Here is a 116,112-nt window from a genome sequence, read left to right on the forward strand (position 1 = left end):
TGCTTTGTTTGCAACTTCTCAACAACTTGCAGGATTGTTATGAAACTTAATAGGGTGCAAAATTACCATATTGAGATGTGCATATTGTTTGGAATTCATACTTGAACAAAAAATGTAGAAATGCTGAACGTTGGAACTTTCGCATTTTTCGGCAAAATTTGGTCTGATGTGTTGTCCATAACTCCTCCTTAACGACTTGCAGGATTGTTATAAAATTCACTGGAATTTTAGATTACCATATAGAGATATAGAGATATACATATTGTCAGAAATTAGTCATGTACTGATATATAATAATTATAAATAATACTGAAGCTGTTTGTAGATGGGTGTTTTAGAAATGGCAGCAAATTGTGTGTCGAAAGTGCGTAATCTATCCACTAGAAAAATTGTGTCCAGAATATGAATCGTATGTGCAAATTGCTCCCCAAATGTACATGGATCAATATGTTGCGGGGATATTAGTCACATTAGTGGGCAATGTCTACCGGTAGTTCTAATTAGTAGTCCATCATTATCATGATTCTGTAAGTTTGAGTGAGTTATTTGTTTTTGAATCACTTGTTTTAAGTGGAAATTTCACTGACTTCTTGGATTATTAATATTTGCATAAATAAAGGCAGATCCAAGGACCCCCTTTTATGTCCAATAAGACTGGAAGTCAATGAAGTGTATCCCCAACCCTTTAAGCCAGTTAATGGGACCCTCGTATTCGCAGTTTCTGACTCCGCTACGGTTAAGTACAATGATACTTTCTGCACATATTTATGAGATAAAATTAATAATAATACAGTTATTTCATTTCTCTATTACTTTTTAGCTCACTTGGACAAACGTTGTCATTGTCGTTGTCTGTCACTGTGATTTTTTTCTTTTAAAAGTCTTCCTTTAGTAACATACGACTTGATAAACTGAAATACATTTATCTGCTTTATAAACTGGTGCAAACAGACCATGGGACAAACAAATATTTTAATGCAAATTTTGGAAATTTATTTCCATTTTGTTTTTCTGTCCAGTACATGGTAGTGAATCTATAGTATCGTTTTGATTGAGTAATATCGATATTTCTGAATACCAGTTGGTTTTAATTTCAGTTAAGAGTATTAGGAAAAATCTAATCATGGTAAAATGACCCCCTAAGTATGTGTGTGTCCTTGCTTCAACTTTCCAGATTTCATTAATATACGATTTACATCTATAGCAGTTTCAAGATGAATGTGAAAAAAAAACGGTATCGTCTAAATTTTGTAACCCGTACCAACATTTCCCCGTACCCAAATACTATTTTGACAATATCTTCATTATTACTTGCTATTTCCTGCTGGAAGTCGGTACACATTTGCAAAATGACATGATGGTAAGGCTAGGAATAACGATTTGTAAAATGTTATCGAAAAAAAAATATTTTATTCGAATTTCTGTATTCAAAAGGTCTAAAATGTGTAACCTGAAATTCCCGTACCCAAAAATCAAAGTCCCGTATTTTTGTTATCTTTGCTAATTCAATGCGTATTTGACATAAGAACATTATAACATTATCAAAACTTTCATTGATGATAAATTAAAATCGCATCAGACTCTGTTTATGAGACTTACTTTTTCATTATAGATAAAATCGTATCCATGCTTTGCTGGTACGGGGATTGGCGCTACGGTACGGTGCGGAAATCAAACTTAATCACTTCTTTTATAAAACAATATAAAATCTTTCAAAAGTTTATCCAAAGTCCTAAGGCGAAGTTATAACCTCTTAACGATTGTAGAAAAACGTAAAAATCAGACAGAATAGTTAGAAATAGTCAATAAAGAGTTGGATACGGTAACTTCCGGTTACACATTTTAGACCTTTTGACTTCAGAAAACCGATTAAACAAGAAATATCAGAAATATATACATCATTTTCTTGATGAGAAATGAATTGAAACAGACTTTTTCTCATCTCATGCAATTTTCAGTTCTTATCATACTATAAGAATGAATATTTTAGCAAAAAAAGTCATTAGACTTCAATTCAATGACTCAGTGGAAACTGCAATAAAGTTCCTCGATCAAACCAATGTTGGAGAGTTTAAATTAAAATTAGTTACTATACCAAAAAATCTAACAAATTCCGATGGAGATATCAACTGCCCTCAACAGATTGAATTTATTCGTAGATATTTACTTTTTATTTCCTCTTATGCAGAGATGTTCACATGAATAATGAACGAGAAATACGATTATTATTACATGAATTACATAAAAATGTACTTATTATCAGAAAAAAAAATAATGGGAGTGAATCGCTGAAAGTTACACAGCAGGTGGTCAACAATGTCCTTTATGGAAAGTTTTGCACATTCTTAATGTATAGTATACGCAAATTTTACTGAAAAAGTCGAGTTCATCACTTTCTAGTTCGAAATCAGTATTGCAGGATAAGATAGTAAAAGTAAAGTTAATAGGTGCTAGCCTGTCTAGGTATACGCTAAACTGAATTGGATTAATGTTAATAATGTCTTTCCAAAGATCATCACGTTCGTCTTTCAATGTAGTACATGAGACTAAGATATGTTCTACGATATTTGAAAAGAACATCCCACATCGATCACACAGCAATATGTTATCGTCTTGTTTAACAATGGAACATAAGTCAATAACATATTTAGCTGCTTCTCGTAGTTCTGGGTAAAGTTTTGCTATAGTCCAGGCACGGTGTGGTTTAATTTCCCTGTGTATACGTCTGAATAGGTTAAAATAACTTGCATTTATCAATGTAACGCTCGATGCTGAACCAATCCAACAGACTTGTACACTTGTCTGAACGTGTTGTGTTCGTTTCAGGAGTCCTTGTATCGTTTTACATGCGAATTTATGTGACCGCCGTTCAAGCATCTCAGTTTCAGATTGATTGAAGCTACTCCAAAGTTCACAACCATACAAGGCTTTTGTGTAACACAACTCTTGTACTATCTTTGAACAAGTCAGTGGGTTTACACAACTGTTCATGCCACTGTACATGTTATCGATCAAAGTCCACGTGTTCCCGTGTATGCCATGTCTATAAATTTTCAGTAACAAGGCGGAGTGCCACACTGTGTCAAATGCTTTAATGCTATCTAGGATGACGATAAAAACTTTACTATGACGTTCGATGTAGTGATAAACAACCTATTGTAAGTTGAAAGAAGCAAACATACTTAAAAGTTGTTTCTGGTAAGCCATTTGTGAAGGGTGTGGAAAGTTTTCAGAGAATAAAGGCGTGATACTAAGGCTTTTTCATAAACTTTTGAGATATAGCATATTAGTGATATTCCACGGTACGAATTAGGATCGCTTTTCTTTTTATTTCCGCCTTTAAGAAGTGGAATAACTGCACTAGTCTTCCATCACAAGGGAATATAGCATGATTCAAGTATTATATTGAATAAGTTACACAGGTGTTTTACAAGACTCTTTCCGCCGCATTTGATGTGGTCGTAGGATATATTATCCAAAGCGGTAGATAGGTTGCTTGGCAGGTTGTTACAAATATCAGATATATCATTGAAGGTAAATTGCTCAGTTTTGAAATCATTAATATGGCAGTTCAGACGAATTTCACGAACCAGTTCATCAATAGAATTAATGTTTTCTCGATTTGTTAACGTGTCGTCAAATTTGAATAGTGATTCAGAATGTTCAGCCCACGCATTACATATGTTATTATCGTTAGTGTGAGATACACCATTCACGTTTAGTTCACGATAAATAGTTTTATGTTGTCTTCTACTTTTTAAAACGGACCACATGTACGTTTGATCAGTTTCAACAGAATCTTCAATCATTTTGCAGCACTTTTGCAAATGTTCAATATACGCTTTTCCAGTTGGTGTCGGAAATCCCTCCTAGCGTTCTTATAGTTCACAAAATGTGCATCAATTACGACTATAAACTTTGTCATTAAAAATCCATGCAGTTCGTTTTTCTCTCATCGTTTTGTGGTAAATATCAACAGTTTTAGACCAATATGGTTTAAGATGCTTTATGAATCGTTTGCGATGCAGTGTGTCGTTATTGACGGACTTGATTGCGTCAACTATAGTTTTATAGTACACTTCTATATCATCCGGGGAAGCAGCGGTTGGAGCGTGAACACACCATAAATTTTGAGACAATGCAAACGAATAGTCAATTAGAACGTCAGAGGTTTTAGCTTTTAACCAAGCAACTGTCTCACAAGCAAATTCATTAATAGTGGCACTATTTGAGAATGGATTTGAGTCTGTCATATTGTCATAAGCACATGCTATTGGTTTATGACCCGAAACATTGTACATATGATGATCGTCCGTTACAAAAACTTTACTAACATCTCGCAAATTGTCTCTATGAGTAATTACTAGTATGTGATCAATTACAGATTTTGGACCGTTAGAGTATGATTGTGTGGGTAGGCCCTCTAGCAAATTCTTGAACGTGAAGGGACACGCTTTTGTTTTGAAGCAATAACTCTTCTAATAGGCTGCTCCGTTTGTCTGAAATGATGAAATGATGAGATACGGGGCCCAAACACTTTACAATTGAAATCGCCAAGCATGAAAACTGTCCCGTGATTAGAGAATGCACTGTAAATATCGAAAAGGTATTCGAGTTCGCGGATAAATAGATCATATGGTTGTGTGACAGCAGGTAGGTACACAGACAAAAAGAAAATGCTTGTTCATTTGGAATTTTCAGTTCTATACCACATATTCTGCTACTGCCTATGTCTATTTCGTATGTATAAGGACATAAATGTTTTGAAACTAGAAAACTCACTCCACTACGGGCATTGCATCTATAATTCTCGGGGAAGAATTCATCAGCGCCTTTCCCATAAGCTTTATAACGACGACTGTCAATAGTATCAAGAAAATGAAATTGTGATTTATGTAACCAGTGTTCGGACAATGCGATAATATCAGTGTTGTTCTGTAAAAAGTTTAATAGATAGTGAACAGCTGACATAATGCCTCTGCATTAAGTTTCATTGTCTAGTTACTGTGTATCTGTGTAGTTATTTATGTCCTAATTTTTCATTTCGAAAAACTTCCCAAGGAAGCCAATTTTTCATGAGGATACCTTCAGGCCAGAAAGAGGGTTTATGTAATTTATATTCGTCACATTCGTCAATATTAACTTGAGGGGAGGTAGTTCTCCTATTCGACCTGACGGAGATGTGTTACTCGTACACCTTTATCAAAAAGAAACGATCGCATCGCAGCTTCAGACGAAGTTGATACCACCAACATAGAAACGACTTATTTTACGCTTTTCTTTTCGCACAAAACCGCAAAATTTAGAAGATCTTGTAGGACAACATGCTGATGTCGGAAAATGCACTGGGATACCTTTATCACTAAGACATGTATCATTTAAAGGTTCAGACATATTTTCCCTCGAGTATTCACAAATATCAACACGCTGAGCATTAGTGGGTATGTCCCTTATTCTTGTATCGGAAGACAGTTTTTCTAAACGAGTTAGAGAGTTTTCAGACCTAGGAGTTTCCAATGGATCATTGCCGTGCAATGTTTGCGGGATGTCAGTGATTCTGTCATTTACAGATAAAATGCAGTGCGTAGATCGTCCTTGTGATTCTGGGATATCAGAACGCCTAGAATTGTCAGGTGATATAAAGTGTGTACTTCTTTTGTTTGTTGGCGGAAAGTCGGAACATTTGACATTGTCTGATGAAGAGCTGGACATAGATTTGGTAGTAAGATCGATTCCTTCAAGCTCAGATTGATTAGGTTTGGTCTTTAGAATTTCAGCTTATGACCTAGTTGTTTTATCAACATTTTTCAACTCTTTTTCTGCGTTGCCTAAGCGCTTTCTGAGGTCAGTTATTGATAAGGAAAGTGAAGCGCAACTGGTGTTTATGGTGGCAGTTTTCGTCAAACTCCTTGAGTTTGTCGTTGATAAAATTTGTTTTGTAGCCTTTCTTGGTTTTTAGAGTTTATATCAGCAAATCGCTTGTTTTCTTTCACTAGATTTTCGACAGTTTTATTGAGAAATTCTATGTCTTGTGTATATTCTCCTTTAAGGGAATTTTGTTCTCGTTTGATCCTTACTAGATTTTCGACAGTTTTATTGAGAAATTTAGTTCTCGTTCGATCCTTACTATGGAGTCCTTTGTAAGGATGTTTGAGGTATCAATGGAAATGTCAGTTTGAGACAAGCTACTGTCATTTTCTTGAGAGTTTTCTTTTCGTGATGAGGTGTAGAAGCGCACATTGACTACGTTTTTCAAGTCGTGGCTATAGTCACCCGATATCGCGAGAAAGAGTGTGTAACAGTCATTAGCAAATTTTAATTCGACAGGCTCACCATTGGGTTTCCGTGCACCTATTCGCTTCTTCAAAATAGCGTTTTTATACGGAAAGGTTTCTCGACGTTTTGCAATATCGAAGAGCTCATATCTGACAAATTCTATATCACAGTTACACTTGGCGTATCTTTCTTAGAGAAGTTTTACAAAATTATCTTTGGGTAGTGCTTTGAGATTGGTGTTGTTAAAATCTAAAATGCATGCAATGTCAGATATGTTATTCATGGGTAGAATTTCTGGATGAGAATATGACAAGGGTAATGTGTTGAATTCATCATATTGACTGTTTAAAAAACTCTGATGAAGAAGTAAATCACTTGGTTGAAGTTCCGTTATGTCTCACATTATTGTTCATGTAAAGTGTTCACTATGGTAGTGAAACAAAGAAACTTCATATTTTGACGAATTTGTTCACAAATTGTTTTGGACTATAGTGTAGTGTAACATGCATTGAATGATCTCACCAATTCCCAGTTCAATACATCCACCATATATCAACGAAAACGCCAACACTTTCTTCTCAGTATTAACAACGACCATCTCAGGGGCAGATAACCAAAATAACCGCCGATTAAACAAGAAATATCAGAAAAATATACATCATTTTCTTGATGGGAAATGAATTGAAACAGACTTTTTCTCATCTCATGCAATTTTCAGCTCTTATCATACCATAAAAATGAATATTTTAGCAAAAAAGTCATTGGACTTCAATTCAATGACTCAGTGGAAACTGCTCTAAAGTTCCTCGATCAAACCAATGTTGGAGAGTTTAAATTAAAATTAGTTACTATACCCAAAAATCTAACAAATTCCGATGGAGATATCAACTGCCCTAAACAGATTGAAATTATTCGTAAATCTTAACTCCGAATTTATTCGTAAATCTCAACTCCGAATTGTCAATATTTTTTATCCCGAGATATTGATCATTAATATTTTTATGTATGGCAAGCCAAAGTGGACAAAAATCAATATTTTGTAATATTAGAAAATGAATTTTTAATACCACAAAATCATTTTTTTAACATTATAAAAGATTTTTTAATATTAGAAATTCATTTTGTAATATTACTAGTTTCTGATTTATTAATATTATAAAACATCACACATTTTGTAATATTACAAATTGAATTAAAAAATCCTTTTTTTTTCAATATTAGAAATTCAATGGAATTTTAACATTAAAAATGACTTTAATATTGAAAAAGTGTTTTGTGATATAAGAAATCTAATTTGTAATATTAGAAAATGAATTTGTAATATTAAAAAATCATTTTTTTAATATTAGTAAATACTCATTTTTGTCCACTTTGGCTTGCCATATTTATGTCACTTTACTTTTTTTAAGATTAATTTGAAGAAGTGTCATCGTTCTGTTACCGTAGATTTTTATTGCCCTTTCCAAGCTTACTTAAATGTATGTTTACACTAGTTGAGGACCTTCAGGTGACCCCTGAAAGTATTTATTACTTAGTATTTTATAGCTTGAGGTTATCTGCTGGTACATTTGTTGTGTTTCATAATATCCGTTCATTTTTCTACCATTTCTAAAAAATGTATTAATGACCATGTTGTAGCTGGATCAGTATAATCAACATTATTATATATGTGAAAACTATAATAACCTACAAGCTTTCTGCATGTTCAGGAAAAACGTTGTTGGCTGCTGTCGTTTTTGGTGTGTCTATTTAAACCATGTAGATATGTTTTATTCTTTTAATCCATTTCCCTTTTCTATTTTATCGTTTAGTAACGTGGACGTTATTTTTTTATGATAGAGTAGTCTACCCGACCGATGTATCTGGTCCTCTAGGTTTGTTTTTAGTATTCCTGCTCCTTTTTTTTTTTTGTAAAGACGAGCATGCGATTGATTAACTCGGTTTCTTTGCCATATATAACAAAACTATCGAAGTAATCAATAGCCATGTTAAAATATAGTTCAGTGCTAATAGAAAAGAAAGTGGAAATGGGGAATAATTCAAAGAGGCAACAACTCTACCAAACAAAAAAAAGAGCTATTTTGAAAGACATGCATCTGATTGGCCTTCAATGAACGGTAAGAAATGCCACACACCCTTTGGTAGGTCCCCTGAAACGAAAACAAGTGAAAAGAGGATCACACTATACCCTAAACATACACACACACATATATATAAGATTAACAAAGACTGGAGTTTCCTGAATTGAAACAAGCGCAAAAAATTGTGGCGTGGTTGAGCTAGTTCGGTGAAGCCACAAACACCTCCCCATCACCTAGTAAATACGGGCCACAAAATACACGATGAAACGTGATAAAACTCAGTTCAATAGTGGATAAAGAGTTCCGCTTATATATAATGTAAATATAGGGAACACAAACTATTACCAGTATTTTAAAAAGATTTTTACAGGCACATAACACTTTTCTGAGCAATTGTAGGATGTCAAAATTAATCCAGTTCTTGTTTGTTTTTTTTTTTCACATAGAATTCTTACGAGTGACGGGTGATTGGTATTTAAACATCTCCGATCGTCTTCTTGTCATCATTCCTGAGTATTCTGATGGAGTGGCTTCAAAGCTATTTGTCTTCTCGTTTAAACGATTTCGTTTGTTATTTTTGTCGCGAACTATAAGAAATATTGTCATCAAAGCTGCGAGAGCTATAGTCATAGCTTGGAAACAGTAACATGGTTCTTCGTCAAAATTTGGTAGTGAAGGCAATCCAATTTGGAAAGTACAAGCTATCTTGGTCTGAAGCGGGAACCACATGTGAAATAAAAAGGCTATAGGTGCAGTCATGGTAACTAGAACTTTCGCTATAAACTTTGCCATCTTAAACCTCACGAATCTGAACCATTCGATCTTGGCTATAACATAATTGTGAAACATCAAGTACAATATAGCAGTTACCATGAGTCGAGTATTCTGTTTTCCAAGGTACATCCACAGTGAACTGTTGTTAGTGCACATCATGTAAATGCATGACCATATAAAAACGCACATCTGCCACATACTTCCTACTCTCCGTACCGCATCTCGAACTTCTGACCCAATCGTTGTAAGAGCAGTCTGTAAGATACTAAACTTGTAAAGCGTTCCAATCATTGTAAAACAAAACCTATCTGAAGAATGACCACCTTATTCGTTGAGCAGTTTGCATATCTTGTAATTTTCTATGACGTAGAATATGGCGCTATGATTTGTAACGTCAAAATGCGTAAACAAGAAATAAAACGTTTGAACGTCGTACATACCGTCCTACTTGTATTAGCTTGATAATTTTGATTTTTCTAGATACTAAAAATATCAGAAGGCCTCTTGTTCATTTGGTGCGAACGCGTTCATAACTGGGTGAATAATGGCGAGCATCCCCAATAGATAAATATTTTATAAAACAGTGAAACTAATTCATTCGTAGCGTCTGAATGGTAAAGTCTATAAAAGGAAAAGAATGTTGTTTTATAATGATCCATTTCAAAAACATGGCCATCGTTACTAAAAATAGAACATGGGGGTCAGAGAGCAGTTTTTTCGCATACATCTAAAACAACGTAAGGTTTAGCCAAATTCTGGCATGGGTTTAAAGTGTTCGGCATCATGAGATCTATCTGTAGCCCGTTGTTCGTGAAAATCTGTTGACCTATGTTGTTGTTGCCCTTGGTGGACGTATTTTTTTGTTATATTTGATAATATATATTACTTTTAAAAATCTACTCCTCAGAAACAACAAGACAGAGTTCCATGAAAGTTTATATGACTGATCCTCATATTAGGGTATTCTGCACAAAATGACCATTTTAATTTTTGATCCGTGGGAAAACATGGCTGCCGTTACTACAGAACATAGCCTGGGGTCAGACAACAGTTTTTCGCAAGTACCTTCTAAACCGCAATGATTAGCCCAATGCTGAGATGGAGTAAATGTATTCAGCATGGTGAAATCTACCTGTGGTCACATGTGAAAATGTTGGAATAAAATTTTTGTCGGAGTTTTTTTTTTTTTTTTTTTTTTTTTTTTTTAAATCAAGCAGCAACTACACTTTACTAAGAGTTCTCCGACATTGACAGCCCAACACCCTTCCCGTACTGGTCAACGCGCGCTTTTTGTTTTTGTTTTTTTGTTTTTTTGTTGTTGATATATTTTTTAATGTTATCTTCTTCTGTTAAACTACTTGATAGAATTCACTGAAAGTTGATATTATTGTATTTAAAAAAAAATAACCGGGAACACGTGACATGACAACTTTAAAAAAAAAAAATACAATGTGACTAATTAAGCCAGTTGAGCGATTCAGTTCTTTTGTACCCCTCGTTTAAATAATTTTATTCACGTTAGTTTGAAATCTTACGAAAAAAAAACCAACACTTTAAGAAGCTCTAATAAACGGGTTAATTAATCTTACCAATATATTAAGGCTAAAAACCACTAATTCCACTTCCCATAGGCTTCTATGCTAATTTCACAATATTCAATGGCTTCTCTGGACCTTAACTTTAACCTGCAGATGACTATATATCAGCATGATTCTACATATGTCAGCTCACAATCCTCAGAATGGCATGTGGGGTTAGCAGACTTGCAGTGCAGTACTGGTCACCGGAAGTGAAGGGTCTATAAATAGCATGGGAAATCCCAGTGTTTTCACAAGATAGGGGTATATTTAAAAATCATTATGGAGATTAGGCTTCACATCACAAGAAGCAAAATGCACCTATAAAATGTACAGAAATGTTTTTCCTTTCAGAAACTGTTTAAATTTTTAAAATAAGATGAGAACTTTTTTCACGGCACTATGAGGAACAGGGGTAATTTCTGCGTAGGACTATTTTTGCGTACGTTCCGAATGCTCATCGGTTGAATTGGTGGTCTGTAACCTATATTCCTGAAACTCGGTATGTTATCACCGACTTTGTTTTAATTTTTTGCATTAAATATGAAGTTCCGGTTTATTTTTTCATGTTGTCAAAACACGACTTCGGGCTTTCACTTGAAAATTGTAATGTAAAATGCCTTCCAAATGAAAACTCTGCCAAATGGGAGCTGAAGCAAGTATTTTAGAGGAGTGTTCACTGGAAGACGCCGTCGTCAATGGGTCAGATACCAAATGTGAAATAAGACATGGGCTGACATTTGAAAACGATTCCCTGATTACTGTGTTTAGTGACAAATCCAGGAAGAAGGACACGTCCCGTGCATTTGAAAGAAATATAAAGGTTACTTGAAACTGCCAGCATGTTTTATGACAACAATATATAAATGTGAACACTCCAACATTACACTCACATTTTGACATTATGCTTCTATAAAAATCTGGATTTGGACATGGCGTCTTACCTGCATTGCAGTAGGTTGTGACCTTTAAAAAAGCCAATTAATTGACTTGGATAAAGGATTAACTCCTTAGTTGATTTTTTTTTATATCTTACCTTTCACTTAGAAGCTGCCGAACTGTAACTCTAAAGTCTTATGCCTTATGGTCCTTTAAATCAGGTTACAATAAGGTAACCCTCCATCCACATGTGTTTGGGGATGTGTATTGAGGGCAGAAGGTAACATTATTCAAACAATGGCAGCCTACCTGAATTTTCTAAAAAAAAAATGCTGAACCAGATATGTTCTTGCATAAAACAATTTTTTGCATGTTGTTGGACTGTTTAGTTGGATGAAATCCATGTAGTAACAGTGAATAATTACAGAATTTTCAAGAATCAGGGTGAATAATTTGGTAGTTCAATAATTGAACAGTAAATTCTCCATTTCAATGAAACATTTCTTCAGCTTGAGACATGTTGGTACTGACCACTACAATTTATCAATAATGGTTCAATCTTGATTTGTCAGTAACTGATTTTGAACATGATATTGATATCATCTTATTGGTCAACTTAAAGGGAAAGACCACCTTTGCATTGAGTTAGGCTCTTATGATAAATCAAACCCACGTAAACAAAAGTAAATAACCTTTAATGCAAAGTACGCTTTTATAAAATGCTGAAGGCTGTGCAAAGTTTGAAAGTATGAGTAACAATATTATTTAATTTTTATTGGGAGTTAGTGCTTTCATGGTCAAATTGGTCATGTTCATAACTAAAAGGAATAAACAGGCTGGTTTTTCAACACTTCAAGTACAATTTGACAACTACAATGTACTTAAAAAATCTAAGGGAAGCGCATTAAACTGAACACAAGAATAAGATTAAATGTTGAAGTCATTGCAAATCATTATGGAAAAAGGCACACTTTGTATTGTTCGGTTAGTCTAAAATGTAGTATCTGAATAATCAATAACAAAGTTCATAAATTTCATTGCATCAACATCCTATTTGATTAGATCTTCTGATTAATTGATTAACTGAAACATCACTTATTCTTACTAATGTCTATTCTAGTTCCTGAAAAGTCTTCGACATCCTTATATTTTGCATTACATAAGAGATGGAAAAAGTGAAGATAGATTTCTGGTTACAGAGAGAGCAATGCCATTGTCTTTATATATTGGTGATTTATCTTCAATGGAAGTTGCCTCTGGAATTTGTAACATTATTTCTGCACTATCCTTCCTACATGATAAGGTAACTTTATTATTTACTTCACAAACTGAAACTACAATGTACATGTACAATGTATGTTTTACCTACCAACATTTTAATGGCAATAGTACATTTTGGACATCATGGCATGTGAATTGAAAGCAGAATTTTAAATTTGTGATAGAAGGGTTGATCTTAAATATATGTATTTGCAAATTGTGAAAAAAACCTCATTGAATCTACACAAAATCTGAAAATGCATGCTTTGAGTCATACGATATTGAAATCATATATTGTTTGTTTTGGTAATACATTGAATGTGTAATATTTTCTAACTGATTTTGGTATTAAATGGTTATTTCACTGATTGTTTCTATCTCTGTGGTTCAACTGCTTTATAGTGTGCTATATTTCTGACAAATGTATTATGTATGTAAACAGGAGACATATTAATTATTCCTATTTTCAGGCCAACATCTGCCATAACAATATTTGTGTTGACAGTATTTATGTGACAGAGAATGGAAGCTGGAAGCTTGGTGGATTTGATTGTGCATGTCCTTTTACTGAAACCTCACCAGACTTTTTAAAACAGATCTTCAAGTTGAGAAATGAAGAAAGTGTTGCTCCAGAGGAATATGTAAGAACTTTTCTGTAAACCATACAATACTTGATCTTTTACATTGCTTACTTCAACTTTTACCTATTTTTGTGCTGTCTGAAAATGAGAAAATAAATTGTTTCAATGTATTAACTGAACAATTACATATTTGGTATTTTGGTACATTCAATTCTTTTGAATGGCATTTTGTACCGCAAGCACAGACATTTGCCCAAACTTACCAATCAAATCAACAATACAAGATCCTTGCAATGTGTTCGCTCTGAATGACAGAATGTTAATCAGACATTTGGTCAGACAACTTAAAAAATGTACTGGACTCCTTTGAAATTTGCCTGTAAAACTCATATTCTTTTGTCCAGCACATTCCCAGAAGACTGTACAATGAAACTTCTTATAGATGTTGATTGGATTTTCTTTTTTTTTTCGTGAATTGTTTTGTGTTAATGAATTTTTGTGCCTATTTTCAATTGATATGACATGTTTAGGATGAAGGATTAAACCTTACAGTGGAACATGGCCATGTTAGAGATGTCTACAGTTTTGGAGTTTTGGTTGATTCTTTACTAGAACATTTAGAAGATTTAGGTATACTTATATGTATATTTTTACTTTTGCAGCTGTTGAAAAGTTCAAAAGGTCTGAATCAAACAAGGAAGTTTACACAATGTACAATGCGGGCTATTTTCAGTGTTTACATTTCATGAATTTAAAGATCTGATTTTGTGAGGTTAATATTTGCAGTAGTTTCTGTGGTTTATATTTATATTATATAACCACATGTGTTTCTGCAATTTTTCATGACCATAAAATGAGCAAAAAAAGCCCTAGTTAAAATCCTCCATTCTTCAGTAGTTGTAAATGACTTTGGCAACTATTTATGTAAAATCAGACCATAATTTTGTTTCATTATGATCTTGTTTTTGTTTATATATCTATGTTTCAGGTGAGATATTCTTTTTTTTTTACAGATGACATTATAAAAACATTTTGTTTAAGGTGAGACATTCTCTTTTTACAGATGACATTATAAAGACATTTGAGCTAAGAATTCAGGATGAATGTTTGAACAGTGATCCAAAGAAAAGACCAAAGCTACACTCATTTTTAGAAGATAAAATATTCAGGTATTAATTCTGGTAGATGGATATGTTTTAAGTATGGTTTTGCTTAAAAACCAGGCAGGGGCAATTCATCATATCTTAAGATACTGTATAAATACATTTGTTAGAATTTTAATAACAACTCTTCCTATGTTCATGTCCTTGGATCTGCTACTTGGATCATGAAATATTTTTTGACTGATTATAGTGTAAAAATTCTAGCAGGCAGTTTTCCTATATTTTTCTATAGTAGAACATAACAAAAATCTAAATGTTTAATACCTCCAGTGGGCAACTTTCATTTGCACTTTTAATTTTGAAAACAGTTTCTATGAGGCCTACTGAAGAATTTCCACAAAAAATATTTTGGATCTGACACATGAGTGGGTAGCATCAATTAAGCCCTGATACACATTTTTAGCTCACCTGGACAATGGCCATGTGAGCTATTGGCATCTGTCATTGTCATCGTCGTTAACAATTTCTCCTCTGAAACTACTGAATGGATTTGGATGAAATTTAAGATGCTTGTTCCTTAGAGTATCCTGCTTAAAATGACTTTTTGGATTTTTGTTCGGTTAAAAAACATGGTCTTTATTACTAAAAATAGAGCATAGGGGTTAGACAGCAGATTTTTGCATTTATCTCCAAAACAGTTAGGTTCATCCAAACTGACTTTCGGGTAAAAGTATTCAGCATGATAAGATCTATCTGTGGTCAAATTTTGACGAAAATCTGTTGACCCATGTTGGAGTTATTGTCCTTTTTGGATGTTTTTTGAAGTTTTTGATGTTTTTAATTTCAAAAATCTTCTCCTCAGAAACTATGTATTCAATGAAAGTTAGTATTTTTGTTTTTTAGGGTATCCTGCACAAAATGAATGTTTTGATTTTCGGTTGGTTAAAAAACATGGCCACTGTTACTAAAAATAGAACATAGGGGTCAGATAAGATAAGAAAACTTTATTTTGATTCGGCATGTCATAAATACAAACACAAGCTCTAATGAGCTTTTGGCTGAATATAAAGGCAGCAGATTTTTGCAATAAATCTCCGTATTTCATTGAAGCCAATAGACTTGTTCAGTATATCATAGTATAGACAAAGTATATACTGTGAAATACTATTGTTTGTGGATTTCAATTTTTGTGGTTTTCATGGGTATTGTAAACCATAAAATCTGGTTTCCAACGAAAACAAAATTTTCCATTCGTTGGTTTGAAATAGTTGTCAAATCCACGAATTCATAACTTTTCCCTCAACCACAAAGTACTTTCACAGTAATTTGATATTGAAGTCAATAGCCTTGTTTAGCACAAAGTAAATAATTTGATATGGCTAAGACTAATTTAATACATTGGTTACTTCAGCTATCGTTCTGTTACCATGGATTTTATTACATTGTTATGGCCTTTCTGAGCTTACTTAAAGGTGTGTTTATACTTCTTGAAGTCCTTTTGGTGATCTCTGAAAGTATTTACTATTAAGATTATATGCTGGTGTATTTGTTGCATTTCACTGTCTCCATTTTCTTTTTCTGCTATTTTAACATTTTTGCTTTTAATTTCAGTAATGACTTGTTATCTCTGTCAACCTTCTTGTACCATATAACACTGAAGAGTTCAGAAGAGAGAGAGGAATTCTACAAGTATGAAATTATAATAAGGATATACAGAAATTTCATGATTTGTTTTAATTATTCTTTAGGGTTATCTAGTGTTCATTTGTTATTGTTTGAAAGTACTGGTAAACATTATAATATTATTATTCACTTTATAGAAATTTAATAAGGACTTATTGCCATTAAAAATTAAAAACAGATTGTGTTTTTTTTTATACTGTGGATAATGTAGAAGTGTTGGTCAACATTTAAGTGAAATTTTGGGGTAATGCTTTTTGTTGTAAATTTTGGGGTAATACTTTTTGTTGTAAATTTTGGGGTAATGGTTTTTGTTGTAAATTTTGGGGTAATGCTTTTTGTTGTAAATTTCGCCTTAGAGATTATGATGTTGACTTGCTCCTGCTATATTTGGTAGATTTCGAAGATAGAGGTACATGTGATCAATAAATACTTTCATTTATTCTTAAAATTAAAAGAGAGGGACTTGTAACCAATCTAATTATAATGGTATCATAGGATACATATATTTTGTTTTCAGGACTCTCCTGCCTCGATTACAATCATTACCAATAGATACAGTTGGAAAACATCTAGTCAAACCTTTACTCTGTAGATTTGTTTTGTTAGATAAGACTGCTAGAGAGTTCGTTGCCCCTCGTATACTCATTCCAAAGAGAGGTAATCTATCAAAAATCAATCAAATTCATACCCATATAAAAGTATGTCATTATTTTCTCAAACCAGGAAACTGAAGAGCGTGTTTGATTAGATCTTCTGATTAATTGATTAACTGAAACATCACATCATGCCAATCTTATCATTTACATGCAATTTATTATGTGAAAATGTGCTCACATAACCTTATAAGGAATTAAAAGCTTTTACTGTCATTGATTTCATGTTAAATTAAGAAATGAACATGTGATGGCATTGGATTACTCAGAGAACTTAATGGCTATTGAAGTTATTGCAGGGAGAAAGGAAAAACATTTTTATCATAGATTAGATTGAATTTTTATTATAGTTGAGAGATGTGTTTTTTTTTTGCATGAAATATGTCAATTATATAATTTATTGTTTTTTTTTTTCAGAGGACAAGTCATGTTTAGAGTCAGTGGAGTTAACTCCATTATTTCCAGTCTCCCAGTACAAAACTTATGTAATTCCAGAACTCTACAGAGCCTTCTGTTGTCATGAAATCAACATAAGGACGTTACTGTTGAAGTATTTTTCATCATATGCTAATCTATTTGACAGGGAAAAACTGGAAGATGTGGTATTTCCTCAAGTAAGTTGTACTTTTGTATTTTTTAATCCTGTATGTTTGATAAAAGGTGCTGTACACTTTCAATATTTTGTAATCAGTTTTCCAACACTGAAATATATTGTTATCAGATTTTTGTCTGGATAGACAGATTTTAGCAACACATATGTATCTTTGGTGCTCATGTACAATTAGCCCATTGCTTAGATAGATTAATACAATTTAAATCTTGAAAGCTTTAAGGATTTTTATTTACAGATTTTGCTTGGTATACGAGATGTAAATGAAGAGTTAGCTGCCCTTAGTTTACACTGCCTTGCTGAGCTTATACCAATATTAGGAAGAGACGTAGTAATTGGTGGTAAAAGTAAATCATATTTTACTGAAGGACTTCCAAAGGTATGAAGATTCTTGAAATGTTATTAATGTTCAACTTCTAAAAAAGATTTTTACTATAGGAATGAGAAGTGTCATCTTATGAATCCACACTAATTAATCATACATGTACATACATGTAATTTGATAATTGAATTATCGGTAATTTGAGCAAAACTCCTTTGATGTGTACTTGCTGATAATGCTTGGGTCAGCAAACTGACGTGATACAAGAAATTATCAGGTCAGTTTGCAATAAGCATGTGCCAATTACCTGCATAGAGCTTTTTTGAGAGTGCAATGAAATGACATTCCTTTTTGGAGAGGGCAATGAAATTACGTTTTACTATGACGTTGCAACAACTGTGAAATTTGTTCTTGCAACTGTTACTGTAAAAAATATTTTGTAAACAAATACAAAAGAAAATGCAGTACATGTACAACAATATCAATTTTTTTTATTCATCCTGTAATGGTATTATAAAGCAACATAGTATACTTTCCTTAAACCACAATGGAGATTTGCTGCATTCTAACATGTACATTTAAATCATCTGCTCTCGCATTGAAGAAAACTAATGTGGAAAAACCATGATGCTCTTACAAGTTACGTACTGGTAGCTGATGTTAATCTTGTCTTGTAAACTAGTACTATAAAGTACTATTTTAAAATAAAACATAGCACATGGATGGTAACCAGATAACTGACAATGTTTATCGTCCTTTGGACTTCAAGGAAATTTTACTACACAGGAGTGGCTTTATTTTTAAGAGGACTGGCAAAATCATCTCACCATTGTAGAATTTATATAATCCTGTTAATAATGCACATCAGATGTTAACAAATTAATCTTGTGGCATGCCAACCTGCCCCAGTTACAACACTTCATCAACTGACACATGTGCTAAATTTTGATTGGGCAGTATCACAAATCATGACGATCAGTGGTCATCCGATAAAATAGTCACCTGAATTAATGCATTTAGGTAATATCTTTAACATATCTCAGATGACTAGCATTACTTATCTCAGATGACTAGCATTACTTTCTTTTATAAATAGTAAATTACCAATAAGAGGAATAAATGACATTTTGACTTCATCATGGTTAATATCAGGGCTCACCCTAGTGGGCTCATCAGATATAAACCATCATAAAGTCACCATCAAAAACAAAATGCTATTTATTCCTATAATATCTCATCAAAGGTAAATGTGAAAGATATACCTTTTTGCTTTTTTTCAGAGTTCAGGTGTTCAGGGTGGAGACATCGCCAGAAATGTAAATGGTGTAATTGGGAAAATCAAACTTAAAGATCTTGTTCCAAATAGGTAGTTATATCACCTTATACAACCACTCATGCATATAATTAAAAATTTTATTCCCAAATTCTACTGTATGAATCCATTTAGCTAGAGAATATTATCTACTGATTACAGTTTACCCTTCATTATTAGTTAATGGGGTTAAAAAGGGGAGCTTTTGAGCTGTAACTTCAATTTACTTAAGTATCAGCTTGACCTGTATTTTTTTTTATCATTTTAACATTCCAAAGTCGATTTCAAATACTGATAGAGGTTTCAGAGTCCAGAAAATTTGATTTACACAAGTTTTAGCTATCAATAAGATAATTACAAAGAATACTTTTGGTGAAGAAAACAATAACAATATGTCAACTGGCTTTGTCAGAGACAACAAAAATCAGGAATTAAAATAAAGTATTCTGTTTCAGTACATTGAAATCTGAAAAGAAAACCCCTCCAATGGAGAGAAAAAGTAGAGAACAAAGAATTAAAGAGCAAAAAGAAAGAAGAGAACAGCAGCGTATTGAGAGACAAAACAGAAAGAATACTTTAAGTAAAGGTATAACATCTTAGGCCAATCCAAATTTATTACGTTAATTTTATTTAATTTAAAACTATTGTAACAATTAATTTTGGAAAACTGCAAAGTTTTATTGGAAAGGAAGTAGATGGCTGATTAATTCAGAAAGCACTTACATGGTACCATTTACCCAGAGGAAGATACATATCAAATTTAACATGATGCTGCTGCAAGAATCCCAAGAAATAATGCTTTTTCTACAGATATTTATTTTTAATTTTTAAAGTACCAATTTTTTAAAAATGATGAGAAAGTGGATTTGTGGATAGTTTTTTATCACATGTGTCAGTTGTTGTTTTAGCTTGATAATTTGGAATAACTTTCACATTTTTCAGTGAAGTCAGAACAAAGTCAGGCTGAACCTATAACTAAAGGAATCACCCAAAGGGATGAACAACCTGGTTCTATGGTAATGGATGGTAGAGATGTAGCCAGTCAGCCTAGTTCAACCGATGTACTTCATCAGCCTGAGGTGTTCTGTCATGATGAAGATGATTGGTCAGACTGGGAAGATGAAAATAGAAACATGAATGATGATTGGTCTAATTCATCACATGACCATATAGTTGTATCTAATCAGCACATAGACACATTACCAGAAATACAACATTCTTTTTATACTGAAGATAAAGGACCAGATTTGTGGTCTTTAGATTCTGGCGTACAGTCTAACAATGGTATTATATCAGATGATTCTGCTTCTGTAATGGCTGTAGCTGACAGTAACTCTCAACAAAAGAAAGTAGGAATGAGTTTGAAAGGAAAAGTGAAATCCATTAAACCTAAGCAAAACAAACCACTTGGTTCTGAATTTGATATACATAGTGTGGAAATAAAAGTTAAAGAACAAAAGGAGGTTGACTTCTTTGCTGATATGATCCCTGATATCAAACCAACAAGTGATATGCTTACCTCTGTTGATTCACAGAAAACTCAGACAGTAAAAGAGAATTCATCATTGTTTGCTTATAATACAGCAGATTTTGAAACAAAGGTAGCAAAGTGTTATATCATATATTTAGATTAAAATGCACCCTTTTTGTTTATGCATTTTAATTGGCTGTTTCAACCCTATACCTTTTACCCTACATCGCATACCTTATATCACACCTCTAGTCCTATATCACATACCCTATATCACACATCTAGACCTGTATTGCATACCCTTTATCACATTCTTACGCAGAACACACTTGAAGTATAGTTAAAGTATATGATATAACAAACATGACAAGTCAGAATCTGTATCACATGTGGTACCAACCCTAACCTATATCACCTCACAGGCTGGTTGCCCTAGGGGTCATATGCTGTGAAAGTACTATTGTTCATGGGGTATCATTTTTCATGTTTTTTTTGGGAACGCCAAACAACGAAATTTTGTTCTCAACAAAAAGGAGAATTCCTGTAATGTTTATACTGAAAACAAAACCACAAATTCAAGAATCCACAAACTTGTGATTCTTCCCTGATATAGAAAAATTGGTATCCTCGAAGTACTTTCACAGTTGGAGTCTGGTGTTGATACAGCATGTAATACAGATTTTGAGATGTAAAATTCAGTACATATTTTTTCCATGTATGTATTTACATCTTGTGAATACATGGATAATCATTATAAAAGTGATATTTTCAAAGTTCACAATAATTCAGTATTTAAAGAAAATAATGATTAGTAACTAATTTTTCTAGTATCAAAGTATTAAAATTAATACATTTAAATTTAAATTAGTTCACTTACATGTACAAAATTGTTGATTCATTAAAGTCATCTACTGTATATCTTAATTTATAATTTTAATTTTTTTTTTAATTTGAATTCTGCTCAGGGATTTAAAAAAATTGCATGTATATTGCATAACATGTACTTCTATTCTATATTGACAGTTTTGGGTGTGTGTGGGTACCCTGCTCATTAAATAGATTTTATAAACCACCTTCCTTTTCTGAAATTTTTCCTTAAATAGATGCTTGTATGATGTGCCGTAAAACATGCCTTTAACATGCTAGAGTGCATGATTTCTCCTGGATTATCCTATTCTTTTCAAAAGCTGCAGGGAACACAACTGTACATACAACTTCAGGAGTAAACAGTGATTTATATATAAGATGTATTATAATTGGTATTTTTTTTTTTAGGGAACCGATACTTCAGGATGGGGGGATGATGGAGGATGGGATGTGGAAGGATTCTAATGTCTTATGATACTATTTGGTGCTTTGTGGAGACTTTTATCATGTTCATATTTTGGGAGTTAGTGCATTATGGTGGATAATTTCTTTATACTGTGATATGTGTTCAATATTGAAACTTATGCATTTCTGCGATAGTTTTCCCCTATTTGTCTGTTACATTTTATTTCACTGTTTTATGACATGGAAAAAAACCATGTGATGAATATAGCTTCAAACATTGTTATAAAGGGATTTTTTAAATTTCTACAAATGATGTAATTTAATTCTGTAGTTGACTTACAGAGATTGAAAGAAGTTTAATTTCCCTAGGATCACAGTAATGGAAATTACTGACATTGATTATTGTCATTTGTGAGGTTATTAAGTACCAGTCCATATAAAATTCAGACACTGTCTATGGCACAGGTGATTCATGGTGTAGAAAAACCCACTGAACAATGTTTTTCAATCTACATATGCTATATTTTGGAGTTAAAATAATCCTTTCTGTATTCAGGCCACGGTGGCACAAAAGTTAAAAGAATACTGAAGTCTGAGAATATTCTTAAATGCTTGTGACATCATTAATTTTAAAGACTTTGATTGGTGTTACCTTGGAAGTTAAGAATATTCTCAGACTTAAGTATTTCTTATGGTACTAGGGCCAGGCCTAGGTGTCATACAAGTTGAGAATTTCCTCAAGTCCTGTTTTTTTCCTTAAATCTTCAATTTCAAGTGATCTGATTGGTCAAAATTTGATTTGAGGAAAATCTCAGTTTGAGATATTTTATGAAACTGGACACTGATCTTTACTTTTGAGAAAACCCTACATTCATCTCCCACTAAAATCAAGCTAATTAAAGGAAATCAAGAACAATAACTCTTGCAATGTCCAATTTCATACACAATCTATATAATTACAATAACCAAATGACAAACTAAGACTGGTTATGTGGTCTGTAACTGTTTCTGAAATAGAAATAGTAGTGAAAATTTTGGTTTTTTTTTTTGACATGCATGAGTCACCTCCTGTATGAATACAATGAAGAGTGCCAATTAAACACTTTCACATGACAAGATTCCAGGTACCAGTAGAATAAGAGAATACTGTTTTTAGTGTTTTTTGTACAAAACCAGTAGACATTCCTTTTTATTATGTTATTTTAGGTGGAAATAAATAATTTAAACTCATCTGACTGTTCATTTCATTATACAGATTGGTCAGCAAATGGCTCTCAAGGGTCTGGATCATAGGTATATGCCAAATATTGTTGTCAGAGTTTATGGTACATGTATATGTAGTAAAACCCTATTCAGTCCGTTCCACTAGACCAAAATTAAAAATTTCTCATTGGTTGTGAAAATCAGATTTTTTGGCCATATACCAAAATTAAATCATATTAAAATATTCTCAATAAAAAAACAGATTCTAAAATGTTATTGCCAAATTTAATTGTATATGGGCTTCAATTATGTGCATATGTTGTTGAAAGTTTTATCATTTTGTCTGTACATAGTGGTTGTTTGGAAAAAGGTAATAGGGCATTTTTCTGATGGGCTGTATAGATAGGGCCTTATTATAACATTATTTTCTAGAATCAATACTTTGTTCTAGTCAGAATATCTAACTTATCAGATTCAGGGTAAAGCTAGATACACTTTTTTGTGTTGTTTTTGGCTATAATGAAGTAAGGAGCAAATTCATTATTTTAGTCTTTTTCTTTAAAACCTGTTTTAATAGATGAGTTTTTAGAATTGTTTCTTAATATTGTACAAAACAAGTCTTTTCCTGGAGGAATATATCAAATATTTTAAAGTAATCCATTAATAGTTTGGTGTGGAATTTTGATGTGTGTTTGCTATAAACCTTTAGAATGATTTTAATTGAAAAATAACTCAAAATCAATCAAGTGTTACCTTTGTTATGCACACATTTTTGTCAATGTATCGATGTTATCCCTCAAAATTTTGGCCACTGCATAGCTGAGGTAATGTAAGAATAGCTTACATCAACTGTGTGATGTGATTATATCTAGTATTTGATATTTATAATGAAAGTGGAATGTTTTCAGAAATTTCATCATGTGATGACTTTTTCTGATCAAAATAAAAAGGCACATTGAAACATCAGGTGCTGTGTATCAGGGTTAAATTTGGAGTTTTTTTTCTAATTTTCTTTAACCAGACTGTGGTCTAATATCTTGTTTCCAAGAAGAAATGTCTGCAATCTTAAATTCTGAATACTATATTCACATTGTCCTATTGAAGTTTTGCCCTACTTTATGAAATGTATTATGCCTCTTGTTAATGTTTTTTTTTCATACAATAATTGTCCTTGTTTTTGTAAACATGTTGAAAGTAAATTACAATCATGGTTTGATAGAATCAAATATGAATAATAATAATTAAAAGAGAAAATATGTTATTTGCTGTTGTTTTCATTTAGCTGTCCACAGTCAGGAGATGTTGGTGTCTTTGTGTCATATTACTTTTTAGTTTAATTTTGTTAAATTGTCATTGTTTTGTTACCATGGATATATTACTCTTGTTGTTAGAATCATTCAGAGCATGCCAAAGGTGTGTTTACCTGAAGATTTTGGATTTAAGTTTTATGCTGGTACATTTATTGCATTTCATCATATCTGTTTTTAAGAAACCACCTTTTTATTGGTGCAGCATGAAGTTTCTTAGTCTCATATATGTGCTTACATTGAAGGTGTTTTATATGACAGCAAAATATGTGGTTGTATCTTTAATGACATTCGATTTGTCATTAAAGATACTTTTTTTTAAATGTATGAAAGTTGACCCAATATTTTCTTCCAAACTAAAGGCTCTAAAGAGCCTGAATACCCTCACTTGGAGAACTGAAATCATTTCATTTTATCTTTTAGCATAATAAGTTCATCATTTAAAGAGGCCCCTATACTTATATCACTCCTGCTACCTGCTGATTCATTTGAGCAACACATTTGTAAAAAGCATTGAGGTCAACATCCCTATAAAGTTTCAAAATGTTGGTACATGAGGTTTCAGAGGAGTTAATCTTTGAAAATGAAAGCATTGATAGCAAAAAGAAACATCAAAAAGGAAAATAATTAAAAAAGGGTCGACAGATTTTCACAAAAACGAAAGGCTCCCAGGAGCCTGAATTGCTCACCTGGTTCAATTTTGCCTTTCAAATGCAATCAATTTAACAAGTTGTCCAATAATTTTGACTCAAGACGGACTTATCATAAGATCTTTTCAACAATTGAAAGTTTCTTTTAAGCTATCATAGTTTTCAAGATATGGATTGAAAACTGTTAAAAAAAGTAATTTTTCCCCTTTCAAGGGCAATAACTCTTACAAGTTAATCTGGCAACGTTTATCCCTGAAGACTTTTGTAGTCCAAATAATATGGATCATTTCAGCTATTGAAAGAATTTAGCTAAACCTAACAGTTTTGGAGATATATGCAAAAAACTACTGCCATGTTTTTTGACGGATCAAAATCCCCACATCAGTTCTATGCAGAATACACCAAGGAACATTTGTACCAAGTTAGGTTTCCAATTGATCAAATAATATCAGAGGAGAAGATTTTTGAAAGAAATAACATTAAAAATAGCAAAAATTGTTGAAAAGGGGCAATATCTCCAACATGACTTTAAAAACCATAATTTGACCAGAGATAGATTTCATAATGCGGAACACTTTTATGTGTGTCAGAATTTAGCTAAACTTAAAGCTAAAAATCTGCTGTCTGACCCTTATGTTCTATTTTTAGTAATGGCGGCCATGGTTTTCAATGAATCAAAAATCCCCCCATCAGTTCTATGCAGGATACACCAAGGAAAATTCAGACCAAGTTTGGTTTCAATTGGTCATGTAGTGTCAGAGAAGAAGATTTTTGAAAGAAATAACATTAAAAATAGCAAAAATCATTGAAAAAGGGCAGTAACTCCAACATGGCTTAACAGATTAAAATCAAAATTTGACCAGAGATAGATCTCATTATGCTGAACACTTTTAACCAGAAAGAATATAGCTAAACCTAACAGTTTAGGAGATATATGTGAAAAACTACTGTTCTATGAATCAAAAATCCCCACATCAGTTCTATGGAGGATACCCCAAGGAACATTCAAACCAAGTTTGGTTCTAATTAGTCGAGTAGTTTCAGAGGAGAAGAGTTTTGTATAATTGTTAATGACGACGACGGACACCAAGTGATGGCAATAGCTCACCTGGCCTTTGGCAAGGTGAGCTAAAAATCATGCTGAATAAAGTCAGAATTTGTCTTAATGGTTTTTGAAAAAAATAGCCAAAAAAAATGCTGTTTGACCCCTACTGTCTAATTTCAGTAATGGCAGTCATGTTTGTCAACAAATCAAAAGCATCAGTTCTGTGCATAATATCCCAAAAGTATGTTTAAAAAGTTTGGTAAGAATCTGTTTTATAGTTTCATAAAAAATAAATTTTATTAATAACAACAAATAAAGCAAAAAAAAAAATGAAAAAAAAGGACAGTATCAAACATGGGATAAACAGAATTTCACAGAATTTTACCAAAGATAGACCTAATCATGCTAAACACTTCTACACCAGTCAGAATTTTGTTAAACCTAATGGTCTTAGAAATGCTTAAAACTGCTGCCTGACCCTTATGTTTAATTTTTGTAACGGCAGCCATGATTTTTCACAGAAAAAAAAATCCAAACAGTAATTTTGTGCAAGATACCCTCAGGAATAATTATACTACTTATGTAGCTTCAATTGTATTCTGTCCATAAATTTCTTAAAAAAAGATTTTTGAAAATTGTTAAAAGACAATGACAGGCACTAAGTACATGGCCCATGACCAGGTGAGCTAAAAATATGTTGCAAATATAAACAACAAATAGAAATATTTCAAATATTTCAAAAGCATTTTGACACAAAATAACTAACAATTATTTAACATAGAAAAAATATGTGTGTATTAAAAATAATACCTTGTGCACTGTGAATTTGTAAGTTATCTGAATTACACGGTGACAGGTTTATCCTTATTCAACATATCAATTTCAACTATCAATAGCTGTTTTTCATATTTATGGAATCCAAGCCATTTTAGCATGTTTTTTAAAGGGAGTTACCCACTAACACCCAACAACCTGGTTGCCGGTCTCATTGAGGAAAGGGAAAACAGTAATCATTTTTTTGGAAACTGAAACTATTTTCATTACGGTAAATACCTGAATGGTTTGAAATAAATAGTAAAGTGAATATTTGAATTTGTAGTCTACAGCTGTCCATTGCTCCAATTTGATAGTAAGTCAGTCTGTTGAATAACAAATTAGTAGAAAGTTTATCCCTTACCTTAAACAAGAGGCTCCCGGGAGCCTGAGTCGCTCACCTTGTTAAATTTTGCCTTTCAAGGGCAATAAATTAAACAAGAAGTTGTCCAACAATTTTGACTCAAGAAAACTTTGATAGGACTTGTCATAAGGATCATTTCAGTAAATGAAAGTCTAAATCTATCAGTTTTCAAGACATTGGCTGAAAACTGTAAACAAAAAACCTGTCATTTTCCCCTGTCAAGGGCAATAACTCTAATAAGAAAGCGTCTGACAAATTTTATACCTGAAGACTTTTGTAGTCATAAAAATAAGGATCATTTTAGCTATTGAAAGAATTTGGTTAAACCTAACGGTTTTGGAGATATATGCAAAAAAATACTGTCTGACCACTATGTTCTATTTTTAGTAACAGTGGCCATGTTTTTCGATGGATCAAAAAACCCCACTTCAATTCTATGCAGGATGCCCCAAGCCAGCACTCCACAGTTTAGTTTAGTTTCGCACTTTTGGCTAGGGATGAAAAATGACATAAATGGAAACCGGTGGTTACTATAGTGATTAAAAATGAAGAATCTATTGTTGATAAAACATTTTCTGAAAAAAGGAGACTTTTAAAAGTATTTTGCAATGTTTTATATATTTTCAATGTTGAAGGGGCTTTTTTTCAATGACAATTTGACTTCATTGTGAAAGTGAAAGTAAGTCAATTTTTTACCATGCTTAATTTAATAAGTGGATTACAAAGTGAAATAGCTCAAAATCTAACAGGCGATGCCCATATGAGGAAGGGGTTTTTGAAGGGAAAAGTTTGAACAGTTTCAGGGATTGAAATAAAAATTTCAGATATTTTGCGGGAAATTTGATATTTTTAAACCTGATTTTATGAACTTTTTTTGCAAATTTTCGCATATTTTTGCATGGTTTCTATGGTAACCCTATATGCTGTGGGTAATTTTTTTCCAGAAAATTTTTACTGCATCCTGAAGGCCTTGGCTTGAGCTATTTCTAGATATATAGATTTACAGATGCTTGGCAAGTTTTTAAAGTGATAAATGTTACAAAGCATCAGATTACAAAATCAAAATTAGGCAGTTCTACAATACTGTGGAGTGCTGGCCAAGGAACACTTATACTGAGTTTTGTTTCAATCTTGTCAGAGGAGAAGATTTTTGAAAGAAATTATAAAAATAGCAAAAAACTTTGAAAAAGGGCAATAACTCCAACATGGCTTAGGTCTCACTAACCACTTTTAACGTTTCCATTACTTTACATGTTAAAAAAGTAATTTTCAAAGTCTCACAGTGAATTCCCAGGACAAATGATATCTTAAGCATACCGTTGCGAAGCTTTGAAAGTAAGGCTTCCAAAATCATTATGCTAATGGTACGATGATTGTAGAAATTTTTCACAAAATTTACTTGAATAAATAATACTGAAAATCCACATTTTTACCTGCTCTGCTAACTGACAGCATGGAGGCAAATTACTCACACATATAAACAATATTCATACACTTTTGTAGTTAATTACATATATGATTTTAAAGTACACATTCTCAGCTTTATTTTGACTACTTTTAATCATAATACACACAAATAATGCACTTACAATGCTTATGTCTAGGTTCAGTGTGTTTTTGGTACTACATACATTTGACCTGGAAGTGGTCGGTGAGATCTTAATAGATTAAAATGAAAAGTTGACCACAGATAGATCTCATCATACTGAACACTTTTATATCATGTCAGAATTTGGCTAAACCTGACCGTTTTGGAGATATATGTGAAAAACTGCTGTCTGACCCCTATGTTTTATTTTTAGTAAAGGCAGCCATGTTTTTCGACGAATCAAAAATCCCCACACCAGATCTATGCAGGATTCCCCAAGGAACATTCATACCAAGTTTGGTTCCAATTGGTTCAGCAGTTTCAGAGGAGAAGAGTTTTGAAAACCACGGCAACGGACGACGATAACGACAACGACATACGCCAAGTGATGGCAATCGCTGACATGGCCTTCGGCCAGGTGAGCTAAAAACGAAGTAAAAGTCAGGAATATGAAAAAGGACTGGTGAGATTACAATATCTTGTATCAATACTTGAAACAATAGGATCCTTATAGGACCCTTTCATAGTAGCAGAAAAAAAATGTTGAAATGGTTAAAACCACATATGCTGTTTTTTTATTCTTGATTTCAAAAATATGATGTTATATTGAAAAATAGGATCAGGGCTGAACTGAAACAGACAGCAAAATATAATACAAGTCTATGTAAATTAAAAAAAAGAAAAATATGGCTGTATTTCAAATTCCCCCAGTTGTATGAAACAACACATGCTTTAATGTTTAAAGATGTCTGTAAATTGAAGTAATTATACAAGAAAAGCCAGAAAACAAAAATGAAGTCAATCAACACATTTCTTCTGTGTACTATGTTCAATGACAATGTCATCTAAGGATAACGTTATCAAATAAACATTTACATCATATAAAAGTTCACAACAGCAGAATCTTCAGCATCTCACAGAATGTACAGTGTTGATACGTAAGTTCACATCATGTTGATAATCATAGAAATATTTCTAACATGGAGAGGTAACAGAATATTGCTTCCCTAACTGTACAAGTCTCCTTCATTCAGCTGGAGTGTATGGTAACAAGCTTCCAAACAGGAAATGTTGTATAACTGGCCATTTGGCTAAAACCTGGAGAGGATAAGGTCAAGAATATATAAATTCCTTTTTACTGTTTGTAAAATATATTCTACTATACCTCATAATGAATTACATAAAATACTAAGTTTTATTTCTAAAGCATAATCTAAGTTAATTAATACACTTAATGGGGTCTGTTTATTTTTATAGACCTTAATTTCAATTTCACCCCTGGAAAGTACTGATACATTTTTTCTAGGTAATCATCTTTCTTTTAATTTGAATACCTTAATTGGTATACATTACAGCTTATTAAGTTATATATATTGGAAATTTAAAACTGCACGAGGATTTAAATTTTGTGATCTACTCTTAATAATCGTTGATAATTGATGAGACAATTTATCTTTATACAGTACCTCAGCTTTGTACATCTTCACCAGTCCTGAGTTAACTTTCTCCCAGTTAGGTACACCACTTATGTTCCACAACTGGTTAGAATGTTCTGCAAAAGGACCAGTCTTTACCTGATATCAACAAACAATATAAATTATAAGTCTGTCCTTGATTTTACAAGAGAAATTACAGTAATATATAGCAATACATGTACTTTAAAAAATTGGGCATTATTGGAACAAAATGATACCTTCCATGTGATGGTGAAAAGTATGGGATGGCAAAATGTTCAAAATAGACTTATGTTTTGCCTTGTAGTGGATGTAAAGAGGACTATATTGGACAAACTAGCAATGCTTTGCAAACTAAAATGACATTCCATCACCAACAAATCAGAGATCCAAAAATAAGAAAATACTCTATTAGTACCCATTCTGATACATGTGCTAAATTCAAACAACCAAACTTCTGTCTCCACTTTATCAATTTTCTGATAGCGCTGTGAAATCAGAATGGACTAACAAAGAAATGATAAGTAAATTTTAAACCCCCCTTTTAGGCTTTAACAGCGGATAATTTTATTAACTGTACTTCCAAAAACATTTGTATATGTGTTACTTTTTAAGTCATTTAGTTGTTGATATCCCACCTGAGGTTATCTTGATATTACGATTATCTCCCTTGTCTGTAACTGTACATTATTGCTATGTCTTATTGCTGTTGACTATTCTTTTTGTGCATCAATAAATATCACAGAATTGTGGGTTGAATGTAATGGTATATAAAGTTTTACAATGGATTTTTGTTTTTTGTTTCTATTATTTAAATACTTGCATGGAGTAACTTTTTATGTATTTATATATCAAAAGGAAACTTAAATGAAAAGAAATGAATTCATGTTCCTGTTCTATATATTGCTTATGTTACCTGGTTTATATATCCAATACAGCCTAAGAACATATAGTCTTTAGAAAATCCCTCTACTATTTCTGGTCTCACAAAGGACTTGGGCAATATTCTTTTGTGACCTGAATTTCAACACAAAAATAATATTTGAATAGTAAAATTTGTAATGTTGCAGAAGGTTGTACATGAATATAAACTAATCTTCTATTAAATATGAGTTTAGAAATATATCAATATCACAAATACATTTTTGCCAATGTTTACATAGTTTAAGATATTGCCATTACATAATACAACTACAATTTTTTTTTACATATAAAAATACTAAAACAAACCATTTTTGTACAATTAACAAAACAGATACCGTCTAAATTTAAATATTCAAAACAGTTACCAATGAGTTGCGAGCTCCCCCATATAAAAGAAATAAACTGGAAATCATCTAGACTCCAAACTCCCTGGCTTCCAGCAGGCTCCATTCTGTAAGTGACCTGTAACTTCCGTACTAACTTGAGGTATCTGAAGCAATAATAAATCAGGTAGTTCTAATCATGTGTATTCAATGAATGTGATTATTGTAGTTATTCAATCAAACAAAGAATTCAATTCTCAATGAGACATTACAATGTTCTACATATATGCAATCATTTGTTACTAACGGTTATTCTTTCTCATCAGAAGTAGTTAATCTTTTTTGTCATAATTCTTTTCTTATATAAATTTGAATAAAATATAACATTTTCAAAAAAAAAATACTGAAGCATAAGCAGTGGGATGATCAAAATATATCAAAAATCCAAACTCATAGCCTCAAAATGAAACTAAGAGGATCTACATACACAATGTAGTGAACTTAATAAAATAGATAAATTATGAAAATTGTTAAAGATTGACATATTTATGAATTTTTTTAAATAGATATTTTGATTTAAAGTTTGGAAAAGGAAGAAGTTTAAAAAAAGCATATAAATAAACTACATAAAGAGCTTAAATAATGGATATTAATCATTTAGTTCATGGCAAATGTCAATAGTAAACTTATAAAGTATTAGTAAATATTCATATCGCAGCCAAAAGTGTTACACATTAAGAACATATGTAGCAAAACATTTGATTAAAATATGAACAAGACATTACATAATTACCACATTGCAGATCAATATTTACATATTGGAATCACAAGATATTTATATATTTATCATATGTTTATTATTGTGTGCTTCATATACAGGTATGAATTTACCTATATGAGTAATATATGACAATCATATACATCAAGCTACAGTCCTTGAACCGATCAGCGCAATGATTTGACGGATCGATGACCGTTAACTGATTGATCTCTGATGGATCAATGACTGTTGACTGATTGATCTCTGTCGAATCTATGACCGATGACCGGTGACCAATCTGATTGCAGTTTTGTTGTGTAATATGACGTGAGGTCAGTTTAGAATAAAAGAAATGTAAAATAAAAGTAGAAATTGATGTTTAAATCTATTACATTATGTAAATATGTGTAAAATTGACACAAAAAAAAAACAAACAAAAACCGTAAAATACACTGACCACGCTGTAGTCACGTGATGTGATCACCGATTTAATGATTGATTTGATGGATAGATGACTGACCAGGAACTGATCGGTAATCGATGACCGTTTGCAATTTTTGTTGCATGGATTGGTTCAGGTACTGTATATATGTTGTCATGAGAGGATATTTCAAGATCATCAGACACACCTACTTCTCGAATATATTTAAAGCTACCGGTGTGGCATCTTCATGTGTTAATGCTCCTATTTTGAACAGGCAACACAGAAAGGCAACAAAAGCTAGTTCATGGCCTACAAAGAAATGGAAAATATAATACATGTATTGATTTGCTAATTTTAGAAACCAGGCAGGTCAAATAAAAACAAAGATACACTGCAAAAAATATGTTCTGGTTTCTCTTTGTTATATATTTGTTTCTGTTTTTGAAAATGAATCTGCACATGGAGATATACTTAAGCCAATGATTGCTGGTAATTTTTATATACTTTTCGGTGCAATTTTCAGAGTTATGGGCCCTTCATAAAGTATTTGGTATCATGCTGAATCCGTTAGAGCAAGAAATTTTGTAGCTATATTATTTGATCATACAGAACTTTGAAGTCATTTACAGAAACCCAACCAACATCATGGAAAACTATTGGATATTTTATGACCAACTGAGGGTTTTTATTGTCCTTGACTACCCTTTTAGGTCTCCTGCAAACAGGGAAGTCAATACAGGTATATAGATTCATTCTGTAATGATTTACAAGATATGACTAGACACTAAATGTCATGTTTTGCCTATCAAAGCCTATAACTATAATATCTAGTTATCCTACAACTTTGAACTTTTGTTTCTTTTATCTGTTACTGTTTTAAAAAATTGAGCTAAAAATTGACAAAAATCATTTTTTTTTTTGCCTTTCAAGGGCAGTAACTCTAATAATAATAAGGAGTCATCCTACAACTTTGACCCAACTGAGACTTTAAAGCTCTTCAGGTCAAAGAAATGTCAGATATATTTTCTCTCAGTCGTTTTCTCTTAGTTTTTTATATGGAACATTTGACCCCTTTGTTCTACAAATAGACATGATGGCCAAGTTTGTTGCCAAATTGGTAAAATCAACACATCTTTCAAAACAAACATATTAATGATGTTTGGCCAAAGTTCATCTGCTTAGTGGTTTCACAGGAGGAGAATTTTGAAAAAAAATTACAATAACAGGCAATGACCAACAGATGATGAACAATACCTACATATATCACTTCATTCATTATGTAAAATCCAACTTACCTGTACCATAATCAATCCTAGTGTCATTTCCAAAACTCTCAACTAGGTATACAGACACTTCAGGTACTGCCTTATGAAATTTTTCATCTAGAACAGCCTTTATTTCTTCCTCTGCATTCTGTAAATTAACATATGAGCAGAAAAAAACTTAATACACACATTATCTCATAATATTATGCCTTCTTCAATGTTACCATTATACAAGCCTTTCTAGTCAGGAGAAAAAATGGATAAAAATAAATAAAACTTATTTGAAAAAACAACTTAAGTGTCACACTTAAGCCATTAAACCTTTTACAGATAGTTTTATTCTAGATATATACATGTACATGTATAATGGTAACTCTCAGGGGAAAATAAATAGCATAATGATAAACAGAAAAAAATCATTTCTCATATTATTAGACACAGATATCTTATTCTAAATCATGAAAAATCATATGAAATATGGTCAGACATTTAACATAGTTATAGGAAATTAGCAATTGCAAAAATTAACAGGTTTGATATATCTATTTATCAGAAATGACATAAGAACTGAAATACCTGCAAAGCATACCAGTATTTACTAAGCTTGGTGACTTATAACACAAGGGTTCAAATTTGTGGACTTTTTTTCATCTTAAATGAAAGGACCACTAGATGAAAGTGAAAGGTCCTCATTAAGAGGAGATGTGCAGTCAATCTGATTAAAATCAGTTGTTAGGATACGCTACACTGCATTATGCTTCCTAAGTTAGGGAGCGTAAGGCAGTGTAGCATATCCTAACAGCTGATTTTAATCAGACTGATGTGCAGTATGACAGGTCCAAGACCAAGGTAATTGAAATTTCAGTGGTCCTGCAACAGACACTGAGGGTCCAGGACTGTAGGCTAGTGCCAATTCGAACCCCTGAACTTAATACTTCATCTCAAAATCAAGACATACATCCTTTAATTTCTTGAAGAAATCTTTGAATGCCTTGTTTCCAAATCTCTGTGGTTGGTCTATAGGAGGTATCTCATCCACCCATAACAGCAATTTGTCAAGAAAACTAGATAGTTTCTGTACTGTCTGAAATTAATTAAATCAATTGCTGCATAAAATTAGGTGACTAAAGTATAAATATTGCTGACAGTAAATAAAGAGAAAACTAGGTCAATTCACTAGTCTCAAATTAGTAAATAAATGTATTCATTCATAAACAGAAAATTGGTGTTGTTGATCTATCAGTAATCCCTCACTGCACATCTTCAATCTAGTTTTAAAAAAGTCATACATTACCTGATAACTAAATGTCATTTATGCTGTATAAAAAGAAAGATTTAAGTGAAGCTGTTGACAATGAAAACAGTCCAGCAAAGAACTTACAAAAGTATGTAATGTCATTAAACTGTAATAACTATATTCACAGTTATCTGTCTATTTCTTTAAAATAAAATTGTGACTAGCACTGGGTAACAAGCAATCACTTAAGTGCTATAAAGGTTTGGCCACGAGTTGAAAATAGACAATATTACAGTATTAAAGAAAAATTAACCTGTATTTTATATATTTATAATACTCCTATATCAGCAGTACATGTACCTCAGACAAATGAAAGCTTTCACTTATTTTCTTCCCTTTGATAGTCTCATTAACTGCTAAGATAAATCCAACCAAATCTCTGTATGCCTGAAACAATGACCTGAACTATGAAATGTGAATTGAAAACATTTGATTCTCATCTCTGTCAACTGTGTACCATATAAAAGGGACTTTCATGTTTGTTTCCAAAATTTAATTTTCAATATCGGTTAATCAAAGACATCTGCCAACCAACATTAATGAAATTCAATACAGCTGATTCCAAGTTAGCAAAATCCCAAATTATCAGCCCTTACTGACTAATTCCTCAACTACTGAACAATAAAAAAAACCAAATGGATATTATGATACAGAAAGTTTTGAACTGAAAATTTGCATTTAATCCAATACTTACTATAGATTTTTCCCAATCAGGAATGTGTTCAGCTCGGCTAAGCTCTTTAACAGGCACTTTAAATTCATGATTTTCGACATCTATATCTGATTTTTCTGAAGAAAATTTGAAAGAAAAACAGTAAGGTTTAATTTTACAATTTCAGATTAATGTACATGTAATATTTTAAGAAAGACATCCTTCACTATAAAACACATATACATGCAAATAATTCCTCCATAATGCACACCCTAAGCCATCCATACTTCACTATTTCACACATACATGTGAAGACAGAAAGCAAATGTTGCTTAAAGCTCATGAAAATTTCATTTTGGATTTATTGTATGTATATCATGAAAGAGTAATCAAAGGAACAAAGGTTATAGGGGTAATCAAAAAAATGCAATCCAGGGACAAAGACCAGACATGGAAAACAGACATACACAACAAAGAATATGAAGTAACTAAAATCATACATACAAAGTAACAAAAGCAAATGAGCAACTCGGACTGCACTAAAAACTGGGAGCATGGACCAGGTGCACCGTCAGCGTAAGGCTGAAATAAACAGAAACTGTTAAATACAAACAATTTAATAATGCATAAGAATAAATGGTGATTAATGAAGAATTCTGGAATTATGGTACAAGGCAAACCAGCTTCAAATGGAATTACAAATTAGAAATAGATAGTGGATTTGGATAGGGCAAACTCTAAGATTGTAAACCAAGCCTCAAGATGGAATCCACAAAGACAATGAAATGAAGGAAGACCTAAAATTCCTGGAAAAGATCGACAGATCAGGAGAGAAAACAACATGGCAAGGCTTTGGGTCAGATCGACAAGCTCAACTAGGACTGACAAAAATGGAAAACCTTCACAAAAACCTATGTTCAGCAAATGATGAAAGGGTTTAGATCAAGTAAGTTGAGAATGAAACAATAACAAAACATAATTTACAGTATTTCAAATACAACATGTACATTTAGATTGCTACCTGTTTTCAATGTGAAACCTTTCTGCACCTGAAATCACCGTTTTGTTAATTCAAGATAAGGCCAAAAAAAATAATATGGCTGTTTCCTGCTACCCTACCTACCCTAGTTTTTTACCCCTACCCTTAACATTTATGGCTATTTTGGCTCAAGCACTGTTAATGTCTAGATTGTTGTCTCATTAACTCAAAGTAAAATGTTTTGGAAAAATAAAACAGTATCCCTACCTACCTACAAGTACCCTATTTTTGGCCTTATAACTTAAAATCCAAAAATAAGCTGTGAAAAATTAGTTCGGCTGACATTTTTTGAGAACATAATTATGTATTGTGGATGTTGCTCTAACAGAAACTGCACAACCTTGACAGGCCAGAGCATGTCCACAGACATGTAATACTGGTGTAATTTGTAATGAAAAAAATTAAAAAGGCAGAAACTTCATCTTGTCTACTATACAGCATAGTTAATAAGCCATTAAATACTTACATTGTAACTCACATGAAAAACTTTTTAAATTAGTTGAATGATCAAAGCAAATATTTTATGCCATTAAGACTTAAAAGCTCAGCACTTAATAAAAATGTTGCTAGAGCATTATTACCACACACTACAGCTCACATACCTGCATTCATCATAAAATTGCCTAAAAAAGATGAAAAAAATTGGCAAATTTTTCCTATTTTATAAGCTGTAAACTAACACACAATTCAAATCAATCCCAAGAAAAGTTGTTGAATTCTAGCCACTAAGTAATTAAATTTCACTATACTGACTTTGCCTCTTCCTGAGAAAATTTATGTTTGACACACCTGTCAATGAAACTAACATCTTATTCGAAAGGCTACTCCCAATCTAAATGTCATTGAATTCCCCTCATCAATATACTGGAATGTTCCAAATCTTTTATCTTGGCATTTACTTACTAGAAATTCTTCATTTGAAATGAATGTTACACTCATTAACAGTCATTTCAAGTGAGGCTGTTGATGATTCAGGAATAAGATCTTTACATTTGGAGATTAGCATAGAATTGAAAGATATATTCTTGCACTATTGTGAATATTATGATTCCCTAAGACCGTGTGTAATAATACTTAAACTGTACACAAGTACCTTTTTATTTCAATATATATAATTCATTTTAAAATAAACAGCTTTCAATACAAATATGTACAAATTCAAATAAAAAGTACAAATGTATATGTTTTTATATACTAGCACAAATACAAAATAAGCCGGAACAGAATCAAAATGACTAAGTTCTACACATCTTAACTGAAAGCATTTACTGAGTGCCAACTTGCTACACCTCCTAGATTTTAATGTGCTTGGAGGTTCACAAAAGAGAATATCAATTTAAAAATAGCCTACACAATGCAAAGACTGCTTATATATGTTTATGCAGCTTGCATTTTGAAAGCAGCCCAGGCTGTTCCTTAGCACAAAAAGAACAACTAGCTGGAGGTAGGCAATTACAGGCCAATAAGTACTCTGCTAATGGTGTCAAAGTTCTTTGAGCAGGCCATATATCAGCAACTTATTGAATATTTTGATAAAATATTTCACTCTTTTCTATCAGCATTTAGACCGAGATACAGCTGTTATACAGCTCTACTTAAAATAATAAGAGGACTGGAAAAAGGCAGTTGACCAAAATGTATATGTAACAGCTGTGGTTATGGACCTCTTGAAGGCTTTTGACTGCCTACCTCACAACTTATAATTATTGAAATTAAAGGTGTATGGTCTATCAGAAAAAGCGTTTAACCTCATGAATAATTATTTATCTGACAGACAGTGATCTGTTAATGTTGGAATGAATTTAAGCACCTGGCAGATAATTTATAAAGGCATCCCACAGGGTTCTATTCTAGACCCTATTCTATTTAATGTATTTTCAATGATATTTTAACTGTGTCAAGGAAAGTACTCTTTTACTCTTTATAATTATGCAGATGATAATACTTTGTAACAATCAGAAAATGACCTCAACAGATTAGTTAACACTCTCAGTATTGATAAACTGGTTCTCTAAAAGTAGTATGAAAGCTAATCCAGAGAAATTTCAGGCTATATTGCCATTGGGAGGGATCATTGTGAAGAAGAAATTAGACTACTGAGGGTGACAATAGATTACAAATTTAATATAAATTTGATAGCCATATTTCAAATATTTGTAAAAAGGTGACAAGGCAGCTACATGTACTGAAACGTATAGATAACCATAATCAAAACTGGGGAGGTTAACTATCTATTATTCTCTCATCATGTCTAATTTTAATCATTGTCCTATTGTTTGGCATTTTTGTGGGAAAAAGAAAAAGAAAGGAAAAAATTAAAGAGTGGGCCTTCAGTTTCATTATGAAAATTACCCTGCATCATATGAAAATCTAGTATCTAAAACTTGTTTATCAACTCTTATTCAAAGACTACAGACAATGGCAATTGAAGTTTCCAAAATTCTACACAGTCTCCTGTATATTTAAATGACTTAATTTAAACAATCAAATTATTGTTTTAGAAAAGAAAATGTAACAGAAATTCCTCAGGTGAAAACAACAACTTTTGGTTTGCACTCTTTTTGATATGTTTAGGCCACACTCTGGAATGAGTTGCCAAATGCATTATGAGCAGACAAACTTGAACCAGTTTAAAGTCTTATCAATAACTGAGAAGGTAACTCATGCAGATGTGGCTCCTGCAGATCTTAGGCCACATTTTTACAGTACTTGTTTAATAGTCCTAGTTTTATATATTATATAAATCTTTATGAAACTATCAGCTTTTACAAAACCTCATATTTATGTAATATTATGTAAGAATTTTTATCTATGTATTTCATTGTTAAATTTGAGATATCAATAACTGATAGTGCTTCCTAAGCCTCTAAAGGCTGGTTGATGTGTGTATAAGGTTAGAAATCTAAAGAATGATTAAGTAATCAATGTTATATGCACGCTTGCTTATGCTTAGTGTCTTTGTGCTTTTATAGTTTAAATGGTCATATTTTTTTTTATTTGCTGTGTGCTTGCATGTTTCATGTTCATATTTATCCTCCTGCTTTTCAAGACGCTAATATTGTTAGCATCTTCTTGCACTCGTAATTTCAGTACTTTATAATGGCATATGATTTGTTCAATTATATATATATACTCCACGTTCTGCTGCAGATCTGTGCCTTGTAATGTTTACCACTATAGTGTCATAGTTCTAGCTTCATACATAATAAAAATGTACCTATTAAATATCATACACGTGTGTTTTTTGCTTGTATGCGAACGTGAAGTTTACATGAAATGATCGGCTAACACTGAACATTACCCAGTTTCTGATTCAGACACAGAAGCTCATTACAAAACTATATAGGTCATATTCATTAGCAGGGCCCCGATATCTATGAATATTCGTTGCCAGTTGTTTAATCTGGTTCCTAATCTGGTTCCCCGGTCAATAAGCGACCCCAAAGATTGCTTAAATGTACCACTTTTAAAAATTATCATACAATGTGTATGCGTTTTTTTGTTTGTTTGTCTATTTTTTTTTTTGCTTGTATGAGAATGAGAAGTTTACATTACAAGTTGAAATGACCTGTTAACATTGAATTTATGTAATATTACCCAGTTTCCGATTCAAACATAGGGTTCATTACAATACAAATACAAATAAATATTTATTCATTCAAACCCATTTACAATAAATGGTTATGACACAATACACAAATCCACACATACAAGAAATGACAGTTCTAATAATAACCATATTGAAAAAAACTGCAGTGGAAGTGCCTTAAACTAATATTTTATTTAATTGACAAGGCTAAACATTTCTTTATAAATTCAATTAAGGCTTTTAGATAATCAAACAGTTATTGTTTAATATTAAAAATATGTAATTTTCTGTTATCGATAAGAAATTTTTGTCCTTGTTTTTATGTTGTTGATGAGAACCTGTCAGGGTATTTCATAGGCTGGACAGTGTATGAAAAAATGAACTTTATCTTCAACTTGTGAAGTATTGCATGAAGTGCAAATATGGTTACTTTTGGTGAAATTCTGGAAGCGTCCTCTCTCAATTGCAAGAGAGGGAGCACTTACATGTATCCTAAATTTACAAATTGTGGATTTGTAAATTTGCATACATTGATGTAAGCAGGTCTACAATTTGATTTATATAACTTTTATATAAGCAGAGTTTATTATTTTCTCTTAAGCAGTTATATTGATTTTGAATAGCTTGATTGAGTGTTCTTTGTTTTATATTTCGTATATTTCGTTTAATATCAAATTTCTTTGATAAACGTTATGTGTAAATGTTCAAACAGGTCTGTGTCTTTAAAGTTACAATTAATTCCCCATACTATTGACTATATAGGTTATAAACATTAACAGGACCCCAATAACTATATATAGCCATTGCAAGTTGTTTTATCTGATTCCAGGTAAGCAGTTGTTTTGACTGAAAACATTTGGGTCATTATGGTTACAAAAAAGTATGCAATCATATCAAGGAAACCAAGATTCAAGCGGATATTCTGCCTATTTCTGAGCATGTTGCATTCGTGCCATTTAGGATGTTGAAAGCAAGCTAAAATCAATGGCAAAGAATACTTGATGAAAAACCACTTCGAAGACTTCTGGCTTTGATTTATGAAATTATGTATAGCATGTGTAATGTGTTGTTATTATTTATGTCCGTAAAAAGCTACACAGAGCTTGCGTTTGTATTATATACAACCGAGTTTAAATTATGTTTCCGTCTGCCTGTCTGTCTACCTGTGTATAGAAATTATCAAGGGGTATCATAGAACCTTTTTGTAAAGTTATCTCCCTTGGCAAAATCAAGCGATGCGAAAAGGGAAGGTGTATAATTGGTAGGCTTACAAATAAATTCATTTAGTCGATTTTTTTTTTAAAGTTTGATATAACATTGTTGATAATAGCACTTGGGACCAAAATTATTTACCCCATTTAGAACCAAATTCAGTTTCTGCCATGCCTGTCAATCGTCTTAATAACAATGATTTTTTTCTATGCAATTGTAAACCCCGGAACACACGACGGGCTTTATTTGTCGACGAAGTACTCAGTAAAACCAGCGTTGTTTTTAAGTTTTCAAGATTTGCAGGTTCTGATTACTTGCATAAAATGTTGTTTTTGTCATTTACAGATTATACATTGAAATACCAATTACTGTCAGTCGTTGAATCTTTTGAATGAAGCCAATATAATTCATATTGTTTGTCCGGATCGTATATTTTACCACTATCATTCCATGAAAACAAGTTAGCCATAGTTTAAGTGAGAATTTGAGTTTATAAAAGTGCAGAAAAGAATAGTTTAGACAAGAAGCAGCTTTTTTTCTAAATATATGTTTAGAATAAAATGATAAAGAGGAAAAAGAAAGCCTATCTTTTTTTAAAGATTTTGGCATAAGTTGTATACATGCTCATATAAAGATCAATGAGAAAGAACAATAGATCAAAGGAAAATGCCATCAAATAAGCTTCCAGATTTTTAGTCCTACAAGAAATGTATGAGAGTTGGCACTATCTTACCATACACATATGGGACAACTAGTTTGATGGAATTAGTAATGCTATCCAATCAAAATTACCTAATAATATTTCATGTTAGGCAAAAAAAATTGTTTCCTGCTACCAGCAAGAAAAAAAGGGGTAGGAAGGTAGGGAAATTATTATTCATTTTTCATAAAGATTTTACGAATTAATGAGGACAAAATCTAGACTTTAACAGAGCTTGAGCCAAAAATGTGCATAAAATGTTTAGAGTAGGCAAAAAAACTAGGGTAGGTAGGGTAGCAGGAAATAGACATATTAAATTTTTTGGCCTCATAAAAGTGAGTTGTGATACTAATATTGGTATCATTATTATTATGTTTGTCTACTTTAAATAAGGCATGTAATAATTGATTTTACTAGAGAAGGTTTTGCAATCACTGTTTTGTTTTTTTTTAATTTTATTTTTGCAGAAGGAAGTAGCTATTTTGCCATATTCATTAAAATAGTCTCACAGGCTATCTTACTGGATCTGTTAGAATAATTCAATATTTGTTACCATTAACTTTCATCATAACTTCTACTCAGTCCTTTCTTGTCCAGATAATTGTCTTTGACAGGATTAATATTTATACAGATTTATGTTGGTTTCATGCAAATATAAATGGATTTGAATGTTACTATAGATTTCTAATGATATGTAAAATGAAAAATACAGAAACTATTGTAACAACCAATTAGCATAGTAACTAAATGTGTAATTTCCAGGAATAAAAGCTTAAAACCATGTTTTGGGTACAGGCTGAGCCTCGTGCATTGTTTCAATTAATTCAACTTAAACTTTATCAGATAGGATATAAATTGTACTGCAAGAACAAGTCTATTTACTTGAAAAAATAAATTCATCAAAATGATAACAAAATAGAACATGCAATTTTTTATACAATGAAAAACTCTGTACAATTTCTTTGCTCTACCTTGTGCATATTTTTGACTTTTTTGTTCTGGCTTTTTTCCTGAGACTTATTTCCTACCGGTATTGTCATTTTTTTCCATTTACCATATATTCTGTATGAGTTTAAACGTTGACAAAGAATGTTGATGGACAGCCGAAACTAATATGAACAATATATTCAACATTCAAGGTTTAATGTAGTAAAAAGAATCAGTATTTAACTGAAGAAGTACTCTTATGGTTTTTTCCACTATAGACACAGCAGTCCTTGAGACTAGCATAAATCAGATATGTGTTGAGCATTTTGTTATTCCTTGCATTTTTTTATTTTTATAGTATCACTCTTCCATAACTGTATATTGTTTTTCCTCTTCATACACTTTGAGAGAATTTTTAAACTCGGTGTGTGAATTAAACTTGGAGTTTAAATGTACTCCTTATGACTTTAAAATAGTTCGTAATATTGTCGCAATATAAAGATAAAAGAGCTCTCCAAATATTACAAATCTTTAACAGCCTTGGGTCTACAATAACCTTTCTATTTAATTTTAATAATAATAAAAAAAAGATTTAGAGTGAAATTTATATATAATAACTAAGTGACATATGATATGAATTAAACATATTGTATTGTGTTAATTTATTATGGTTGGCAAAAAAACCCCTTGTTTGCAGAAATTAAGATATAAATTACTGTTGCTCTATTTAAGATTTTTATATTATGTTTTTCTGTCAGCATGCACACTGAGATTGCTGAGAGCATGAGTTGACTAGGTGATTATTTAAATTATTTACTTCATTTCAAAGTTGACTGTAAATAGTATATGATTAAGGAGGGCATATATAATGAAAATAAATTTATACCACATCATCTTTTATGTGTCCTGATTCAAGTTGTTAAATATATAGCAACAAATAATCTTGAGTATTTGACCTCATAAATTAAAACTCCTCAGATTCCGTGTGCCAGAAGACATTACATACTACTGATAACTAACCATCAGAGAAGATACCCACCAAGGAGGATAAGATTTTGTGCCTTTACCTTCCTGAAGAGTAAACCCCATCCAAGTTCTTACAGGGTTTTAGTCAATATATGCATTTTTCTCATATCAGTCAATATCCTAGCGACCCCTGCAGGTCCGGGTGTCAAAAGAATAGGCCTGCAGCAGCACTAAGCTTGTCGTAAAAGGTGACTAAATATTGCTCAGATTCTTAGCCGGGGGCTAGGGCACTCTGCCCACAGAGCAACTGGGTTGTGTGCCCCAGGTGGTGGAAAGGGGTACTCCTGGTATGTTACATGCTGGGGTTGTCAGGCTATAATACGGAAACCTGACCGCAAACCATAGTGGTGCACCGTGTTGGGAAAGATGCCACGTTCCTCGCACGTTAAAAAACCCTACTGTGGTATTCTCCCGGAGTAGGAACCATAGGGCTCCGCCACAGGAGGCTAAATTGCCCGACCCTACCCACCTCCCCCTATTTCCAGTGGCAATCAAAATTTGTCGACCCCATTATCCTTGTGTCCCATCCCATTTTTCTTTCCCCAAAAATAAGTACAATCACAGTATTTGTCCATTTTTGAGATAATGAAGATCAAGAATTCCGATTTTGATGAAAGTGATGAAGCAAATATTCTACTTTTTGTGGTTAAAATATTCTTTTAACAAAGGCAAAACTGTCAATAAATAGCTTGCAGAAATAAGCAATACAATTTTTTTGTTTTATTTTGTATTGAGGTATGATTACTCACACTGAGGAGAGTGTTTTAGAGGGAGAAGTCACTTGTATTAATCAGTGTGGAATTGTGCTGTTGCTATTTGACTATTTATTAATCTTTTGCCATAAAAATAAGGTTACTATGCTAAGAGTGTTTGTAAAAACCATTGGGTGGAATTTGATTATTGATGTGCCAATTGAACGATGAAAGATTGGAGAATAACAACATTTTTCAATCATCATTAGTAAAAGGAAGAAGAAATATATTCAGATTTCAAAGTTAAGTCTTTTAAGAGAAAAGATATACATTTTAGCTCACCTGGCCAAAGGCCATAGGAGCTATTGCCATCACTTGGTCTCAGTCGTCTGTCATCGTCGTTGTCTGTTAATAATTTTTTAAGTTTTTTTCTCTGAAACTACTGTGTGGAATTACATGAAACTTTGGACAGATGTTCCTTATTGTATCTTGCACAAGAGTTGTGTTCATATTTTTCATCTGTCCAAAAATATTAAAAATAGCAAAAAAAAAAAAACAAAACAAAAAGGGCAATAACTCTAACACAGCTTAAAAGATTAAAATGTAAATTTGACCACTGATATATCTAATCATGTTGAAGACTTTTAACCTAAAATCTTTCAATTTTTAAAAAATCTTCTATGACACTATCAAATCAATTAAAACTAAACTTGGTTTGAATGTTTCTTAGGGTTTTCTGCATAGAACTGTTGTGGGGATTTTTTTATCTGTTTAAAAACATGCCTGCCATTACTAAAAATGGAACATAAGGCTCAGACAGAAGGTTTTTGCATATATCTCCAAAACTGTTAGGTTTAGCCAAGTGTTGACTAGGGTGAAATGTTGAGTATGATTAGATCTATCTGTGGTCAAATTTTCATGTAAATCTGTTTAGCCATGTTGGAGTTATTGCCATTCTTTGACATATTTTTGGCTATTTTTAATGTTATTACTTTAAAAAATTTCTCCTCAGAAATTGCTGGACAGAATTCAAAGAAACTTGATATGATTGTTCATAAGGTATGAGTGTTAGGAATTTTTATCCAAGAAAAAATATGGTTGCTTTTACAAAAACAGAATGTTGCTTATCAAACCAGGGGAGCAATTCAGGCTCTTTAGAGCCTCTAGTTGTATTTTTAGCAAATATCCTTACTCTGTATTTTTGTCATAACTTCCTCACCACTAATTTGTGAATACAGTATAATTAAATTTTCTTCCCTATAGGATGTATTATTCAAATACAGAGTATATACATTTTAGGTTTACCCAACATAAAGACCAAAGAGGCACCAATATTTCTATATATTTTATAAATTTTGTTAGAAGTGTTCAGCCCTTTAGGGCTTTAATATTCTCTCAATATAGTCTTAAAAACATGGGTTCACTATATCAGAAGAAATTTTCTCACTAAAGAGACAAGGGTATTCTTATATTTAAACCATGTGAGATTTCCCTATCTCATGGGTGAGATAAAACAATGTTGTTATGATGTCTTGTAAATACAAATGAGATTTTTCTGTCTCACTGATGTTAAATTCTTAATTTTTCATATTTCTTTATATTAAAGAAGCTCTAAGGGTCTGATTTTAAATCTGTATTTTACAGAATATAGACAGCTCTTATTGAAATTTGTTGTGTTGTGAATAGGTCCATGATAACATACATGTGAGATTACATCAAAATCTCCTTGACTTATTTAATGTCTTGTGTATCAGATAAATAAAATGCTAGTATTGACCCTGAATTACTTTACAGATTATGCTAGATCACTGATGACACCACCTGGAATACATATCAATAAAACTGCCTTGGCAATCATTTGTGGACTAGTTTTCTTAGCAGTCCTTGGATTTAAGTACCACACAGGATCAGAAACTGTTGTCAGTAAATTCAATGATAAAAATCAAGGTGCAGAGAAGTTTGATTTGGGATCTTTGAATAGGGAAGCAAAAAAGCCTTTAATTGGTTGGCAAAAGGAAACTGATGCTGTTGAAATTACTAAACAAAGAGTGACTTCTGTGACCAAATCTATTATGCAGACCCAGGTTATAAAAGAAGACTGGAAAAAGGTTGATATTGACACTGTTAAAATTCCTGATGAAATTGAGAAGAAAGTGAAGGAATTAAATGTAGTTCAAAAAACATATAAAGTAATGGTATGTATCAATTATTGTTGTAAATATTTATATAGCTTTGGTAATCTGATGACAGATTATTATTTTATATGTATTGAATTGAAAATAAATTATTTTTTCTATGGTTCTTAGATAGTCAATAACTTCGTTTTAACTCCATGCAACAAAGTTGGTCATGAAATGCTATCACCCTGTCGTTGTTGTCATTGACATATGTTGACTTTATTTACAAGTAAGTAAGGTTTACTCACTTTTTATACAAGTGAGTAAATCTTACCTGATCTTTTTTAAATTTTGACACATTGTTTCTAGGGACATGGACATTGTTTCTATGGACATGGTAGAGGGCCCTATAGTTTTTGGGGGTTTTTACTCCACCTGTTTTGGATTTAAAGGGCTAAAAGGGGGAAATGGTTGTTATCATATAAAGCTGTGGGTATATTTTGTAGAGTAGTAACAAGTTGTTATATATTTTAGGAACTTGATATATTTACAAGATCAGTGAAGCCAACAGTAGAATGTAAAGGTGGAGTTCTGTTGTTACATGGACAAGCTTTCACATCAAAGAACTGGGAGGACATTAAAACTCTACATTATATTGCTGCCATGGGATATACTCCTATAGCTGTAGATTTACCTAGTAAGTACATGTATTTGTATATGGATTCTTATGTAGTAGATCAAGAGATTTTGAAAAGGGGATTGCAGGATATCATTTGCTCATTTTTGCCCACAGTTTGGATGAAATTACCAAATTTCCAAAAATGCTTTACTTATTCAGTGGGATATGACCAGTTGTGGCATAAGATCCTATATTTCACTGTATGAAACATGCTTTAATGTTTCTATGAACTGTAATTTCAATTTATGACCCTGATAACATGAGGACACTGTTTACAAATGGTTCCAACCAGGATACAGACACTTCATATTTCAGCAAGATAATGGCTTAATGTTGATCTATGATTTGAAGTGATTCTTGTAGCATTTATGTTTCTTATTACAGAATATGGTCAAAGTGAAAAGAAAGAAGTTGGGGACAAAGGAAAATTCATAGAAGCACTGCTTAAAGTTATAAACTTCACTAAGCCTGTTATTATAAGCCCTTCAATGAGTGGCACATTTTCACTACCATTTTTATTGAGAGATGCAGATAATGTAGATAAGAAAGTCTCTGGTTACATCCCTGTAGCCCCTGTTATTCCAAAAGATAATAGAGAAAGGATAAAAGATTTGAAGGTGAGGGATGTTTACTTTTCATGCAAGTTTAAAAACCAATGTTAAGTAAGAAACTATAGCTGTACTGTCAATACTTTCCCATCAGAACCTTTCAGAAGCATAATATGGATAGCTGGTGATATTTATTAGTGCCAATCTTCAGTAATTCTCTCTAAAACTGTAATTACCGGTATGATACATGTATACGAACTTGACTTTAAATTTGGAGCTTGGAGTTTTTAGTATCTATGGGTCTATAGCAAAAATAATAATCTTGCAAAAATTCCTGAAATGTAATTGCATGTACATCTTTACAGAGCCTCTTGGTGATTTACTCTCTTATATCAACACAGTAAGGACCAACAAAAATTCAGGTTAAGGTCATTATTAGGTGTCCATCCTCCATTATTTGTTGTCATCTGTAACATTTTAACTTTGTATCCAATTACTTAGATATCTCTTGACCAATTTTAACCAACTCCAGCAGGAATGTTGTATGGAAGTACCTTCACACGCACATAATTCTCTTCAGGTTTCCCATCGGTATTATAGCTTCATATTGTAAAACCAATTTTTTCTGAACCTGAAAGAACATTGTTGCCAGCAATGACCTCTGTAAACTATCCATTTTTTTTGGTTCTCAAAGGTGGCTTTTTTATTAATACACTCACTTTTTTATTAATATACTCTCCGTAGATGGTCTCCTTCCTTTCATACAAAAACCTCTTGGACTTCATCACATTAGAACCAAACTTTATTTTATACCTCTCACTCTACTACACTCCCTTTACAAAACAAGTCTTGACACTCCTGTTTCTGACCCCACGTCATCATTATACAGACATGTTGCCATCATTTTGGATATTGGTTTCCACAGACTCTTTAAACCAGTTTGTGTGAAAAGTCAAGATGAAGAAAAACGATCATTTCTTCCACTACCGTTTGTCAACAAAGGTATAGATGCAATTAATTTGGCTAACATCCTCCATCACAAAAACGTTACCAACAAAATTCCCCCATATTTCAAAGACAAATCCATACCAATTATTTCATATTCCTATTCTTCACCCATCGCATCCAAAATTTTCAATTATAAAAGGCTATTGCAGAACCTGGATATTGAGGACTTCAAGGCTAAACCACCTGACTGTTCTTGCAAAACCTCTGCATTCAAATATGGTCCTTCTGGTCACATCGTTGCGGGAGATTTAACCATTATCGAAAACGAATCTTTGCGTAATATCCTTTCTAAAGGTCCCAAGTACCATGAACCACCCTCCATAAATTGGAATTATAACTTTAAAGTTCTTATGGATGCCGTCGAGGACTATGCAAGAAAATGGATAAAATGAGAACAAGAAGACATTGATTCTCTGTCAGAGTGGTTAAAGGTAGTGAGGTCTTTAATTTTGAAACAAATGAAAGTGTTAAGTAGGTCAATGAGTGCCAAGGCTACATCAGTTTTCAAAGACCCCGATGTAGCAAAAACATTGTCTACTATACATGACAAATATGTTGTCGCACCAGCAGACAAAGCCCAAAACAACATTGTTTTTGTCTGCAAAACGTTTTATATCCAATGTTTATTATCAGAGGTAGACGTAGAAAATAATAGCAGTGATAGGACCTACACTGCTACCACTCTCTCCAAAGAAGAGATTGTGGAAAACCATAAATCTGTGCTATCCTCTTTTGGTCTCTCTACCAAGGACGATGATTGTGATTTACCGTCTATGTACTGGATTCGTAAACTTCACAAGAATCTATACAAACAACATTTCATAGCTGGATCTGCAAAATGTACCACCAAACTTCTTTCAAAACTTTTAACTTCTGTACTCACAACTGTCAAAGAGGGTCTACAGTCCTACCACAACATTTGTTACTCCCGTAGTGGTGTTTATTCAGTGTGGATCCTGAAAAGTTCGAAAGATCTTTTGGAGACAATCAGTTCAAGACTATTATCTGAACATAATAGCATTAAAACCTATGATTTTTCAACACTGTATACTTCTATTCCCCATACTCAGTTAAAATCCCGACTTAAAAACATTATACATCGTTGTTTTTCCAAAAAAGATGGTACACCTAGATACAAATATATAGTTCTTGGTAGAGATTCCTCATACTTTGTAAGAAATAATTCCAAATCATCTTCCAAATATACAGAGGAAGATGTTTACAAAATGCTTGAATTTTTAATCGACAACATATTTGTCCAGTGTGGTGGACGTGTTTTTCAACAAACAGTTGGCATGCCAATGGGAACAAATTGTGCTCCTTTACTTGCTGACCTATTCCTTTACTCTTATGAGGCTGACTTTATAGCTGATCTGATCAGAAAGAGTGAATATCGTTTGGCTAGATCCTTCACTCTCAGTTTCCGCTATATGGATGACGTATTATCTTTAAACAATACTAATTTCGGGGATTTGATACATTGCATCTACCTAAAAGAACTTGAGATAAAGGATACTACAAACACTGTGAAGTCAGCGTCATATCTTGACCTACACTTAGAAATGATGGTAAAGGAAGACTATTGACCAAACTTTACGACAAATGTGATGACTTTTCATTCAGAATTGTCAACTTTCCTTTCATCTGTGGCAACATCCCTTCGGCTCCTGCGTATGGAGTGTTCATATCACAACTCATACGTTATGCCAGAGCTTGCCGAAACTACGCAGACTTTTTGTATCCGGCTAGAACTCTAACAAATAGGCTTCTGCAACAGGGTTATGTTGCTACAAGATTGAAGTCATCACTACAGAAGTTTTATGGATCGTTATGGTGTATCCATCAGCACCATGAAAACTGATGTATTCAACGGGTCATAGTTTTCCTTTCCTCGTTTGTCTACCCCGGACTTGACTTTTTATGAGCAACTGGGCGGGTGTTTCTAGAAAAACAGAGGACGCTTACCCTACCGGTGCACCTGGTCCATGCTCTCAGTTTTTAGTGGAGTCCGAGTTGCTCATTTACTTTTGTTACTTTGTATGTATGATTTTAGTTACTTTATGTTCTTTGTTGTGTATGTCTGTTTTCCATGTCTGGTCTTTGTCCCTGGATTATATTCTTTTGATTACCACTATAACCTTGGTTCCCTTGATTACTCTTTCACTAAATGTTGACATTATAACTACTGTGAAAGTACTATATTTTAGTAGGGTACCAATTGTTGTGGTTTTCACAGAAGCATTTTTGTATTTTTTGGCTACTTTTTGTACCTCGTTGAGGCAAAAATACATTTTTTAAAGTTTTTTTTATTCTACAAACTTCCTCTATCTACAAACAAACTGAACTGACATATGTATCTATCATTATGTAGCCAAATGTCTCATCTTTACAATGGCACCAATAAAGATGCGGTAAAACTTAGAATTTTTGGGTAAAATAAAAATAATATGCCCCTACCTGAAAATTCCCCTTTTTCCGATTTTATAGTATTTGTTACCCCAAAATGAAAATATAAGCAACTGAATTGATCAGATATGTTGAGTACATCATTATCTTAATTATGAATGCTTAAAATACGAGTTCTATACTGTCAGTATGCTTGAGAATTCTGTTTGATATTGAAACCAGTTTTCTAGGGGTAGGGGTAATATTTTGAACATTTTAACAATAAATTCTTGAAAATAAGTTTTTCATGGTTAATATATGTAGAAAATTAAATTATCTATGGAATGATACCAGATTTGAGATGTTTTAGTTGAGCAATAACTTATAGAGTTGAATTTATACAACTTTATACAGAAAAATTGAAAATCCCATTTTTCGCTTTTTTTGATAAATTCTGTCTACAAAAGTCACAAAAACTCATCAATTTAAGCGATTTTTCAGAAGGGTTGGAGAACTTTTTTTCATTTTACCCCAAAATCCTGATTGTCACTGCAACTTTCTAGGTACCATTGTAAAGCTGAGACATTTGGCCACATGATGATACCTAAATTTGTTTTTTTTTGTTCAAACATGCTATTCCAGGAACTTTAGATGCTCAAACAATTGAGTCACAAATATCTTGGCTTTTTGACCCAGTGGGATACAAATATAGGCTTGTATGGAAAAAGAATCCGAGAATATTTTTGGTGACAAATTGATTCGGTAATAGGAGGTATAAAGGTATCTAAAAATCACCATGAAGTTGATGAGTGTGGGGGGTGTGCGTGGTGGACCCTCCCAACTCATGGACTATATATTTTTTGCTGTTCCTTTATATTATTCATCTAACATTGATGTTTTAAAGCATTACAGACTTCTTTGAATTATAAATCAATGTTTATTTTGCAGATGCCTGCTGCCTTGGTGTATGGTGAAAAAGACACAACTTTGGGCCAGCAGATGGAAGATATTCTTAGTAAAATGCCAAACAGCAGATTGTTCAAAATAAAAGATGCAGGTCATGCAGCCTATATGAATCAACCAGAAGTTTGGCACAAAATACTGTATGTCTTCATTCGGGCAGCTTATAATTATAATTGAGGACACAAATGTAATTAGCTTTACATAATATTTGGTGCAATTTATATTAAGTGCTTTGAAATTGTATGTTATTTACTTCTGTTCCTGTTTCTTTTTGGTGTTGCTTTTTATCATAAATACATGTGGCATTACTATTACAAACACTTAAGTCAATACAATACTATCCTGTTTCTTCTTTGTGTTGCTTTTTATCATAAATACATGTGGCATTACTATTACAAACACTTAAGTCAATACAATACTATCCTGTTTCTTCTTTGTGTTGCTTTTTATCATAAATACATGTGGCATTACTATTACAAACACTTAAGTCAATACATTAGTAGTGAAAAAACAAAATCTATACATTTCTAGTGAAGGCATGATGTCTTTATGTTACTAGTGAATACAAAAAATCTATACATGTACATTACTAGTGGAAACACTGAATGTATGCATTTCTAGTTGCTTTGACTGTATTTTCATATTGTAATCTTATTAAAAAATTGCCTTAAAGTTTGCTTATTCTTAAATGCCTGCTTATGAAAGATATAGTATTACCCATTGGAGGTGTTGTCAGAGATTATTAGGAACTAACTGACCAATCATAATGTTGTTATTATTGTTTTTTCTGTTGATTTGATTTTTAACGTTACTACAACTGACAGTGAGAATCATTGTTTTTCTGTTGATGTGATTTCTAACGTTACTACAACTGACAGTGAGAATCATTGTTTTTCTGTTGATTCGATTTCTAACGTTACTACAACTGACAGTGAGAATCATTGTTTTTCTGTTGATGTGATGTCTAACGTTACTATAACTGACAGTGAGAATCTTTTTTTTTTCTGTTGATTTGATTTCTAACATTACTATAACTGACAGTGAGAATCATTTTTTTTTCTGTTGATTTGATTTCTAACGTTACTATAACTGACAGTGAGAATCGTTTTTTTTCTGTTGACAGTGAGAATCTGAAAGATATTCACTTATACCTCTAGATATAACTTATATAGAGATGAAATAGAGCAGACATTTATGAGGCAACATTGTGGATTGTTGTTTAAATGTGTAATTGATCCTTCAAGGCAGTTTTGACTACATTTTGAACAGTGTGTTAGGGTTGTAGATTTATCTATGGTCAAGCTTTACTTCTTATTGTATAATTAGAGGTTTAGTGTTTATATTTTGTTATCTAGATGGGTTAACTTTATATTTCACTTATAACACTGGGAATCTAGATTTTTGGTTTTGTCTGTCCATCTGTTTTTTTGCACATCAGGATTAGATATTATGATTAATTCCTATTGTGATTATGAATTTCAAAGCACATTCACACCATGGTATGTATATAAAATATATGTAATGCCATATATTGGTTAAGTGTATAGTTGAGCATTGTTGTTTTGTCACACAAAGTTTTTGCTGTTTCTCTAATTTTACCTTTAATTTATATATAATGCTTTGTATTTTTTTTTCATTGTAATTTCTCAGACCTATTTTATGTTATTTTTCTATATAATACTGTAAGTTTTTCCTTGTTTAAGTTTGTTAACACATATTATTCCTTTATTTATGTTTTCTAATCTTGTTGTATGCTCGGATTCAGCTGTTAGGTGGTATGCTTTTATACATCATATATAGATCCCAATGTGGTTGTTGTCTCTTGGACATGCTCACCATTATGTAACTCTGTAAGTTTGACTAAATTCTTGTCTTTGACACCAGACATTATATTGTAATTATTGTTAACATTCAATACCATTGTCTTTGTTTAGTTGTTGTGGTGTGTAAATTTTAGTTTGATGTAAAAGCAAAATACATGGCTTGTTGAGTTTTTATTGTGGTAAACTTTGATGCCATGATGGGGTCAGTGTTTGTTGCTTTAACATTGGTAATTAGATAAGGAGGCCTTTTAATGTACTGGTATCTTATAGTTGATATATTTTTTATTTAAAGATACTACTTTTCTTGTTGAAGTTATTTATTTATGTACTTGTAAAAAATAAATCTTTTGAATGTCTGAAAATATTTACATTATGATGGATACACCAAGTATTTACCACATTTATTAGTGTACCAGAATGTTACATTAAGTCAATGTTCTTCTGTCAATTATGTCAAGAGCATTGTATCACATTGATTTTATTATTAAATGAATAGTTTAATCCTAACAAGAAATGCATATGTCCCTCAACCCTGGGCCTCAACCTCATGTGAAACTTTTATGTCAATGTTATAACATTTTGGCATCGACCTTTCAACAACGGTGAAAAATCAACAAGCACTGAAAAGTTCATTAGTACAAAAGTGAATTACAACCAAGTCCAAAAACACTGAAGTTCAGTAGTAAATTTGAAAACTAAGAGAGATTTGAATATGGATATACCTTTTAGATACTTTGAATTCAAATTGTACATGTACTACCAGATTGTACTGTTTTATATACTGGATAAAGCTTAGTTGTGACACATAAACTGTATATACATCTGTATATTTATATTATTTGAGGGAAATAAAGTACTATGTGTTTACATATTCTTTCTTATATATACAGCACTATTTGAAGTAGGGAATATTTGGATTTTATGGTTTTTTTATTCCCAGCTTGTGACACAGATTGGCAAGGTATAAGATACCCTCTGAAAATTTTGGTGTTTGTCTGTCCATTCCTCTGTCCATGCATCTATCTGTCCTTCACCTGATGGTTTCCAGATGATATTTTGAGAATAGATAAATAATTTTTTTTTAAACTTTGCACAGTTGTTCAGAAGTATAAAATACAGGTTAATGTTGATTTTCAGCCAATACAAAGTACAGTTTTTGAGTAATGGTATTTAGAAAATTTTGCCACCCCTCTTTGGCAGGGTATCATTTATTGTTCCATTAGTGCCCTATATTTTAATCAAAAAGCAGGATAAGAACACAGGGGTAAACATACTTTCAACAACTTGGATACTTGGATGATTTGTGTATCAAACAATATGTTAAAAATCCAAATAAAGAAGTAAGTATTGTGCCAATAAAAACTCTTTTATTTTATAATTTTAAAAAAAAATTAGAAAAAATGGAGAACAATATTGAAATGAAAAAAATTATTAATTCTTATTAATTATTAATTAACTTATTAATTCTAGTCCTTCTTAAATTCAAACAATGGCCTCCAGGTATTTTCTTGCCTTTATCACATCTTAAAATACAATGTCATTTCATTTTATTAAAAAATAAGAAGTTGATTTTGAAAACTGCTGTCTGACCAATTGTTGAGTGGTTTTAATGAGCCCTACATGCAATCCACATGAAAATAGATTGCTATTCCAGAACTAGTAGTAATAATCAGCTGTGTCATAAGCATATGATATGCCCTTCCCAATGATGGAAATATTTTTTCAAATATCATATGTTATGATGCAGTTTACCTTAATATAATCCAGGGACTTTCTATACACCCATCAAACATTATGATACTACATGTCATGTTTGCTCGTCCATCCATCTATGTTTTAATTAAATGTCTTATTATAACTTAGAACTGCTTGTTCAATAAACTTCAAACTGTACACAATTAATTGTTATAATGATCTAAAAGTCTGTTAGTTAAGAGACTTAAGGGGAGGTGGTCCAGACTGTACATGTCATTCCATATTTTGGAAATGACAGGTTTGATTTACTTCAAACTATACATAGTCGTTTGTTACAATTGTTTGAAGGTTATCATTTGGATTAAATCAATATTTTTCATGGAATTTGTTTGCGCATGTCACACCATAACTGGAGTAGCCCTTGTACAATACACATACATACCTGTTAACCTTTGAAACAGCTCACAAGGGAGAATCTCCCCCATGGATACTGTCTCATGTGGGAGATTTTTATGTAAAAGCAAATTTTTTGCATAAAATTTCAATTACTTAGAATTTTTCACAGTAAATATAGTAATTTTGACCAAAAACATCATACATTTCTATTCAGAATTTTTAATTGAGTTTTTGGAAGTTTCCCCTAATATGGGGGTCAACAGCTGTAACAGGTATACAGAAATATTTGTATGTTCTGATAGCCTGCATATACTCTTGGGAGAAAATTCAATTTTTGGTTTCAGAGTTATTTTTCCTGGGATTTTTTTAAGTTTGGAATAAATAAAAATGTCATTTCCAAAATATGGGAATGACATGTAAAATCTTCCCCTTTGTTTAAATAAAGTCGTACAACTCCAAAAATAAAAATGGAATTTTCGCCAAAAAGTATACAGACTCCAACACCATCACAATAAAACAATCACGAAAAGTTTTACGTCTGTAGAATAATGGGTTCTCAAGTTACGGTTGAAATCAGGACGTGTTGAAATTTTGTTGTGCACAGCCACAGACAGCTGATAGACAGACAAATAGACAGACATTTGTATACCATAATATGACCCTGCTTGATGGATGTCAATAATTTGTTGAACTTTCTATATTATTTAATATCCTAAGTTTTTTCTTTATGTTTTTATTTTTAGTTAACGTTACGTTCTTGTGGCGACAATAATGTTGTGCCGATTTGTCTGGCATTATGTAAAACAAGATGGCGGCGCCCATAAGAAACAATTTGTCAAAATATTTATTCAATGTCCTGCGGGGAAATTCGGCAAGATCCATTCCAGGGACAGAACAAAATATTGTGAATATTTCAAAAAGATGCCTGACAACTGGTTCAAGAGTTTTCCTAGGACGAACATTTTCACGAGCTGGCATTTTAGGCACATTGGCTGTAGCGGGCACTGTGTCACTCGGAGGTCTTGTAACTGTAAGCAGAAAATTGAAAGTACACGCCTCAACATCAGAAAAAGTTCAATCTCGTGCGGTAGGTTCTGTTAAATGGTAAAGCGGTGTGTAATTCATGTAAAGTAGATCAAGAATTTCAGCTCCATTGTACCAAGGATTTTTAAAGTATATTTTACTCCTTGACTGGACAGAGATGCATTTTTCATTTTTGAATGATTTCGATTAATATATTTAATATTATTATCACCCATAAACCTTTTAGTATATACCCCTGGTGACTTTTGCAACGGATAACTTTTAAAGCATTCTTGTTTGTTCGCATAACTCCATAAGGCACACACCAACAGGGAGTTTAATCATTAATGTAAAATCATCCTTTTACGCATGATTTCTGAGATTGTCTGAAATTACTGTATCCAGATCAGAACTGTTTTACTAGGCGAGTTTTGTTAGGCTTAAAATTGGCGAGGCTCAGGTAATACCAGTAATGTTTTGTCTAAATAAATAAATGTTTTAAAATGGAATCTTCAAAATGAAAAAAAAACATGTTGACACCACTTCAAAGTTTTTACGTGTTGTGCCAGATTGTATAGCAAATGGTAGGAAGAAGACTTAACATTAAAAAAATAACGCTTTTTGCTGTAACTACGCTTTACAAAATGTTATCATGAACATCTTTTCCTACCTCCATCGCAAAAAATGTTCAATCTCGGAAATCACATAATAGTACACCATTCAAATGTCTATCACCCCATGACAAATTCCAATTATTACACTATCTATAACATAATCTATCATACTTTATAAACAATTGCATATTTTTTATGTCAAATATGGTATTGTTATTGAGTCATATATGTTTGTATTGTAATTGTGTCTTTAGTGGGCAATTGATTTGAATCTTATAGACTTTGAACTTTGTACTTTGAACTATACTTTGTATCGTTACAGTAAATCCAGTGTAGACTGATCCCTTTTTGGACTTAACAATTGATAACATGTATAAAAAACACATAAGTAAATGAGCAACTAAGACTCCACTAAAACTGTGAGCATGGACCATGTGTGCCAGTAGTAAAAGTCATTCGTATTTTCTAGAAACGCCCACAGAGTTGCTCTGAATGTTTTGTCCTGATTAGGTGAAAAAGGAAAGAAAAACTATTACACTTTAAAAGGTCATTTATAAAATGTGTTTTAAACCTTTGTACACCCAACACATATGTAGACTGTATTTCATGTTTTTTGTTGTGTGTTTATATATGTTTTCCCTGTCCAGTCATCATCTTTAGAATACATGTATATTTGTACATGTATATTCTTTTGGTTTCTAATTGAATATGTTTTTTTACATGTTTTACAGTATATTATAATGTACAATTTAATAGTACTATGTTTAAACTGGGGATTTTCCCATAATGAATAACACAACAATCATTGATAATGTTTACAGGTAAATAACATGTACAATATAGGTTCTTTAAGACCTAAAGATTTTTTTACTGTTTTATACACGTACATGTAGATCTGGTTATTCTCTTGCTTTTGGTAAAATATTCCACAGAAATGTAAAATTGAGCATCAATTTAAATGTACATTTATATCTTTTTTAGGTGAGGGTTCCTCATGTTGATCATGGATTGAAGCTTACTCTGTATCAGTTTTCAAGCTGTCCTTTCTGTTGTAAGCTGAGGGCTGTGTTAGATTATTATGGATTTTCATATGATATTGTAGAAGTAAACTCTGTCACCAAGAAACAAATAAAATGGTCAGATTACAAAAAAGTACCAATATTGGTGTGTGAAGATGTTGGTAAAAAGGGTTACTTGGTAAGCATTGTATTTAAACAAAAAAAATGATGTACCTCAGTAGGAAGTACTTGAATTTTCAGAAATAAATATTTTCTTATTTAAGAAATAATGCAAGAGTTATACTCAATTATGCATGGGCTGGGGCTTTATATTCAATTATTTTATTATTATAAAATACAAATATAAACATGATAAAGGCCAAACTATATGTAAATGGGTACAACAATATGATTTACATGAATTATTTCAATTCTAATATGACAGAAAAAGACTACTTCTGCTTCTGAATCATCCAGGGTTAGTTATAAATGGTAGTTTATCATTTGTAGGGTGTCATGTAAGAAGATTAAGTATATCACTAGTATGAAATATAACATCCAGATAATTTTTTGGGGGTTTGGAGGTAGTACAATTGTGAATAGTCCTAGTTAGGTTTACCTAAACAAACTATCTAAAACATTGGCACTTTAAAAATGATATACAATTTATTATTACATGCACCATTAAATTTTAAACTGAAATAGGCTAAACTTGTTACTGAGAAAATGCTACATGTATATCTAATTCATAAGAATATGTTTTGGGCCTATAATTATAAACATTGGAAAAGCAATGTAAAATATGAAAACTTATTCATTTAAGATCATATTTACATGTACAATCAGAATTTTTATAGTTCTCTTTCAGGCTTTTAATGACTCCTCTGTGATAGGATCAGAATTTTGCAGTCACTGCACAATTTCTGTCCCCCCACTGAAACCTGGAAGGAGACAAAAAATTCTGGTGTCTGTGCATGTGTTTGCCTTCTGCCATGGGTCTGTCCTTCACACTCAACTTTGTTGATGCAATTCCGCAGAAATTGCTCTACAGATTTTGTTGAATTTTGTAGGATAGTCACCATATATACCGGTAGTGTATTATATTGTGTCATCATTTTGATTTGGGTAGTTTGGGACTGTCAAATTTGTACATGCTACACTATAGGAACACTTTATTTATGCAACTCATTGGAGTCCACTATACAGATTTTGTTCAAATTTTGTAGGTTTGTTATTCACAATATGTCTTTGATCATATTGAACTGCAGTTTTAATTCTACAAGTTTTACAGGAGTTATGGGACTTTTTCACTTCATCTTTTTTGTGGCGGCAGGGGACATGTAGCTTGTTTTTTTTTTATTAAAGTTAAGTAGATTTTTTTTCACTTCTTCCAGCCATTGAATGAACCCAGGTGATACTGAATGTTTCTTTATTTTCTAGCCTTTGAATGACTCTTCTGTGATAGTGAGTTTTTTAAGAACCTATCTGTTAGATAAAACTCAGAATGCTGAAAAACTATCGACATATTACCAAGCTGTGACAGGGAAGAATGAGGATGGTAAAACAACAACTGATTACCCATCTAGATATCACATCATGTACCAAGAACATTTAACTGATAATAGATCTGAAAAGGAAAGAAAGTAAGAACAATATAACATTTCTTCTGATGCATGTAATTTGTAGTTACCATATATCCTTGCTTAAAAAGTACCAGTAATTTGATTATAAATATCAATACAGAATTGTATTTATGACTTTAGACTTTGCCTATGAGATACTCTAATAACATTTAAAGTAGTTGATGATGCACCACTATGCTGTTGTATACATGTAAGTAATATAAGTCATGAACCTATAACATATGGTATGGGTCAGAAAAAAAAAGTGATGTCATGAACCTGTAACATATGGTGTGGGTCTGAATTAAAAATATGTGATGTCATGAACCTTTAACATATGGTGTGGGTCTGAATTAAAAATATGTGATGTCATGAACCTTTAACATATGATGTGGGTCAGAATTAAGAATATGTGATGTCATGAACCTGTAACATATGGTGTGGGTCTGAATTAAAAATATGTGATGTCATGAACTTGTAACATATGGTGTGGGTCAGAATGAACCTATAAAATTTCTGATACCCACATAGCAAAGAATTAAAATGACTTCCAAGGAGTTCCTTTATTTCAGTCTTGATAAATTATTAACCAATGTAAACAATATATATGCTGGAACTGAACAAACCCATCAATCAGGAAGGGGTTGGCTGTTTTTTTTGGTCATATGTATTAATATAATAAAACATGCCTGAAGAATGCATTCACTTTTTTTAGTGTTTTTTTCATAGGGAAGAGAGAAAATGGAGGAAATGGACTGATGCAGACCTTGTACACATGATATCACCAAATGTCTACAGAACACCAAATGAGTCTCTTGAGACATTCAGACACTTTGATAAAACTGGAGATTGGGATCAGAATTTCTCTAAGTTTGAGAGACTGATGGTGATTTATATTGGAGCATCTGTAATGTATGTCATTGGGAAAGTTATTAAGAGAAAGTAAGTTGAAATTGATTGTAATAGTTTATATAGTATTAATAACATCTGTCCATGAAATCAGTGCTACCTCCCTGTTGAAAGACTTGTCTTGTTTGATGTACATATTCTACTCTAGTACAACTCTTGAGTAAGATTGATCAAATGTTCTCATTTTGGAATTTATGCGTATTATATCTCCACTTTGAAGGATAGCGGGGTATACTATTTTACCCTCATCTGTGTTTCCATAACACTTTTCTGTCACAGTTTTCTAAACAACTACTCCTCACTGCAGCTTGAAATCTTAACAAATTCTTCCTGTAGGTGTGCTGTATGATTGGATTGATTTTAGGAAAAATTTGATAACAAATTTCTGTTTACCAAGGACTTTTTTATTTTTGACATATTTTGAAAGTTTTTTATGATATTTTTGTCACCTTTTTCTAAGCAACTACTTATCACAGCAACTTGAAATTTTAACACAATCGTCCTGAAGATGTCATATGGTTGAATCCAATTTGGGAAAAAATTGACAACATCTTATTGTTTACAGAGGACTTTCTTCATTCTTTTTACTTTATGTTTTTTCAAGTTGAAATTTTACTGGTACATTTACTCACTTTTCTCAGCAACTACTTATCACAGTGGCTTGAAATTTTAACACTCTTTTTAAAGTGGGATCCATTTCCAGAAAAATTCAACAACAACTCCTGTTCATCAAGGACTTTTAAAAGTTTTGAAAGTTTAAATTTTACTTTTTTTCTCAGCAACTACTCATTGCAACATTCTTTCTGTAGGTATGCTATATGATGGGATTTATTTTTTAGAAAAATTCAGAGACTTTGTATATGTTCCCAATAATGTGATTGAAAGCAGGGGTATCACTAGTGATCCATCAGTCGCAGATTTCTGGTTGTATCTAATTTTATTCTAATATGAGTTGCTTCAAAGCTCTTTAGACCACAGCCATGGTAAAAAGTGATAAATATATGACCAACATTTCATGCTACACATAGGCTGCATCTGTATCAAATGTATGAAGAAACTAATCCAATTAGAATTGAAATAAATCATGGAAACTCCATTTTATCATTGTTGTACCATGGGCTGGTCATATATGTCATTATTTAACTCCTCACTTAAAACAATTGGACATAAATGGGCAGCTCAGGGTAAAAAAATGATAAAATGGAGTTTCCATGATTTATTTTTTTTATTAACTAGCATAAAATTCTGTGTTTGGAATTATTTCCTCTTGAACAATCAATGAAGGTACTAGTGATTCCAATTGGATAAGTAAATAAACTTGAATATTGTTGTTTACATATTCTCAAAAGACACTGATAAGTACAAATCTTAGATTATTGAAGTATTGTTACTTAATAAAATTTGCAAGAAGGTAACTGCATTATTCAACAGTAACTACAATTAATCTATAAAATATAGAACTTCTTTAACATATTTAAAACAGATCTTAGGCAAATCCATAAATTTATGACTCATGTGTCAAAACAATCATTTGCATATTTTTGCCAAAATTTTGCACACAATTAAAAAAAATCAATGTTTGGCAAAAATATTGAAATAATAACAGATGTTCCATCAAAAGTGGGGAGTGACATCCCTGTAACCTCCTCCTTGGCCTAAAAAATAGCAGAAATAATTGCAGTCTAATTAGAATAAGGCCTTCCGATTTTTATTTGTTTCGCTTGCAAACATAAAAAATAAAAAAACGCAAGGTCTAATTTTAATTAGACTGAAACATCAGAACATTTTATTATTTTGTTAAGAGTAGATTACATGAAATTTAACTTTTATGAAAATAAACAGCCATGAACAGGTTGGTACAAATAAAATTTAGCATGATTTATTTGTGAAGAAGATATTTTGAATAGCTATATTGTATTTCAAAGGTATGAACTGAATGATGATGTCAGGTTATCACTCTATCAGCGTTGTGAAGTATGGATGAATTCTGTGGGAAATAAGCCTTTCCATGGTGGAGACAAACCTGACTTGGCAGATCTGGTATGTAAGGGTAATTTGTCATGGGTAGAATATGTTGCCATCTGTCTACGTAGATCATCTCCGTTTCCTGTTTTTGTGTTTTCATGTAGATAAATTAAAAACAGATATGGTGAAATGTACCAAATGCAACAGCAAATAGATTGGATATTGTCTCTGATTGTCCATATATTTTAACACTTATGTTAATTTTTCAAACATTCATCTTTCAAGTTATTCTACTTCTCCTTTATTTTGAGGCAAAAATCAAGTCGGTCTGGTGTTTGTATTACTTCCCTTTGCATGAAATGCTTAACTAGAACCAGTCAGAGTTGTTTTTAATTGATTTCTAAACCATTTTATTCTATTTTAGTCTGTATATGGTGTGTTGACATCTATGGAAGGATGTACAGCCTTCAATGATGCTATAAAGAATACCAACTTAGGTCCATGGTTTTATAGGGTTAAGGAAGCGTGTCAGAATCATATTGGTAGTGATGAAGCCAGATAATGTGATCTTATACAGATATCAGACTTATTGTTCTATATGAGGCAGGGACATTTAAAACTGATAAAATATAGAAAGTGGGAGAATATATTGTTAGATTCTACTAAGCCTTTCTATGATTTATCTAAATATTTTGTGGAATTTCAAGTTTCACATGTTTTAAAAAGCAGTATTGATTTGTGTAGTGTGTATTATTTGTTTTGCTATCTTTTCAAGGAAATTAAATCACCATCTTGCACATCTGCTGTTATCATGCATTTGACACAGGATCAGAATTTGACCAGAATCAAAGTGGCCCAATCATTCATAAATGGTTTCATTCAAAATCGAAGCCTATCTTTTAGGGTATTGCAATTTGTAGTACAATTTCAGACATCTATTTGTAGTAAGGCAGATATTTTCTTCTTTTGATCAAAGAAAGGTATGCCTTTCCTGTTTGGTTGTTTTTTTAACATTTCTCCATATGCTTTCATTTTCATTTGTACTTGTATGTATAGTTAATAAATGCTCTTTAAAGTATAGAAAATGTGTTAAAATTCTTGGTTCCTCCCTAGGTGCCGCCATGACAGACAGAAGAATAACAGAGTAACTGACTGTTAGACCAATGGTAGACGAAGACACAATCTTTATCTGAAAGTCTCTGCTGGAATAAAAATGTTAGGGTTGAGAATTGTCCCCAAAAATTAGTGTGGGTTGGGAAATTGGTGGGAAACCAGATATTTTTTTGCTTGGCCTTATCTGGCAATAGGATAGTGCTTGCTTCTGGTCTCACTTTTGTGCCCCTCAGACCTGAACAGTGGTATTGCACCTTGTGGTACTATTTCAAACAGATTCATCCACTCAGATGTTTAATATGTAATGTCTTTTAGTCAATTATGAAGCTCCTAATTCCTAATTGGTTCGAGTCACAACCCCCTTTAATCAAACCCAGCCTTTTTTGTGATATTGCACCTGTTAAAATTTCATGAAGATCTATACACTTTAATAAATGTTTACAGATGACACTAAGATACCATTATAAATCCTCATTTTTTTGTGTTTGTTCAAAAAACCTATTTAAGGTTACATATACATTTGTAGTAAAATTTCCAAGCATTTTATACTTTTCAAAGCTAAAAATACATGCTTACTTGAAAAAAAAAACACAATTTTCAGAGTATTTCACAATACATATTGTCCATTCTCAGCCAAAATAACAAAAGTGTCATTATCTTGACAAAAACTGTATGATCTCATTGAAATTCAAACTTGATCAATTACTTACCAAAGTCAACTACATTTCACTTTTAAACCAATCAGCAAATTAAGATCCAAAAGTACATACATAAAAAGTATAGATATAATACAAATACTTAAATCTACAATGCATGTGACTTCAGGTGACCTTAATTTGCACTTGTGCTGAATGTGTCTATTTTTCTTTTAAAAAAATCTGATTGCAAAGCCAAAGTGGTTAATCAACAGCAAGGAAGACCGACGGACTCAAGCCGTAACAGAAAAAAGTTTGAATATAATGCAAGGATCCTTCTGTAATTTCATATTGTGATATAATGTGGAATAAATATGGTCAGTAATTGTCATCATTTATTTGAAAACTGATCAAGAAATAGATTAAATGAAATGTAACCAAGGTGAAAGTATTTTTAACTCAGGTGAATGTCCTATCAGCAATCTTCGGAAGTACTGGCAAAAAATGATTAGATCAGAGATCAATCTTCTTTTATTAAAAAAACGTTGTTTTCACAATATTCTTTAGGTATTATCGGCATTTATTGCTTCAATTGCATTACTACAAACTTATTTCATTGAATCAGCAAAATTCAGTATGTTGTTTATGCAGCTTTAACAAAAACTCAATATCTTGAACTGCTAAAAATTAACCCAAAAAAATGGACAACTAAACTATGTGGAGAGTCAGTCAGATAGACAGATGGTTCCTTTTACTAATATATGATTAAAAACCAAGATCAGTAAATATAATACTCCTAGAAATCTTCACACACAACATGTTTTGCCCAAACAGCATAAATGCTGCACATGTAACACACCTCTAAATATACCCCTACTTCATAGTTTTCCCTATTAGTGCCAAGTGTAATATATATGCCACAACAGATTTTTTGTTAATGTTATCTCATATTCATCAAGAACATCATTTCTCTTTCTCGTATTTTATTTTGAATTCAAATAAGAGCCTTTACTTTAATCTGTAGCACTGAATTCTCTCTATGGTCTAATTTGTCCCAGAGGGCCTGCAAATAAAATGAAAAGAATATTGATACATTAACTGCTGGCTAGACAATGCTTTATAGTTGTTCCTTCTTCTGATTATGTTGTTCTTTTTTTTTGTCTTAATATTAATACCTTGCAAACATCAAAATTTTGTCTTTTTCACATTGTAAAATTGGAATAAAGTAAATAAACACTGTGACATGCAGTTTCTTCAGAATAAAAAAATGCAATTTCACTGAGCACAGTAAGTGAAATAAGACCACAGTAAAAGACAATGAGAATCTTATTATTCTCCTGTTCCAAATGGTGTGTCAGTCAAAAAGACGAATGTACTGCTGAATAGTTATATCAAGTTAAATAAATGTTAACTTTAAAGCACAACATACTGTTTACAGATCTAGTTTTTTTTTTTATAATTCTCATATGTCGAACAATAATTATTAGAAGATAGATGATGAAAAGGCACTATCAATAGAAAACAAATTGATTAACTTACTTGGCCCATTCAACATTCAATATAAGATGGTCATAACCAAATCCGGAAACTCCTGCTATAGCCCTTGCAGCATCCTCTCTTCTATGGAAATTAATGAAAGCGAATCCCTGAAAACACAAATAACTAAGTGTATTATTGGGACAGAATTGGGTCTTCCACTAAAAGTTTTTTAATTTACTTTAACCTATTTATGAATATATTTTAGGACAATGAACATCTTTAAATGTTGATGTATGTGTGTTCATGACTAAGACAAACTTTACATTATAAGCTGCAATTTCACTTTGACTCAAAATACCACAATTTTGTTTAAATAGTAGATAACTTTTTTCCTCAAAGTACTTTCAATTCGAGCACCAAGAATTACTTTGTGTGTGTGAGTGTCAAATCCTACATCAATCTGATCTTTCTGAAAATCAATTATTTGCTGCTAATCCAGATACTGTAAAAGTACTATATTTCGCAGTTGCCAATTTTCGCAGATTTTGTCAAGTCAGGGGTCAAGATTAACTTTTTGAGGCCAGTAGCTACCTGGGCTACTAAACTATAAAATCAATTAGCCCACAAAAAAAGTTGGTAGCCCAGACTTTTTCTGACAAAATTTTGGTATGTAAAAATACTTGTTTGTGGGTATGAACTATTTGTTCATTGTTGAAGACCTTTATCAAGATGCAGAACAGGAACAAAAGCCCTGTTCCTTGATAATTTCTATTTTTTTTTCACTGTACCGTGTGGTTTGTTGTCACACACACATTCACCTGTGTGGTTTCTTCGGGTTTTTTAATCCCAGAAATAAAATTCCACATTTAACAAAATACTGGATGTGGAAATTAAAGCAATTCTAAATAAGAAAGTTCAGTTACGAACTATTTCCATAAATTAGATTTGGTTACCAATAAAATTTAACTAGGGACACTACATTTCAAATGGTAACCAGTTAAAACTCTGACTGAAACTTTTGTTTCCAATAATTTTTTTCTTTTGCATTTCGCCAGCTGGGTTACTAAAATAGAAAAATGGTCACCAAGGCACATTTTTGGTCGCCATTGGCAAATGGGCAACCAATAATCTTTTCCCCTGCAAGTGAACATATTCGTGGGTATCAATTTTAAGTAAAGCTTTTCTGCTACTGCCAATGAAACAGAATATCATATATATATATAGTTTGTGTCACTTAAGTGTAAGTGTTTGTAAGAATCAGGCAAAATCAGAAACATGCATGTCAAAAAACCACTGTTATGACAATATATTTTCACTCAAGGATGCTTTCTCTGTTTTGAAAAAGACAATTATCTAATTTCTGTATCACTGGATCTGCTCAGAAATTATTCAAAAGAATGTTAGAAAAATGAGGTTTTTGACAAGGTTATCTATCCCTTGAGATGTTCATTTTCAGTACATTTCAACCAAATTATAACTCAATGCACCAACATGAGGTGTAATATCTTGGTCTTTTTTCCTTGATCCTGATGAGGCAAATAGTCCAATCAAACTTTCAAAACAGTGGTTTTTTCATACCATGTTTCACCCACTGCCTAATTCTTACAGAGACTGACACTTAAGTATACCTTAGACTGTCCTGTGTTTTTATCTTTTGCCAGATAAATTCTCTGTATAGGTCCAAATGGTCTGAAAAGCTCTTGAAGATCAGATTCTCTAGTATCTTCTGATAGATTGGTGACTCGTATAGTGGCAGATTCATCTAAATTGAAAATTTATAAATATAAAATTTAATAGCTCTGTCAAGTTAATTATAGTCTTCCATGAAGTCACCTTCAAAATGATGTATGATTTAAAAAAAAAAATAATAATAATCAAATCCAGAAATAATTCAGGAGAATTCCTTTTGAAAGCGCAAGAAAATCGTAACTGAAAAATACTTACTTATAGTTAAGATATATACATTACTTTAAATCAATTTTACCTCTTTTAGACTGCATTGTCTCCCCTTTTCCTTTAGCAGCACCATCTCTCAGACTTGGTGGTACATATTTTCCTTGTTTAACAGGTGCTGGAGCACCACCTGCAGGAGCTTGTGTTGGGGGAGGTTGTTCCCCTGCTGGTTTATCACCATCCTGGAGTTTCTCTTGGATTGGACCAAGAGTATCTTTATACGGACACTTGGTGGTCCAATGGTCACCTTTGCAAATACGACACGAAACCATCTTCTGAGCCTTCAATTTAGCCAATGTATCTTCTTCCTTTTCTTCCTTGACCTACAATGAATAATACCATGCTGACTGAACTATTTTAAGTAATGAAATATTATAGACATATGTTTAAAATAATGTGAAAGGCACTGCTGGGTTGTTGCATTGGCCATGAACATTTTCAGATGGGAAGCCAGTGACCAATTATGTACCTCCGTTTGTTACTCTAAAAGTTTTCTAATATCAACTGTTTGTATCTGAATAACCATGTTTAGATATGTCATCACTTGTCTTTTTTCATGTAATGTTTCTAAGGATTAAATACCTAGACATTGTATGTGGAAGACATCAACATTTTTATTCCAATAAACAGTCTTAGTCTAAGACAATGAAAATTCCACCAGAGGGCCTGATAATGGGAGTGGATATTTTGGGTATCCCAAGCCCAAGCTCAACTTACCCAAGATGAAAATGATTATTGCCAATATCTGTTTTAAATTGAGAAGAATTTCTTAGATTTTTAAAATAATAATGTCTTTGAGTACAAACAAATGTACTGAAATATTAAAAATAATGAGATAAAAATTTTGCTTTCAAGTACATTTTTGTATCAAAGAAAATGATTCAAAATAGATATTTTAGGTATCCCGTCTCATGAAAGGGAGGTCAGATCTAAAAACTACCTAAATGAAAAAGATGATAAACAAATCAAAATTTCAGTTTTGTCTCATTTTATATATTTTTAAATGTTTTTGCTATTGTATGAATTGATGGATTTTTAACAGTGTCATATCTACTAGTAAATTGTTATTTCTATTTTTATTTATCATGTATTTATAGTTAATTTTCATTTTTTGTTATCATTATTATTATCTAATACAGTGAGTGTATATTAGTATAATATTGTTATGGAAGTGACTTTATTCTGTTAATATGTACATGTGGAAGTCACTTTCATTACATTACAAAGTCCCTGCCAAATGTTAAAATATTTTCAATGAAGCATTTTTAAGGCCTACAACTCTTTAAGAGTCTATTTTGTTGCTGAAAATTCCCTACTCTCCATTCATTAATAAATGGTCTATTTTGAACCTGATAATTACAAAAAAATATTAATTTCTCAAACAATCTAATGAGGAATCCAAAAATAGCTTTACTATTTTTAGAAACACTTCTCTAGAATTAACATTTTTTTATTTGATAAGTCTGTTATGTTCCTAATGTATCTAAGTTATGATGTCTATGGACAAGTCACTGACATGTAGGTAGGTCAGCCTGACACAACTGTATCCCATAGATCTCTTCTCATGTGGATATTTAATGTTTTATGTGAATTTTCCATCACCTGAAACAAATAACTTCCTATCACTAGATTTCTGAATGACACTTTTAACACCATCAGAATTTGGCCAAACTTAATGGTTTTGGAGATACATGTGAAAAACAACTGTCTAACTCCTATGTTTTATTTTTAGCAACAGCAGCCATGTTTTTCGACAGATCAAAAATCCCCACATCAGTACTATGCAGGATACCCTAAGGAATATTCATACAAAATTTGGTTTTAATTGGTCAAGTAGGGTCAGAGTAGAAGATTATTTAAAAAACACAAAATCAAAAATAGTAAAAAAAAACCGATGAAAAAGGGCAATAACTCCAACATTGTTAAATCTATTAAAACAAAAATTTGAACACTAATAGATCTCATAATGCCAAACACTTTTACCCCAATCAGAATACGGCTCAACCTAATGGTTTTAGAGATATACGCAAAAAACTACTGTCTGACCTCTATGTTCTATTTTTAGTAACGACAGCCATGTTTTTCAACAGATAATAAATCCCCACATCTGTTCTATGCAAGATACCCCAAGAAACATTTGTACAAAGTTTTGTTTTAACTGGTCAAGTAGTGTCAGAGGAGATTTTTGAAAAAAGCACAGGCAATTGGGACCAGGATTTATATTTTTTCATTTATAATTTTCCTCCAAAATATCATTTAATCATTTTGTTTCCATATTTGAGTTATTATGCATGTTCTCTGATATGTCCACTTGCTATTTATTACTGTTTATACTATGCCTAGTTTTCATCTATATACTTCTCTAACAAGGCTAGAAACTGTATAAATTCTAAAAATAGAACTTTTTTTTACAAAATGGTAACTCCGCTTCATTTTTCTCTTAGAATTTTTTTCCAGTCGATATCAACAAATCGTTCATTTCTTATTGTATTTTCCTTCTTGCACAATACTTATTTACGGCAAGACAGTGTCTTTATAGTCAGAAAATAAACTTAAATTCGAATGCATAGAAAATGTTACCATGCCCGGAAGTTTCTTAGAATTTCCAGGGGAAGTAACACAGATTGACTCCCGAGATGTTCCCTATTTGCTGAAATGAAAGAAAAGGCATAAGAAGTTCTGACCAGAAGTTAATTTGGTTCCCTGGTCAATATCGTAAGCAACCCTAGGATCGCTATATTTTTATACTTTTTTTTATATTATATTAGAGAGGAACTTGTGGAATATTAACCAGCTGCCAGGTTCGATCAGGAGTATACATGGCGCAAAATTTCGAAAAGTTGTAAAAATGGAAAAAAAGAGGGAAAACAGTCAGAAGTTGTGCAGAAAGATGAAGAAGGAAAAGGAAATCCCACAGATTAAAAAACATCACATCATGGTAATTTTTGAGACAGAAATACGAAAGTTTACAAAATATTAGCCTTAAAAAGATTTTCCTAAAAAAAATCCAAAGTGGACAAAAATGAGTGCTTTCTAATATTAAAAATGATTTTTTAATATTACAAAATGGATTTGTTGTATTCAACTACGATTTTTTTCATATTAGAAAATCATTTTGTAATATCAAAAAATGTGACTGATTTTGCAATATTGCAAAGTGGTTTTTTAATATTACAAATTCATTTTCTAATATTACAAATTCAATTTGTAATATTACTAAATGTGTGATATTTTGTAATGTTACTAAATCAGGAATTTATAATATTAGAAAATGAATTTTTAATATTACTAAATGAATTTCTAATATTAAAAAATTATTTTTCTAATATCAATTAATATTAACAGCAAGCAGACATGTCAGAGAACACACAAAATAACTCAAATATGGAGACGAAATCATCTATGATATTTTTGAGGAAATTTTTTAAAAAAATCCTGGTCCTAAGTGCCTGTGGAAAAAAGTTACATTAAAAATAGCAAAAAATCTTCGAAAAAAGGGCAACATGGCTTAACAGATTATAACTAAACTTTGACTACAGATAGAACTCATCATGCTGAATATTTTTGCCCAGTCAATATTTGGCTAAACCTTACAGTTTTGGAGATATATGTGAAAAACTCATGTCTATTCCCTATGTTTTGTTTTTGGTAATGGCAGCTATGGTTTTCAACGGATCAAAAATCCCCACAACTGTTCTATGCAAGATACCCTGAGGAACATTCATACCAAGTTTGGTTCCAATTGGTCAAGTAGTGTGACAGGAGAAGAGTTTTGAAAAATTATAAACGACAATGACGGACAACAACCAACGGCAAGTGAGAGCAACTAGAGAAAAATTACCTTTCCAATTTTCAAATTTGATCTATAGCAATTAATTTGTTTCTTTATTGAAGGAAGACTTTACAACCTACCTGTACAACGTATTTTGAAGCCATAATCCTGTTGAGAAATTACTAAAAGGTAGATAGATGTATACTGAATCAAACTAGAAACTAGAAGCCCTGTTTATCACAGAAGCCCCCGCCTCATTTGTTTTTAGTAGATCAAATAAGTCTGTAAGACACTACTGATGCCCCCGCTCGCTAGATTTGCCGAATTAGGAACGTTTATTTTTTTTATGAAAATATGGTTTGTAGATTTAGAAATCCTTCCAAGACTTGTGTTACTCATGGTCTGGGGATCAATTTGGGGATAAGAAATTCCTAAATATACGCATATCTACATACTGCATCCTGGCCACATAGTGTCATGAAATACTGTTTGGTAGTGTCAGACTAGTTGCGATGAGAAAAACAGGACCGATGGACATATCAATAGACACATAAAAAATGTTAATACCCCCAATAACACCCTAAGTTTGTTGCTTTGGATATATTTCTGACAAAAATAACAATAACTATCACTCAGTTCCGTTATATTCCACAAAAATCAAGATCTTATGACCTTGCACACCATCATTATGTGTAGAAACATCCTGCAAAAAATATTTTAGATGAAGAGACAGCCATAAAAGCCATATAGCCCTACTTCTGATGAAAATGATTAAGTCTAACTTTCACCAATTTCCATAATATTTCACGAAAAAAATCAAGATCCTATGTCCCTGCACACCATCATTATGTGCAGAAACATCATGCAAAATATATTTTAGATATAGTTCAAAAACTGCAGAAAGAGATAGCCATACAAGCCATATAACCCTATTTTTGAAGAAAATAAGTAAGTCTAACTTTCACTTATTTCCGTTTAGTGGTTTGAAAAGAGTTGCTGATTAAAACTGCAGATGAACTAACGAATGAACAGCACCATCACTATATACAAAATGAACCTCAAGCATTTCAAGCCAGGATATAAAAACACAAATGTCTGGTAAATACGTCCATTTTCAAACTATAAAAACCACTAGTAAAATAGAAAACACCTGCTTCAAACTAAATTCTTAATCACTCCAATGAAGTCTTTAGGTTTTTGAAAATGAATATTAATTGGACACACGTATACAGGCTAACAACAGAAACATGTACTATAGTAAACCAGATAAAAATAACAGTATGTTATACCTCATCATTATGAACAAACTGCATCAGAATCTCTTCTACTTGTACTATAGTATTAGCAGGATTAGGTCCAGGAGGATCCTTCTCAGCTGCTCCAAACTTTCTCCAGTTCTGAAGATAAAATGCAAGCTTCAAGAATTATGTACAGGAGCAGCAAATACCAGTCTGTTATAAACTGTAACTGTTTGGTAATCTTTTGGGCTACTTCAATTTATTCTTAAAATTGTATTTGTCCTAAATGCAGGACTGCAAAATTATTTTCAGGACTACTATATTAATCTATCTAGTTAGAAAAGTTAAGTGTCAAACCCTAGAGATGTAGCTAAATTGTACTTAATCGAAAAATGAAACTGAATCTGATAGAAAGCATTTCTTTTTTAGATAAATCATCATTTCATTCCTACAGAAGTTTTATGGTTGCCATCATGAACTTGTGGATTGTTACGTATCCATCTGCACCATGAAAACTGATTTGTTCATCATGTCATAGTTTTCCTTTCCTCTTTCCTTTTCCCCCGGACTTGACTTTTTATGAGCAGAAAAACATATGACGCTTACTCTATCAGTGCACCTGGTCTATGTTCCCAGTTTTTAGTGGAGTCAGAGTTGCTCATTTGCTTTTGTTACTTTGTATGTATAATTTTAGTTACTTAACGTTTTTGTTGTATATGTCTGTTTTCTTTTGACTTCTGCTAGAACCTTGGTTCCCTTGATTACTCTTGCATAAAGGATAACACTTTAAGTTTTAATCTAATCTTTTCTCTTGCTAAAAAAAGTTTTCTTACTTCTAAAAACACATAAAATCTCACTTAACCAAAACAAGAAGCTCCCAGGAGCCTGAATCGCTCACCTTCTTGAATTTTGCCTTTCAAAGGCAATAAATTAAACAAGTTGTCCAACAATTTTGACTAATGAAGTCTTTGGTAGGACTATTACAAGATCTTTTCAACAACTGAAAGTTTCTTTTAATATATCATAGTTTTCAAGATATTGACTGAAAACTATAAAAAAAAAATTATTTTTCCCCTTTCAAGGGCAATAACTCCTACAAGGAGTCTGAAGACTTTAGTAGTCCTAATAATATGGATCATTTCAGCTATTGAAAGAATCTGGATACACCTAATGGTTTAGGAGATATATGTGAAAAACTACTGTCTGACCCCTATCTTCTATTTTTAGTAATGACGGCCATGTTTTTCCATGAATCAAAAATCCCAACATCAGTTCTATGCAGTATACCCCAAGGAGCATTCATACCAAGTTTGGTTTCAATTGGTCAAGTAGTGTCAGAGGAGAAGATTTTGGAAAGAAATAACATTAAAAATAGCAAAAATTGTGGGAAAAGGGCAATAACTCCAACATGGCTTAACAGATTAAAACCAAAATTTGACCAGAGATAGATCTCATCATGCTGAACACTTCTGCTTACATCAGAATTCACCTAAACATAACAATTAAGGATATATATGCGAAAAACTACTGTCTGACCCCTAAGTTCTATTTTTAGTAACGGCGGCCATGTTTTTGGACGAATCAAAAATCCCCACATCAGTTCTATGCAGGATACCCCAAGGAATATTCATAAAAAGTTTGGTTCTAATTAGTCAAGTAGTTTCAGAGAAGAGTTTTGTATAATTGTTAACGACGATGACGGATGACGACGAAGGAAGCCAAGTGATGGCAATAGCTCACATGGCCTTTGGCCATGTGAGATAAAAAGTAACAATTTTTTGGGAAGCAGTCTAATGAAAACTTCTTAGAATTAATAAAACTGTCCAAAACAAATTTGTTAGCTTTAAATTTAGCCAACCTACTTGCATACTATAATGAATGAAAATATTTACCTTCCTCCTTGCAATGGATTTCGGAACTCTTCTCCTTTCAATTTTGTATGTCTTTATCACCTAAACACAAGTAAACGATTAATGCAAAAACAACCCAACAGTTTATAATAGGTGATTTCAAAATCAAAAGTAACTTGTTTACTCTACAAAACACTATCAATCATTATCCTTTTTTTCCTATTTCGCATAATAGAAAAAAATGAGTGCAAAATGGCCCAAATCAAAAAGAACTTAACAACTGATTTGTATATACATGTAATACATACACATACATGTATATTATAGATTAGTATAATTCAGTTGTACTTGTAGCTGATCATTCATACAAGTATGGAACATTTATTACAATATACTTTAATTCTATGGTGTTTTCAAGCACATTACTGTGCACAATACATTACATCATTTTTCAAGAGATAATTTCACCTCGAACAAATTCTAGTGATCCTATAGAAATGTTCAAATGTCAAATTATTGGGAACAAGACCAATACCATCCCTTATTATTTTGTTATCATGACTTATTTTTCCTGTTCACTGTACTCGTTTTTGTTGCTATTCTAGACTTTTTCTTCATTGTGATTGGTTGTTTTTAACTAACAGCTGGTAAAAAATATCAATAAACACCAACTGGATTAAACAAAGTACCAAAGGCGTTGAACCCCATGAGATATTTATAGGTATTTTAAAAACTTTATCATCTGCTGATGGTAATTCGTTCTTACTGTATTTCCAAAAAGATAAACTATTTACAACGGATTCAGCACTTTCAGCACTACCAGAACTACACATCCACACAATACCGATGATTCAAAATTTCAATTTAAATTTCGTTTTCTTTTTTTGTTGTTATTTCATTTCAATTTGTTTTTATTTGGTTTCTCTATGTGTAATCTTGTCAAGCTATTTTTGAGTTTAAAACGTAGCAAGTGGAATCCATATATGAATATCAAAGGCATTAATAAAATATAGTCGAACTTCTATACATGCATTTGAATTATTCTTTAACAATGAATCATGTAAAATATAATTTCAATTGTATACTGTAAAAACGGGCAATGTATTTATACAAAATAATCACTTCAATTTATTTTGATATTCATCTGCCAGATCTCTTTCGCGGTGGAAGTACTTTTAAGGCTGTTATCAACAGGACGTCATTTTAATCGACATCAGATGATTTAATGACTAGGAAGTCATGTGACTGCCGAGTAAAAATTCATTTTCTGTGAATTTACCATCCTGTATCTATCCACGTATAATCTGGAAAACTCAGAGTTTCATTAATTTTTAACAAATTTGAGTGTTAGAGAATTAAAGTGTATATTATTGGCTACCTTGACTTGTTTTCCCTCTTCATTGTACTTATATTCAGTGACAACTTTTATTCCTTTGTTTTCATCAATAGTCTCTGCTGAAGGAGGTAGTGCTCCTGGAGTAAAGAATAAAATAGTTTACTGGTCAAGGAGTAGTTCTTGTCTTGAGAGCAGATTGGTGAAAATTAGCTTCTGTATTGAAAGTGACAGGATCCACTGACTACACTAAGAGAAAATCAATCTGTTGATGAACATAGTGCTCCTGGAATACGGAACGCAATATCATATCTTATATAATTTGACAAAACATCACCGTCTTAGGTATCAGGAAAAGTTGGTACACATACAGGTGATACATTTTTTACCATACCTTTTTTATAATCTTTAATTTGAAAAAAAAATCATTTTAGTGATAACTTAAAATATTCTGAAACAGTAAGGTAATATAGGGACCCGCAGTATATAACTGTAAATTCAGTACATGCAAAAAAATTGATAAGCAGATGTCAAACCTTACCATCTTCTCCCTGTTCCACCTGTTCCGCCCAACTAAAACCTTTTGATCTGAAAATAAAAATAAAGATTATTTTACACAAAAATGGTGCTTAGGATCGTTCTATTGACTTTAAAAATGGGTAATTATTAAAATTATTACTCTGAATCCGCTGATGGCATGGCTCTCGTGTTCACTTCCGGATAGCCAAAATTAACCAACAACATGAAAATGCTAACTTTTTTTCTTCGCTTTCATAGAATAGATATTACGTATAATCAAGTTTTAATTTATCGTATATTTTGTTATTTATCTTGTTTCACTATAGTCTACTAAGTACATTTGGGATATTTCAATATTACTTTGTTATCATTTAGTTGAACTGGTTACCTGTTTGAAAATTGATAAAAAAAAACCAGATAGAAGAAAATGCAACATTTTACGGTGCAAGACTGTAAAGGTGTATAGATTAGATTAACCAATATACTTCTTCCCTCTTTGCTTATTTTATCTCAGATGTTAGACTAAAATGTCGCTTCTTGCATTTAATATGATGAAGTGAAACCTTTTAACGCTCCCGAAAAAATATTAATTACAAATAACTTTGTTTTTTGATAAGTTTTGTCATCTTTGATTTGATATATATTATACTTATTATACTTACAACCGTCAAATATAGTAAATTTTGTAATGATATATTTCCTAAAGCATTATACGAATTGTCACGGTCTGATATTTCTAGTATTGGCCGAAATGTCCTACATTCAGTAAGGAATTATTGGTTGTCACCGCCCGAAATGTCTTTCACTCTTTGGATCGAATTTTCCAGCACTGGTAAACATTATGAGCTTATAATATGCAACGTGCCTTAAAAGATTTCTTTTATTCAATTTAATTTCGGTTGATTCTGTTTCAATTTGTATCGTTTAATTGTGTTTTGTTACAATTTGATCCATTTTACCAAATTGTTTCATTTTGATTCTTTCTTTTATCAATTATTTTAGTTTCGTTTTTCTTTTGGAATTTTTATGTTCAAAGAATTATGGGTAGTATTGATTATGTAATTTTGGGTGCCATAATGCAGACTATTATGACCAACCCTATCTTGGAAAAGCTGTGATTTGATTTGTATTTAATTATCGAAACTAGCAAATATTTTCCTAGACTGGTTTGGCTCTCAATCACATATATACCAGTATACGCAAATAAAGCTGCCATAATGCTGTTTTTGAGCTCCTGAAAATGAAGGTACAATCTGGATATTGATGCTTTTTCTTGCCATAACTATACAGAATCAAATTGATAATACAACCATTAATGCTGCCAACAGAGCGTACTGATCGATAATATTCAGCATTTTACTGACAATATTTGATATATCAATGGTACGGTACAAAATGTATATACCATTAGTGTATACTGTACACTAGTCCTGGACTCCAGATAAAAAAAAAAACATTTATCACTTAATATTTGCTGAGGTATATTATGCTCACTAATGTCATAGGGAGGCGACCAACTAAAATATAAATTAGCCTCTCAAGATCGCATTTATTTATTAATGTAAGGAAGGTAAACCATAAACGCTCCCAAAGAAACATATGTCATGAAAAAAAGGGTCATGGTGCCGCACCATGCTACTTTGCTTTAGATTTAAATCTATATGTATTCAACCACCTAAGTCCTTTCATAATTAATATGAACATATGAATTCAAACACCTATGTCCTTTCATAATTTTTGTCAGCGATCTGTTATTATTAAATTAAAATATGGTAAAAATTGTTATGATGTTCAGTTCTTATTGTCCTGATTCGTTCTCTTATTGTTACGGTCTGAAATATGTATGGGTGGAAATGTCAGGCTTTGGTAGGTAACTATGGGTTGTCTTAGTCATAAGTGTCGTCAGGTCAAATTGTCCAATATTGATAAGCTGATTACGTCATTTTCATAAACATTTGGGTACCATGTTTTGACCATCCCTATCTTGGAAAAAGCTTAGATCTTATGTGTATTTGATCATGGAAGCCAGCTAATGTTACCTAGACTGGTGTGGTTCTCAACTGCATTTACCAAGTATACGAGAATGAAGGTGTTTAGGCTCCGATACCTGCCAACTTACAGGATTTAATTGTGTTTTCACGATTTTGACCATTTGTCCCGTTAACACGTTTTTTTTTTTCAGGTCAACTTTGTCCCAAAGCCTGATTTTGTCAAAATAACCTTATAAAACTCCGAATTCAAACCCCAAAATTTGTGTTACAATCTCATTTCTTTGATTAGAAGAGTAATAAATCAGATAAAAGGTGTTCATTGCTGTCTTAACTGGTGAGGGTACATTTTATGACAGGAAAAAAATCTCCCATGAGCAATCAGCTATCACAGTTATCGATGATGATTGACAAGTAGAAGATGAATCCCGATTGGATCTACCACTATTTTATGAACAGAAAATAATTTTTTAAAGATTAATTGCTACTCCATAATTAATTTGACAAATACTGTTAATTTAACAGGTCTAAAATTTGTAGAACCATGTACATGTATGTAAACAAATCATAAAATTAGCATTGTTTGTACTAAATGAGTCAGTTACCTCCCCAGCAGTCTTGTTTTTTTCACATTTCTTGTAATTTTAACAATGCAGTATATTTCCCAAAAGTTTGTTTGCAATAGTTAAAATAAATACTATTCCTTTTAATTAGTGATGATTTTAAAAATTTGATATCAACATTCTTGAATATTACATTTCCACATGTACTGAACCTCATGGTATTCATTTAATGAAAAGAGAGTGTTGCTCAAATTTCCTTATAACCAATTTGCATCTTGCTGTTACATGGATCAAATCTGGGGTGTTTAGGCAAGAGATCTTGTTTGGATATAACCTCTTTCAGTTCAAAACTGAAAACTGACTCCCTTCTTATTGACATTAATGGAATAATGTGCTCAAAGTATTTAAAAATAGTAGAAATACATTTGAATGTATATTAAAGCTTTCTCATTTATTTTTTTAATTTTTTTTTTAAAACTTCAGAATTTCAATTAGGTTTGGAGGAATTCACCACAAAAAATGGGTTTACAAACTTCAATCTATTACAGTGCATGTGCATGTTGTTCAACTGAAAAAAAGCCTGTAAATACCATAGTGGTCGTCTCTTCATACTTTAATAGTTATTACAGTACCCATGTATTTTTGAAAAATATGTCCAGAAAATGTTCACATGTTGTCCCACCTTGAAACCCCATGGGGATTTTCAAAAGATTGCAGGTATGAGCTTCTAATTTTACGTGCACAAACTGGATATTCGTTTTCTGGCCATAAGTAAATGTATACTTACCCCAGTTGATAACACAACCATGGGAGAGTATTAAATGTCTATCTCTTAAGACGGGATATATTATGGTATATGTATACCTGTGTCCTTCCCTCTGTCCATTGTTCGTTCACACTTCACACGGTTATTCAATAAAGCTGCCACCAATTTTTGTGATATTAGTGAATTGTTTCTTTTAATTGATTTTTGAGTTGTGGGACTTTGTTCATTCTAATATGAGACAATTTTCTGTTTTAGATTATAATTCAAAAACCTGTGTAGCAATGTCAATGAAAGTTTAATGAATTGTTTCTTTAGGCCATAAAAAATATATGTCTAAAAACAATTACCCGACTGACCCTTAGCCATTTTATTAGCAAAATGAAAATATAAAACATGTAATATCTGTTAAAAAAGAATGTACAATACAGCTTAGTCATTTCAGCATTTGAGCAAATGCATCCACCTCCCTGTTGTAAACAGAAAGTTACCATGGCACAGGCCATATCGACCAGCACTGAAATTAAGTAAATGTTGTTATATGGACAGCATGTTTGTAATAACCACGGTTACTATTAAACTTATAATAAACATGATAAACACAGATAGGAAGGGTTCGTATGTACCATGGTAAAGTGGACCTTAACATTTAACTCCAAGACATAACAAAAGGTTAAGCCTGTGCCAAAAAATAAAATGAAAAATAAAAGGAAATGGAAATGCTGTCTGACCTACCCTATGTTTGTTTTTCAAATGTAACTGTAAACAGACATATTATTACTTTTTATGGCCTTATATAATTTGTGATTTTGTATTTAAGAGTTATAGGACATAATTCATAGATATGGGGAGAATATCACAGTTTTTAGACTCAATAGTGGTTCCACCATTTTCATGAAACTTTTTCCTTTCATTGGTGAGAGCTTCCTTTCATTGGTGAGAGCTCCCTTTCATTGGTGGGAGCTTCCTTTCATTGGAGAGAGCTCTCTTTCATTGGTAAGAGCTCCCTTTCATTGGTGAGAGCTCCCTTTCATTGATGAGAGCTCCCTTTCATTCGTGAAAGCTCCCTTTAATTTTTTATGAATTTCTGATTTTTCATTTTTGAGTGAAAGGACTTTATTCATAAAAAAGGGGGGATATTTCCCATATTTGCACAGTAACCTAAAAATGCTTCAAGGAATTTTCTTATAACTTTGTTAAGTAGTTTATTTCTCTTAGTGTTAGCTCCTTTTGATTTTTATATATTTTGGACTTTACATTTTTGAGTTTTTTATTCTTCAGGAACAAAATATCTTATGTAACCAGTCTATCACTGGAACTTCCTTACTATTTCTGAACACTACACAAAAATATAGTCCAAATGTAATTCCTTTTATATCATTCAATACCTCTTTTGTAATAAGTAAATATGTTTCTTGCAATTTATCAGCTCAATAATATTCTATTATTTATGCAAACTAAATTAAGATCTAGTCTTCATATCAACTCAAGATTTGAGAGAGTCCTTTTTGGCTTTGAAAGATATTTAGTAATGAATTTACACTTAGGGAATTAATTTCTTGCAGTTATATGTCTGGAAATATAAAATGTGTTAAATATTTTCATTCTAACATGCTTATGAGTCAAAATTATCCATCCTGTCATTAATATTTTACCATTTATAAATAGGAATTGAAGAACGGTGATTTTATCCAAGTAAAATTGGTTGGAAAATTCAACTTGATAAAAGTGTCTAGTTTTTGAAAATCTAGAAAATCTGAAAATTATTTTTTTTGTAAAGTTGGATCAGTAGTATAGATTGATTTTCAGTTTATACATATTAAAAAATGTTAGTTCTTGATAGTATTTAAATTGCAATGTATGATCACAATTTTATTTAACATCATATAATCTTTGAAATTTTGTTCATGGTACAATTTTCACCAGAATCAAAAACTGCCAGTGCTATCAGCACTTTGATTCATATCAATATGGGACAGTTTTCTGTTTTTGGATCTCAGAAACACTTCCACCAATTGCCATGAGGTAGTCTTTTGATCAAGGTTTTGATTTTTTTCTAATCATTTCCTACAGATACAATAATAACACTTTGGGTTCTATAGAAAGTCTGTCAGTCTGTCTCTCAGTCTATTAATGTCATCTTTTGAAAGTCTTATTGTAAGTATTTAAGTCATTTGATTGCTTCCATTCTGGGTATAATATTATTATGTGTTATACATTTCAATACAATTAAAATTCAGAGCTGTATCAAGCTTGAATATTTTATTAACATTTTATGTTAGACCAATTTTCTGTTTTCAAGACGTACATGTAAATAATATACAACCTAAAGTTACTGTACCAAACTACATGTATTTTACATTTTCCTGTCTAAATTTTCACATTTTTCTGAAAACATTCAGAAGTTGAAACTTCGCTTTAAGACTTTTGCTAAAGAACTGCAAGATTTGATGGAGTTTTAGATATGAAATGTTGAAGTTTGAATTATGTGCTGTTTTAGCTAGAACCAATGCCCATACCAGCAAAGATGTGATATTATGAGGAATGAAAAAGATAATCTGATAAACAGAATCTAGTGTGCTTTTAATATATAAATTTAATCAATATATTTTGATAATATTATGGTTTTCTAATGTAAAATATATATTAAAATTGTACAGGTAACAAAATATCAGACTTTGATTTTGGGTACTGGAATTTGGAGTTACACATTTTGTACCTTTTGAAAACAGAAAATCAAATAAAAATCAAAATTTTCTGGAAATATTTAAAAATTTTTAATAAATTTATAATTAATAAGATAACTGCAGCAGATTTTGAATTAGCTTCCGATGTTCTACATACATGTACATGTACAAAATGTAGGTAAACCAAAGTCATCTGTGAAGTGCCACCTCAGTACACCTCATGCATTGTAAACCTTGAAGTGCCCAGATGTTTGGAAATCCCACTGATTGTATGACAATATACCACCTGATACCATGGAATTCAACCCATGATTTAAATAATCCATCCTTAAGTTATTTGACCCTTGGATGGCCTCATCAGCAGAAAAAAAATGTTTATTGTTAGTGGATTGTGTGGACAAGATGTTCAATGTGTCATATAAAATGCTGGTGCTCCATGGATTGGAACCACATGTACATTTTGTACAATGTAAATTAATTCACTTTATGACTGATTAGTTGTCTTACCTGACTGTATAACAAAATCATAATTTTCATTTAAATTAAAATTAGCCCCTCCAATCTATGTTTCTTCTGCCAGAGCGCAATGTCCAATTAAATTATTAGATTAAAGTGTTTTTTTTCAGATGCCCTACAGGATGTACTTACTGCATTTAGACAGCCAGAAAATGCAATTCGTTTAAATGAAGCTAAAGACAATGCAGGAAATGATATGTTGAGAATGATGCAAATTGTTTTTCCTCTAGCAACACAAATACAAATGGAAGTTATTGGGAAATATGGCTTTCCTGTTGATGGTGATGGTATGTTTCTACCAATATACATGTACATGTATAATTTCACAAGAAATTGCAGTGTATACTACAATATTATGGCATTGTTGCTGTGATTTTGTTTTCAATAGGATACTTATCTCTATGAAGTTATTCCATGAAGTACACAATGTTCCCTGCCCTTTTTTTTATTTGATTGGGTTATGAACTTAGCTTTATAAGGGACTAAAATGGACCGAAAAACAAGCATTTATCTGGTTTCTGCTCATTAACTTTAGTAAAAGTGTTACTGTATGCATATTATTTCTATGAAATACATTAATTCACATTGTATTTTGCTCCAAATAATCTCAAAATTATCCAAGTGACCTTTTGATGTCAGAGCAACAATGTAATTTTGAGGCATCATTAATCTTTCAAATGAATGAGATTTCAGTATGAAAACAATAGGAAATTGTTTTTTTTTTTTTGTGGTCTAAAAATGATAAGTGCTTCGAAGTGGTATTTTTTTTAAATAATCAAAAAAAATTAAGGTAAGATTTAAAATTGATACAGACAAGTTGTAGATTTGGACCCTTTCAAACTAGACCAAGACCAGTTTATAAGACGTCAGAAAGAAAAAGTGATTCCAATAAAACCTCATGTTATAACACATTGTAGGTGAATGTTTAATGGCTGATTTTATACTTCTTTAACCATTTTGTCTCCATTCTGATCAGAATTCTATGCTGTGCCAAAAATAAAATAAAAAAAAAAACATATTTAAATGGACAACGATTTGATTTTTAGGGGACGGGGAGGTTCTTGGAAGAATTTTTTAATACTTTGACTCAAATTTTTTTGAAACACAGACTTTTTTGAAAATAAGTATTTTTGTCTTGAAGTTGAGAGAAAAAATACTTTGATCCTAATCACTCTTATCTGAACATTATGATTTTACAAAATTAGAAATAAAATATTTGATTCAATGTATGTGGAAAATAAATATTATGATCTGAAAAAATCTTCCAAGACCGCTCATCAGTATCAAATGATGATCTCCTAAAAGCTGTAGCAGGCTTGAATTTTGTGTCCATACACAATGTACTACAGTACTTGCTTCAGCTGTTCAGAGGTAGTTTGTGTATTCCTGTTTGTGGAGTCATTGATTATATATAATGAGAATAGGGATGGTGTATATATCTAACAGACAACAACCCCATTGGGATGAAAATGTCCGCCTAAGGCCGCCCATTGGTCATCATGAACAACGAGAAAACCCTCATTTAACAGGGTAGGCTGCAGCTGGCCCCAAGACATCATTATACACAGGTACAGCAGAAGAGTTGCCCCTACATACTCAAATAACATAAAATTTAAACTAAAGGTGAAAACGAAACAAGATACACAGAGGCCAGAAATTCCTGACTTCGGACAGGGGCAAAAATTGTGGTCAGGTTAAAGTATGTATGTACATGTAGGTGATAGGTTTTTATTTTGGCACATTGATTTGACAGTAAACATGTGCACAATTGGCTATTTTTCTTGCTAGATTGGTGGTAGAGATTGACGTGGAATCTCCAATTTGGATGTTTGTAGGTGGATGTCTATTGCACTAGCTTAAAAACCTTAAAGAAATTGGCAGTTGGGTCAGCATGAAAAAAAAACAGAAAATTTGTAGTCATGATGGATCCTTTATCCCCATGAAATTAAAATAGCACAGTACTGATTATTTCCCATGCAATAAAGTTGCTAAGGGTATGTCTGTCAGTCCATCAATAGTTTTCCACACTTTTTCCTAAACATTTGCTGATATTGAGTTGATTTTTGGAATTTGGGTTTACCATGGTGAGTTACAGATCAAGCTTACATTTTGTTCTGCTTCGCTGATTTTTACCAAAATTACAATTTTGGACTTAGCAAATTTAAAAAAAAAATAACAGTTTTTCAGACTTTTTTTCCAAACAATTGCAGATATTGAACTGACTTCTTGCATGTGAATCTACCATGATGAGTTACATGTTTTTATTGAAATAACAGGCCTTGTATATGGCATTCCTTACAAATATAACTGTTTTCTGGACTTTTCAGATATTGAGCTGTTTTATGGTATGCAAGTCCACAATATACCATGATGAGTTACAGAACAAAATTATGTTTTGTTGAGATTTTCTATGAATTAAGGCCTTTTGAATTTTTTTTCAAATACTTTTTATTTTAGAGTCTAATATGCGGATGCATGGGGTATTTGATTGCACTAACTAAGGTTCTTTAATTGGCATACATGTAGCATAACTCTGTAGGCTTTTCACCAAAATAAAAGCATAGTGCTCTGGTTATAGCATTACAAAGCACGGTTCTAATGGGCTGGGAGTTAGGATTATTTTCGTAAAGGTTTACTTTAATTTCACATGTTCGTGTATGGAAAGGGGGCAACATCAGACTATGTCTTGTAAAATACAAATTAAAAAATGTTTTCTGATGTTTTTTTCATTCCATACAGAATAAATTGGTTTTTACACCAACAGTTGATAATACTTTTATGTGCATTTATGATTATGCTTTTAATTTTAGGTATAATTCGTTTTACCCAGGCTGTAAAAATGTATGAGAAACAAGACCAAGAAATAACAATATTGAATAGAGAACTAAGATCAATTCTGATACCATCAATGAATGAATGTGGCCCAGAAGGGGCATCATGATACACCTAACTGATATAACAGATGTCATCTCATCAAAGACAGTGAAAAATCTGTTTGACAAAAGGCATGAAAGACACATGATCCATATGCAATAACCTTTAGGATCATACTTGAAAAAGATGAAGTGCTAAATTCTTCAAAAAACAGATGTTTCAGCTGCTTTAATTGTTTTGTAAAATTTTATTTATATATTTTTATTACATGTACATGTATGTTTTGTGTATTAGATATTCAGATCATGTGACCTTATAATCCATTATTAATACTGCCTGTCAGTGATTCAAACATTTTATCAACAAAATATTTTTCTTGAAATTTGTTTAGTTTAAAATTTGAAGGACATTGAACGGAGATAATTGCATGCATTCATAATTGTCTACTTCAAATTGAGATTCTATTATGTATTACTGTAAAGACATTGATCATCATGCAACGTCAGACTTTCAATCTTTGATCATCTTGAGACCTCAGAATTCGGGAGTCTAACTATCAGTTAATTGATATAAAATGCTGGCATGTACATTATGGTGAGATTACTGTGATCGATTGTTTTTTTTTTAAAATACATGTATTTGATAAGAAGAATTAGTTTAAATTGTTCCACATACCCTCCTCATTTTATACTCAGCATATTGGAGTAATTAGAAGTCAAAGAGAAGGCCAGTGAAAGGACCTGCTGAACGAGGGGGGAGATCTCCAGGCCGAAAATAATGAAGCAACAGTTTAAATGGGTATCAATTTGCAATTTGGCTGGATAATTCTGTCCTACAGTGACTAATGCAGTGGAAGTGTTCTGTTTATTTTGTGCAGAATAATTGCAAAGATCGGAACCCAATCTGAACCCTTCTGAAAAAATTATCACGCATATGACACATACCAACATACCATTTAGTCCTTGGGGGAGGTGCTGAGATTTTTTGTTGAGTCAAAAAAAAATGTCTGCCCTCACTACATAGTTACCCGATGATTCCACAAGACCTCTTTCAAGACAAAAATCTGTATGGTGATTCACTAAATATATGTATTTTCAAAATGCATGGACCTTTTATACTTGGTATACAATCCTTGAAGGTCAGCATTACAAATTGTTAAGAACTGTGTTTTAAATTGAAATAGTGCTTCCCTCGTTTATCGTTGTACTAGTATGGAACGCTGCAACTGTCTTTTGTTGATGGTTTTCTATATACGCAGTACATTTCTCGTTATGCACAGTACATTTTATGGTATACATAGTGTATTTCACATTATACGTGGTCGTGGACTCATACGCGGTGCATATAACTTTATGTGCAATATAACTGTCATTATACGTGGTGCGTTTTTCATTATATGCAGTACAAAACTGGGTATACGTAGTACTTTTTACATTATACGTAGTACATATATTGTTATACGTGGTGCATTTTGCAATATACGCTGTGCATTTCATGTTATACGCAGTACATTTTCTAATATGAGCAGTAGATTTCACAGTATGAGGAAAGACATTATACGCAGTATTTTACGCCTTATTTGCAGTAGTTTCAACTTTATACATGGTACTTTGTTTTATATATGCAGTGGAAAATTCACTGGATATACGCAGTGCATTTGTCATTATACGTGGTTCTTTCGACATTATACGCAGTAGATATTTTTTTTAAATTGTAATCTTCATGAAAATTTCAATCAGATTTCAGATATCTCTTACGGTTTTCGAGTTGTAAGGGGCCAAAGGTGCCTCACTACGAAAAAAATCGAATTGTTATTTTTGGTCAGGTTTGAATTGGTTTTTAATTGGATTCATTGTGAAAAATCTTTTCATCCATTTTTCTATCAGATTTACATCTCTTATGTTTTTTGACTGCAGAGATCGAATGCAAAGGTCTTTGATAAGCACCCGTGAAGCAGAACTTTTTGTCACCTTGAATCAATTGGAAATTCATGTATATATACATCGATCGACCATATTTAGTTACATAATGCGCAGAGCACTTTCATAACTCAACAAAACCTGTTCACTGCTTATTCACGTACTCATTTTTTTTGCCATCGCTCTTTTATAATGTGTGCACAATAAGTTTACTATTAGCAGAGTTATCGGAAGTAAGCGAATAGTGCATGCTGATAAAATATAGTTTAAGGCACAAATCCAAATAAAAGACTTTCTTATGTAAGTCCTTTTTTTTTTGTATTACATCGTTAGATAGAAAAAGACTTTTTCGGATTACTAGTAAATTTAAAATCCTTTGCTTGTGTTACTAAATAAATGTGAAATAAAACTTGTTAACACGGACAAATAAATCTTTTTTGTACATGAATATTTACCTACGAGCCAGTATTTAAATTACTTTTAGTCATTGCCCTTTTTTTTTTTTTTACAAAATTTGCACAATTAAATTTGATATCGATGTCATTGTTGGTGAACAAGTCTGCAGTGTTGTAAACCCAAGGGCTAAAATAAAATCGGTTAAGTGGACTTTTTTAGAAAAGTGCATTATGTTTATTTTGCTGTTATATGTTTTTCTTTTCGTATATGAAATGTCAGTCCCTATATAGATAGTAATTATATTGAAAATAGATTATATTTTTCCACTTCTTTGGGTTGAGATTTTAATAATGTGTCATTATTAATTTGATGATAATGCCAGTGAGACTACGTTTGTTGTTACTTGTAATGGAAATCATAAACAAATCATATTATGGGTGGAAGATTTGACAACACCAAATAGAATTGGATACAGCTGGTCGGAAAATTTACTTTTTTTTTTCGATTGAGACATAGGTTTTAGTGTTTGGTATTCTATATTTTATTCTGTTTACGTTTCAAACAAATCTTTCTTTTGTTCAACTTACAAGTTGAATAAGTAATAAAGACAAGTTGAAGTACATTTATCTTACATTTTTATTAATTTTAATGTTAACAATTGTTACAAATACATTAAACAAATGACGTATCGGTGTTATACGGTTTTAAAACAAAGACAAACATTTTGCGACAAGTCGACCTATACATATTTTATTAGTATATGATTTTACTAAATTTCTTTAATGTATCTACAGAAATTGTAACGGGCATGTTATTCAAATTCCTCTATTGGTTTTCACTGAATCTTTAAAAACCAACCATGAAATATGCCTAATTATATACGTGAATGCAATTATTTCGGCTTTACTACTGCGTTTCCATGGTTGCAATCTGCGTCGCATATTAGTTATTAATTCCAATTTACGAAATGCATGTGCATTATTCCTAAGTTCGAATGTGTCCAAGTGAAAACTGTACTGGTAGAAGAACCACCTGATAGCAACAACTGAACAAATAAAAGAAAAAATGAAGTGTCAAACGTTCACTGAATTATGAATGCTGACACAAATTCGTTAGATCAATGAGAACCATTAATACCACAGGGACGCTGATAACACAAACAGCGACAATTCCTATCGATGTCGACGACCACCTATGATCTGGTACCGACGTTTTTGATCTTTTTGTTTTCGACAGTCCTTTTTTAGAAATAGAAATGTGAGGTTTGATATTTTTATTGAAGTCATCTAATACGATTTGTCTAATTCTCTCAAAGGTCAGGTTTCCAGCCATAATTGTCTCCAATAAATCATTCACTGTATCACAATTATAGCAGTTACAATAAGAATGTGTTCGATTTTTTGGTTGTATAGTTGTTACGTCTGATGTTGGATTGTAGATGTTACTGGACGTTCCATATGAGTATACACTGTTGTCTGTAGTCGTTACAGATGTTGTCAATGGTTGTGTGCTCTTTGTTAAAAAACTGGTCTTGATTCCAGTTGTCTGTGTGAACAACCCTGTTGTTGCATCAACTGCATTAAACAACGCAATATTAAATAAAAAAGAAATTAAACTTACTCCTTGTATTTTCTTTTTTGTTCTATGACAAAGAAGAGAAAAGATATATGTAAATAAATTTATCAGAGTTTTTACTCTTTCAACAAAAACGGGACCTGGAATTCAAACACTGGACAACTTGAACATACTGCTGTTTGGCCTGTTTTACTGAATCAATGCAATTGATTTTATTACCTTCTTTTATAATCGTATTCATAATTATATCCCGTTATCTTGTTATAAGTACATGTACACGTGACATGTATAAGTCAACGTAAAAAACTCTCATAGGAAATTTAAAGGAAAAAATATGGAAGTATTTTTTTTTAATTAGCATTTCATAATCACGTTCAAACCATTTTATGCAGAATTTCCAAAGAAAACTATATTTGAATTCGTGTTCAGTTATTAAAACAATCAAATACTCTTTTTATTACACTACAAAACACTTGTAGTATTATTTTAATATCTAACCTTTACTACATAATGTATAGTACTTTCTGTAGCATTCGATAGTCCTGAATTTGTATGTATCCTTGGTGATTCGGACACAGTGACTATATTCCCCATTACACGTCTGTAAATGACAGTTTGGTTCGCCGATACTTTGGTCCCAATTCGTTGACAAAGACAATACCTCACCATCCAACCACGTAAAACTTGAAGAACTGGTGTCAAAACGGAGTCCTATAAATATGTCGTTGTTAACTGACCTGGGAAAAGTAATACACTTTTTCACATCGATCATATTTTATTATCTGGAAGATTGATTGATTGATTTGATTGATTGATTGATTGATTGATTGATTGCACGTTTAGGTCCTATGACTTGAAATTTCATGCTTTCAGGAAGAAAACGTCTGCTCAATCGAATAGACCCTGCTTTGTTCTAGTCCGACGCGCTTAGCCGGATTTTTTATTTGGTATCTGCTATATGCCACATGCATGGCAGAAAACCAGTGGCTACCAATTTCACCTTTTGGATGAATCAATCGAGCTGTCAAGACGACGCTACATACAGACAACCGATTCGATTAATGTTCTAGAAAAAAAACAAAGCCAGTTTCTACCACATATGTTTGAAATAAAACAGTTCTTATTCGCCTTGAACGTAAAATAATTTTGAAATTTAAGAACAGAATCCACCATTTATAGGCGATAATTAAGGAGAAAATAATTATAAAGACTATGTATTATAGCTAAAAATACAAAACCTGCTTATTGAAAACCGTTGTAATAATAGCGTAGAAATTAAACCAAACACAATTCACAAAATGTATAAAATAAGAAATAACATGTAACTAATTAAAACAATCTTTCCATGTGTTGAAATCATATTTTAAAACCAATGACGAATAGCAATACTAAAATGAGACTTAATTGTGTAATTTAATTGATACATCTATCATTATTGGTTGTAGAATACAAGAAAATATCAGCTTTGTATATTGTAAATTTCAATATGCTGTACACGTGTTTCAAAGAGTAACCTCTCATCAGCAGCATTAAAATCAAATATGTAGGAAGATCATAATCAAAATATTAGTTATATACAAGAAGTACTCATAACCAAAACTATCGAAAGAGGAAGCCAAACCAAGATGTCCTACCATATGCAATGCAAGGAGTGAAGCCTCAGTGTTTTACGTATTTTTAAAATTGGAATACTGCAAGATTTCATAGAAAAGCAGAGGACGCTTACCCAACCGGTGCACCTGGTCCATGCTCCCAGTTTTTAGTGGAGTCCGAGTTGCTCATTTGCTTTTGTTACTTTGTATGTATGATTTTAGTTACTTTATGTTCTTTGTTGTGTATGTTTGTTTTTCATGTCTGGTCTTTGTCCCTGTATGTATGTCTGTTTTCCAGGTCTGGTCTTTGTCCCTGGATTACATTCTTTTGATTACCGCTATAACCTTGGTTCCCTTGATTACTATTTCATAAATAGGGTAGATAAAATATGATATAATTCGGGGTCAGACAAGTCTGACAACTGGGTTGGTGAATACCCTCGGGGACCTCAGGTCCACCAGCAATGGTATCGACCCAGTGGTTCTCAAATACAAAAAAATACCAGTATTATGTATTGTAAATTTCCATATGCTGTACACGTGTAGAAAACTATGTTCTGTTCCACTGACAACTACTAAAAAGTAGTAGATATATAGTTTTATAATTTAAGAAATGTAAATAAAATAAAACGTTTGATGTAACAAAAAAACTTCACAAATACAGTAAAACTGTCATATTCATTTAAGAAAGCAGATATGTTTCACTACAGCATACAGAATACTGCCTTTTTTCTAGAGTAACTTCGTCATTTCCAAAGACACCAAACATGGAATTATTACTGGTATACATACTGAGCCAATCCGTTCATAAAGTTGTTAAAATCGTTCAGGTCAGTATTGGATTTGATAAAAGCCAGAGTCTGTCCTTGACTTTGACAAAATGATTCAGCATCAGAAAATTTGCGTCTTGTGTCGGTATAAACCACATAATCACAGCAGAAATCCAATCTTCCTAAATAGAAATAAGTATAAAAGTTGTTATAAAACTTTCTTTATATTAAACCTGCTATTTCAGTAATTAATAGATAGTTCAATGGTAATTGTCATAATAGTAATTCACTATACTTTAATATTTCTAACATATAATTTGCTAATTAACCTTTCCATTTCCAAAATATTGTTTGTTAATTTTATTTATTTAAATTTCATAATGATTTTAACCAAAAATCTACTACTTTATCTCATAAAAAATTTTAAAAATGTGGCTGTTTTATCAAGTTCACTTATTATTTTTGATTATTGAATACTTATAAAAATCATTTGAACAGTTATAAAAAACAAACATCCATTGTCATGACCTAAACATTCATTGAAATCTTTTTACTGCATTCGAGGAATAGGTACTATATTAAATGTTGGCATTCGAGGAAGAGGAAGACACCAATAAAAGCATTAGACATATGGTAGGTTGTGGAAGAATGGAAATGGTGAATATGTCAAAGAGACAACAAACCCTCCTGGATAAACAATGTCAACTCCAGGTCACCCATGGTCTTTAATCATTCATGAATGACGAGGAATACATGTCTATTTGAAGAATTTTTTAATTATTTATAAGTTATTGAAAATTATATCCATAGCATTTCAGGAAATTCAGACATGTAATAAAATTGACAAAGAATAGTCATAAAATAAACAGTGCATGTATAAACTTACGGATAACCAAATGTTAGTTAATAAATATGTTTACTATATTTGAAACTTCGTGTATAAGTTTCAAACATTTTATGAGCACTATCTTCATATCATTCAGAAAATGACCGGTAAACTTCTCTTTATATGATGTATTGTAATCAAGGTTACAGTTGTACCTTGATGCGTAGTATTGAACCATATGTCTTAATGATTTACAAAGACAATAATCTAGAGTTGAGAATAAAGAGTGCAATGTTTGACTATTTTCAATAAAGACTCGTTTTGAAAATATAATGTATTTTATTGACCTATTCCTTCACTCTTATGAGGCTGACTTTATAGCTGATCTGATCAGAAAGAAAGAATATCGTTTGGCTAGATCCTTCAATCTCAGTTTCCGCTATATAGATGATGTATTATCTTTAAACAATCCTAATTGCGGGGATTTGATACATCCCATCTACCCAAATGAACTTGAGATAAAGGATACTACAGGCACTGTGAAGTCAGCCTCATATCTTGACCTACACTTAGAAATCGATGGTAAAGGAAAACTAGTGACCAAACTTTACGACAAACGTGATGACTTTTCATTCAGAATTGTCAACTTTCCTTTCATCTGTGGCAACATCCCTTCGGCTCCTGCGCATGGAGTGTTCATATCACAACTCATACGTTATGCCAGAGCTTGCCGAAACTACGCAGACTTTTTGTATCGCGCTAGAACTGTAACAAATAGGCTTCTGGAACAGAGTTATGTTGCTACAAGATTGAAGTCATCACTACAGGAGTTTTATGGCCGTTATCATGAACTCGTGGATCGTTATGGTGTATCCATGAAAACTGATTTATTCAACGGGCCATAGTTTTCCTTCCCTCGTTTGTCTACCCCGGACTTGACTTTTTATGAGCAACTCGGCTGGTGTTTCTAGAAAAGCAGAGAACGCTTACCCTACCGGTGCACCTGGTCCATGCTCCCAGTTTTTAGTGGAGTCCGAGTTGCTCATTTACTTTTCTTGCTTTGTATGTATGATTTTAGTTACTTTGTGTTCTTTGTTGTGTGTGTCTGTTTTCCATGTCTGGTCTTTGTCCCTGGATTACATTCTTTTGCTTACCACTATAAACTTGGTTCCCTTGATTACTCTTATTGAATACTTGATACGCAGTCTAGGTACTGTAATACCTTACGGGTGCAATGACATCAAAAGTATAGGAAACCCTTCAAGCCAATATAACAATAACATAAATGTAATGAATTTATTTGACAAAAATCCAAGACCGATAAGTAGTCATGGCCATCGCCACAACACATCACCTAAGATGCATGATGTATCCATAGGTCCTTTCATACAAAAACCTCCTTGACCTCATTACATTCCAACTAAACTCTATTCTATACCTCACACACTTCTACACTCCTTCTACAAAACAAGTTTTGACACTCTTGTTTCTGAACCTGCCTCATCATTCTACAGACTTGTGGCAATCATTTTGGATATTGGAGGTCAACATCCTCCATCACTGAAATGTCACGAACAGAATTCATCAGTATTTCAGATAAAAATCAACACCGATTATTTCATATTATTATACTTCACCCATTGCATCCACAGTTTTCAACTATAAAAGGATATTGGAGGACCTTGAGATTGAGGACTTCAAGGCTAAACCACATGACTGTTCTTGCAAAAACTCTCCATTAAAATACGGTCCTTCTGGTCATTACGGGAGATTTAAGCATCATCAAAAACGAATCTCTCCGTAAGGTCCTTTCTAAAGGTTCCAAGTAGCGTGAACCACGCTCAGTAAATTGGAATAATAAACTTCTTATGTATGACTTGGAGGACTACGCAAGAAAATGGATAAAACGTGGATAAGAAAACATTGCTTCTCTCTCAGAGTTGGTAAAGGCTGTGAGGTCTTTTAATTTTGAAGCGCATAAAAGTTTTAAGTAGGTCAATGATACAAATATGTAGTTCTTGGTAGATATTCCTCATACTTTTAAAAACAATTACAAATCATCTTCCAAATATACAGAAGACGATGTTTTCATAATGTGGAATTTTCTATCGCCAATATGCTTGTCCAGAGTGGTGGACATGTTTTTCAACTGACGGTCGGAATTCCTATTGGAACAAATTGTGCTCCTCGACTTGCTGATCTATTCCTTCACTTTTATGGACTGACTTTATAGCTAATCTGATCCAAATGAAGGAACATCGTTTAGCGAGATCCCTTAATATCAGTTTTCGCTATATAGATGACGTATTAACATTAAACAATCCTAGTTTAGGGGATTTTATAAGTCGCATCTACTTCCAAAGAACTTGAGATAAAGGATACTACAGACACTGTGAAGTCAGCCTCATTTCTTGAACTACACTTATAAATCGATGGTAAAGGAAACATATTGACCAAATTTTACGACAAACGCGATGGCTTTTCCGTATTGCCAACTTTCCTTAGATCTTTTTCAACATCCCTTCAGCATCTGCGTATGGAGTTTTCAACTCATACGTTATGCCAGAGGTTGATTACGCAGACCTTGTAGATCGCAATTGGCTATTAAAATTATGCTTCTGGAGCAGGATTATGTTGCTACAAGATCGTCACTACAAAAATATGGTCGTCATTATGAGCTTGTGGATCGTTACGGTGTATCCATCTGCACCATGAACACTGATTTGTCCAATGCGTCATAGTTTTCCTTTCGTCTACATTGGACTTGACTATTTATGAAGAACTTGACGGGTGTTTCTAGAAAAGCAGAGGACATTTAACCTACTGATGCACCTGGTCCATGTTCCCAGTCTTTTGTGGAGTAAGAGTTGCTCATTTACTTTTGTTACTTTGTATGTATTATTTGTGTAATCTTATATTCTTTCTTATGTAAGTCTGTTTTCCATGACTAGTCTTTGTCTTTGTAAAAGTGTGTTTATCACAAAATATCAATATGTTGAATACCTAACTAAAATATATTTCATTTCTAAAATTGCAGGATAGAAGCTTTAAAAATAAATTTCGTTCACATGTTATAACCGAAAGCTATACCCAAACTTCTAATAAGATTTCAGACGGCAGTTAAGAACAATTATATAAGAATATACAGATTAAGCATTCCATAGAATCATTCAAATGAATTAAACGGCAATAAAACGTTCATTACAAACAATAACGACTAGACAAGGAAAATAGACACATGAAACAAAAACATGACCTCTAGATAAAAAATAGAAATAACAAGTACAAAGACACAAACCTAATGAGTAAAAACTGAACCCATGGACCAGGTGCAACAGTAGGGTAAGCGTCCTATGCTTTTGAAGTACCTACAGAGTAGCTCATAGAATGTCACGTCTAAGGTGACAAAAGGAAAGAAAAGCTACAACACGTTTTTTTTTAAGAAATATGTTCTCATGGTGCAGATGGATACATACCAATATAGGACAACTACAAAACGTTTATAATAGTAACTTTAACCATGTAGCAACATAATTTTAGGAAAACCAGTACAAAGAAAACAATACGCTATGGAAAAGTAGAAACACACAAACAATAAAATGAATAAACATAGTCTATAAATTCTAATATAACGTCCAATAAAGGTCAAATGATACATTTCCCGATATACGTATCCATGTGCGATTCAGGTGCAGAAATAGTCTTTATGTCATATTAGAATAGAAATAATAATAGTTAGGATGGTGTAGTACTCCTTTACACATGGGTTTGCATTAATAATCATATTTTATAACTGGTTAACGCTCGGTATAAAATGAGCGAATATAAAGACCCACCCCTTGTGTAAACGAGTACAACATTATATTCCCATGAATTACTTCCTAAACAACACATGTTTCCAGATTTTTTCACTTTCAGTCTACTCCGATCGAAGTTATACCTTCTCTTATTTTGCATTAGCTTTTAACGAGGTTTAGATAAATTTTATTTCGGCTGTAGTATATTTCAATTCTTTAAAGATATTATTTTCAAAAATACTCTTTTCCATAGATATTTTCTTTATTTGTAATGTTATCTACAAAATATACAAAACCGTAATTAACGTAAATCAGATTTTAAGAAAACATTTTTTTCCCGCTTAAACAATTAACTTGAGATGCACATGATTTTCTTTTGAGTTTTTGGCAACACAGACCAATTGATGACAATATTAGTACTTTAAACTTACCCAGAGATGAAAAATATAAAAACGCATGAATTAGAATATATATCATTCCAATACATTAAAGTTAAATACAAAACTACTACATTCAAACGGTTTGTGACTAACTATTAGGAACATTGCATGTTCAGAAACCATTATATATATGAAGAATCTACAAAGAGATTGGTCTATTAATATAGTCAACATTATTAGATCAATTCTTCTCTCAACAGCTTTAATATCGACTTTTATAAGCGCGATAGTAGTACATTATAAAAATAAAGATTAAATACTATTATCAGATAATGACGAAAAAATGAAACTAACACGGAATTAAATATCAAAACTCCTTTGTCAATTTCTGTTTAACGATACATGATATAGAATCATATATACAGTGTTCTAGATTTTCTTTGGTCCAATTTTCTGTGCATTGAAATTCCCGTTATAATGCCACCACCGCATATCGCCCTCCGCCACACCATTTCAATGTACAGAAGTCCGTAATTTCTTTAATTAATGACAATGCTGAGCTGTCAACATTTTAATGATTTGAAAATTGCTGTGTAAACATTGGATAAACCTTCGACAGATTTCACAAGTAAAAAGGAAATATCGAACTCCATTAGTAGATAATTGATTAACATTGTGTAAACACTGGATTAGTGCTTGTCGTCACGATTTATTATTACACTAAGATATGTAATAGTTAATAAGGTTGAACATCATTTCTTGCCGCCAACAACAAGAAGTCACTTGCAGCCCTATTGAATGTTTCAAGGAACACTACCATAGAATTGGCCAGGTAAATAGACAATAACGAACCGCCCCTGATCTCGTCGACAGATGCTGTACCCTCCACCAAAGTGGCCTTAGACGAAGGCTCCCAATCGACCGTTAAAAACTTTTGGAAGCATGTTGTCGAGAATCAGATCGACTTGGATGTTTCTATCACAAATGAAGACACTATGTTGATAAACGGTGTGTATAACGACCTCGACATTGATCCGGAGATAGCAAGAATTCAGAAACTGCTGAAAACGTCACTGGTGAAATGATAATTCAAAGTGTTCAATCGGTCGAAACTGGCGATGAAGACGATTACAGACACTGACACAGACATGGTACCTGAAGAGATTCAGCTTTTCAGTAAAGAATTGGTTGACTCTTTTAAAAAATCGGTTATAGAGAAACTGTTGCACTTGAAGCAGAAAGTAGAGAAACATAAAATTGGAATAGCGAACAAGTTACCATGATAGACGTTCTTAACCCAAAGAAATAAGAGAAAGAGAACGATTTATTATTTCATTGTAAATAGACAGGTATTCATGTTTTTAACTTAATTTGTAAATAATTAATTCAACAATTAATATTTATTTAGCAATACAAAATATCAAACACTCAATATAAAACATAAATGGATTACATGAATAATAAGGAGACAACTACCCATGGTGATATAAGCCCACATAGGTTTGCTATGTAATATGTCTATGAAAGGTCACCTTCGTATAACGCCAAAATATGCAAATTAACAAAGGTGGCATTATTGAGAGAGCATTGTATCTACTATGATAATATGTTATTCATTAGCCCATTTGAGTATTATAAATTTACATTTTAAGACTGAAAATCTTTTTTTTTTAATTGAACATGCAGCGAATTTTATACATTCCAATAAGCTTTAACTTTACTTCATTTTTTTTTATATTTATTGGAAGATCAATTTGAAAATCAGCTACGTAGCTAGGTCATGTGACCTACGTACCAGCTCAACATTTGAATATCTGAATACGCCAAATTGACTATCACAAAACATAATTTCTAATCTTGTGTTTGTTTATAACATAGCTTTTTTTTACATAGCCTGAGCATGGATTTTGTTTGCATTTATTTACATCAAATATTCAGATAGCTGTTCCAACTTTTTGAAAAAATGAATTAAAATATCTAAAAATGAAATTGTGTTACTGGTACACCTTACGAAGATTCTTAGGTTTATGAAGATAAAATTCTGATAATATTTTTCAGGGTTTGTATGCACTATAAAACAAATTCAATAAATCAAGTTAGTTAACATACTCAACTGAATTATTTAGTTCTTTACTAAGGTATTATTCAAGATGGCTGGTAAAACTTAAGATTGATTGGCAGTATTGGCCACAGCTTTATTATTTTATATCGTTAGGCTATATCCTTCAATCACAGTTACCCCGTGCAGGTCCGGGTGTTAAAAGAATAGGCCTGCAGCAGCGGTAATCTTGTCGTAAAAGGCGACTAAATAGTGCTCAGAACCCTAGCCGGGGGCTAGGGCGCTCTTCCCACAGAGCAACTGGGATGTGTGCCCCAGGTGGTGGAATGGGGGTACCCCTGGCTATAATACGGAAAACCTGACTGCAAACCAAAGTGGTGCACCGTGCTGGGAAAGATGCCACGTTCCTCGCACGTTAAAGAACCCTACTGTGGTATTCGCCCGGAGTAGGAACCATAGGGTTCCGCCACAGGAGGCTAAATTGCCCGACCTTGCCCATCCCCCCTTTTTCTGGTGGCAATCAAAATTTTTCGGTCCTGTTGTCCTTGTTTCCCGACCTTTTTTCATTTCATCATCATTTCATGTTCATTTTATCATTCATTTCAGGTTCATCCTCTGAATATAGCTGAAATATTGCTGCTCGGACGTTAAACCCCAATAAACAAAACAAATCAATCTCAGTTTCCGCTATATAGATGACGAATTATCTTTAAACAATCCTAATTTCGGGGATTTGATACATCGCTAACATTGATAACTCTAACAAATATGCTTCTGGAACAGGGTTATGTTGCTACAAGATTGAAGTCATCACTACAGAAGTTTTATGGTCGTCATCATGAACTCGTGGATCGTTATGGTGTATCCATCAGCACCATGAAAACTGATTTATTCAACGGGTCATAGTTTTCCTTTTCCTCGTTTGTCTACCCCGGACTTGACTTTTTATGAGCAACTCGGCGGCTGTTTCTAGAAAAGCAGAGGACGCTTACCATACCGGTGCACCTGGTCCATGCTCCCACGTTTTGGTGCTTTTGTTACTTTGTATGTATGATTTTAGTTACTTTATGATCTTTGTTGTGTGTGTCTGTTTCCCATGTCTGGTCTTTGTCCCTGGATTACATTCTTTTTATTACTTCTATAACCTTGTTTCCTTGATTACTCTTTCACTTCATTTATTTTTGGGGCTTTTACATCTTGCTTTATAGTATAGGTTTTGCACATCATTGAAGACCGTGAGGTGACCTGTAGAAGTTAATTATTCGTTGCTTGCATTTAAGTGAATGACTGTGACATTGGCAATCATATCACATCTCCTATTCTATAAATTCAGTTGAAATAATTATTTACTTGGAAACTGATTAACATTTTTGCAAATATTTGTAAAACTTAAATGGACAATCTCAACCAAATGTTTTTTTTTGTTATATTGTTTGATAGAACTTGTCATGGTTGTGTATGTTTTTTTCCTCGATTTATTTAAGCAGTGTAGAGATAATATGAGTGTCATTTGCTTATCAGTTAAGTTTAACTACGCTGACGAATGGAACACTCTAAGAACTACATAATTTTGTGCGTTGGTTTACTGACAATATTCTCACTAGGTAAGATTCTTAAGTATGATATTGATTCGTAGCATGATAGTTAATTATTACCCGCGTTATATAGCGTGTACAGGGGCTGACATCTACTGGTTGACTGGTCTTGGATCCTTTAAAGGATAAGGGGAACATACGTTATCTATTTGGGGCTACTAACTAAAATCAAATAAGCTGTAAAAGACTTCCTTTGTATCGCACGTTAATATTGTCGTCGAAGAAAATATAGGTACATCTGTGGATGAAATTACAACCATCTCCATACAAAATAACAGTTAACCAAGTACCAACTGAAGCACACAAAAACACACCATGGTCTGTACTCTGGAAGGTTGATTATAAAATAGAAGTTCAATGACAAGCGTAGTGTAGGAAAATTAATATTTAATTACAATTTAATCTTCCTAAGTAATTTGTAAGGCAATTTTGATTGCTGGTTGCAATATATAGTATAGTGTAATATAGTAATATAGTGTTCAAATTTCGGTAAAACACATCTTAAATGAAGCGTGATATTATGAAGCTTCTGACTGAGATTATTTTCTTCTACGAAGGAATGTAAATTGGCACGACCGAATGTGAAAATAAGCCTTTCATTGCAATTTTGACAGACTTTTCCATTTCAATAAATAAATTGGAAATTTAATGATGTAATATGATGTCACGTGACAATACAGCTTTAACAAGTATCGGGTCGTCGTAAAATATTAACTTAAACTTAACAATGTTTAAAACTGCAAAGTTCATTGCCTTCATTTCAAGACAATTAAACAAAAGTTTGAAACCAAACTTTTAATATCATGTTTTCTTTCAGTAATTTCTCCAGCAAATATCAAAGTAATGTAAGATGTTTTTTTACAGATTTGGTTCAAGCCGAATGCCCCCATGGTTGGCATCACTTTGAAAATTCTTGTTATTATTTTAGTACAGAGAGTCTTAACTGGTTCTTAGCAGAGGTACACGTACACGTTTGTAACATTGTAATGGACTGTCATTAATGCATGGTATATTGTTATTTAACAACGGAACATATTTGGAAAAATATGCCTTTGTTAATAGTATTTAGATTCACTTGAAAAGCAACTAAAACAAAATTTAATTCTCTTCAAAATTATGACAGAGCTAACGAATTACTCAGGAAATTGAATGAGGTTTGGGTTCCTTGGACATCATCCCGTTATTCGAGTTGACGACTTTTGTAATAGATTTACATATCGAATCTTTAATATCGTATCATCTAACCAAATCAAATATAGAATGTAAGCGTGTGAAAAAAAGACAGGAACACCATATATCACTGATTATTTTTATATTATATACAGTCATTCAAAAGTTTTTAGAACATAACCAATGACCGAATTCATAAACAAGAGACCATATTTCAACACGATAAATAGCATTTTTATCATGAATCAATCAAGACATCAAAGAGGCATTTTGCTTCGAAACGACGGCTTAAGCAAATATGATAATAGATTGAATTACTATCATCTATTAGAACATTAGTTTTGGATTATTACAAATAGACAATTGCGGCTTATGACGTCACTGTACCAAACTATATAATTTAGAGAGAATAAAACAATTGGAAGGCCTGCTACAAATACCATAGAATTATTTCGAGAATACTAGAGGCGGGGAAGTCACACGCTTGAAATAAAAATATATGTACAACCAATTATAAGTGAAAACTTTGATTAACAGAATATAAAAATGCTTCACCATTAAACCAATAAGTTTGTATATTAACATGAAAGTGCCGGGGTTGCTTTTGGCCATAAAATGAATAATTTTAAATGGTATTCGACATTTGATGTATATAACAAAACAATGAATAAAATGAATAAACATATTTGTTTTCTATGATATATAAATATTTGGAGGAGCACCACAAACTACATATATATCATTATTTTGTTCTAGAGCAGTTGCCGAGGACACAATGCCCGCCTTGCAGAAGTTTATGACAAATACCATTCAGATTACTTACTCAATATGACTAGGACCTTAGGAGGTAGCATTATTTGGTCGCTTCGTAGAAAAGAAAAATTATTTTATTTCATTTATATTTATACACGTGCGTTACATTATTCAGAAAAAGGGTAACACACACTCCACTCAAAACATTCCTCAACAATTCTCTTCAAAGTCGAACTATTAACATTAATATCATGCAACGTCAAACACCAGAAATAACGTTTATGCAAATTAAGCAAACTCGCCTTTGCAATGTTTCATGGTATGATGAGAGTTGACTTCTAGAAACACAGCATATCGAAATATATATAACATGATTGGCATTTTTGTATTTAATGTCAAAAAACCATTAAACGACATTGTTTATTGGTTGTACGGCAATAAAACTTTTTTTTGTTTTAAGGGACCGGTTATTGGTTGGGTGGTAGAGACGACGTTGTAGAAGGAGAATGGGTGTGGGCATCGACTGATGAAATATTTGATTTCTCAGCCTGGTATCCAGGGCAACCAAGTAATGGTGGCGCCACTCATAACGAAGACTGTGTTTACATGTGGTCGCATTTTAACATGTTATGGAATGACGAATCATGCAAGGCGACTTACAGATTTGTCTGCGAAAAGATGTAAGAAAATGTCTACTACAACCACATAAAAATTATGTAACGTTGATCGATGTCCATATAGAAACACACTCAATTTAATGAAATTTACCACTACAAATAAGACTTCTCCTGATATAGTATTGTTAAAGATCTGTATAAAATCGGTAATAGACTGAAATGCTTATCTAGTCAAAGGGTGAAATCAGCTGTTAGGATACACTACATTGCCTTACGCTCAGGGAGCATAAGGCAATGTAGCGTATCCTAACAACTGATGTTAATCAGATTGGTCAAAGGGTTAAATAAATATTGTGTATTTGACTTTTTTTATCATTCCTGTTTGAATTTCAATTGTCAAACTCTTCTGATGCTTCGTAAAACATATGTTATTTTTTTCTTTTGCTTTACATGAAGATACCCTGATGGACAAACGAGTAGTGGATCAATCCCAGTGATCGGATGAAGAATGTTGTTTGATTCTATATAAAGATCAGTTCTATTTACTGCTAGACCGGCATATTGCATTTGATATTTGTCTTAAGTGAACCTCTTGATTTTCTCTCTACAGTCAAGACAACTTATCTTTAAAAAAGTGTAAGAACATTTGTCATAAAAATAAAAAAAAATAATTTTACAAGTGTCATGAATCGTATGTGGATCCTCGAAAAATCAACCACATACAGGAGTGTCCCCTTATGATAACATTCGTTTGGTATAACTATAAAACATTGTTTTTGCTGTGTATTTCACACTTCAAATGACAACCTTGAAAAACACTATTTCTAATAAAAACAAGGGATTAGTATACCCTTTATCCAGTATGAAAGTAATCAAGTGAACCAAGATTCTACCGGAAATCAACAGAATTTAATACAGGGACAAAGACCAGACATGGAAAACAGACACATTCAACAAAGAACATAAAAATGCCCAAAATAATACATACAAAGTAACAAAAGTAAATGAGCAAATCAGACTCCACTTAAAACTGGGAGCATAGACCAGGTGTACCGGTCCCCTACTTTTCTAGAATCACCCGTCGAGTTGGTCATGAAAATTCAAAGTCTAGGTAGAAGAAAAAGGGCAAGCAATCTATAAAACGTTTAACAAACCGAATCTCATGGACACACCGTAACGATCCATGAGTTCATGTTGACGACCCTAAAACTATTGCACCGATGACTTCAATATTGTAGCAAGCAAGGTAGAGAGGCTTTTTTGTGAAATAAAAAAACTACCTGATCATTACAAGAAGTATTCTGAGTTTTAAGTTGTTAAAACGTTGGGATTTTTGACAACAGTTTTTAAACAGACCATTGCAATACCAATGAGAAAAAAAAACTATGCGCCTCCTTTGTTGATACGATTGTATGTTCTAATGAAGTTTTTATAATGGTTACTACAGAAAAAAGCAACTATTCCGAATAGTCCTTATTTTATGGATAACTTACTATATAGTCCTTACTTTATAGACAAGTTACATACGATCTACCTGAATGAACTAATATTAAAAGAACGGACATCTTTGTGCATCATATTTACATTTTAAACTTTCAAGATGTTAAAGAACACTTCATATCGAAATTCCTTTACTAATAGAGCATTTTATTTTGCTTCCGACTTCAATACAGCGCAAAATATCATTGAACAAAACACAAACACACACACACAAGCACACGGACAGTGGCAGCACTGGAATCTCTTAATCCAGTGGTGAACTCGGATGCGTTTAGTAATTGGTAGCAAAATATCTGCCGAACTCTTAAGTTCGTTGAAATAAGGACGAAAATCATAACAGATGAAGGCCAAAAACAAGCAACAACAAGCACTGAAAACTGGAGACGGTCAATCTGCTTGTTTTTGTTTTTTTCAGATCCTTTATCTTTTTAGATAATAACTGTTAAATACAGATAACTGCTACATATTTTTGTATTTAAGTGAGGTAAAATGATCATATTCTGTCGACCAAGTTGATATTTTCCCGTATCAAGTTTATTTGTATAAAGGTCATATAAATATTATAAATACATTTAAATTAGTCATTATCATATCCCTTAGGAAACAATAATTTGCATTAACGAGGTTGACATTATGCTGTTTTACCATGGCTGGCTTACACTATTTGTGCATCATATTCATTTCACAAAATAATTCCAAAACTGGTCCAGTAGTATAAAAAATGCAGGACATATGAAAGAGAAATCAAGGGAACCATTATAGAAGTAATCAAAAGAATGTAATCCAGGAACAAAGAACAGACATGGAAAACAGACATACACAACAAAGAACATGAAGTAACTAAAATCATACATACAAAGTAACAAAGCAGATGAGCAACTCGAACTCCACAAAAAACTGGGAGCATGGACCATGTGCACCGGTAGGGTAAGCGTCCTCTGCTTTTCTAGAAACACCCGCCGAGTTGCTCATAAAAATTCAAATCCGGAATAGACGGAAGAGGAAAGGAAAACTATAACACGTTGAACAAATCAGTTCTCTTGGCCCAGATGGAAACATCGTAACGATCTAAGAGTTCATGATGACGATCACAAAACCCCTGTATTGATGACTTCAACGCTGCAGCAATACAACGCTACTCCAGAAGCTCATCCGTCAGAATCCAGCGCGATACAAAAAGTCTGCGCAGTCCCGGCACGCTCCGGCACAACGTATGAGTTGTGACACGAGCACTCCACACACAGCCGCCGAAGGGGTGCCGCCACACATGAAAGGAAAGCTGACAATTTTGAATGAAAAGTCATTAAGTTTGTCATTAAGGTTTTAAATAGTTTTCCTTTACCATCGATTTCTAAGTGTAGGTCAAGATATGAGGCTGACCACAGTGTCTGTAATATTCTTTATCTCAAGTATGATACAATGCTCATACACAACAAATAACATTAAGTAACTAAATCATATATACAAAGTAACAAAAGCAAATAAGCTTTTCGGACGCCACTAAAAACTGGGAGCATGGACCAGGTGCATCGGTAGGGTAAGCGTCCTCTGCTGTTCTAGAAACATCCGCCGATTTGCTCATAAAAAGTCAAGTCCGGTGTAGACAAACGAGGAAAGGAAAACCATGGCCCGTTGAAAAAATCAGTTTTCATGGTACCGATGGATACAACATAATGCTCCACTAGTTTACGACCATAAAACTTCTGTAGTAATGACTTCAATCTTGTAGCAACATAACCCTGTTCCAGAAGCATATTTGTTAGATTTCTAGCGCGATAAAAATGTCTGCGTAGTTTTGGCAACCTCTGGCATAACTTATGAATTGTGATATGAACACTTCATACGTAGGTGCTGAAGGGATGTTGCCACAGATGAAAGGAAATTTGACAATTCTGAATGAAAAATCATTACGTTTGTCGTATAGTTAGGTCAATAGTTTTCCCATGCCATCAATCTCTAAGTGTAGGTCAAGATATGAGGCTGACTCAATAGTGTCTGTAATATTCTTTATCTCAAGTATGATACAATGCTCTTAAATGTACTCGAGCAATGTCTCCATAATCTCAGCAAGAAACAATTGTTTTTCCCAAATTAGTCTACACATTTTGCTCTAAGGTTGCTATGTTATACGTGGATAAATTGCCTCAAAAAATTAAATGATTTGCTATAAAAATACGCACATATGTTACCTTACATTATGTAATGTTCTCACTTATTTACCTAAGTTTATTTTCGATGTCGAAATATATATTAACCGATTATTTCCCTTACACTACTTGCGATAAAATATTGTAAAATTTTAAACGTTGTACTTAAACGACTTAGATGATGTGAATTTTGTAACCATAGTTATTGAACTAGCATGTTGTCAACATGTAGGAAAGCCCAAACGCAAATTAAAACAAAAAAAAGACCTTCTTTCGAAAAAGCTAGATAAAAGGTAATGTTTTATGAGATCTATTAAACCATTCAGTAAAATGTAATGCATGCATGTTCTACTATAAATCTGGGAAAATATATATGTTGAATTAATATAAAATATCATATAACAGGGATAAACCCAATAAATCAGTAAAATACATAAATCGAACATGCGTCTATGTTAAAATTTCAAAAGGCTATCTACCGAATGTTTACTTATTATATGTTTAGAGAGAATGACCATTTGATATTGCTAAATATCAAACTGTAAACTTACCATCAATAGTAACAGCAGATCTTTATTATTGCAATTAGAACTATTCAAATTCCTTAAATGGTATATCAGTACACGAAAAAAACATATATGCTTCCATATTTTAAAACAAATATATGGAAGCATGTTTAGGACCAAAATCGAAATATTTGATTTGTGCTTATAAAAACACATAAAAAAAGTTTTTTTTCAAAATTGTGTGCAAACAATTCTCTTTTAAGTCATTAAGGCCTTTGAAAAAAATATATTTCCCATAGGATTCATATTTACCTGTTTTTCATGGCGGTCCAAAACATATGAACAACAAATGTTGCAATTTTATCCCTACATAACATTGCACAATGTTTGGACAATCAATACAAAGATACCATAATTGAATGATAACAAAATTTGCCTCCATAAGGATATTAAAACGATCGGTTAAAAGAAGTTTTATAATGTTACATATAGACGGATTAACTTTGCAATCGTGAATGTATGTCTTACTACATATATAAGGTTTGAATAGCTAAATTTTTGGCAATGACACGATAATGTAAAATGGGTCCATGTCTATCACCAAATAAAATAATAATGACCCCTTTTATTTGGCAATAAATCTTCGAATATTTGAATAAAATAAGCATTTCCCTCTATCAATACGAATTTCTGATATCGTTAAATTGCTCCTTAGTACTAGATATCAATGGTACTAGGTACATCGTTCTCCTCGATGTTAATGATGTCACACTCAATTTAAATACTATATCCCCTATCAAACATTAAGATAACAACTTTCTTATGGTATTTCTTATATCAGACAGAAAAATGTCGGTGCATTGAACAAATTTACGAATTCAAATAAAGTCATGTGAAATGGTAACAAATCCTAAATTAAAAGCAAGTCTTTCTATTTTTATCTTTCTGATAAAAAAAGGTCTGGCTCAAAAACTATTGTCGCGTTCATGTTTTATCAAATTTATTATTCAGATTTTAATGAACATTCAACCTGAACTACTAAAAGTACGATTAGAAGACCATGATTATTACACAGAATAATGTATCCATAATTCAGGGACAAAGACTAGACTACTAGCAAAACTCATAACATATGAAAAGAGTTAACCATAAAGAATATATACTGAAACAAAAGAAAAAGAGCAACCCGATTTCTCTAAATATGAGAGTATGACATAGGTAAAACAACAGCTTCTAACGCTCACAGAGTAGCTGGTCGTATTTATTGATTAGAATTAAAAGTCATATTTACACCTTTTGTTTCATTTTTGTAGGGGGAGGAGGAGGTTGTCTTGAAATAAGAATGAGATAAATTAAAGTTATATGTGCTACTGTCTAAGAATCATTTGACAAATCTGCGCTACAACACTAAACTGTACTCAGATGAAATTTCCTCATTACAATTTATGAATAAACACTTCTGCTAATTTATTTTCGTTACTTAGTATGCATTATTTTGATTGCTTTATGTTCTTTGCTGTCTCTGTGTGTGTTTTTTCCATGTCTGGTCTTTGGCCTCGGATTACATTCTTTTTATTTCCGCAAGAATCTTGGTTCCCTTGATTACTCCTTAAAGAAGAAGACCATGTTATTGTGCAAGTCATGAATATCGAAACTAATCTGTTAAATATTCATGAAAATTAAATTGAAACAAAATAATTGCCTTTTCTTAATTAATTAATCGAGATTTATAATTAGGAAATTTTAATTTCCCGCTCCTATGGGCGCCATCATGATCGGTTGAACTGTGACGTCACGATGTCGGTTTGTAAAGTGAAAATAAATAGGTTATTGATTACGATGTCCCAAAAATCGCAAATTTGGGACTTTTCCCTATAATTGCAACCCAAAATAGATAAAAGAAGAGATTGAGGGGCAACATGTCAGACATCATTGACGAACTACCAGATTTTCAGCCAGATGACTAGTATTTGTTAGGAAAATCTTATGACTACTTCCGAAGAATGTTCGCATTGCTGGTAAAAAAAACTTTTAGAACATTTCTCTTTTATCATTCGTGCAATCGTGAGCTTGACAAGTCATCATGTTTTGGTGATTAGATAAAAAGGATTGTAGAAATGTTTACGGAATATTCTTTGCTTACATATTATTTGCAGTACTTGCATTAGTACCAAACCGACTTACTGACGTCACGAGCCAATCTGTAAAAATCAATAAAATCTGACTATGATCTTCCTTCAGAAAGGAGAGTTCTGTAAGATGGCTATCCACTTATATTTCAAGGATTCCGAACTTTGCATAGCCTTGATCATTTTATAAAAGCGCATTTTGCATTAAAGGTTATTTATTTTTGTTTACGTGGGTATGATTTATCATAAGAGCCTAACTTCATGCAAAGGTGGTCTTTCCCTTTAAATTCAGGTTGTTTATTATATTTTAAACTGTAAAAAGATAACGGTCCACATAAACTATATAATCACTGAATTAATTTACAAAGTACATATAACCGAAATGCACTCAAAACAATTAAACATAAAAATCAGAAAAAAAAGATATACTTATCAAGCATCTGTTAATTGTTAAAATGGGAACTGACTTATATTTCAGCTTTTATTTTAATTTTGTAAATGAAATGAAATTAATTCCACGAGTCAGTGTCTCGTATAAGATTAAAATCATGTATAAGTAAATAGACACAGTTATTTTGTCTCACCTCAACATGTGATAAAAGCCTCATATCTCGACCTACAATTAGGAATCGATGGTAAAGGAAAACTATTTACCACACTTTACGACAAACGTGATGACTTCATTCAAAATTGTCAACTTTCATCTGTAGCAACACCCCTACAGCACATGCGTATGGAGTGTTCATATCACAACTCATACGTTATGCCAGAGCTTGCCGAAACTACGCAGACTTTTTGTATTGCGTTAGAATTCTAACAAAAAGGCTTCTGGAGCAGGGTTATAGTGCTACAAGATTGAAGTCATCACTACAAAAGTTTTATGGTCGTCATCATGAACTCGTGGATCGTTATGGTATATCCATCTGCGCCATGAATACTGATGTGTTCAACGTGTCATAGTTTTCTTTTCCTCTTTCGTCTAATCCGGACTTGACTTTTTATGAACAACTCGGCGGGTGTTTCTAGAAAAGCAGAGGACGCTTACCCTACCGGTGCACATGGTCCATGCTCCCAGTTTTTAGTGGAGTAAAAGTTGTTTATTTGCTTTTGTTACTTTGTATATGTGAGTTTAGTTACTGTATGTTCTTTGTTGTGTATGTCTGTTTTCCATGTCTGGTCTTTGTCCCTGGATTACATTCTTTTGATTACCGCTATAACCTTGCTTCCCTTGATTACTCTTTTGATCATACGAGCTAATTTCATCTGCGCATTAAATGTAGAAAGTATATTTTAAGAAGCTGTATTCCACGTACTTCAATATTGTTCAATAATTCTATTATTATTCATTATTACACGGTAGAACCTCTTGATAATGGATTTGGCTTCTTATTACGATAGTTGTAGTTTTGAGTATTTCTTGAATACGATAAGTTTCTGTAGTAATATCTTCCTATGTATTTGACTTTGATGCTGCTGATGAGAGGTTACACTTTTAAACGCATGTACAACATATCGAAATTTGCAATGTTTAATTTAGTTTGTATTTTCGTATTGACAGCATCTCTCATAAATGGACTGTGATCGTTAATATTCAACAGTTGTTATGTATGTAATCATGATGTGGTAAAAAATAAAAACAAATTTTGAAGTATTAGTTATAACAGCTGGTTTGAAGGCATTTCTTGTTATTTTAACTCAGCAACTCACACGAAAGCATTTCACGTATCCATTCGATTTTTACTTACATTGCAATCTCCATCATATGAATAATTAAATAGGTAAAAAAGAATACCTCGCTGTTTGTCCAAGCAAATCTTTTCTTTCTTTCTTTTTAATCTCTTCTGTTGTTCAGATACTTGTTCTCCGCTATATGTACATATTGTTACTGTTGATGATGTTATGGTACATTAATTTTAAAACTTTAATGTCAAAATTATTCAATGAATAGTGCAAAACGTAGTATGTCACCACTTGTGAAGTTTACTTAATTTCTCAAATAAAATGCATCATTAGTAATAAACGTATGCAATGGAGCGCAAAAACAAAATCGGCATTTTAAGAAGTATAAAGAAGTATAAATTATGTTTCAAATTCTGTTATTCAACTGTACTTATCGACTGGGATACTTCTGAAATATTGTTAATTTGTATATATCAACAGGGAGGAAAATAGTTTTCGAGCTAGCTGAAAGTATACATATCTATTATTATAGCGTTTTGTCCTATGGCCACTGATTCCACATCTTTAATTTAGTACAATTAAAAATCTCCGTTTTAAAACAATATCAATCATGGTTTTAATAGAAGAGGGAAATAAGGGTAACAACAAAATTACTGAACACTAATCCGATCCCTAAACAAGTCCAGAATAAATCTGACAAAATAGATATTACACCACCGGTGTAGCTGGTACCGCAATGGTCCTGTACAGGCATATCAAACTAAATGGTGGGTTAAATCTAGGTTTTAAATCGCGCTAAACCTCCTCTTCCATTGCGGCGTGAATAGACCAGTGGTGATTAAATAGCATGTGTTTGCTATTGCGTCATAACCAGTAAATCAGCAGGCACATCAGCACAAAGAATAATTTACAAAAAAAAAAACAAAAAACAAAACAAAAAAACAAAAAAAAAAAAAACGAAAAAACAATCATTACCCATTATTTTAGAAGAAACTGACTGATATTAAAAAAAAATCTGTAAAAGACCTTTTAAGATGCGTTTTTCTCATAACCCTGATTTGGGAGTCTGTTACGCTGATATTAATGGCTTTCAAGAAAATCAGACTGGTTACATATCCCTGATTCGAGAGTCCGGTACGCAGATATTGATGGCGTTCAAAGAAATAAGAGTGATTAGTACTTACTCCCGCGTAGCGAATCAATTGTGAATTGACATCTCCTCAGTGGAGCAAAATGAAAATCCAGCTATATTCCTTTCTTTGTGTGAATTTTTATGAAGTTTGGGAATCAAATACAAGTAAAGTAAGTCCTCACATTTTATTCCGATGATGAGAGAAGATATGAAGGACATATGGTTGTTTAGGATTTCATCTGTGTAAAAGTAGTACGTTTGTATGTGGCATTATCTGTTACTATCATGCCCAAGTGCTTTAAAAGGCAATTGACGTAATGGGCTTTACAAACAAATATAATGTTCGAATCTTTGTCTACAGGGACTATAACATCTTTCTCATGTAGTGAAGAAAGACATTCGACCCTTGAATACGGACTTGTGTCTTTTATTAATACATTTGAGATTGTCAATACGATTTTGTACTCAAGATCGGATGGTACATATCCAATTTAACAAGGACTCTCAATTTCTGGTTCTTAGTCCTTTCCTCTATTTATCCATGATCTGGCATAATCTTCAACAGCATCCATCATGGTTTTGGAATTAAATTTCCAATGAGGCGCTGTGGTTCTCTGAAATTTGAACAATGAGAAGCCGCCTTATGTAGGAGTTCATTCTAAATGATATTCAAATTACCAATTATGACATGACCAGAAGGTCTGTAGTTAAAGAGAGAAGCACAATCACATGTCAGAGTGGACTTTTAGTATTCATCAATATTTCGATTCGGCAATGTCTTTTTATGGATGCAAATTTTACAACTCATTGTCTAAGTGTAGCTGTAAGAGACAATAGGAACAGTAGAATTCCGGCTAAAAAAAGTCCGGAAAACGTAAGCTGGTGTTGTGTAGTTATCTTCATGTCTTGCATTTTATGAATAATTCAGGTGCAATGGGATGCTTAATGACTGTTTAAACAGACATCGATGATTTCAGCAGAATCTTTTTTTTTCAGTTTACTCAAATTAACATCTGACAACACCCTTATACGATGAAATAAATTAACACAGAAAAAAAATCCTTTTGACAAAAATACAACAATATCTAACTTGAATAAAACTGTTAAGCTGAATTAAGAAAGCCCATAGAGCTCATTTTCGTAGATTAAAAGATATATTTTTGTGATATAACACGAAAGTTTCCCGAAGTAAGCGAAACTTACGCGAAATAACGCAAAATTCATGGCAAGCCAATAAGTGCTACCTTACTAAGATTTTTTTAAGCAGAGGCATATAAATTATCTGGCAGACCACACCCCCACCCCGATTATATAGCGATCATCAAGAAACTTTGATTTAAAACAATGGCGTAAGTTTTGGGTTATTTTGCGACAGTTTTGCATTATCAAGCGAAAATATCGCGTTATTACGTGAATGCATTGCGTTAAAACGAGTAAGTTTAGCGTCATTTTGCAAAAATTTTGCGTTATAGCGCGAAAAGTATTAGTTTTTATTCTACGAAAATGAACTGAAACGGCTTTCGTATATCTAAATATTAATAGCCGGTTATGTAAAGTAAAAACAGTTTGAGTCTCGGTAAATTTTTATTTGAATGAGATAATATTCCGTATAGTGGAATAAATTTCTTTTTAAAAGAATATTTTTTTAATTAAACCGTTCGTCTGATTTTGACAGAACAAATTCATTTGACCTGAGCCTAGAAATAAGTTGACAACGTTAAAAAGTAACAAACGATGCTAAATGCCAATTAATTCGTACAAGGAAGTTATGTATATGATAATCCTACATATTTATTAAAGTTCAATTTGAAATGTAACTCTCCTATCCCGTACATATTCTGTATGTAGAAAATATTCAATTACCAGAGTTATCAGTGTAAATGAAATGATACCATGCCATCCTTCATCTGCCCTTAACAATAATACACGGCAGGTGTCATCTATGTTATCAATCACAGATGTTAAAAACCTTTCAAATGTTCGAATTTCTAAGCAAAATCTAGTTATATTTACAAGTTTAATATGTATTTATTCGGTATTCACGTATTGTTCAATATGGAAAAGGCACTAGATATTTCATTCATATTTCCGTTAAACAGGTCAATAATTAAGGAAGTGATAAAGGTAAACCGCATGTTATTGGGTTATAGAAGGGTTTTTATTTTGGGATCATATTATGTGTAATGAAATACAAAAGTACCTATCATATAAAATTTCAAATTTCGATATGCTGTACACGTCTTTCATGGAGTTACATGTCAGAAGTAGCATTAAAATTAAATATACAAAGGAAGATCTAAATCCCCAAGATTATATAAAAAAGTTCTCCAATCCACAAATATCGAAATAGAAAGCCAAATCCAGTACCAATAAGTTCTATCATCTGCAATACAATGAATGAAGCCGTAGGATTTTTAATGACCTTTAAAAATT

At 32.3% G+C, this 116,112-nt stretch overlaps 8 protein-coding genes across 12 annotated transcripts; 5 read left to right on the top strand and 3 right to left on the bottom strand.

Annotated features, from left to right (window-relative positions):
• The first annotated feature begins 11,256 nt into the window (after positions 1 to 11,256).
• Positions 11,257 to 23,084, top strand: LOC148611014 (protein-associating with the carboxyl-terminal domain of ezrin-like). Its single transcript, XM_088591055.1, has 13 exons — positions 11,257 to 11,531; positions 12,708 to 12,890; positions 13,318 to 13,488; positions 13,959 to 14,058; positions 14,492 to 14,597; positions 16,143 to 16,220; positions 16,732 to 16,871; positions 17,285 to 17,481; positions 17,716 to 17,856; positions 19,080 to 19,165; positions 19,567 to 19,697; positions 20,054 to 20,712; positions 21,858 to 23,084. Exons 1-13 carry the CDS (start codon positions 11,352 to 11,354, stop codon positions 21,912 to 21,914), a joined length of 2,229 nt encoding a protein of 742 aa, XP_088447181.1. The 5' UTR covers positions 11,257 to 11,351; the 3' UTR covers positions 21,915 to 23,084.
• Positions 23,085 to 29,367: 6,283 nt separating this feature from the next.
• On the bottom strand, positions 29,368 to 42,015 carry LOC148611015 (serine/threonine-protein phosphatase 2A activator-like). 2 transcript variants are annotated; one of them, XM_088591058.1, is made up of 11 exons: positions 41,905 to 41,967; positions 37,565 to 37,585; positions 35,966 to 36,060; positions 35,572 to 35,658; positions 34,933 to 35,058; positions 34,005 to 34,122; positions 32,919 to 33,018; positions 31,568 to 31,692; positions 31,195 to 31,295; positions 30,291 to 30,398; positions 29,368 to 29,922 (listed from the first exon to the last, which is right to left on the bottom strand). In XM_088591058.1, the coding sequence occupies exons 1-11, from the start codon at positions 41,933 to 41,935 to the stop codon at positions 29,851 to 29,853; spliced, it is 984 nt and encodes a 327-aa protein (XP_088447184.1). In that variant the 5' UTR covers positions 41,936 to 41,967; the 3' UTR covers positions 29,368 to 29,850. The 2 variants fall into 2 exon arrangements, with proteins under 2 accessions (XP_088447184.1, XP_088447185.1); XM_088591059.1 differs by lacking the exon at positions 37,565 to 37,585 and having other exon boundaries at positions 41,905 to 42,015.
• Positions 41,980 to 55,498, top strand: LOC148611016 (putative protein-lysine deacylase ABHD14B). Of its 3 annotated transcripts, XM_088591063.1 has the most exons (6): positions 41,980 to 42,066; positions 46,903 to 47,303; positions 47,760 to 47,922; positions 48,289 to 48,521; positions 52,794 to 52,995; positions 53,932 to 55,498. In XM_088591063.1, exons 2-5 carry the CDS (start codon positions 46,920 to 46,922, stop codon positions 52,983 to 52,985), a joined length of 972 nt encoding a protein of 323 aa, XP_088447189.1. In that variant the 5' UTR covers positions 41,980 to 42,066; positions 46,903 to 46,919; the 3' UTR covers positions 52,986 to 52,995; positions 53,932 to 55,498. The 3 variants fall into 3 exon arrangements, with proteins under 3 accessions (XP_088447189.1, XP_088447187.1, XP_088447188.1); XM_088591061.1 differs by having other exon boundaries at positions 52,794 to 55,498; XM_088591062.1 differs by lacking the exon at positions 41,980 to 42,066 and adding an exon at positions 42,127 to 42,239 and having other exon boundaries at positions 52,794 to 55,498.
• A 2,002-nt stretch (positions 55,499 to 57,500) lies between these two features.
• LOC148611017 (prostaglandin E synthase 2-like) lies at positions 57,501 to 64,650 on the top strand. Of its 2 annotated transcripts, XM_088591056.1 has the most exons (6): positions 57,502 to 57,809; positions 59,341 to 59,556; positions 60,798 to 61,000; positions 61,709 to 61,921; positions 63,814 to 63,928; positions 64,278 to 64,650. In XM_088591056.1, the coding sequence occupies exons 1-6, from the start codon at positions 57,531 to 57,533 to the stop codon at positions 64,413 to 64,415; spliced, it is 1,164 nt and encodes a 387-aa protein (XP_088447182.1). In that variant the 5' UTR covers positions 57,502 to 57,530; the 3' UTR covers positions 64,416 to 64,650. The 2 variants fall into 2 exon arrangements, with proteins under 2 accessions (XP_088447183.1, XP_088447182.1); XM_088591057.1 differs by lacking the exons at positions 63,814 to 63,928; positions 64,278 to 64,650 and adding an exon at positions 62,728 to 62,891 and having other exon boundaries at positions 57,501 to 57,809.
• Positions 64,651 to 66,114: 1,464 nt separating this feature from the next.
• On the bottom strand, positions 66,115 to 78,008 carry LOC148611018 (eukaryotic translation initiation factor 3 subunit G-like). The gene is made up of 9 exons (XM_088591065.1): positions 77,906 to 78,008; positions 77,768 to 77,814; positions 77,272 to 77,366; positions 75,936 to 75,995; positions 74,095 to 74,202; positions 69,065 to 69,356; positions 68,709 to 68,842; positions 67,141 to 67,247; positions 66,115 to 66,664 (listed from the first exon to the last, which is right to left on the bottom strand). Exons 1-9 carry the CDS (start codon positions 77,968 to 77,970, stop codon positions 66,646 to 66,648), a joined length of 927 nt encoding a protein of 308 aa, XP_088447191.1. The 5' UTR covers positions 77,971 to 78,008; the 3' UTR covers positions 66,115 to 66,645.
• A 99-nt stretch (positions 78,009 to 78,107) lies between these two features.
• Positions 78,108 to 90,073, top strand: LOC148611019 (protein C10-like). The gene is made up of 3 exons (XM_088591066.1): positions 78,108 to 78,203; positions 84,373 to 84,549; positions 87,073 to 90,073. Exons 1-3 carry the CDS (start codon positions 78,173 to 78,175, stop codon positions 87,201 to 87,203), a joined length of 339 nt encoding a protein of 112 aa, XP_088447192.1. The 5' UTR covers positions 78,108 to 78,172; the 3' UTR covers positions 87,204 to 90,073.
• Positions 90,074 to 90,394: 321 nt separating this feature from the next.
• Positions 90,395 to 98,549, bottom strand: LOC148611020 (uncharacterized). The gene is made up of 4 exons (XM_088591064.1): positions 98,443 to 98,549; positions 93,411 to 93,570; positions 91,525 to 91,763; positions 90,395 to 91,025 (listed from the first exon to the last, which is right to left on the bottom strand). The coding sequence occupies exons 1-4, from the start codon at positions 98,486 to 98,488 to the stop codon at positions 90,541 to 90,543; spliced, it is 930 nt and encodes a 309-aa protein (XP_088447190.1). The 5' UTR covers positions 98,489 to 98,549; the 3' UTR covers positions 90,395 to 90,540.
• Positions 98,550 to 101,958: 3,409 nt separating this feature from the next.
• LOC148611021 (perlucin-like protein) lies at positions 101,959 to 105,144 on the top strand. Its single transcript, XM_088591067.1, has 5 exons — positions 101,959 to 102,054; positions 102,910 to 103,004; positions 103,972 to 104,062; positions 104,429 to 104,648; positions 105,042 to 105,144. Exons 1-5 carry the CDS (start codon positions 101,994 to 101,996, stop codon positions 105,088 to 105,090), a joined length of 516 nt encoding a protein of 171 aa, XP_088447193.1. The 5' UTR covers positions 101,959 to 101,993; the 3' UTR covers positions 105,091 to 105,144.
• Positions 105,145 to 116,112: the final 10,968 nt, after the last annotated feature.

Source organism: Perna viridis, chromosome 7, assembly GCF_037379345.1.
Source record: "Perna viridis isolate PV_CMFRI_1.1 ecotype Kerala chromosome 7, ASM3737934v1, whole genome shotgun sequence".
Taxonomy (NCBI): Eukaryota; Metazoa; Mollusca; class Bivalvia; order Mytilida; family Mytilidae; genus Perna; species Perna viridis.

Bases quoted from the DNA above. Each gene is read 5' to 3' on its own strand.
- LOC148611018 (XM_088591065.1), bottom strand. From the start codon at position 77,970: ATGTTGTTGGTTAATTTTGGCTATCCGGAAGTGAACACGAGAGCCATG. The intron at 77,815-77,905 runs GTAATAATTTTA...TTTTATTTTCAG, and splicing joins ATGCCATCAGCGGATTCAGA to ATCAAAAGGTTTTAGTTGGG. The intron at 74,203-75,935 runs GTAAATATTTTC...TTTTATCTTCAG, and splicing joins AATCCATTGCAAGGAGGAAG to AACTGGAGAAAGTTTGGAGC.
- LOC148611017 (XM_088591056.1), top strand. From the start codon at position 57,531: ATGGCGGCGCCCATAAGAAACAATTTGTCAAAATATTTATTCAATGTC. The intron at 57,810-59,340 runs GTAGGTTCTGTT...TATCTTTTTTAG, and splicing joins AAAAAGTTCAATCTCGTGCG to GTGAGGGTTCCTCATGTTGA. The intron at 63,929-64,277 runs GTATGTAAGGGT...ATTCTATTTTAG, and splicing joins AACCTGACTTGGCAGATCTG to TCTGTATATGGTGTGTTGAC.
- LOC148611019 (XM_088591066.1), top strand. From the start codon at position 78,173: ATGCAACATTTTACGGTGCAAGACTGTAAAG. The intron at 78,204-84,372 runs GTGTATAGATTA...GTTTTTTTTCAG, and splicing joins TACGGTGCAAGACTGTAAAG to ATGCCCTACAGGATGTACTT. The intron at 84,550-87,072 runs GTATGTTTCTAC...TTTTAATTTTAG, and splicing joins CTTTCCTGTTGATGGTGATG to GTATAATTCGTTTTACCCAG.
- LOC148611020 (XM_088591064.1), bottom strand. From the start codon at position 98,488: ATGATATATATTCTAATTCATGCGTTTTTATATTTTTCATCTCTGG. The intron at 93,571-98,442 runs GTAAGTTTAAAG...ATTTCTATTTAG, and splicing joins TTTATATTTTTCATCTCTGG to GAAGATTGGATTTCTGCTGT. The intron at 91,764-93,410 runs GTATGTATACCA...TACTTTTCCCAG, and splicing joins TTTATGAACGGATTGGCTCA to GTCAGTTAACAACGACATAT.
- LOC148611015 (XM_088591058.1), bottom strand. From the start codon at position 41,935: ATGGCAGAAACTGAATTTGGTTCTAAATGGG. The intron at 36,061-37,564 runs GTATGTGAGCTG...AATTTTCTTCAG, and splicing joins CAATTTTATGATGAATGCAG to AAAAATCAGATATAGATGTC. The intron at 30,399-31,194 runs GTAACATAAGCA...TGTTGATATCAG, and splicing joins GTATTGGATATATAAACCAG to GTAAAGACTGGTCCTTTTGC.
- LOC148611014 (XM_088591055.1), top strand. From the start codon at position 11,352: ATGGGAGCTGAAGCAAGTATTTTAGAGGAGTGTTCACTGGAAGACGCC. The intron at 13,489-13,958 runs GTAAGAACTTTT...TGACATGTTTAG, and splicing joins GTGTTGCTCCAGAGGAATAT to GATGAAGGATTAAACCTTAC. The intron at 16,872-17,284 runs GTAATCTATCAA...TTTTTTTTTCAG, and splicing joins TATACTCATTCCAAAGAGAG to AGGACAAGTCATGTTTAGAG.
- LOC148611021 (XM_088591067.1), top strand. From the start codon at position 101,994: ATGGAACACTCTAAGAACTACATAATTTTGTGCGTTGGTTTACTGACA. The intron at 102,055-102,909 runs GTAAGATTCTTA...GTTTTTTTACAG, and splicing joins ACTGACAATATTCTCACTAG to ATTTGGTTCAAGCCGAATGC. The intron at 104,063-104,428 runs GTAGCATTATTT...TTTTGTTTTAAG, and splicing joins TATGACTAGGACCTTAGGAG to GGACCGGTTATTGGTTGGGT.
- LOC148611016 (XM_088591061.1), top strand. From the start codon at position 46,920: ATGACACCACCTGGAATACATATCAATAAAACTGCCTTGGCAATCATT. The intron at 47,923-48,288 runs GTAAGTACATGT...TTCTTATTACAG, and splicing joins TATAGCTGTAGATTTACCTA to AATATGGTCAAAGTGAAAAG. The intron at 48,522-52,793 runs GTGAGGGATGTT...TTTATTTTGCAG, and splicing joins AAAGGATAAAAGATTTGAAG to ATGCCTGCTGCCTTGGTGTA.